Source organism: Coregonus lavaretus (assembly GCF_964263955.1).
Source record: "Coregonus lavaretus genome assembly, chromosome: 2".
Taxonomy (NCBI): domain Eukaryota; kingdom Metazoa; phylum Chordata; class Actinopteri; order Salmoniformes; family Salmonidae; genus Coregonus; species Coregonus lavaretus.
In genome coordinates, this window is record NC_139989.1 from 14116344 (window position 1) to 14260522 (window position 144179).

General features: G+C 42.4%; 5 protein-coding genes across 5 annotated transcripts; 3 read left to right on the plus strand and 2 right to left on the minus strand.

Moving 5' to 3' along the window:
* Positions 1-27393: 27393 nt before the first annotated feature.
* LOC311150325 (protein FAM110B-like) lies at positions 27394-30097 on the plus strand (the record flags this gene model as incomplete). The annotated part of the gene is made up of 1 exon (XM_084187729.1): positions 27394-30097. The coding sequence occupies one exon, from the start codon at positions 27394-27396 to the stop codon at positions 28468-28470; it is 1077 nt and encodes a 358-aa protein (XP_084043855.1). The 3' UTR covers positions 28471-30097.
* A 4818-nt stretch (positions 30098-34915) lies between these two features.
* Positions 34916-39350, plus strand: sdcbp (syndecan binding protein (syntenin)). The gene is made up of 9 exons (XM_084145580.1): positions 34916-35138; positions 36013-36071; positions 36165-36264; positions 36477-36586; positions 36864-37025; positions 37210-37385; positions 37572-37743; positions 37966-38057; positions 38390-39350. The coding sequence occupies exons 1-9, from the start codon at positions 35057-35059 to the stop codon at positions 38442-38444; spliced, it is 1008 nt and encodes a 335-aa protein (XP_084001706.1). The 5' UTR covers positions 34916-35056; the 3' UTR covers positions 38445-39350.
* A 74-nt stretch (positions 39351-39424) lies between these two features.
* On the minus strand, positions 39425-59480 carry nsmaf (neutral sphingomyelinase (N-SMase) activation associated factor). The gene is made up of 31 exons (XM_084146972.1): positions 59368-59480; positions 58435-58521; positions 58241-58319; positions 57925-57989; positions 57791-57827; positions 57611-57661; positions 57398-57469; positions 57240-57287; positions 56963-57015; positions 56657-56786; positions 56386-56457; positions 56022-56130; positions 55596-55772; positions 55212-55291; positions 53900-53990; positions 53659-53722; positions 49970-50021; positions 49728-49848; positions 49491-49622; positions 49333-49375; positions 49040-49206; positions 48212-48323; positions 48030-48088; positions 47804-47871; positions 47575-47642; positions 43237-43360; positions 42988-43071; positions 42666-42816; positions 42272-42374; positions 41848-41957; positions 39425-41667 (listed from the first exon to the last, which is right to left on the minus strand). The coding sequence occupies exons 1-31, from the start codon at positions 59403-59405 to the stop codon at positions 41573-41575; spliced, it is 2742 nt and encodes a 913-aa protein (XP_084003098.1). The 5' UTR covers positions 59406-59480; the 3' UTR covers positions 39425-41572.
* Positions 59481-76654: 17174 nt separating this feature from the next.
* Positions 76655-85433, plus strand: tmem241 (transmembrane protein 241). The gene is made up of 14 exons (XM_084186953.1): positions 76655-76851; positions 77161-77207; positions 77353-77430; positions 77809-77890; positions 78111-78188; positions 79841-79866; positions 83392-83492; positions 83617-83662; positions 83766-83801; positions 84138-84172; positions 84416-84485; positions 84628-84721; positions 85037-85101; positions 85325-85433. The coding sequence occupies exons 1-14, from the start codon at positions 76780-76782 to the stop codon at positions 85389-85391; spliced, it is 897 nt and encodes a 298-aa protein (XP_084043079.1). The 5' UTR covers positions 76655-76779; the 3' UTR covers positions 85392-85433.
* On the minus strand, positions 85423-95678 carry LOC311149730 (DNA endonuclease RBBP8-like). The gene is made up of 15 exons (XM_084186940.1): positions 95504-95678; positions 94296-94485; positions 94098-94140; positions 93579-93674; positions 92895-93007; positions 89862-89934; positions 88982-89609; positions 88379-88562; positions 88146-88234; positions 87953-88046; positions 87662-87802; positions 87422-87467; positions 87243-87333; positions 86770-86911; positions 85423-86228 (listed from the first exon to the last, which is right to left on the minus strand). Exons 2-15 carry the CDS (start codon positions 94414-94416, stop codon positions 86131-86133), a joined length of 1959 nt encoding a protein of 652 aa, XP_084043066.1. The 5' UTR covers positions 94417-94485; positions 95504-95678; the 3' UTR covers positions 85423-86130.
* Positions 95679-144179: the final 48501 nt, after the last annotated feature.

A 144179-nucleotide genomic window follows, 5' to 3' on the forward strand; every position in this document is an offset into this window, starting at 1 on the left:
TCAAGAGTCACGTCTGGAGGAAACCTGGCACCATCCCTACGTTGAAGCATGGTGGTGGCAGCATCATGCTGTGGGGATGTTTTTCAGTGGCAGGGACTGGGAGACTAGTCAGGATCGAGGAAAATATGAATGGAGCAAAGTACAGAGAGATCCTTGATGAAAACCTGCTCCAGAGCGCTGAAGACCTCAGACTGGGGCGAAGGTTCACCTTCCAACAGGACAACGACCCTAAGCACACAGCCAAGACAACGCAGGAGTGGCTTCGGGACAAGTCTCTGAATGTCCTTGAGTATCCCAGCCAGAGCCCGGACTTGAACCCAATCTAACATCTCTGGAGAGACCTGAAAATAGCTGTGCAGCGATGCTCCCCATCCAACCTGCAGAGCTGAGAGGATCTGCAGAGAAGAATGGGAGAAACTCCCCAAATACAGGTGTGCCAAGCTTGTAGCTTCATACCCAAGAAGACTTGAGGCTGTAATCACTGCCAAAGGTGCTTCAACAAAGTACTGAGTAAAGGGTATGAATACTTATTTAAAAGTAGTTTATTTTTATTTTTATAAATTTGCAGAAAATTCTACAAACCTGTTTTTGCTTTGTCAATGTGGGGTATTGTGTGTAGATTGATGAAAAAAAACAATTTAATCCATTTTAGAATAAAAGGCTGTAACGTAACAAAATGTGGAAAAAGTCAAGGGGTCTGAATACTTTCCAAGTGCACTGTATGTCGGGTCAATCAGAAATTACCTTTACATTTTAACGCGGATCTTCCGCGAACCTCATAGTTTGGAAATATACACTCATTGGCCAGTTTATTAGGTACCCTTTCACAAAAATCAGTCACGTGGCCGTGGGTTGCTATATAAATCAGGCAGACATGCATCGAGCCATTCAGTTACTGTTCGATTGAATGTTAGAATGGGCAAAACGAATGACCTAACTGACTTTGCGCGTGGTATTATCGTCGATACCAGGCACGCAGGTTCCAGTATCTCAGAAACGGCCGGCCTCCGGGGCTTTTCATGCACAACAGTGCCTAGGATTTACCGAGAATGGTGCGACAAACAAAAAACATCCATTCAGTGGCAGTCCTGTGGGTGAAAACAGCTCGTTGATGAGAGGTTGAAGGAGAATGGCAAGAAGTTTTGCTCTAATGTAACTCGAGAGTGGTTTTCCAATGGCTAATGAAAGACTGTTACCCCACTTTTAAATGTTCAAATATGCCTCAAGACTTTTATTTGTCAGCTAAAGTGAGTGGTGCTATTATAGTGGTCAGTGAATCCAGTCAATGACTCTACCCCCAAGGCCTTACTTCCATCTTTATAGTTGGATCAAAGCCAACGATTGTAGATGACAGAGATAGGAAGGCTATTTTCCATTACATGTTAGACCATGACTGTTATATTGCGGTCATTTCAAACACAGCTGTGTTTATCACAAAACTGAAATGACAGTTGTAGAATTGCTTTACACTATTGGCATATGCGTTGACCCCAATATAACTATGAAAAGTAGAGTATAGATATTTATTTAAGAAAGAAAGGATCTTGTAAAAGCATACTGTGCATTCTGGAATTCTCTGTGTCCACAGATAGACCAGTGACTAATTTTCAGCAAAGTTACAACTGATTAAAACTTTGAGCTCAGCACAGAAGTCAGGCAGTTACCTCATGCCCTTGACTGCTGATGGAGACTACCTCTCAGACAGAAATACATTAAATCAGAGAGAGCTCAGCTTTGCCCACCAAAAGATGAGCCTTCTCTTTCTTGGAATATTCTTCAGTCTAGACAAAAAAAAGTTATATCATTCTCAACCTCTCAATAGTTTTATGATAACTTGATCTTTGTCTCGGTATTGTCCAATGTTTCCAATATCAAAAGAGGTATTCCTAATTTTTGTTGAAATACATGAAAACACCCATGTAGAATAAGCCAAAAATGATTGAAGATACAATTTTCCGAAATCAACATTTATCCAACCAATATATTTTTTATCTATCGTTCTGCTTGCTGAAATGCGTTTCCCGTTGGTATGGATCCCACAGAGTGGAGCGCTGCAGGTGTCCCTCCTCGCTCTGCTTTCCTCTCTCCATCAGCCCATCTGCCTCCCACATTGATGAGAGCTGATTACTCCTTAGGTGAGCTCTTTTAACCTGGAGCGGTTTTCAATAAGAGTGACATCAGTAATGATGATTAGAATCATAAAATGTCAAATGACAGATGCTACAGATAATGAAATACAGTCCCAGCTATCAGAGGTACAATGCTGTTCCCTTGAAGTGTTCTAATCATCCCGAAATACACGTAATTGGCGTCCTATAATCTTATTTTCTTCATGTCCCCTAACGTGGGACAGTCACTGGTGATAGATTGAAAAATAAGAGAAATTAGGTGTTAGTTGAAGCAAATGCCATATATAGTGAATTACAGAATGGAACTGCATTTCATGGGAAAGGGAATTGAATTAGTGAATTAGTGGATTAGACACCAACCTCACTCTCTAAGTACCCCCTGGAGAAAGCTTACATACCCCCTGTTAGTACCTGTACCAAGGCTTAGGAAACACTAATCTAATACTGTATTTAGCATGATTTAAAGGCCCAAAGCAGCTGTTTTAATCTCAATATCGAATCATTTCTGGGTAACAATTAAGTACCTTACCCTTACAAAAGAGCAATTTCTTAAGCAAGAATTTTGCTAGTACTGTCTGAGAGTGGTCTGAGTGAGGGGCTTAATTGGACGAGCCTAATGGAAGGGATATGTAACCTGAAAACGATCTGTTATTGGCAGAGAGGTTTGAAACTCTCTTTGTTATTGGTCTATTAACTCATACCACCTGGTGATGATGCCAGGCAGGCCAAAACGCCATCCCACCAAAACAGGCTGAAATTTCAGGCGGTCTATTCAAACAGTTCTTACACTAAAAGGGCATTATCATCATTTTCACAATTTCACAGTATTATTCCAACCTCAAGCTCGATTGAAATTTAAAGGCAATGTTCCTGGGTTCGTGCATTCACGGTAAACCTTGCATATGTCGGTTCAATCAGAAATGACCTTTACATTTTAACGCAGATCTTCCACGAATGCCTCAGTGGCCCCTTTCATAAAAATAGCCGCTCCTACAGACAGTCACGTGGCTTGCTATATAAAGCAGACAGACAGGCATTGAGGCATTCAGTTGCTGTTCAATTGAATGTTAAAATGGGCAAAAGGACTTTGCGCGTGATATGATCGTCGGTGCCAGGCGTGCCGGTTCCAGTATCTCAGAAACGGCCGGCCTCCGGGGCTTTTCATGCACAATTAGACACTAGGGTTTACCGAGAATGGTGCGACAAACAAAAAACATCCAGTCATCAGCAGTCCTGTGGGCGAAAACAGCTTGTTGATGAGAGGTTGAAGGAGAATGGCAAGAATCGTGCAAGCTATCAGGTGGGCCACAAACAGGCAAATAACGGCGCAATACAACAGTGGTGTGCAGAACGACATCTCGGAACGCACAACTTGTCGGTGCTTGTCATGGATGGGCTATTGCAGCAGACGACCACACCGGGTTCCACTCCTATCAGCTAAAAGCAAGAAGAAGTGGCTCCAGTGGGCACGCAATCACCAACACTGGACAATTGAGGAGTGGAAAAACATCACCTGGTCCGACGAATCCTGGTTCCTGTTGCGTCATGCTGATAGCAAGTCAGCATTTGACATAAGCAGCATGAATCCATGGCCCCAGCCTGCCTGGTATCAACGGTACAGGCTGGTGGTGTAATGGTGTGGGGAATGTTTTCCTGGGACACGTTAGGTCCCTTGATACCAATTCAGCAACGTTTCCATTCCCTGAAGAATTAAGGCTGTTCTGGAGGCAAAGGGGGATCCAACACGGTTCTAGATGGGTGTACCTCATAAACTGAGTGTATATAAAACACAGGAAAATCACATTTTTGACCTCACTGGGCTTTTAAAGGCAATTGATAACCATGCAATGTTCTAGGTTTTTGTTGGTTGCTTCTATACTTAGCCCCATAGTCTCCATACCTACTTCAAAGCACTGGCGGCCTTCAGAAGAACGAGCGTTATCTGCGTAGGAAGAGACATGCAGAGGAGTTTGGCTCCTCGTGTTAAGACATGTCACATATCCTCCCCCTGCTGCCCTTGTGTGTTGCTACGGTTAAGGACGTGCTAGAGGAATGAATGCAGATGTGCAGCTGACGGCTAGATGATAGTCACAGTTCTGATAGACAGATTGCAATGTGGTGCATTTAGAGGATCGTTGTATCCTTTTGAAATGAACGCGTCGTCCTCCTGCTCTTGGACATATTTGGTACCTAGTCTTGGTCTTCATTACCTTGGATACATTTTGCAATTTGTTATCAGTCGTTCTTCATAAATTAGATACTTCATGTGTTGTATTGTCTGTGTCACAGGTGTGACTTGTTTACATGTTTAATTTAACGAGTGATCTCATTGGCTGATTAAAATATAATGTGATTTTGAATTAAACCACACTGTTTTGTGTTGAGACTGATTGAAAATCATGCCTTACAAAGTAAATGTTGAAAAGGGTACTTTGTGTTCTGCCTCTGCTTCACGCTTCCTGCTCAATCCCAGACCTAGAACCTGTCACTTATCTACCATGTGACATCTGCATGAAGATACAGAACCATACATCCAAATGGAGATCAGAGAGTAACAGAGTATTAATCACAATTCCAATTCAGCTCTAATGACTTTACAGTAATTATGTCTCCATCTGTTTAGGCTGTTTAGTAGGCCATGCCCATTCACTGATTCAAATGCACATTTTTCATCCAAACAAAAGGCACTGCTATGGGGAGCATAATGGCTACCAATTTCACCATGCAGTCTCAAAATGTCATTTCATTAGATTTACTTAGTGAGAACTAATTGTGCATTATATTAACAAAAGTTATCTACACAGATAGATGTAAACGTTTCATTGGTTACAGTTAAAATCTCTTATGTGAGTAAATATTTGTGTATGCTTTACTGTGTCAATTGTGTCAATGTCCATCATAAAATGTGGCGCTGACTTTTCAAATCAAATCAAATCAAATTGTATTGGCCACATGCGCCGAATACAACAGGTGCAGACATTACAGTGAAATGCTTACTTACAGCCCTTAACCAACAGTGCATTTATTTTTAATAAAAAAGTAAAATAAAACAACAACAAAAAAGTGTTGAGAAAAAAAGAGCAGAAGTAAAATAAAATAACAGTAGGGAGGCTATATATACAGGGGGGTACCGGTGCAGAGTCAATGTGCGGGGGCACCGGCTAGTTGAGGTAGTTGAAGTAATATGTACATGTTTAGTGTCCTTGGGCACGGGGACTATGGTGGTCTGCTTGAAACATGTTGGTATTACAGACTTAGTCAGGGATATGTTGAAAATGTCAGTGAAGACACTTGCCAGTTGGTCAGCACATGCTCGGAGTACACGTCCTGGTAATCCGTCTGGCCCTGCGGCCTTGTGAATGTTGACCTGCTTAAAAGTCTTACTCACATCGGCTACGGAGAGCGTGATCACATAGTCATCCGGAACAGCTGGTGCTCTCATGCACGCTTCAGTGTTGCTTGCCTCGAAGCGAGCATAGAAGTGGTTTAGCTCGTCTGGAAGTCTTGTGTCACTGGGCAGCTCGCGGCTGTGCTTCCCTTTGTAGTCTGTAATAGTTTTCAAGCCCTGTCACATCCGACGAGGGTCAGAGCCGGTGTAGTACGATTCAATCTTAGTCCTGTATTGACTCTTTGCCTGTTTGATGGTTCGTCGGAGGGCATAGCGGGATTTCTTATAAGTGTCTGGGTTAGAGTCCCGCTCCTTGAAAGCGGCAGCTCTACCCTTTAGCTCAGTGCGGATGTTTCCTGTAATCCATGACTTCTGGTTAGGGTTTGTACGTACGGTCACTATGGGGACGACATCATCGATGCACTTATTGATGAAGCCAGTGACTGATGTGGTGTACTCCTCATGCTATCTGAAGAATCCCGGAACATGTTCCAGTCTGTGCTAGCAAAACAGTCCTGTAGCTTAGCATCTGCGTCATCTGAGCACTTTTTTATTAACCGAGTCACTGGTGCTTCCTGCTTTAGTTTTTGCTTATAAGCAGGAATCAGGAGGATAGAGTTATGGTCAGATTTGCCAAATGGAGGGCGAGGGAGAGCTTTGTATGTGTCTCTGTGTGTGGAGTAAAGGTGGTCTAGAGTTATTTTTCCTCTGGTTGCACATTTAACATGCTGGTAGAAATTTGCTGTGCCTAAAGGGAGATGCAGGTGTCAGACCTTTCCCACTGACCACAGACGTCAATTCAACATCTATTCCAAGTTGGTTCCACGTCATTTCATTGAAATGACGTGGAAACAACGTTGATTCAACCAGTGTGTGCCCAGTGGGTTGTTTGGCTCTGTCTCTCTCTCTTTAGCCTCCTCTCATCGATCGCACACGTCATCTCTCCCACAGTCTCTCTTTGTCTCTAACTCTTGACATGAGAAGAAAATAGTTAATCATGGAGAAAGTCAACCTGAGATACTCCTGCGTCCTCAAAGCCATCAAAGGAAATTTCCCCGACCATGCACCTTTGTTCTTTCATCTCACTTCATTCATTTTTTAAATAAAGAGATTCGTGACTGGATTTGGGCGGAATTTAAGATTGCCACCCGGCGCCACAATGGAGTGGAGTGTGTCTTCCTCCTGTTCCCTGTCTCCCTATGAATATGTAACAGCTTCCTCTTTATCCTCCTCCTCCCGCACCATCACAGAAAATCCAATTATGTCAATTTCACCTACTGTGAAGATGGGAATAATCCCAATGATAATCACCTCACACAAAGGAGTGGGTTGATCACCACCAGTAGAGCAGAGCACTTTGGAAATGCTAGAAGTCATGATTTTTTTCTTTAGATCTCAATCATCGTATCTGAGTTTATGTTACAGCTATTCTGCAGACCTACATAGGTCAAATACATGAGGAAGTATGTATTTTGAAATACTAATTATTTGTAGGTATTTGCAAATACAATCAAAACCATTAATTGACTGTTCAAGCATTTGCAAATACAAGAAGTGCTTGTAACATCCTCAAAAGTATGAATCAGGTCTGATATTCCTACAAGTATGTCACATGTCATTGACTAAGTTCTAAAATAGTTTTTCAATCTTTCTGTTTGACACTAGCATGTCCTGTCAGGACAAAGATTAAATTAAATGACAAGTTGCTGTGTACAATCTTGAATATACAAAGATGATGCCTCCTCCAATATCGGTCCAAAACCAATATTTACCTATAAGTGCCTTCAGAAAGTATTCACACCTCTTGACTTTTTCCACATTTTGTTGTGTTACAGCCTAAATTTAAAATGGATAAAATGTAGATTTTTCTGTCACTGGCCTACACACAATACCTTATAATTTGAAAGTGGAATTATTTTTTTAGATTATTTTTTAACAAATTATGAAAAGCTGATATGTCTCGTAAATAAGTAATCAACCCCATTGTTATGGCAAGCCTAAATAAGTTCAGGAGTAAAAATGTGAATAACAAGTCACATAATAAGTTGCATGGACTCACTCTGTGTGCAATAATAGTATTTAATGTGATTTTTGAATGACTACCTCACCTCTGTACCCCACACATACAATTATCTGTAAGGTCCCTCAGTCGTGCAGTGAATTTCAAACACAGATTCAACCACAAAAACCAGGGAGGTTTTCCAATGCCTTTCAAAGAAGGGCACCTATTTGGATGGTGTATCATCAATACACCCAGTCACTACAAAGATACAGAGGAAGGAAACGGCTCAGGGATTTCACCATGAGGCTAATGGTGACTTTAAAACAGTTACAGAGTTTAATGGCTGTGATAGGATAAAACTGAGGATGAATTAACAACATTGTAGTTACGCCACAATACTAACCTAATTGACAGAGTGAAAAGAAGGAAGCCTGTGCAGAATAAAAAGTATCCTGTTTGCAACAAGGCACTAAATGTGGAAAAGCAATTAACTTGATATTTTTTTACCCCTGTTTTCTCCCCAATTTCGTGATATCCAATTGGTTGTTACAGTCTTGTCCCATCGCTGCAACTACCGTACGGACTCAGGAGAGACAAAGGTTGAGAGCCATGTGTCTTCCGAAACACGACCCTGCCAAGCCGCACTGCCTCTTGACACACTGCTCGTTTAACCCGGAAGTCAGCTGCACCAATTTGTCGGAGAAAACACAGCACAACTGGCGACCGCAGTCAGCGTGCATGCGCCCGGCCCGCCACAAGGAGTCACTAGAGCGCGATGGGACAAGGACATCCCTGCCGGCCAAACCCTCCCCTAACCCGGACTACGCTGGGCCAATTGTGCGCCGCCTCATGGGTCTCCTGGTTGCGGCCGGCTGCGAAGCAATTAACTTTTTGTCCTGAATACAAAGTGTTTTCTTTGGGGACCATATTTTCAAGCATAGTGGTGGCTGCATGGGTATGTTATGGGTATGCTTGTAATTGTTAAGGACTGGGGAGTTTTTCAGGATAAGAAATAAACGGAATGGCGCTAAGTACAGGCAGAATCCTAGAGGAAAACCTGGTTCAGTGTGCTTTCCACCAGACACTGGGAGATTAATTCAGGACAATAACCCAAAACACAAGGCCAAATCTACATTTGAGTTGCTTAGCAAGAAGACAGTGAATGTTACAGTTTTGACTTAAATCTGCTTGAAAATCTATGGCAAGTGCTGAAAATGGTTGTCGAGCAATGATCAACAATCAATTTGATAGAACTTGAAGAATCTTGAAAAGAATAATGTGCAAATGTTGTACAATCCAGGTGTGGAAGCTCTTAGAGACTTACAGCTGTAATCGCTGCCAAAGGTGATTTTAACATGTATTGACTCGGGGGGTTGAATACTTATCTAATCAAGATATCTTAGTGTTTTATTTTTGATATATATTTTTTTTTACAAATGTTAGAATTTTTCTTACACTTTGACATTACAGAGTATTTTGGTTGATGTTATGTAGCAGTTAACCTATGACTTATTATTGTCATTATTATCCAGGCTCTGTCGTAGCCGACCGCGACCAGGAGACCCATGGGGCGGCGCACAATTGGCCCAGCGTCGTCCAGGGTAGGGTAGGGAATGGCCGGCAGGGATGTAGCTCAGTTAAATGACAATTAAATCAATTTTAATCCCACTTTGTAATACAACAAAATGTGGAAAAAGTCAAGGGGTGTGAATACTTTCTGAAGGCACTGTATACATCACTGTATGTCAGACATTTCTTCCGTGCCATTCTCAAACTGAAAATGAGAGTGCATACATGAACACTGTGAAAAATGTTATTTTGTGTGCATCAAAGGATAGATAAGAACAAACGATGGTAAACTAACGGCAGGTTTACAGAAAGTTTGTGCATGTAACCCTTTGCATGACATTTGCAGACAGTCATGAGAATGTGGGACAGAGACACAGTGTGTTTGTGGAAGGTCAAGGGGAACTATAACAGGGAGAATGAACAGACTTTTCTAACTCAGTATAGTGAACTGGTCTGCAGGGTAGCAGCGTACACTCTTAATTTCCAGGCCCAAGGGCCTCTTCAGGAGATGAACTCATTATGATTCACAGTCAGAGACCAGCCCTGTCACACCTTGCCTCCTTGAGTAGCACTTTGTCTCAATGCAAGTGTAGATGGTGGACCCGCACGCGCATACACACATTTCTGAAGTAAATGAAGTAGAGGTTCACATCTACTGACACATTCCAGATTTAGGCATGCATTTCAGACAATTCTTAACACTAAACAGGTGACATTTACTTCCATGGTAAATAAAAGATGACACAATTATGAAATATGTACTGTATGTTGTACAATTTACCACCATTTTGTTTACCTAAATAATAATAATAATAATATGCCATTTAGCAGACGCTTTTATCCAAAGCGACTTACAGTCATGCGTGCATACATTTTTGTGTATGGGTGGTCCCGGGGATCGAACCCACTACCTTGGCGTTACAAGCGCCGTGCTCTACCAGCTGAGCTACAGAGGACCTCTTGATCATTTGCTTTTGTTTTCAGTACAATGGGTTTTTACAATTACATTTACATTTTAGTCATTTAGCAGACGCTCGTATCCTGAGTGCATACATATTTTTTGTATTTTTTTCATACTGGCCCCCCGTGGGAATCGAACCCACAACCCTGGCGTTGCAAACGCCATGCTCTACCAACTGAGCTACATCCCTGCCGGCCATTCCCTCCCCTACCCTGGACGACGCTGGGCCAATTGTGCGCCGCCCCATGGGTCTCCTGGTCGCGGTCGGCTACGACAGAGCCTGGATAATAATGACAATAATAAGTCATAGGTTAACTGCTACATAACATCAACCAGTTCCCGAGCCTGTAATTGTGTAGCCTGTAAAATACATCCCCTTAGCAAGCTAATCCTCTGCTAACACAGATAACAAAGTTCCAATTAAGCATGTCCTCACATAAAGTCTAAGCTATAGAAGAAGTTAATTAATATTGAGCCAATATCCTCAACAATGCTAATTGAATTTGCAAACACAGTGATTAATTAAAATAAAATAATGTCTTTAACGGCTTACGTTTTATGGACACTGTGTGGTTTTCTACTTAATACGCGCATGCTACGAAAATGAACTGAAGATTTGAAGTACGCCTCGTCAGACATCACGTCAAAATGGGGGAAGGAATTTGAAATGTAAATAGGGTTTTTGTCAGGTGCATAATTGATCATTTGAGACATACTGGGGTCTGTCAACATTTGCATGAGAACAGACTTTCTGCTCCTATACAGTCATATCAAATGACAGAATAGTAGTCCTTTTTACTCAATACATTACAGACAAACCATACACCAGTTGAACACAGAAACGCTGGACATTTGTCAAAAATAAGCATAATATTGTAGCATATAAGTAATATCATGAGGAGTTCACTACAGAGAACAGAGATTTTACAGCCGACCAGAAAAAGACCCTTGAAATGATCAAAACAACCTCCTAAACTCTAAATTAATTTGGTTATCACACTGCTTTATGGCAATATTCCAACAACTAACCTATCTACTAGCTTTGGATAAATGGGTTTGCTTAACAATGCGGGCCACTGGTATTATGTTTTTGTCCTCAAGGTAATTTCCAATTAAATTGATGGCATATTTTTCGTGCTTGTTGATGTGGATCGCTGCTGGAGTTTGTCTTTGTTGTATAGAGATTTATTAGACAATATTGTTCTATATCTATATACGGGGCAATCTGCTTTAAAAAAAAATTATGATACCGTATATACTGACTGATTATTGAAGAATATAACTTGTACATGCCTCATGAGCTTAGTTCAACTGTCATACCCCATCAGAACCCAAAATATACGCTTGTTTTACACCTTTGTTTGTAAACAACACAATTATAAACAAACACTGTATAGCCTCAAAACATCGATAAAGCTATTATTTTATTTTGTGTATATCATGGATGGTCAGTTGCATCCATAGCTTAATCTATGAATTTGAGAGTGGTTACATTTCTCTAGCCCCATCCATCAGCTGTTTACCAAAACAGCGGAGGGGTAACCACTGTTATTGTTTGAACTGCGGATTGCCCCTTTAAGACTACCTTTAACTTATGCTATTCTTGAATAGCTCACACTGGCTTCTGCCAGTAATGAAACACAAATGTTTAGGTTTTACTATGTCATCCCTACTGCTCTGTAATCTCCAAATCTCACTGCTAATTTCAGTCACCAATGATTGCTTTGTGGGGGGTTTTCTTTCGAGCAGCATGCTGAATTTTTCTTAGCCAATAGCAGGATGTGAACGTTACCTTGCAAAACCTCCCCTCGCTCAACTGGTTATTGTGCAGTGAAATCGCATATGATTTACATTAGCTACCGGGCTACCTGTAACTACCCAACTTAATTTTAAGGTATTTTCTAAAGAGGAGCAGTTGTCCTTCGGTCCGGTCTTCAGTGCTATTGCTTTTTGAATACAGGACACAGGGACAGCCTACGGAGAATTCCAGCTCTGTGTAATATGGCTATTTTTGCCTTTGACAAGTGTAGCTAGCTAGGGTAAATGTGGAGAAGTTATTACTCATCAATTCAAGCACACCAACCTTGATCCTCTTGAGCAGATAGAAGTGACTGCAATTGATTTCGAGGAGGCCACATTGTGTTATATTTCAAAATATAAAAGCACAAAGGTTTGATTTGCATGTGTCTCTGTCTTACTCCTTTGGCCTTTTTAATTCTCCTAATACACCTTTTATTTTTATTTTATTACACTGTCTTCCTCTCCAATTTTCCTAACTTCTTTGTAGTTGTTTGGTAGGTAGGTGAGAAAGCTAGCTAACTATAGGGTACCAGTAGCCAAGAACTAACTACAATTGTAGTTGATATTAGCTACCAAGATCAAGTTCTCATACGCAAGCTAGCTATACCTAGCCACAAACTCGCTATATGTACTTGCTAGCTACATACTCACTATCTTAGCTAACATCAATATTTCACAGGAGGCAAGTGAGGAGACTATCTTTCCGAGTTAATAGTTTCTTTTCGTGAGGGAGGTCATATTCCTCCGCGGTTCTGCAGCTCTGGGCATGACACTGGAGCATGGAGTACTTTCTTATTTCCGTCTGTTTGAATTATTTGAGCAGATGGCTGGGTAATTATTCAGGTTGTGGGTGAGACACTCAGACACGACGACCCTGGAGGGCCAGTGGTCAAAACAACAGCGACGACAACAGACCGAGCACGACCGCATTAAGGAACAATGGAAGACGAAATGTCTGTCTGGATGTGGCCTAACCTATTGACGATATTGGGTCCCTAACCTATTGACGTCAATGGGGCCCGTAGGAGCAGTCCTGATTGGGCCCAAGAGGTTTCACCTCTGCACCCTCGTCACGGCAAGTCATTCTCACCCTGTCACCCCACCCCCACCTACACACCAGGTGTCTGAGTTTGCCACACTGCCCTGGAGGTACACTAATAGAGGTTGACGGGTTGAAACAAACACCTGACACTCAGATATCTTTATGTGTAACGCATTGCTACCAGGACCAGAGCCCTCCCTCCAGCACCCATGTGAGGTTGAGGGACTAGTTACACTGTAGTTGCTAATATATCGTATGCAACTTGGAACACATCTTCTAAGTAAATGTAAATTCAATAGTAGTAGTATTACCCTGTAGTACGTTAACGTGCGCTAGTACCAACATATACGTACCTATTTGGCTAACTAAGCTAACTAGCTTTGGTTAAAAATCATAATGTCAGTGTGGCTAGGATAGACCAATCAGCACACCCACTGGGAAAATATACATTTACGGCCCAATGCCGTGACCCTGCTGAATGAATACTGCCAGAAATTGAAAATACCATCGAAAAACTGGTTCACATTTATAATTTTTGTTTGCTCTACTACGCAACATTTCGAATGTAATATGTCCTTACTTCTGAGGTAACCTGTTACAGAACATTAATGGTTTTTAGGGACAGGAAAATAGGTTATTCTGTTTGTCATGCTGTCAAACAGCTGCTAACTGCAGGTTGGTCCATTCAACATTGTGTGGAAATGACACACTTTGTTCTTCTGTACGGTAGGTCGAGCATTTTCAACAAGCAATCGTTTTTCTTTGCGCATACAGTAATTTTCAGTCAATAATGTGGTCCTGTTTATATAAGAAAAAAATTATAGATGGGAAGGGTTTGCACTTTTGGGATTATTCCATTGGTTCCATTGTGCCAGGCTGGGCTCAGTCAAGTGCAGCTAGAGTATTTGAAGGAAAACAACCTAGGTATGGGCCCCTTACATAGGCAGCAGTCCAAAAATAGGCAGCCTGCAAGATGCAAAAAAGAAACATTGCTAAACAATATACTTATATATATATTTTTTTACAATAGCACAATCAAGTAATTGTTATGCAGTTACATGTGGCTAGCCAACAACTGACTCAGACAACAAAATAAAAACAACACAATTAATTTCACATTTGCTGTAAATCAATGAAGTTCAGGTTGTCAACACAGTGTTTTGCAGTAATGAAAGTAAATTCATCATCCATTTAGTCAACTTTCACAGACAGAATGGCGAAATATCAGCTTCATCAGTTGGTCTGTTCAGAGACATTTTCATAATTGGACCAGAGTCAGTTATTTAGATAGGCCTACATCGTAGGAGGGAAACATCTGTTGGCTATGTTTCTATTAAATAAACCTGCAGAGACAAGACACACAAACACACATACACGGCGAACACACACATATTCATTCCCGTTCTCCCCCATCTATAATAAATGCTTTTAAATACTTAGAGAGGTAATCCTCAAAGTGACTGACATAGATAAATACATCGTAATACAAATTAAACACCATAATGGCAACTTGTGTCTTTGGAAACTAGTGATAAGGGGTCTGCATAGTAGCCTACAATTGCTTTGACAGCTGGTAAAATGAAAGATAAACTTGGTTTAATGAAATTATCTATACAAGGGCTATAGGTGGTGGCTGGCGATGCATGGTATGCTTATTGAGAGGAACCAGCTGTGTACAATACACTGAACATGTTTCTTGTACCTCACACTGAAACAACTACTGATGTCCGCAAGCTGTAGTTGAAAGCAGTGTGAGGTCTAAACGCAGAGATGCATGTGCTATAATTCACACTTGGGCAATAGCTTTTGACAAGTAAATCTGTCACATTAATCAATAACAGCAACAATCCCTGAAGGGTGTTGACTTGTGAGAATAGATCCACTTGCTGCTTATTTGTCGCTGCCAGCTAGGGGACAGATAGAGAGAGGCATGTAAAAAAAAAACAATTTGCATGGATCTATTGCCTCAAGCACTGCTAAACAACACAGTGAGTTAGTTGCCAGGCAACATGAAGACATTTTGGCATGCATTATTCCATGGTGTCTGGCTGGTCGGCTCAGTGGGCTATGGTGGGTCGGGTGCTATTGTGGTAGTACTGTTCAGTCTCTGTTTCTCCCTTCTCTCTCGCTCCTTGTTTACTGAAAAAATGTCTAATTCATCTCTTGACACTTAGGAGGCACAGACTTGGTCTTCACGGTGGTAATGGCCTTGTGTGTGTGTTGGGCCAAGCTGGTGTGTAAGTTGTAACAGAGGTCATGGCTGCTTTGGTAAAGTGTGTTTTGACACATTCAGTCAGCCACAAATGCAACGTAGAGAAAACGATTTGAGATCAGATCACAACCCAGCCAAAGAGCTCTCTTCAGTAGACTGTTTCATTGACTAATAAAGCAAAACTTGACACTCCACTTAATGTCTCTTCAATCTTAATTTTGTTCCACCCTCCACACCTTTTGTCAATGTTGACCTACCGATTTTTTAAAACTATAACCAGAAATGGACTATTGAAAATGCATGGCTGGGGGTTCACTCCAATCTGACCGGCCATCACTCCAGGGGCAGGATTTCAATCTTGAATCAGCAGGAAATAATTGCCACTTAAACAACAACTGGTCAAGTGAACAATGGGAAACCATTAATTTGACTCTTTCAATACCATGCTGTGCACAGAAGGACTACCATTAAATTGAATCGTCTTGCTTGGCTTCTCATATTCCATCCCTGCATGTACAGTACATGAGGATCAAAGTGAAAGCCTTCTGAGGCTTGCGTATGGTTCAGAAAATACAAAGAGGCATTATTGATTCTCATTTCTAATACATTTATGGCCCAATTCTGACGTAACCATTTTTCAATTTTTCCTGCTTTATAGTCTTTGCATTTACACCATGTATTCTTGACTATTTGACGTTTGTGTGCATATTCATAGCAAAATGAAATGTGCCATATCAGATCGGTTGGGTAGTACTTTGCAGTGATCTATTTTAATGCTAGAAAAAAAAAATCTTTTTTTTTAGAAAAGCAAATGGTATTTTACCACTTATTCTGCAAAGAAAATATGATTTTTATAGCAAATGTATAGGTTAAATGCCTGAAGATCTTTTGATGTGTGTTTGTCGAACAAGCACAATGCCTCATGGCAATATCAGTATTCAGAGCAATATCCATCCTTGTATGTTGCCCCCACCCAATGGTAACACAGGAGTAAAACATTCATGAGGCTGTCATTACATTGGGATAGGTATCCATCCTCTCTTACCATGCACTACATAGGGGTAACTGTGAATTTTACCCTAATTTACCGGCAGCTGGTTCGAATCCCAGGACTGACTAGAAAAATCTGTCAGTAGTGAGCCAGATGGTTGCTGGTGTTACTGTCTGGCTTAGATCCTGGGTCTCCACTTGCACCACAAGCCTATATGTTAGCCTGCTGAGTAAGCCTGCAGACTGAGCTTGAAGACCTAATGCAAGTATTCAGGTCTCAGGCAAGGTAACTCAATTGTGGCTTTGAGCAAGGCACTTAATCCATATGGAGCACTACATCCTGTGTAGAACATGGTATGTTGTCGCCACCCAATGGTAACATATGAGAAATACATTTTATAAGGGCTGCCATTAAATTGGGATAGGTATCCAACCAAAGATGGTGGATAAATTAAGATGTCTTACTCAGGCAGTTCACCACTGGGGAAAAAATTGTAAAGATTCCTGTCTGTGTAAGTGGGCGTTCCCTCTCTTGTGTGAGCACTCTTTCCTGCTTGACCAATGGCTCTGGTCTACTTATTGTCCCCTCCCCGCTCTCTCCACCCGCCCCGCCACGACCAGAAAAAATTAGCCAGTGAGATGTCTCGCTTCTGGGGCACCCCCTCCATGGGGTGGGGGCAATAAGTAGACCAGACTGGCCTTGCACGACCGTCTCTGTATCCAACTATCCATCCTCTCTAACCATGGCAACAAGACAAACACAGGAGATGATATTCAGTCAGTTCTGAATATGCTTCAGGGCAATAGTATGTCCATGCTGGAAGGGGAAGGCCTTGGTGTTATTATATTTGTGTTAATACATATTTCTGACGAACAATACATAGCGGTTTGGTGTTGTTTTGGGTAGTTTGTTGTAGCTGTTTTGGGCATTTTAGAATTTTTTTGGGGTTGTTTGGGATGTTTTCGGCAGGACTTGTTGAGCTGAATCTCAGGAGTGAGTCAAAGAACTACACTTCCCAGAGTGCACCAGCAGCAGCAAACCGGCTGCTTGTCACCTGATCAGTCATTTTCACTGATTTGGAGCACCTGTGAAGGCATGGAGGGGCTCAGTCATTCAGAAGAACAAACTTCAGAGAGAAGACTCCAAGTTCACTCACATGTTCAGTCCAAAGACGCCAATGGTAAATGGTTAATTCATTTAAGTTATTTAGAATGTTTATTTAAATGTTTAAACTAATTTAAGTTCATTAAAATGTTTAATTAAAATGGTAACTTTTTGTTCTGTCTTTAAAGGTTTACAACCTAATTTACTGGCTAATTTACTGGACAGACCAATCAACTGAAAGCAAACTAAAAATAAAAAAGATTGAGTCGGAAATTTGAGTTGTCCCTGTGTCCTTTGGATGGTGAACAAGAGGAGGACTTGACAGTTGTAAACCACGCGGAGCGGCCTGGCCCTGAGGATAAACGGCTTCAGATCCAGAAATAAGCTGTTGACGCAGAGGAAGTCAAGATGGCGGAAGATGTCCTGGGGAAGTCGGTCCAGCAGCTCAAAAAGGAGAGGACCACTGCAAAAAGCAGCTTCACCAGACAAGCCAACTTCATTTCAAGAGGAGCAAGCAGCATGCTTCAAGTGGAGTTAAAGGAGGAATTCGCTAAGCTTTCAGATTGTTTCAGAAAGATGCACAATGCCAACGATGACTACAGGATTGGACTGGAGGCTGACATGACTGAGGATAAGGAACCAGGTCTTGCAAGAGGCTGACATTGATAGATCTGTAAATGAAGGTGAAACAAAGTTGGCGGAGATAAGAGACATTGTTCAAACAAACCTGTGGTCGAGGTATGGAAGGAGTGAACTTCTTGTGGCAATCCTGGAAGCAGAAAAAGCCAATGATAAAGCGGCTGATGTACCTGTGGAAAGTGCCAATTTAGAGGGCTATGAAGTGCACCTCGCTCTCTTGGACAAGAGAAAAAAAGAGGCCATCTCAGCAATGTCAACATGGGAGCGATGGATCCCTGTAGGATTAAAGGACGAATTAGATGGAAGAGTCAAGTACGTAAGAGCATTCTACTACAGGCTTGAGGTAAGGAGACCTGAATTTGCCACTGCACGGACGATCAATGAGCAAGGCACAGGAGTGAAACTACTACCCCAACCGGCAACATCCACACCAATAGTGAGAATCAAGCCAATCTCTCTACCTATCTTCAATGGAAGCAAGAGATAATATCACAGATGGAGGAAAGACTGGGAAAGGCTACAAAAGCAGGGAGAGCCATCCGGATCAACTGAAGTTAAGAAAATTCAACTCCTGGAGAGTGTGGATGACAAAATCTCAAAAGACCTCAGACTTTCAACCTACACCACTACCAATGACATGTTCAGAGTCCTGGAGAACAGGTATGGCAACAAGTCAACCATCATAGTGGAAATCCTGGAAGAGCTGGAGAAGATGCCACGTGAAAGGGAACCAACCAAGAAAGGTGATTGATCTCATACAGTCAGTGGAGAAGGCTCTAGTTGATCTCACAGAGTTAGGAAACTCTGGAGCCATAAATAACCCACTGGTAATTAGATCCATTGAAAGCAAGTTGTCTGCCTTCATTAAAAGAGACTGGGTGATGTTCATGGTTGAACCCAGAAACAATGTCACATCAGACAACCACTTTGTCATGCTCTTGAAGTTCCTGAAAAGTCAAGAAGAAATACTAGAGAGACTCGAACAGCTCAGAACTGTGGAGAAGGTGGAAAAATCAGATCGTTTGGACAAGAAGTATGACAGAAAGATTGCCTCAACAAAAACCACAAAGAAAGAAGAGCTTGATGAGGTATGTGGTGATAGTGGGCACAACAACAAGACTTAAGCTACCTGAAAAGAAAACTGTATTGAGAAAGCTGGGAGCATGCAGAAAATGTCTCGGATGCCATGATGAAGATGGATACTGCAGAGACACTTTCCTATGCAGAAACAAAGACTGTAAAAGGGAAGGTGGTGCCCCAGACCACCATTTTTTTCCTCTGCCCAAAAGGAGAAGTCAAAAGAGGGGAAGAGAGAAAGAGTGGAAAAGACGGCAAAGGTGAAAGCAAGCTAACGGAGGAACAAGAGGAGATCTTGTCTGAACTTTCCCAGGAAATGGCAGATCGATGCAGAAAGGCTTTCACCAACACCAACAAAACCGCAGTGACACTCGATGCTTCAGGCCAGTCTGAGCTACCGCAGAGAAATGGGCTCTCTGAACTTCCTGTCATCATGATGTTGATGCAAGTCACGGCAAACGCAGGGCAGAAGATTGGGACTTTAATTGACCTTGCTTCAGACACAAACTACATTACCCATAAGGCTGCTGAAAGACTGAGGTTAAGACATGAGAAGATAACTTTAGTTGTGCATGGGGTTGGTGGTATGACCATGGAGGTGAACACACAAAGGTATCTCCTCAAAGTCAGAGTCAAGACACCTAAAGGGACAGAGAGAACTCATGAAATGGTCTGCTACGGCTTGGATGAAATCGCCAGAGTGCATCAAGTAATTGAACCTGAGAAGTTGAAAAAATTATTCCTAGAAGTCAAACTTACAGAATTGGAAAGGCCAGAAGAGGTTGAACTTCTCATTAGCCACCGAGAGGGAAGACTCGCTCCTCAGAGGGTAAAAATAATCTGAGACCTTGTCTTGTGGGAGGGTCCATTGGGGAAAACAGTGGGTGGAGCACATCCCGACTTATTTGAAGAAGTGGAGGTTGCAGCATATGAGTCCAAAACACACTTCGCTCGCTCCATGAGGACAGCAGCTGTCAAATATCAAGAAATCACAAGTCCAACAACTGACACAGCCCAGCTACAACAGGAGGATGTGACTCAGACCAAATTTACAGCTGCCAGTAACCGTGAGTTCCTTGAGTGGTGGCACTGGGACAGCATCGGAGCTGCATGTGAGCCAAGATGTGGAGGATGCCGATGTGGAAACTGTCCACCAGGAGGAAAGGAAATGACCCTGGCAGAGGAGAGGGAACTGGAGATCATTAAAGAAGGCCTCACCTACAAGAAGGGGGATGCTCACACACCGGCTCCACATTGGGATGCAAAGTATCCTTGGACGGTAGATCCAACCTCTCTCCCGAACAACAAAAGTGCAGTCCAGGCTTGTTTCTTAAGGATGGAAAAGCAACTAAGCAGAGAGCCAGACTGGAAAGTCGCATATGCTACCCAGATCCATGAAATGGTCGAGCGAGGCGCAGCCATAAAACTCACCAACAAAATCATGGACGAGTGGAACGGACCAGTGTGGTACGTAAGCCACCTGGTGGCACCAAACCCTCATTCGGTGACAACACCGGTTCGTATTGTATGGAATAGTAGCCAGAAATACAAAGGCGTGGGTATGAATGATCTTCTTCTGAAGGGACCAGACGTTCTCAACCCTATAAGAGCTGTCTTGCTGAGGTTCAGAGAAGGGACGTATGCATCTCTAGGAGACATCAAAAAGATGTACAACTCTGTATGGCTGAAGGAGCGTGAGATGCATCTTCACAGGTTCCTCTGGAGGGACAGCCCAGATGAAGAGATAAGTGAATATGCAATAACCAGAGTCAACATTGGGGACAGACCTGCTGGTTGCATTGCTCAGTTGGCTATGAGGGAAACAGCATGCCTGCCCAATTTTCTTCACTTGGAGGATGAGCGCAGAGTCATTGAAGAGGACAGTTATGTGGATGACCTCTTAACCTCCCAAAATGACCTGAATAAACTTGACAAGATCACAGCAAATGTCGACGAGATCTTGAAAGCTGGAGGGTTCTTCCTCAAACCATGGGTCCGGTCAGGGCAAAGTGGGAGGCAAGGAATGGAGATGGAGGTTCTAACAAAGACACAAAGTAAAACCTTAATTCTTCCAAATCAAATGAGGGACGAAGACAACAAAGCCTTGGGTATCGGCTACCAAATGGATGAAGACAAGCTCTACATGTTAACCTCAGTTAACTTTTCCAAAAGGAAAAAGAAGATGAGAGTTGGAAAAAATCTTCTCAAGGAGGTGGTGAGAACTGAGACACCTAACCCACTGACTAGGAGGGCTCTCTTAAGCCAAGTGGCTGGACTGTACGACCCAATTGGCTTAGTTACACCTGCCAAACAGAAGGGAGCAATTCTTGTTCGAAAAGCATTCCAAGAGGGAGGGGGGGGGGGGGGGAAACTAACCCAAGAAACCTGGGACCAACCTCTCTCAGAAAGCCTCAGAGAAGAAGCCATCCAGCTTTTTGAAGAATATGTGCAGCTTGGAGAGGTGAAATTCCACAGGAGCCTCACACCAGCTGGCTGGGAAAGGAAACCTTGGGGCATCACATTCTCTGATGGAAGTGACAAAACCTATGGAGCTGTGATGTACTTAAGATGGGAGACAAGTCAAGGCACTAAAGTTCAATTCGTTGAATCAAAAGCCAAGCTGACACCCCTGGATCAGAAGGGAGAAGCTGTAAAAGCTGAGATCTGTGGTGCTGTCTTCGCAGCCAGGATCAGGAAGTATGTGGAAAAGCATGCTCGAATGAAGATCGAGAGATGGTTCCATCTACTTGACAGTCAAACGGTCTTGGGAGCCATTCAAAGAGTCAGTTATGGGTACAAAACCTTCTTTGCAAATAGAGTGGGTGAAATCCAGAAGGCTGGACAAGTGCAAGACTGGTGGTGGATCCGTGGGGATCTAAACATAGCTGACATCATAACAAGAGGGGGTGCTCCTGAAGATTTGAAGGAGAATTCCACATGGCAAAATGGACCAGAGTTCCTAAAGTGGCCAGTGGAGGAGTGGCCTATAAAATCAGCTGGAGAGGTTGCAGCTCATGCCAGGGAGAGTGTAAACAAGCTCCAGAGGAAGGCATTCTCTCCAGAGGAAGGCGGTCCTCTGTAGCTCAGCTGGTAGAGCACGGCGCTTGTAACGCCAGGGTAGTGGGTTCGAACCCCGGGTCCACCCATACACAAAAATTTATGCACGCATGACTGTAAGTCGCTTTGGATAAAAGCGTCTGCTAAATGGCATATTATTTATTTATTTATTTATTTATTATATTCTCAGGTACATTAACAAGAGCTCAAGCAAGAAGTAGTCAGCAGAAAGAAGACCTACAAGGCACTCAGGAAAGTCCAAAGAGTGAAACTCAAGAGGGAATACCTGTGGTAAACCCAACTCTTCTTAGAAGGAAGCCCACTGGCTGGGTTAAATATCTTGTGGAAGTAAGAAGATTCAGTAGCCTGTCCAAACTGGTGAGAGTCGTTGCCTGGGTTTGTCTAGCAGCCAAGCAGTGGCTGAAGAGGAATGGCCGGGCCCCTAAACAGGCAAAGAGGGAGGTAAGATCACCCAAGCAAGCTGTGCTGACTGTCAAAGAACATGAAGATGCACTCAAATACCTTTTCCTCGCAGCTCAAGAAGGTACAGATTTTTCAGACACAACTCTAAGCAGACTGACAGTGTACAAAGATGTGAACTCTGGGCTGCTAGTTTGTGGAGGCAGAATTCAGACATTCAACGAAGATAAGACAGCAGTGCCAGTTTTACCCTTTGAAGCATGGGTGTCTACACTGCTGGCACAAGAATCCCACAAAGCAAACCACGAGGGAGTGGCGGGAACCCTTCTCCGGATGAGGAAGAAAGCCTGGGTAATAAAAGGCCGTAGACTTGCCAAGGAAATGGTTGACAGCTGTGTGGTCTGCAGGAAAAACAAGGCAAAACAGTGTCAACAAATCATGGCTGACCTGCCTCTAGAGCGAACAGGCCCAGCTGCACCTTTTGAATTCACCACCATGGACCTGTTCGGCCCTAATGAAGTGAAAGATGAGGTCAAGAAGAGAACTAGACTCAAAATATGGGGAATAGTCTTCTGCTGCATGGCTTCCCGAGCCATACACACTGAAGTGGTGAGTGACATGTCATCTGAAGGATTCCTGCTAGCCTATCAAAGGTTCACTTCACTGAGAGGACACCCCAGGAAACTCTGGTCAGACCCTGGCACTAACTTTGTAGGAGCCAAACCCGCACTTCAAAAATTCCTTAACCAACTAAACAAGTCTGAACTTGAAGACACAGCTGCCAAGCATGGTACAGAATGGTCATGGAAGATCCACCCTGCAGACTCTCCCCATAGGAATGGTGCCGCAGAGGCAGCTGTCAAAGTAGTGAAGCGGGCGTTGAGCAACCTTGGTGGAGATGGTGTTTTCACGTGGGGAGAATTCCAAACTTTTCTCTTCATGGCAGCCAACCTTGCTAATGAGAGACCCATCGATGCAAGAACTCAAAGCAGAGAAGACTGTGTAGAGTACATCACCCCGAATTCTCTGCTTTTAGGACGTACCAATCCAAAGGGAGACCCTGGAGATTTCCAGTTTGATGGCTACCCTTACAAAAGACTTAAACACATTCAAGCAGAGTTGAGCCATTTCTGGAAGAAGTGGAGCCAATTGGCTGGACCTAATCTGTTCATAAGGAACAAATGGCACACCAAAGAGCGAGATGTTGCTGTTGGAGATGTGGTCTGGTTGGCTGACCAAAACGCCCTAAGAGGACAGTACAAGCTGGCTAGAGTGGTCGGTGTCAATGCTGACAGCAAAGGCATCGTAAGAGATGTGCTTGTGAAGACTTTTCCCAGCTATCCTGTTCACATCACAAAGTCAAACAGCAAAAAAGGGCCCACAAGAGCAAACGGTGAAAGAACGAAGAGGCTTCAAACCAAAATCCCAGCCACAATTCTTCATAGAGATGTCAGACGCCTTGTCATTCTACTTCCCATTGAATAACAAACAGAGGTGGGAAGGGCTTGTGTGACCTCTCTGGATTTGAAAAAACCAGGAGCTCAAGTGGGAGGTGTTGAGCTGAATCTCAGGAGTGAGTCAAAGAACTACACTTCCCAGAGTGCACCAGCAGCAGCAAACCGGCTGCTTGTCAACTGATCAGTCATTTTCACTGATTTGGAGCACCTGTGAAGGCATGGAGGGGTTCAGTCATTCAGAAGAACAAACTTCAGAGAGAAGACTCCAAGTTCACTCACATGTTCAGTCCAAAGACGCCAATGGTAAATGGTTAATTCATTTAAGTTATTTAGAATGTTTATTTAAATGTTTAAACTAATTTAAGTTCATTAAAATGTTTAATTAAAATGGTAACTTTTTGTTCTGTCATTAAAGGTTTACAACCTAATTTACTGGCTAATTTACTGGACAGACCAATCAACTGAAAGCAAACTAAAAATAAAAAAGATTGAGTCGGAAATTTGAGTTGTCCCTGTGTCCTTTGGATGGTGAACAAGAGGAGGACTTGACAGGACTGTTTTGAGTTATTTTGGAGTAGCTGTTTGAGATAGTTTCTGGTAACTTTTTTTTTTTTTTTTTGGGGGGGGGGGGGGGGGGGGGGTAGATATTTTAGGTATTTTGTTGCACAAATGTCTTTGCAGGTGAAACACGTCTTTATTACATGAGGAGGTTTTTTCACATGCAAAATAATTTCTAACCCTAAAGGGTCATAATTGAACAGTTTCTTTTTGCCATTGGCCAACAGACTGATTATTAAAAAAATGTATCCTAATTTATTATTCCCTTACAGAAAAACCACATGATTTCACGTGAAAACGTGGTTTTGGAACGAATGTCATATGTGATACACACAGTGTTTTTAACTTACATACTTGACGTATGTTTTTTTATACAGTAATTATTATTCCATGTGTCCTTACCTGGGATTTGAACTTACAACCTCTTGGTTCACAGCATTCAACTCTTTCTGCTACGCCACCACACCTGTGCTAATAACTTATTTCACCTGAATTAAAAGTGAATCTCAGCTTTGTCAAAAATAAACTTAATAAAAACAAGTAACATTGAATAATATGACGCACCAACATTAGACAACTATACAGAAAACCCTCAAATTGGTGAAATAAGTAAATTAAATCAATGATATTCCGATTATTTGATAACTAATAAAATGGCACTCTTTTGCTAAGTGCAGTAATGAATGTGTATGGGAATGTCACAATGTGAAGTTTTCCAAAAACGTTTTCACATGTGACATTTCACAGGCAAAGTATTCCAAAAACACGTTTTCACATGCTTTCGCATGTGAAATTTAATGTGGTATTTCCGTAAGGGGGATGCCAGCAATGTGAATTTCCTGCTATGCCACCAGATTGATTGGCAAGATTACATTTCTTCTTCTGCACTGCTAAAAGTTGCCCAGAATCAAGTAAATAATTGTGAGATAATAATATTAGCAGTGCTCAGAGACACTTGACATTAATGCTCTTGGGATTTGAACTTGCAACCTTTTAGGGTACATGTGCGGATAATCTATACTGAACAAAAATAGAAATGCAACATTTTCAAAGATCTGACCTAGTTACAGTTCATATAAGGAAATCAGTCAATTGAAATAAATTAATTAGGCCCTAATCTATGCATTTCACATGACTGGGCAGGGGTGCAGATGGGTGGGCCTTAGAGGGCATAGGCCCACTGGAGAGCCAGGCCCAGCCAATCAGAATGAGTTTTTCCCCACAAAATGGCTTTATTACAGAAATAAATACTCCTCACCATCCCCCCCTCAGCCGATCCCGCAGGTGAAGAAGCCGGATGTGGAGGTCTTGGGCTGGCGTGGTTACGCATTGTCTGCAGTTGTGAGGCCAGTTGGACATACTGCCAAATTCTCTAAAACAACATTGGAGGCAGTTTATGGTAGATAAATGAACATTCAATTCTGTAGGTGGGGCAATGTGCTGGCTCGGAGACATTAGCATATTTGGGGGCATGGTGTAAAATATGTTGTATTTGTGGCAACCTTCATTAGAAATGTTGTATCAGTTTAAGTGGTTAATCGTTATGTTGATAAAGGTTATTAAACACCTTTTGACACTGTCAGTTCTGAAATCTTTGTAAGAACTTATGACACTCACGAGCTGCACTGTTAAGAGAGTAGTGTGCATTCTCCAGTATTTTAATGGCTGCTGGTTTACAGAAAGTTAATGTTACATTTTAAATTATTTACTGTCAACTAACTGCACATATGATATGTGGCAGGGAGACTAGCTATTAATGAAGTAGTGTAAAGCTAATTGGTTTTACACTATTTTAGATTGGAGAACTGACAGAGTACAAGCATTTTGTAAATGAACAGAATACAACTGACCATATTAACTGGGAAGCCATTCCCACTTGTGGTAAACCAAAAAGAGATGGCCAAAAGCCACGCCTCCAATAAGCCACACCTGCAATATTCTGATAGGCTGCCAATTAGCAAGTAATGTTGCTTGTTGTCAACAGGAGGCGCTCAACTTGCAACCACATAACCATCAAACACTTAAAATGCTACAACACTTCAACTGAAGGTTGACACAAATACAAATATATTTGACCACCTTCCCAAATATGCTAATGAACCCACCAGGACATTGCCCCCACCTATCAAAGCAGGGGGACCATGACTGTTTAAATTGAAATAATGTCAATTATGCATTTTAAAGTAGTAAAGTAAAGTAAATGTGGACAGTATCATCACCATAGTGGAATTACATGTTTCACATTGAGTAGATTTCCATGTGAAACATATTTTATTCCACTCTGGAAAATCCTATTCACCTCTCAGAAGAATCAGTAGTGCTCCACAGTGTAATATTTTCCCACATGCTCCTTTACCCAGCCCTCCCCTTGGTGCCTGATCAACCAATCGGATCATAGTGTTTGCTTTAACAGCCAACCACAAGCCTCTCTTGCCCTCTCTTCCTGTTGTTGCTAGAACAGTGATGTCAACTCTCCTGTGACTCGATTGGCTGTGAAGGCTGTGCTGTATTTCAGGTCGCTGCCTAGGCTGAGCAGCACAAAGGACTGGGGGAGAAAGCTGCATCCATCTCTGCATTGGAAGAATCCACTGGATTGGGAGAAGAAGACAAACGCCACAGGCTCCATTACCCACGTCTGCTCAGAGACTCTGACCGAGACTGCGCACAGCCAGAGAAATAGAGAGAGATATTCCAGGATGTAGAGAGAGAGTGGGATAGAGACAGGGAGAGTCATAGATTTAGCACAAAAGAGAGATAGATAGATACTGGTATATAGACGGGAAGCAAAACAGGGCCGGTGCTACCTGCTGGGAGGTGCAATGAGGCTGGGTTATCGATACTGGCCAGAGGCAGGTTGCAGCAGCAGCAGCAGCAGCAGCAGCAGGGCCTTCCTCCAGCTGGATGTCTGTTATTCTGAGGCAGTGTTGTGAGTGGTGCGTAGTACCACCAAATCCAGCACGACTGTGGCGGGGGAGAAAATCTCTGACATGCCCACAGAGATGCTTCAGTCAGAAGGCGTGGGCAAGGATGCCACCCTACCTGCTGCCACAGCCGGCCCGGCTCAACCTGGCGCGGTGCCGTTGCGGATCCTCAACAAGGGGCCTGAATACTTCCGCCGGCAGGCTGCAGAGCAGCACCAACCCCATCGTATGAGCGCCGTGGAGAGGCTGGAGGCGGACAAGGCCAAGTACGTGAAGAGCCAAGAGGTGATTAATGCCAAACAGGAGCCTGTCACGGCTGCTCTTCTCCTGCCCAGCCCTCCTGGACCCCCTGGTGGCCTTGCTTATGGTCCCAAGAGAGCTGGCAGCAGCCCTGCCCTCAAAGCCTCCAACAAAAACAACGGTAAATCCGAGGTGGGCCAAGCCAAGCGTGCCAACCTCAATTTAGAGATCCTGCGGAATCTTCTCAACAGTTCAGAGAGCTGCATGGCGGGCCAGGGGAACGGGGCGAGGAGCTGGGCCCCACAGCGCTCCCGGTCCAGCGAGCTTCACCGCCGCTCCTTTGCTGAGTCGCTGCGGGTGTTCCCCACGCAGGGTGCCAACCTCAACCTGAGCGCCAGCCTCCTGCAGGAGCGGCCTGTCGAGGGCCTGCTGCACCTCTCGCTCAGCTCCTCAGACTTGCGCTTGCCCCTCCGTGTGAAGCCTGGCATTAGCGGTGGCTCCGGCCCGCCCCCGCCACCCAAGCCCCATGCCTCTGTCCCCCGGAGACCATCCCTGAACCGGTCCAAATCTGACCTGAGCGAGCGCTATGCCCGGGCAGGTGCTGACGTGGAGCGCTTCTTTAACTACTGTGGGCTGGACCCTGGGGAGCTGGAGGGCCTCGGTGTGGTGGAGAGCTTTGCCCGCGCCAACTCCGACCTCCTCTCCCTCAACTTCCGCAGCGCCAGCATGATCAGCTCCGACTGCGAGCGCTCACTGCATAGCAACGACAACCTGACAGACGACGCGGACTCGGCTGAGCGTGTCCCCTACGGAATATCTGCTGTCGAGCGCAATGCTCGCGTTATCAAATGGCTGTATAGCATCAAACATGCACGAGAGTCTCAGAAAGTCTCCCATGTTTGAGATGACTCAAGCTTTATTAGGTCATGATTAGCGGAACTAGCTACATAAGGCATTCATAACCCATCCATAAGCACTTAATAAATATAACTACTACATAGGTAGTTGTTAAACGCTTTGTGATGTATTCAACATAGCATCTTACAGTGCATTTATGTCAAAGTATAATATAATTATTGTTATTTCTGAACCATTTGTTAACCAATAGTAAACTGTAAATAATCATGTATTATGCATATGTTAATTTATTAACAGTACGTTAATACAATTGAATTATTTTTATTCATTATCATGTCAAATGTCATAGCACTAATGTCACTCATGAAGACATCCAGAGACACTATGAAATATCTACATGATAAAGAAATACATAAACCAAACTCATAATTACAAATGCTTGAAAAAAACAACATAAAACACTTGTTGGACTACATGCATATGTATAGTAAAACATGTATATGTGTAAAGTATGTATTAAAGACCCTGTATGCATATGTAAATCATCAACAACAGGCCTTATACTGTATAAAGGTAAACACAGTTATATGGATTAGTGTTTATAAGAAGTTTAAAAGCAGGCATTCAAATAAAAATGTTTCCAATTACATAACCTTCCCACAATTTAAATTGGACCTAAATTGGACCTAAGGACTGCTAACCAAAGTTCCAACTAAAGTACAAGACAGACCTACACGCTGGTGGCCGTCCTATCGCCTCTGACCACAGAACATTGGCAGTCATTTTCTGTTCATTTCCCTAAGATTCTACATGTTGAATCGACACCGTTCGTTGACACCCAGCAGGTGATCTACTGCACACGGCCAACATTCGTGGTGGTCTGTCTTGTCCTTTAAGGATAAGATGCACTATAGGATGCTGCTGTGTCAAACTGTGAAGTTCTCATACAGTAACCTTATATGCTGCTGTTTCATCATGTTTACCTAGTGCTTACAGTAAGGTTGTAGATGCTTCATGTAGATACAGGGGATGTAATTCATTATCCATTATTTGGTCTACAATAGATATTTGTGGTCCTGAAAACATTGTCCTGTCAGCCTGCATGCCTCCCCGAACCTGCAGTTGTCAGACAGAACCGTGCTTTTAACCATGCTTTTAAGATGGCTGCTATAGTACCTTACTATCTAAAAAAAAAAAAAAAAGAGTTAAGCAGCATTGGCACAGTCAACATTGTCTGAGTACATGGACTGTTACTTAAGTCATTCCTGAGGCTGAGCGCATTATGTTCTGCTATTTGCACATCAGTGTTAATGCTTAGCTCCAGTGTGCTTTTATCAGTACCCAAAAGTGTGTCTGTGTGCAAGCACTGTGTGAATAGAAACTCTTTAGCTGGCAAAGCATGTTATCAACTTCTATGTGGTTTTGTACTGGTTCTGTAGTTCCCTCCATGTGGTCACTGTTGTGCTCAATGGCGAATTAGGACAGGATAGTTGCGTTTGGGGACTATTGGCTTGTTCTACGTGTCAATGCATCAGCAATGCAACGTACCAGTGGCCCAAGATCTTTTTGTATTGTGTAATGTATACTGTATAAGGACATGCATAGCACTTCAACTGCTACCATATCTATGAAAGGCTCAATTATGCTTGTTACTGTATTAAATAGCTTATTAACTGCTTAGGCCTTGTCTTTTATATTTCTTTACATTTGAATTATCCTGCAAAACGTTTAGTAAGTTCTTGTTTTCACACAAATGGCAAAACCACATGGCACATGTGTTGCGAAACCCTTCTCATAAAACCAACAGCCAATAAACAAGGAGTTTGCCTTTCTAGTCAGTCACCATTCCAACATATTGGCACTTACCAGTAATCAAATAAATCATGCTCTTGCATGTGTTAAAGACCAAGGCCAGGTAAGATTTCCGGCTGTTTAATTGTCATTTCATGTGGTTCTATAAATAACCACATTGCCTTTGCATGCCTTTATTTATAATTTGAGAAAAAATGTGTGTGTGTGTGTACCTCCCTCCATCCTACTCCTTTTTGATGAGGTCAGGGATGTAATTACTGTAGCTGTCCTGTCTGGGAATCTGACCATGAAAGAAAGAGTTTGTGTCATTACCTCATCATTGCTTTGAGGTGGTTTATGCATCCAAACAAGAGTATGCTACCTGGGATCCATTCAATCTCAAATGATTGTGTCTCTGGTTATGTATATAACCTAATGTTAGTGAATAGTGTCTGTGGCAATAGAGGCACATGTATAGTGTTTTTATTATATTCCTATAGCTCTGGCTATGTGCAGTATACAAAACTGAGTACATACAGAAGGTCATTTGAGTGAACTATCTCGTTATGTAAAGTTTCTGTACCTGTATTTTCCATCCCCGGTCTAATTTACTTGATAAGTCTGTGGATCAATTCCCTCTTCTCATCCTGCAACTCGCTAATTTTCATCTCATAGTCCTGCTCTCTCTTTCTCTGCTCTGTCTTTGAGCATCTCTCGCCCTCTCAACACACTGTCTCATGTCTCCCAGGTTCTGTCTTACATTCTCCAGTATATATATTTTGTTCTCCAGCTCCATCAATGTGTCTATGTATGCTTCCTTGTCTTTCTTTTTCTCTCCTTCCATAGTCTCGCTCACTCTCCTTTTCTCCCTGCACCTCCTCTCTCACCCGCTCCATTTCCTTCTTGACCCTCTTCTCCATGTACTCTCTCTCTCTCTCTCTCGCCTTTTTCTTTTCCATTTCCTCTTTCTACCTCTTTCTCTCTCTCTTTCACCCTCTCTAACTCTTTCTCTCTCTCCTTCATCCTCTCTACCTCTTTCTCTCTCTCCTTCATCCTCTCTACCTCTTTCTCTCTCTCCTTCATCCTCTCTACCTCTTTCTCTCTCTCTTTCATCCTCTCTACCTCTTTCTCTCTCTCCTTCATCCTCTCTACCTCTTTCTCTCTCTCCTTCATCCTCTCTACCTCTTTCTCTCTCTCATTCATCCTCTCTACCTCTTTCTCTCTCTCCTTCATCCTCTACCTCTTTCTCTCTTCCTTCATCCTCTCTACCTCTTTTTCTCTCTCCTTCATCCTCTCTACCTCTTTCTCTCTCTCTCATTCATCCTCTCTACCTCTTTCTCTCTCTCATTCATCCTCACTACCTCTTTCTCTCTCTCCTTCATCCTCTCTACCTCTCTCTCTATCTTTCATTCTCTACCTCTTTCTCTCTCCATTTCATCCTCTACCTCTTTCTCTCTTCCTTCATCCTCTCTACCTCTTTTTCTCTCTCCTTCATCCTCTCTACCTCTTTCTCTCTCTCTCATTCATCCTCTCTACTTCTTTCTCTCTCTCATTCATCCTCTCTACCTCTCTTGCTCTCCTTCATCCTGTCTACCTCTTTCTCTCTCTCCTTCATCCTCTCTACCTCTTTCTCTCTCTCCTTCATCCTCTCTACCTCTTTCTCTCTCCTTCATCCTCTCTACCTCTTTCTCTCTCTCCTTCATCCGCTCTACCCATTTCTCTCTCTCTTTCATCCTCTCTACCTCTTTCTCTCTCTCCTTCATCCTCTCTACCTCGTTCTCTCCCCCTCATCCTCTCTACCTCTTTCTCTCTCATCATCCTCTCTACCTCTTTCTCTCTGTCTTTCATCCTCTCTACCTCTTTCTCTCTCTCCTTCATCCTCTCTACCTCTTTCATCCTCTCTACCTCTTTCTCCCTCTTTCATCCTCTCTACCTCTTTCTCTCTCTTTCATCCTCTCTACCTCTTTCTCTCTCTCTTTCATCCTCTCTACCTCTTTCTCCCTCTTTCATCCTCTCTACCCCTTTCTCTCTTCTTCGTCCTCTCTACCTCTTTCTCTCTCTCCTTCATCCTCTCTACCTCGTTCTCTCTCTCCTTCATCCTCTCTACCTCTTTCTCTCTCTCCTTCATCCTCTCTACCTCATTCTCTCTCTCCTTCATCCTCTCTACCTCTTTCTCTCTCTCCTTCATCCTCTCTACCTCTTTCTCTCTCTCTTTCATCCTCTCTACCTCTTTCTCCCTCTTTCATCCTCTCTACCCCTTTCTCTCTCCTTCATCCTCTCTACCTCTTTCTCTCTCTCCTTCATCCTCTCTACCTCGTTCTCTCTCTCCTTCATCCTCTCTACCTCTTTCTCTCTCTCTTTCATCCTCTCTACCTCTTTCTCTCTCTCCTTCATCCTCTCTACATCTTTCTCTCACCCCTTAATCCGCTCTATCACTCTCTCTCTCCTTCATCCTCTCTACCTCTCTTGCTCTCCTTCATCCTCTCTACCCATTTCTCTCTCTCTTTCATCCTCTCTACCTCTTTCTCTCTCTCTTTCATCCTCTCTACCTTTCTCTCTCTCCTTCATCTTCTCTACCTCTCGCTCTCTCGTTCATCCTCTCTACCTCTTTCTCTCCCTCCTTCATCCTCTCTATCACTCTCTCTCTCCTTCATCCTCTCTACCTCTCTTGCTCTCCTTCATCCTCTATACCTCTTTCTCTCTCTCCTTCATCCTCTCTACCTCTTTCTCTCTCTCTTTCATTCTCTCTACCTCTTTCTCTCTCTCCTTCATCCTCTCTACCTCTTTCTCTCTCTCCTTCATCCTCTCTACCTCGTTCTCTCCTCCCTTCATCCTCTCTACCTCTTTCTCTCTCATCATCCTCTCTACCTCTTTCTCTCTGTCTTTCATCCTCTCTACCTCTTTCTCTCTCTCCTTCATCCTCTCTACCTCTTTCTCTCTCTCTTTCATCCTCTCTACCTCTTTCTCCCTCTTTCATCCTCTCTACCTCTTTCTCTCTCTTTCATCCTCTCTACCTCTTTCTCTCTCTCTTTCATCCTCTCTACCTCTTTCTCCCTCTTTCATCCTCTCTACTTCTTTCTCTCTCTCCTTCATCCTCTCTACCTCTTTCTCTCTCTCCTTCATCCTCTCTACCTCTTTCTCTCTCTCTTTCATCCTCTCTACCTCTTTCTCTCTTCTTCATCCTCTCTACCTCTTTTTCTCTCCTTCATCCTCTCTACCTCTTTCTCTCTCTCCTTCATCCTCTCTACCTCTTTCTCTCTACTTCATCCTCTCTACCTCTTTCTCGCTCTCCTTCATCCTCTCTACCTCTTTCTCTCTCCTTCATCCTCTCTACCTCTTTCTCTCTCTCCTTCATCTTCTGCTCTTCTTCTCCACTTTATTGTCCTCCTTCATCACTGTCTGTTTGTCCTTCTCTCTCTCATCTCCTTCTCCTTCCTCTCTACCTCCTCCTTCCTCTTCTTCATTTCCTCCTTTGCACTCTTCAATCCCTTCTCCAACACCTCCTTTATTTATATGTTCTCTCCCTCTTTCTGGATCTTGTACAGCAGTCCATAGAGAGCCTTCAAAGTTTCTTCCTTCATCTGTGCATTTGCACTCTCTTTAACTCTCTCTGTCTCCCTCTCCAGTTCTCTCCTCCAGCCCTCTCACTCTATCTGAGGATCTATTCTATTCAGTCTAGTCCAGTCTACTGGTCTAGTTCAGTCTAGTCCAGTCCAGTGTAGTCTAGTCTAGTCTAGTCTAGCCAGGTAAAATTAACATGGCAAAGTCAGATTGAATCACTAATTCAACAGAGGGGAAGTTGTATTACAGCTAGATTGTAATAGCCCACCAAAATACCCACCAAATAGGCTACTTAATTACAGATGATTGATTAGGGAAACTCACAGCACAAGAACATTGTCCGTTATCCTCTTTCTGTTTTTTCAGGTCTGTGGGGAAAAAATTGATGGAAAAAATAAACTAAATCTATTGATTTCCACCTGATGAGTTTAAGTATTCAGACTTATGGGTGTCATTCAGGCTGATAGGTTTGCATTGTGCTCTGCTCCAAGTGTTCAGCAAAAGTCACTCAGAAGTGAAATTCATTTTTGCAACATCTAGATTGTTGGGTATGTTGTCATGACAATGGCATTATGACGCTCCAGAACCAGAATGATGATATCATGATACTCCAGAGTTCTGGTCCTGTCCTGTCAGTGCTGGTCTACTCCCTCTGTAAACTAGCATTTCATCCTCACATGTATGCCCCTACACCAAATATTCTCAGAAATAAATCTATAAAATAATGGGTTCTCTTCAATTTCTTTCTCCAAAACACAAACCATAGAGATTAGGCTAATAGGCTATTTCTATGACACAAACTGCTTTCTCAGTTGACTAAAGATTAATCTCTGCTAGGCTACTACACATAATTGTTCAGTATTGTTATAAGCCAATCCAATCAATTAGCAGTTAGATGAAGGACAAAGCAGTTAGATGAAGGACAGAAAACTAATAAAATACTGAAAAATAAATGTTTTACTAAAACCTCTTAGATATATTAATTTAATGAAAATATATGTTCTTATTTTCCACTATGTTTACTTATGTAGTTATCTAAGACAGTAAAAAGCCTTATGGTTGTATTGTTTTTGTGCTTTTAGGCTTTACAGCGGCCGTTCTAGGTACCTGATCTGACTGTTACGTTGCCTTGTCCTATAATGAACGAGCTGGACAAGGTCGCGCAAGATTCGCATAGCCGCCTAGCTGTCACAACGACAAACGTCCGGATATCAGAAACGGTTACACTACAACTCAATGGAACAAACAGCACAGTAGAGAAGACAATTTGTGACCGTGCATGTATAACGGACAGTCAATATATCGCATTATAAAAACACATTTAAGTAGGCTATTCTCTCGGACTTCCTCGCGCTTGCCAGGTGAGTTTTGGTGTTTTCCTCATATCTTTTTTATTTTCTCAAACATAACAATGTAGGCAATTTCTCAATTAAGCCACACACATCCCCATCGATATTGCAAATAGCCACAATGAAGCGTACAATATAGTCTTTAAACTGATGCTTTAGAGAAAGAAAAACGCTAAATAACCGACATGAGTTATTTTTTGTCGGGCATATTAGGGTGGTAGCCTATTGTTAGCATACTATTGCGTTATATATCTGCCTCCCGTTTCCTTCTCTTACATTTTGGCTATAGGGTTTAGTTCAAGCTTTTATTGGTATCAAATATGAGTAGCCTATTATATTCTTAGGTCATATCTGATGAGTTGGCATATTGAATCGTCCCTCTGGTTTAGGTTCACTGCGTCTAATGCTCCCTTGTATAAAAATAGCTGAAGCATCTCAATGGGGTTCGCGTCATAATGCGGTTTTCGATGGATTTTTATACTAGTCTTATGTTTCGATGTCTCATGAATAAATCCCTTACGGTGAATGAGAGCCTAACTCATTATGTGCAGTTTGATAAACATCCACTTCAAATAGACAGGAGCTTGTTTTCAGGTAATCGATTTGGTGCAGCCCTGGAATAATGAAATAACAATATTGGGTGTAGGCCTATCCGTGCATCCTATAGGCCAATTTAGCCAATATTTGGTAGGACTGCCAGCTAGACCAAGACGACCTTTGATGAACATTTTTCAGACATAAATGAGGTAGTTGTTGATGTATTAGACATTAAGAGTTAGGCCTACACAGATGCTGAAAGCCTGTAATTACACCGATGAATAAGGGAAACCTATTAGAATAGCTATAAGAGTCTTTGCAATCAATCTTTTGTAACTTTTCTCTTTAGAAACCACCATGTCGCTGTATCCGTCATTGGAGGACATGAAGGTGGATCAATTTATACAGGTAAGAGTCCTACATTTGTTTCAACACTTCAAAAACACCTAATGCATTGTTATTGAATACATGTATAACTAATTGGCCTCATTATTTTACCAGGCTCGAAGTAGTACTTACTCCGCCAGTCCAACCAAGACACCTGCTCTACCTGCTGCTGTACAGGATGCCCCCAATCCAAATCCTGTGGAGGAAGAAACGGGTAACCAATTCCTCCCAAAAGTCTTCCATTATCAATAATGCAGTCTGGATATGTTGTCATGTCTTCATTTTCTGATTCTACTAACCTTTTGATATCATGTCTCACAAATGATGGTAGAATTGTATCCACTCTTAGAGCAAATGGGAAATAATGATTGATCGTAGCTTGCCTTTGTTTCTCTAATTTCACTGTATCTGTTGGTTGTCTTGCAGGACTCTACCCCAAACTGTACCCTGAGCTCTCAGAGTTCATGGGGCTGAACCTCAGTGAGGATGCACTTCGCCAAGCGCTGTCCGTGGTACCAGCAGAATACTACTCTGGGGTAATCACTCTCTGGGTCTATAATTTGATATAAAATGGTGGCAGTTATTGTCAGGGGGGATTTTGTTGAACTTTCAGTCCACAGCCCTAAAATAAAATATAATTGACACCAACCCTGTTTGCTATTACTTTACTATCATGTCTCTGTTGAATCTAAAACTGACAAAATTAACCATATAGTAGACGTACATTTGTATCTAGTCCATGGGATACTGATGAATGTTCTCGCCTCTGTGGCTCTTTGAGAGTAACATGTTGGCTCTGTGTGGTTTCTGCAGGCAGTGGCTCCCAGGACTTCCGCTCTGAGCTACATGAGCGCTCCGATCACAGGGAATGACTGTGGCATCCGCAGGGCTGAGATCAGGCAAGGCATCAGGGAGGTCATCCTCTGCAAGGACAGCGACGGCAAGATCGGACTGCGCCTCAAATCTGTGGACAATGTAAGACACTGGCACTATTCAATGACATGTCAATTAATATAAAACGATCCAGTTGGAAATATGAACAAAATAGCAGGCTACCTTAGGTTTTCCCTTTAGCAAGCCTGACTATAGCGCCACTTTTGTTCTCTAAATGTCTCCCTTGGATACAATTCTGTTGTTGAGAATCAGTGTTGCTTGGCAGGGTGTGTTTGTTCAGCTGGTACAGGCGAACACTGCCGCGGCATTGGGTGGCATGCGCTTTGGAGATCAGGTGCTGCAGATAAACGGGGAGAACTGCGCTGGGTGGAGCACGGACAAGGCCCACAAGGTGCTGAAGAACGCCAGCGCAGAGCGGATAGCCTTTGTGGTACGGGACAGGTGAGCTCCCACCAGCCATTCATAATTCAACTGAGGATCCAGTTACACCACTGAATTATTGACTTGGTCCATCATGCTTCTGGATGAGGACACTGTGTGCCAAAACATTACTCTAGCTGCAACAGATATCATTATAGTACTATGGTGTGTATTATAGTGTGCGCAACTGTACATTTCCTCTGACAGACCATTTGAGCGCACCATCACCCTGCACAAAGACATCAACGGCCAACTGGGTTTCATCTTTAAGAAGGGGAAGATCACTTTTATCGTGAAGGACAGTTCTGCTGCCCGCAACGGCCTCCTGACTGATCACCACATTTGTGAAGTCAATGGGCAGAATGTAATTGGACTTAAGGTAAACAAGCTGTCCTGATTGGTTGCATCTGTGGTAGGAAGCCAAATAGCAAGGTCTACTGCACTAAAAACAACCAATGTTTTCACATTGTAGGTGACATTTTTTTATTTGAAAATTTTGCAGTGTATTCATCAGAAAATGTGTATTTTTGTCAATTTGCTGTTCTGTTCTTTGTGCCAACAATTGCTTACTTTTCCCCTCTGTTTTTGTTCCTGGGTTCAGGATCCACAGATTACAGACATCCTGAACTCCGCTGGTGGAGTGATCACTGTCACTGTCACACCCACCATCATCTTTGAGCACATGACAAAAAAGTGAGTACGATGTATCAAGTGGTGTTCAGGGATGAAACAGACACAAAAACCGCCCCAGAAATCTAAATTTGACAGAATATTGATTGGTTTTCAACAGTAATACTGTGACACCACATAAGGAGTGAAAATGCCTATGGGAATATGCTAATATAAGGCTGTCTTTGGAGGACACTAGTCTCGCGATCCCAGATCTTGACACCGTTTTCTCATTTTCATTCTGGAGAAACCTAGATTGGCTTCTCGAGGCTAGTAGGACACTCATGCCCACAGGATAGTCTGGGAGGAACAATCATTGATATACTGTCCATCTATTTCTCTCTACTTGTCTATAGGATGTCTTCCAGCATTGTGAAGAGCCTAATGGACCACTCTATCCCGGAGGTGTGAGGCCAGCAGTCATGTGATAGGAAATTCAGAGGCGTACCAATAACATATGAATTGATGAGAAATTATGATTCTGCTGAGTAACCCCACGTCTCAACGCTGCATCCTGCGTTCGTGAAACAGACCAGTCACATATTCATCTTTATGCCCTTACTTCAATCAAAACCCATAACCATGTTTCTGTGTGTAAAATCATCTCTGTACAGTATGTTTGTTTCAAGCTGTAATATAAACAGTAACAGTCCATATGAATTCAGACGTCTATTCCTGCAGCGCTAGAGGAATTATGGTTTTGAATTAACCCACAAATTCGGATGAACAGGTTTGATTTTATAGGGTCCTGAGCGAGAGACCCCATCTTGCCTAATGGAAGCTCCATTGTAGCCACAGTCTTTGGTTTGAATGATGCATTGAGCTCATCATTTAACAAATATAATTCCGTCCTTTTTGTCAGTGGAGATTACTTTCCTCTTTTATGACTTTGTAGTCATGTGACACAATCTGTCTTCTTCTGTACTTTGTGTTACTTGGATTGTCTTTTTTCCCCCTCTTCTATGGTACACATTTGAAATGTTTCACATGTATGCCTTCTAGTACATGTTGTAAGCTTTAAGAAAAAACTATTTACCTGAGACAAAGTGAAAATGCTTTGGTGTCTGAGGGTATCCTAACGTTATAATATTCTAAACCAGCCCACAATAAGATGTAGATACTATAAATTAAATTTAGTTTAATCTCAACTGTATGATGTAATTTTTCTCAATCCATTCCTGCATATATTGGTTGGTTACAATGCCCTGCATGATCTATGGTCATCAACATGTCATTTTCGCACAAACAAAATAATACATAATCAAGTTTACTATGACAGCTACTCAGTGTTACTTAAATAAAGCCATACAAACTTTCCTCTTTGTTTCATGTCTTCTGCTATGTTTACAGTGAAACCTAACAACACCACAAAAGGACACCAGGAAAAAACATGTATTCACAGATGTGCAATATTTTATTGACCAGGATCTGTACAGTACACAAAAGCTGGGACATACTGCATCAATGTAACACTGTTAGCCCCGAGGCATGAAAAAGAGTAGACATCCCGATTTACAGCATATTTTTTCTCAGCAACCTCACTCAAATACATTCACTTACGTCACTAGGAGAGCACTGCTTCATTTTTAGCTACTTCCCATTAGACCAAATGCTGCTGGCAGCTTTTACTTACAGTGCTAGTAGTGGTAGTAGAGTATGAGTACATTTTGTTACATATTACTTACAACTGTTACACCTGTTTAAGGATTACAAGGACTCGTAAATAAACCGATCACAGTGGAGACAACTGTGCAATTTAAAGCAATATTTCTAGGACAAGGGGAGATTAAACCACATCTCATTTGAGGTTTCCCCCTCACAAATCCGATGCATATAAAAAAAGTCTAAATGAGTAATTTTACACAAATGGCAAACGTATCATAGTACTTAAAACTATGTTCCAATACTGCAATTACATTCTACAGTACTTGCCTATGTAACTACCTTGTTAATACAGGTTTAAGCTCCACATAATGTAAATAAAATCAAAAGTAATAAAACAAGATGGGTCATCTCTATTAAAATGGGTGTACAGGGTGGTATATAGTTAGTTACACAGTGCATTGGCAGTCTATGCCATAGCAAGATGCTTCAGTAACACTCACATTTATCTTGCTATAACAAGGTTGACAAACTTGAAAGAAATGCACTCTTTGCATGGGTGAGAGTTCCTGAGTCTACTCAGTCTCAGTAAAGCAGTTCCCCAAATATAGTGGGGCCAAAGCGCTTATAAACATTATTTTGAATTATGCCTCACTGTAAGTTAAATAGTTAGGTATATTAATATACCTATGTTTTAATCTACAATAACTATTGGACATTTCCCATGCATTAGCAATTAATGCTCTCAAATGAAAATTGTGGGGAAAATAAATCTAATGAATATATTTTTATGTAGCATGTGTGTGTTACTGTATGTATTTAATAATACTATTAATGGAGTGGATTTATATAGAGCTTTTCCAAGTACTCAAAGTGTGTTTCATTGTACATTTATTTAATGTCATGATAATCTCTACTGCAGGTATTTCAGAAACACTGCTGGCTATACAGTTTGTTTTGTGCCAGAGGTTTATTCCGACCACTATGCGGTCAATTACATCATGATTAAATGGTCAGTCACTAAGGCACTATGATAACTGAATGAACGCTTAAACAATACAGACAGAAAAGCAACATATGCTCTACAGTAAGATAATGTAAAAAAAAAAAAATATATCTAAAGAAACCTGGGTTGACTCACTGTCTGGCAAAAGCATAGAAGTGCAAAATTAGCATGGGAATGCTGCAAGAGGGCATGTGCAGAATCTAATCATCGCCATACCACCCTCACTGGGTTGAAATTGATATTTATATTGGCTAACATGATTAACGATTGCTATGTTATGCTAACATGATTGAGGATGGTCAATATGCTACGCTAACGTGATTGAGGATGGTCAATATGTTACGCTAACATGATTGAGGATGGCCAATATGTTACGCTTACATGATTGAGGATGGCCAATATGTTACGCTTACATGATTGAGGATGGTCAATATGTTACGCTTACATGATTGAGGTTGTCAGTATGTTACGCTAACATGATTGAGAATGGTTAATATGTTACGCTAACATGATTGAGAATGGTTAATATGTTACGCTAACATGATTGAGAATGGTTAATATGTTACGCTAACATGATTGAGAATGGTTAATATGTTACGCTAACATGATTGAGAATGGTTATGTTATGCTAACATGATTGAGAATGGTTATATTGTTCATAATTATATTTTGTTTGAGAACTCCAGACAGGTGTATGATTGTTGTCCCTGCTAACTGGACCAGTTTATTTGTAAGTCATATGTGCAATGATTTTGCGTTGCCATCTTTGGGTGAGCCAGCCAGCAGGCCAGCCAGCCTAAATAGTTACCTTGACCGACGGTGATAGCCTCTTTGGTTGGAGCCAGACAGTATAAAGATGTCTCAGAGTGAGTGTCCCTCTTGGACTTCACCTGTGTACATAAACATACAGAGGGACTTTCGAGCACTGTGGTCAACAGTCAAGTTTCCAGAAGATGATCTGCTTGTCTTCGCCGCCTGTGATCACCGTGCTACACTGCTCGTTCATCCACATCGCTGTGACTGCACCTGGTCAGGGCCGAATAAAAATGAAAGATTAACAATAATTGATTCTGCACATGTATACAAGCCCACAGGGACCGTTTGAATGATACCAGATTTAATTGAAATGTATTGCTATTCATTCATTGCCGTTTCATTTGCTGTTTCATTTGTGTTTTGACATTTTAGTGATGATTATTGGTGTACCTGAATGTCCAGGGATCCTGGTGGTCACTTTGCTGCTCAGCAGGTCCAGGACCTGTAGGTGTCCGGACTGACCCCCCGACAGGACCATGTTCCCGTCCCAGCAGAAACATCTGTTCCCAGGGACACGGCAACAGTCAGGCAGGGGTCATTATATTTGTGTAGATGCACATTATGAGCCAGAGACAAATGAGGATACAGACATAGTAACCTGTTCTATTTTGGCCCCTAGCCGCAGTTCACAAATCCAGGGCTGGATAGGTTTAAGAAATATGGCAGAAGCTCCACTCAGCTCATTAGAGGGATTCAAGAGGACATCACCATATTGCTTACACCCGGGAAGTTCCTTCCAAATCTTTGTGAGCAGGGACTAAATGAAGTTGCCATGGACTGAAATGGAACTGGGACAGAGTGGGTGTGGTCTTACCGCTGCTCCTCATCAGCTTGCACAGACGAGATCATCATGCCTGTCTGGACGTCGATTACCTTCAGACACGAGTCCTCTCCTACACTCAAGATGTGTCTGCTGTCTGTGAAAATAAATACAAGTTGGCTCAGTCATGTTTAGTGTTTATTATACAGAGGTAGTGAAGGTTTAGAGTAACAGTGAGTCAGAGAAATCCGACCCAGACCATGTAATTATAAACCCCATTGACAATGACCAGCAGACCTTAATCATATTACTGTAGTACAGTTATTCCCAAACTGTGGGTGGATGCATCAATGATAAGGATTAAACTACCAGTCAAAAAAAAGTATTTAGTCCCATGTATAGTCCATACTGGGACTGAGGGATGTACTAGTTAGTATTACATACGTACCAGGACTAAAGGCCATATCGTGGATCTTTCCCGAGTGGCAGTGGACTTGATGGAGTTGTACTGAACTACTGGTATCCCAAATGGTAGCGGTTCCATCCTTAGTCCCTGATACCAGCAAAGTACCTGCTGGGTTTAGGTTAATAGTGTTCACCTGGAAATGGAGAAAACATAGGTTAGGGTTAGGCTGTTGGACAGAAAGACTCAAACAGATCGCAAACAGTAAAATAATTTCTGAGAGGTAAGTAAGGATGTCATGTTCACTCTCAGTCCGACATGCAATAAGACAGGTTAGTATCATGTGAGATGATAGGCAGGCACTTACCCCCGCCTCGTGTTCAAACTCAGCCAGCAACTCGAATTGGCATCTCTTATTATTTGCGATATCGGCAGAGTCACATTGCCAAACCTTCAATAGAAATAGAAATATTAGCATTCATACAGGCCTATTATATTGTCAAACAGACGAATTAGAAATGCATTAAGCCATTAAAAGATCTTTGAAAAAAGGCTCATGTCATTTTACACCCATGGTGTTCATCATCATCATCAAGATTATGATGGTGTCCCTAACCTTGACTGTAGAGTCCCAGGATGCCGTGTAAAGCTGGTTGTCCCTCCAGCACATCTTACTGATTGCATCATCATGACCCATCAACGTGTCCTGACGCCTGCCAAATGGTATCGAGTAGAAATACCTGGGGAGGAAGAACACTGGATGTGATGAAATGTACAAGGCCATTAATCAACAGGAAAACGCTCATCCAGATGCAGCGCTCCTAGTAGCCGGGGACTTTAATGCAGGGAAACTTAAATCCGTTCTACCTAATTTCTACCAGCATGTTAAATGTGCAACCAGAGGGAAAAAAACTCTAGACCACCTTTACTCCACACACAGAGACGCATACAAAGCTCTCCCTCGCCCTCCATTTGGCAAATCTGACCATAACTCCATCCTCCTGATTCCTGCTTATAAGCAAAAACTGAAGCAGGAAGCACCAGTGATTCGGTTAATAAAAAAGTGGTCAGATGACGCAGATGCTAAGCTACAGGACTGTTTTGCTAGCACAGACTGGAACATGTTCCGGGATTCTTCAGACAGCATTGAGGAGTACACCACATCAGTCACTGGCTTCATCAATAAGTGCATCGATGATGTCGTCCCCACAGTGACCGTACGTACATACCCCAACCAGAAGCCATGGATTACAGGAAACATCCGCACTGAGCTAAAGGGTAGAGCTGCCGCTTTCAAGGAACGGGACTCTAACCCGGACGCTTATAAGAAATCCCGCTATGACCTCCGACGAACCATCAAACAGGCAAAGAGTCAATACAGGTCTAAGATTGAATCATACTACACTGGCTCTGACGCTCGTCGGATGTGGCAGGGCTTGAAAACTATTACAGACTACAAAGGGAAGCACAGCCGCGAGCTGCCCAGTGACACAAGCCTACCAGACGAGCTAAACCACTTCTATGCTCGCTTCGAGGCAAGCAACACTGAAGCATGCATGAGAGCACCAGCTGTTCCGGACGACTATGTGATCACGCTCTCCGTAGCCGATGTGAGTAAGACTTTTAAGCAGGTCAACATTCACAAGGCCGCAGGGCCAGACGGATTACCAGGACGTGTACTCCGAGCATGTGCTGACCAACTGGCAAGTGTCTTCACTGACATTTTCAACATGTCCCTGACTGAGTCTGTAATACCAACATGTTTCAAGCAGACCACCATAGTCCCCGTGCCCAAGAACTCTAAGATAACCTGCCTAAATGACTACCGACCCGTAGCACTGACGTCTGTAGCCATGAAGTGCTTTGAAAGACTGGTCATGGCTCACATCAACAGCATAATCCCAGAAACCCTAGACCCACTCCAATTTGCATACCGCCCCAACAGATCCACAGATGATGCAATCTCTATCGCACTCCACACTGCCCTTTCCCACCTGGACAAGAGGAACACCTACGTGAGAATGCTATTCATTGACTACAGCTCAGCATTCAACACCATAGTGCCCTCTAAGCTCATCACTAAGCTAAGGATCCTGGGACTAAACACCTCCCTCTGCAACTGGATCCTGGACTTCCTGACGGGCCGCCCCCAGGTGGTAAGGGTAGGTAACAACACATCTGCCACACTGATCCTCAACACGGGGGCCCCTCAGGGGTGCGTGCTCAGTCCCCTCCTGTACTCTCTGTTCACCCATGACTGCATGGCCAGGCACGACTCCAACACCATCATTAAGTTTGCCGACGACACAACAGTGGTAGGCCTGATCACCGACAACGATGAGACAGCCTATAGGGAGGAGGTCAGAGATCTGGCCGTGTGGTGCCAGGACAACAACCTCTCCCTCAACGTGACCAAGACAAAGGAGATGATTGTGGACTACAGGAAAAAAAAGAGGACTGAGCACGCCCCCATTCTCATCGACGGGGCTGTAGTGGAACAGGTTGAGAGCTTCAAGTTCCTTGGTGTCCACATCACCAACGAACTATCATGGTCCAAACACACCAAGACAGTCGTGAAGAGGGCACGACAAAGCCTATTCCCCCTCAGGAGACTAAAAAGATTTGGCATGGGTCCTCAGATCCTCAAAAAATTCTACAGCTGCACCATCGAGAGCATCCTGACTGGTTGCATCACCGCCTGGTATGGCAACTGCTTGGCCTCTGACCGCAAGGCACTACAGAGGGTAGTGCGTACGGCCCAGTACATCACTGGGGCAAAGCTCCCTGCCATCCAGGACCTCTATACCAGGCGGTGTCAGAGGAAGGCCCTCAAAATTGTCAAAGACTCCAGCCACCCTAGTCATAGACTGTTCTCTCTGCTACCGCACGGCAAGCGGTACCGGAGTGCCAAGTCTAGGTCCAAAAGACTTCTCAACAGCTTCTACCCCCAAGCCATAAGACTCCTGAACAGCTAATCATGGCTACCCGGACTATTTGCACTGCCCCCCCACCCCATCCTTTTTACGCTGCTGCTACTCTGTTAAGTATTTATGCATAGTCACTTTAACTCTACCCACATGTACATATTACCTCAACTACCTCAACTAGCCGGTGCCCCCGCACATTGACTCTGCAACGGTACCCCCCTGTATATATAGCCTCCCTACTGTCACTTTATTTTACTGTATATATAGCCTCCCTACTGTCACTTTATTTTACTTCTGCTCTTTTTTTCTCAACACTTTTTTGTTGTTGTTGTTTTATTCTTACTTTTTTTGTTTAAAATAAATGCACTGTTGGTTAAGGGCTGTAAGTAAGCATTTCACTGCAATGTCTGCACCTGTTGTATTCGGCGCATGTGACCAATAAAATTTGATTTGATTTGATTTGAAATGTCATGGATATGGAAATAGAGCTGTTATGATGACTGGAATAGGTAATGTTGTGATGACTGGAATAGGTAATGTTGTGATGACTGCAATAGGTCATGTTGTGAGGACTGCAATAGGTCATGTTGTGAGGACTGCACTGTAAAACCATGAAACGTGACACGTTTATAACCTAAACTTCAGTGTTTAAAACTTAAATATTAGGCATTTATATTTGCCAATAAGTGTTCTGATCTTAAAAGACAGGTGTTTAGAATGCAAGATTAACAATGAAAGTCAGCTTTTTCCAGTCAGTTTCCAACCAGGAGAACACCTATATCTCCTAAGTGTTCAGATTTTAAACACTATTGTTTACTTCCCCATCTTCCTGTTTAGAGTGCATTTTGTCATTAGAAATGTGACTTCCATGCCTTTTATTCAGATCAGTGTTGGAAAATTGTCTGTCACCTTTACTACAATTCAGCACAACTGAACAGGACATTTGATTCAATAAATCTTTTCAATCGCGTAGTGTTGTTGTCACTCGACTGTGAGATAGTTTGAAAAATGTATGCACTCACTAACTGTAAGTCGCTCTGGATAAGAGCGTCTGCTAAATGACTAAAAATGTAAATGTAATAGTTCATTTCTGTTAACGCAGAGTGAAAAAGACGTGGGAAGGGCCTCTATCAGATTTCCCAGCATGCTTTGTTTTTTTAATAGTTTGTTTTAACATCTATGTTTCCTCATTGATCTTATACTATACAAAGATAAATAACTTACGTTTTTCTAAACTAATCCAATCTGTTAGTAGTTGGATTTATTGCACCCGTTACTGAGATGGTTGTTCCAGTTTAGATGGTTTATGTAGTCTAACCATATAAGTTATTCTGAGTGCAGGTTGTGGGTGATAAAATATTCAAATTATTGGATATCTTCCCTATGGCTGGATTCCGATAGGAATTGCTAATCACTTCACAAATCAGTGTATTATGACTTGCAGGTCTGATGTGGCCCATTGGCCAGGATTTTCAGACCACAATGCCGAAGATAACTAGGCCATACCTAAAGGCCTTATGAAACGTATCATATGTGGTTATAAACAGTGTACTTTTAATTGAAACACATTCACTTAAGCAGTCACTTTGTGACAGCTTAAGTTATTGAATGGAACAAATAGGTCACTGTCACTAACAAACACAGTCATGGGTGGGTATCTCTTACATTCACGCGAAAGGCATGCTGGGAAATATTCAAATACAGCTTTACACCCTACAGTGTTAAAACAATACACCCAGTGTTTAAACCTTAACTCCTTGTGCTGAATAAATGTGTTCATGTGTTTAGAAAGTGTTACAGCGAATAAACATATTCTGGTGTTTACAATCGAAACACTGTGACGCATTTTCATTGAAATTCTAAATGACTTGACGTATTTAAAAGGGTTACAGAAAAGTGTTCAGATTTTAAACACTGTAAAAAAAAAAAAAAAGTGTGGAATAGGTATTGTTGTGATGACTGGAATAGGTCATGTTGTGATGAATAATGGTGAGATAATGGTCAAGTGATGAACTGAAAACGCTCACACATTATTGTCCCACGAGGAGCAGACTACGGCCTTATCCTCTGGTAGCATCAAGCACGATGATAATGCCTGCAGGAAAAAAGGTATGAAAAATGTATGCACTCACTAACTGTAAGTCGCTCTGGATAAGAGCATCTGCTAAATGACTAAAATGTAATACTTTCATCTCATAATAATGGAAATGGTTTCACAATAAAGGGGGCGAGAGGGGATCACATTCTGCTCAGTACCATGTTGGAGAAGGACATGCTTCTCTGCAATCCATTAGACTCTCTGGAGAACATCTTCAGTGTTGAGTCTGTGGAGGAGAGTACTTTTAGTCCTTATCAGACTTCAATAGCAAATTATACTCATATTAATTGCACATTAACGTTCACATGGAAAGGCTCAGCAATATTTTAATTCATCATATTCTAAAACATAACCAAAGTTTACTTTACAAGCTGATTTCCAGACCTTGTGATGTTGTGAAGACAGATGATGCAGTCCGAGTCACTGCGATGCCTGTCACAGCCCTGTGTTTTTACAGAGAGTGTATTCAGTCAGAGATGATCAAGTTGAAAAGTCACAGTCCAATAACAGGGTGGATACATTTTAGGGGTGGACAGAAAAATTACATAGTTTAAATTCTCACTCACTCTTTATGGATTTTGTGGCTGGACATCAACTTGAGTTTAGCTATGTTGTTCCAAGCCAGTCTCCTACTCTCTTCGGTTAGGTCTTCAAAGGAGGAGTCCTCACTGGTGGAGGCTAAAAAAGAACAATGGGTAAATTAACACTACACCTCCAAACTTCAACAACTGGCATTTGTGATTATATCGCAAAAGCAAACATGTTGAGTCTGACTGGAAAAAGCTTTGCAATGTCAGCATTAGATTAACTGTGTCTGTCTGTGAGGGTGTTACCTGGAGAGAGTTCCTTCGTTCCCTGTGTTTGTCTGTCAGTGAGGGTGTTACCTGGAGAGAGTTCCTTCGTTCCCTGTGTTTGTCTGTCAGTGAGGGTGTTACCTGGAGAGAGTTCCTTCGTTCCCTGTGTTTGTCTGTCAGTGAGGGTGTTACCTGGAGAGAGTTCCTTCGTTCCCTGTGTTTGTCTGTCAGTGAGGGTGTTACCTGGAGAGAGTTCCTTCGTTCCCTGTGTTTGTCTGTCAGTGAGGGTGTTACCTGGAGAGAGTTCCTTCGTTCCCTGTGTTTGTCTGTCAGTGAGGGTGTTACCTGGAGAGAGTTCCTTCGTTCCCTGTGTTTGTCTGTCAGTGAGGGTGTTACCTGGAGAGAGTTCCTTCGTTCCCTGTGTTTGTCTGTCAGTGAGGGTGTTACCTGGAGAGAGTTCCTTCGTTCCCTGTGTTTGTCTGTCAGTGAGGGTGTTACCTGGAGAGAGTTCCTTCGTTCCCTGTGTTTGTCTGTCAGTGAGGGTGTTACCTGGAGAGAGTTCCTTCGTTCCCTGTGTTTGTCTGTCAGTGAGGGTGTTACCTGGAGAGAGCTCGTTGAGGGGTGTGTTTACACTGGGTGTCCTCGATATGCTCTGGAATCTGGGTGTTATCCTCTGTGGGTGTGGGGTGGTGAACAGTTGCGTCGGGGTTTGCCCAAACTCCAGGATCTGAATCAACATGGCAATCTTCTCATTGGGGTCCTCTATACTGTTCAGAGGGAGAGAACAGAGAAGGAGACAGTATTTCATAAATCATTTAATCAGTTTACTGGATATGTACGAAATATGGAGAGGTGGATAACACTGAATGGTTAACACTGAATGGTTTCATTACCTATCACAGTCGATGCCTCCCTCATATGTCAATGGATGGAACACTGCCAATAAAACCAGGAGAATCAACATCATTACATCACATCGGTATTCATTAAAAACGTTTCATCATCAGGCAAATGGATACTCAGTCTCTGATGCAATCTAGGTGTCTCGTACCATTGTGGGCTGCCACGGCATCACTTCCTTTTTGCTTGAAGCCAAACACTAGGTCGATCCACTCGTGCAGGTGTTCTGACACGTACTGACTCTCCAGCGCTTTCTGGTTCTTCTGAAGAAAATCACTGGCGTCTACATCATACATACAGGAAAATAATGAACACAAACACACACAACCAAAATAATATCACCAAAATATAACACACAAACAAATTGTTTCCATGTTGTAGTTGTTACCTGCAGCCCATGGCGGAAGAACTACATCTTGAACCGAGCTTCCACCTTGCCTCTTCCCCAAATCCAGACTCAGGCAGTTTAGCAGAAAGCTGGCGTCATTCCCATAGAAGTCTGGGATCAACTGAAACAGATTGTTGACAAGGAAACGTCCACATGAGACACAGAAATAATGTGCAAAGGGACATTTGGTATTATACAATTCTGATCATTATAAAATATTTTTCATTCAAGGTACTTTTTACCTCTTTGAAGTCAGTTGCACCCTCTAAGCAATTTTTCCATGTTTCTCCAATGCTGCAAACACATTAATAAATCCATGTTGGCATGGGTGATTCAGACAAAGATTGTAAACATAATTGGCAAACACTTTACATTAAAGCTGCAATATGTAACTTTTTGTGAGACCCCAACCAAATTAAATTAGAAAAGTTTGTTATAGATCTGTCATTCTCATTGAAAGAAAGTCTAAGAAGTGGTAGATCAGTTCTATATGAGCTATTTCTATGCTTCACATTCTTAAGTTTCTTTTTTGCGTCTTTTACGTTCGGTTTTGTACACCAGCTTCAAACAGCTGAAAATACAATATTTTTGGTTATGGAAAATATATTTCACAGCGGTTTAGATTGTACAATGATTCTCCACACTATACTTGCTTGTTTTGTCACATAAACTGAAAATAAGCGAACTATTAGAATTTTGGCAACCAGGAAATGGCGGAGCGATTTCTGCATAGTGCATCTTTAAGTTACCCCTATTACTATGTAACTACACAGTAACAACATAGTAGTTACACAATTGGAACAAGAAATGTGTAATTACACATCTACTTGAAGGTTATTCCACAAGTGTAATTACTGATGTCATTACACCTTTTCTTGTTCCACAATGTAGCTAACGTTTTGAATTTACATGTTTGAAAGTCAGCTCTGAATTACCATGTTACTAACTCGAACAAAAATCTGACACTGTTACATTAACTACAACGTGCTACTACCATCGAATTCACATGTAATACCAAGGTTGATAAATAGTCTAGGACCTTTACCCCCCTGTGTTAGTATGTTTTACAAACTAATTAGTACATTTTACTAATAGTTATTGCTTTGAGTCTGGAATGGGGATTTGAATTTGAATTTGAATCTTTGTCAAATCCATAAGAGTCTAAGCACTGTCTAAGCTGTGGGAGGGTACTACTAAGCTATATGGAATTGTTTTAAGGTCATACCAAGGATCATTTTGCTATTTGATTTTACGTTTTCAGACCCCTTGAAGTATCAAAAAAAAAATGTAAAAAAAAAAATATATGTATTTGGCCTTACTGCTACACGAACATCTCATTCCAAAATCATGGGCATTAATATGGAGTTGGTCCCCCCTTTGCTGCTATAACAGCCTCCACTCTTCTGGGAAGGCTTTCCACTAGATTTTGGAACATTGCTGCGGGGAGCATTAGTGAGGTCGGGTACTGATGTTGGGCAATTAGGCCTGGCTCGCAGTCAGCGTTCCAATTCATCCCAAAGGAGTTCGAAGGGGTTGAGGTCAGGGCTCTGTGCAGGCCAGTCAAGTTCTTCCACACCGATCGACAAACCATTTCTGTATGGACCTTGCTTTGTGTACGGGGGCATTGTCATGCTGAAACAGGAAAGGGCCTTCCCCAAACTGTTGCTACAAAGTTGGAAGCTCAGAATTTTCTAGAATGTCACTGTATGCTGTAGCGTTAAGATTTTTGTATATATAGTGTTTTAGCCCATACAAACACATTGAATAACAGCTTGACTACATGGAACAGATAATCCCCCAAAACAAATCTAAAGGAAGTTTGTTCTGAAGTGTCTGTCCTATATCTGAGAGATATAAGAAAAAACAATTGTAACATGTATTTAACCCCTTATTTTTGGCACTAAACAGTCTCCATATACAGTGCATTCAGAAAGTATTCAGACCTCTTGACCTTTTCCACATCTTGTTACGTTACAGCCTTATTCTAAATTGTTTTTTTCCCTCATCAAGCTACACACATTAATGACAAAGCAAAAACAGGTTTTTAGATTTATTTGCAAATGTATTAGAAATGGAAAACTGATATATAACATTTGCATGCGTATTCAGACCCTTTACTCAGTACTTTGTTGAAGCACCTTTGGCAGCGATTACAGCCTCAAGTCTTCTTGGGTATGACGCTACAAGCTTGGCACACCTGTATTTGGAGAGTTTCTCCCATTCTTCTCTGCAAATCCTCTCAAGCTCTGTCAGGTTGGATGGGGAGCGTCGTTATTTTCAGGTCTCTCCACAGATGTCCGATCGGGTTCAAGTCTGGGCTCTGGCTGGGCCACTCAAGGACATTGAGACTTGTCCAGAAGCAACTCCTGCGTTGTCTTGGCTGTGTTCTTAGGGTCGTTGTCCTGTTGGAAGGTGAACCTTCACCCTAGTCTGAGGTCCTGAGCGCTCTGGAGCAGGTTTTCATCAAAGATCTCTCTGTACTTTGCTCCGTTCATCTTTCTCTCAATCCTGACTAGTCTCTCAGTCCCTGCCGCTGAAAAACATCCCCACAGCATGATGCTGCCACCACCATGCTTCACCGTACGGATGGTGCCAGGTTTCCTCCATATGTGACGCTTGGCATTCAGGCCAAAGAATCTTGGTTTCATCAGACCAGAGAATCTTGTTTCTCATGGACTGAGAGTCCTTTAGGTGCCTTTTGGCAAACTCCAAGCGGGCTGTCATGTGCCTTTTACTGAGGAGTGGCTTCCGTCAGGCCACTCTACCATAAATGCCTGATTGGTGGAGTACTGCAGAGATGGTTGTCCTTCTGGAAGGTTCTCTCATCTCCACAGAGGAACTCTGGAGCTCTGTCAGAGTGACCACCGGGTTCTTTGTCACCTCCTTGACCAAGGCCCTTCTCCCGATAGCTCCGTTTGGCCAGGAGGCCAGCTCTAGGAAGAGTCTTGGTGGTTCCAAACTTCTTCCATTTAAAAATGATCGATACAACTCTGTTCTTGGGGACCTTCAATGCTGCTAACATTTTTTGGTACCCTTCCCCAGATCTGTGCCTCGACACAATCCTGTCTTGGAGCTCTATGGACAATTTTTTTCAATCTCATGACTTGGTTTTTGCTCTGACATGCACTGTCAACTGTGGGACCTTATATAGACAGGTGAGTGCCTTTCCAAACCATATCCAACCAATTTAATTTACCACAGGTAGACTCCAAGTTGTAGAACCATCTTAAGGATGATGAATGGAAACAGGATGCACCTGAGCTTAATTTCGAATCTCATAGAAAAGGCTCTGAATACTTATGTAAATAAGGCATCTGTTTATTATTTTTAATACATTTGCAAAAATTTCTAAAAACCTGTTTTTCGCTTTGTCATTATGGGGTATTGTGTGTAGATTGATGAGGGAAACATTTCTTTAATCAATTTCAGAATAAGGCTGTAATGGTTCAAAATGTGGAAAAGGGGAAGGGGTCTGAATACTTTCCGAATGCACTGTATACTTCCATAAATGTTTTCAACCGGTACCAGGGGACCTTCAGACGAGTCTTGTGAGGCCTGTGGGCATCCTGGAGCAAAACAGTCTCACCTTTCCACAGAGGGGTCATATTTATGTGTAGCCCAAACGGTTCGGATGCTACAGACAGTTGGCAGATTGGCTGTACCTACTTCAGACAAGTCCCAAGACGTTTTCGTAGAGCAAAACAGAGAACACCATCGTGTTCGTGAGTCTCATCTTTCAATAGAGTAGGCCAAACTGACAATTTTGTGAGAAGACCGATTTTCGGAATGTCTCATGGTCTGACAAACACCGCTCTAGCTCTGTCACCTTTCACCGCAGATGCGGAAGTGCGACATCAGCGGATGTGGTGGACTGAGACGCATCCAATGCAAAAAACATTTATAGCTTAAACAAGCAACAAAAACAACTAACCTATTGAACATGCGGTCTGCATTGTCATAGCGGCCATTTTGAAGACACAGCATGTGTTCTGGGGCTACAAGGGAGAAGATGGTAAAAAAATATATATATATGTCATGTAAGCCTTCTCAGTAATATCATGTAAGCCTTCTCAGACAACACATGAAATAATGTAAAAGGCTTACTTTTGCAATAACCACACAGTCAAAATCTCGTACTATATGTCAAACAATATCAGAAGGCGTCGACATACCAACTCTGACTAAGTAGAAAAGCACATAGCCTGGAGAGGAGTAATGACTGCCGTACATGAAACGAGGATCAGGCATGTCTCTGTACCGGGACTGTAAGGAAGAGAGAGATCCACCCTAGTTAGAACATTTTATTGTGGTTTTTCTAGGGATGCAAATTTCAGTACATTTTGCTGCCGACTAACCAAACTTTATTAACCGGTCAACAAACGGTTACATTTTTTCCAAACAGTAAAATTATGTGACCAACAGAAAATACTATGCATGCATACAAGAAACTGACATTTTTCATTACGAGCTTAATGAAAACATGCAACAATAGCAAGCCTTACGTCTTACAGTCAAAAGGCTATAACCTATTATTGAACATGCAACTGCTGTAATAAAACAGCTAATTAAACGTCATTTTCAATAATTTGCCAAAATGCAATTTGGGGGAAAACAAAATTCTAAACTGCACACCTAATGCGAGTGGTTCCATATGTGACAGAGATGAAAATATCCATTAGAAACACAGAAAGAGGTTGAATCTACTAGCAACAACTAGGATGGGGGTTGCTAATATGACTAGGATTGTGCCTTCGGCTTCTGGATAACGAAAGAAAGTTGATATGAAAACCAATAGTCTGAAGTCATGAAGGCTTTATAAAATAATTGCCTCCACGTTTCTATGGATGGATTTTTGCAAGGCTACTTTGAAGCAAGGTAAGACATGCCTCATTCGAAGTAAAGTAAAATGTTCAGGTTTCAAACAATTATACTGCCTCACATTGTAAAGTTGTAGGTGACGCGCTGATAGCCTGCCTACCGTTGACTACAGCCTATGCAGTCGAATGGCGAATGGGAGGCGCGCTTTAATTAGCTATTTTTAAATCGTGGCCATCAAAATAGTTTAACATGCGATTGCATTTAGAATTGTTATTTGTTGCGCAATGACTGGGCTTGCAAAAGCAGGTTTCACTCCAGTAGCCTACAGGCTTTTTGAGGAGCTACTCTGGCGCTGTCTGACAGGCGATAGGCTATTCCGCTCCTCAAGCTAGGCTTTGTATGCTGTGCGCCTGTGATAAATAAGATACATAATGACTAACGAAAATACACACGCGCAAATTTAATTCCACAAAAGTATGCTAATTAACCTATAGACCGATAAGCATGACCGGTCAAATGTCTTTTCGGGGGCTAACTGATTAACATCCCTAGGTTTTACAAATATAAATGATGTAATATTATTTTCTAAACTGTGGCACATCAGTCCTGACACAAAGGGGGAAATAATGCAGGGGTCATTGAGCCTGGGATAAAAGGTAGTCTCACCAACAATCTCTCTAGTCTCTCTTTATTCAGCGCTCCCACAGGCTTGCTCAGGTCACGGAAAGTTGCAGGGTTCATCATATCTGAGACAGAATCAAAAGGATCCATTACAAAACAATTACCTAATAACTATGGAACCACATGCTAATACAATGGTGTTACTATAATAATTACAGTGTTACTACCGTTACTACACAGGTATAGAGCAATTCCAAATGAATAGGAAAGATGGACAACATCCAAATATGCTAATATTCAACACTGGCTCAAAATAATTGAGCCCGAAGCTCCAGTGCTACATGAGTCATGACCCCAATGTACCACAGTCCGTCAAGTTTCTGTCTGTCAAAAGGTGTTACCCAAAACTAGACCTTGCGCCCCACTCACCCAGCTCTGTGCTGCTGTAGTCAGCGATGATCCAGGGGAAGACGGGGTACTGAGACAGATCGTTGCTGCTGCGGTCAGCCAGGTTGTTGAGGTGCAGCAGGTACTGGTAGTTACTGAGGTGACCCCGCTGCCACTGCAGCATGTAACTCTCCGCTGTGTGTTCCACCATGTGGTTCTCTGTGAGAGGGAGAGAGACCAATCAGGAATCTGGTATAGTTATATATCATTACAGATGCATCCCAAATGGCACCTTATTCCCTAAGTGCAGTGCTTTTGACCAGGGCCCATAGGGGGATGTGCACTACTCTGTGCGCATTCTCAATGTATGGTCTCACCAGGATCAACCCAGAGAGAAAGAGCTGATGTGAGGTACTCCTGCAAAATGTGTTTGTATGTTTGCTATGTAACTCGCTGTGTGTTACTGACCCAGAAACGTGGCGATGTAGTAGTAGAGGTCATTTCTGTCGGTGGTCTTGTAAAACTTCAGATAGATGTCCGAGCAGAAGTCGTTTTCAGTACAGAACACCTCTAGCCCCTGATCAAGACAGAGCGAGTCAGTTAGTTTGGGAGGGAGAGTAAAACACATTATAGTCGGGGAGGGAGCATCCTCAGGGGTCTACATTTATGGAACTGAACTTGGTTGGGGTATGAAAAAGCGGCATAGTCTGACTAGTTAGGTCAACATGATGCAAATATTTAAGAGTAATGACTTGGCACGAATACAAACACTACTCTTCAGGTCACTAGATAATAAACAGAATGAGAAATTAATCCTGAGCATCACACTCACCAATGGCCTGAGTCCATGCCTTCTCTTGTAGATTTGTTTAACTCGATGGAGCTCAATTCGGACTACCTGTTCCTGAAATGAACATTGTGGAAGAGGAGACAGACATCATATTGTATCTTCACAAAATCCCAACAAGGGTGGTATTTTCCATTTTAGAGTAATCGCAATTAATAATAGCAAACTGGCATAGCACTCACTAACTGTAAGTCGCTCTGGATAAGAGCGTCTGCTAAATGACTAAAATGTAAATGTAAATGTATGGATAACTCACAGGATAGCCATTGAGTGGTTGGAAGTAGAGGCTTTGGTCAGTTATACACACGTGACCAGGGTTTGTAACCAATGGAGTGACCATCTCCGCCTCGCATTCCATGTGTGGTATTTCTGCAACATTCTGAAAGCTAAGAACAACCCAAAAATATTGTATTATATGCATTTGAATCTAAGAATCCATACATTGTGATATATATTGTAGCTAGCTGGAGAGGAATTAGACAATCAGTGCATTATTGAAGTATTTCATTATCACACCAAGGTTGTGACTAAGAACTTATTCTCACATTATTTAAGTACATACCTGTTCTTGTCAAATGAAGTTCTTGCCAATCTGGATTGTAAATTAGCAGCAATCTAGAAGCACAAAATTCAACTGCTTACATGTACTGTATACAACAATGCTGTGGCAAACAGGGAAGCTAAATGGGTTTGAAACAACATCTTATTCAACAGTTCAATCCAGTTTGATGAACTGTATGTAGACAAACAATATTCTCTCTCAATTGCACGTTAAAACCATCTGTTTTCACAATGTTTTGGTACTTCTAGTGTTGCAGTTTTGTACAGATATGACTTACCATTGCAGTCTGATCTCCAAGCTTGTCCAGACAAGATGCCCTATGCAGCTGGAGAAGTTGATGAAAACAATAAATGAGAACAAACAAAAGCTGCATTACCACATGGAAGGCAAGCACTTTCACAGTTCTAATAATCCGGCTATGGTACTGTTACATACCTGAAGTAATGTTTGGACAACATCCTCCGTTTTACTGGAAACTTCCAGATGGAAGAGAAAGGTACTGTCTCCCTATTAGAATGGTTTGAAAAGTCATACAATGTGCGAAATTATAAATGTTCCTACGGCTGCTGATTATAAATCATGTTGTGTTTATAATCTGACATATGGACAACCTGCATTACAAATCTAATTGACATTTAATGTACTCACCCTTTCAACTATGTAAGGTGCAACGACATTGTTCTCTTTGATAAGGTAAACCTGAAGTTAAAATGTGCATTAGATTAGTTGTACTAAACATATTTATACAGAATAATGTCAGCAACTTTGTAAGATAAAATGTTGGTAAATGTTCCTTAATTAAAATGTAAACACTTTAATTAAACACACCTGTTTGCATAAAATGGTGAGGCCAGCTGGTTTGCTCCTATAAAAATTTTTAACATTCAAATCAATTAAGTTTTCATCTTATTGGTTTATGTATTTGTGCATAAACCCAGTTCAATTGCAAAAATGAGACTCACTCATTGAAAGGATTCTGGTCCTTTTCCTCAACCGCTTCAATCTTTTTGCAATCTCTGAGAGGAATCTGGCAGAGGTTAAAATCAGTATGAATAACAAACCTATGTACACAATGTGAAAAATAACACAGAAGTTAATCAGAGCCCTATTTATAAAGGAACAGTCTGATCTAGGATCAGGTCCTCCTGTCCATCCATTCATTATGATTTTAAAGGCCAAACTGATCCTAGATCAGTTCTCCGAGCTCCATTTGAGTAAATCCTCCTTGGTGAGTGGTGCTGTACTACTGTGTGTAGACTACAAAGCACAAAAACACACCTTTAAAATGGGCTCCACATGGTCCTCAGGTTCAAATATGATGGATTTGGAGCATACTTTGAGTGACCCTCTGATCTTTCTGCAAAGAGAAAAGAGTGTCAGTGCTGCAACTACAGCGCTGCTATCCACCATGACTTAGAAAGGGGATAGAATTGGGTGGACCTGTCAGTCAGTCAGTCAATTTCAGACATTACCTTTTCTTGGCTGAACTGGTTGTCACATGGTACACTGTGTGCTGTTCAAAGTAATACTCTTCCAGGTCCAGCAACAGGAGAGAAAATCTAGGGGAAAGACACCGAAAAAACAATGGCGGTGAAGAGCGCCTTCAATTCAGACATTTTTGTTCAATTTTCACACAGAACTACCTAATGTTTGAGGTCATGACTTCAAAAGAATGACCTAGAATAACCTCAACTACATTTGTCATCTAATGACAAAGTAGCATAATAACATTAAGTTCCAATTGATTTGCCATTTGGGAAATGCCACTGGCATGCTATAAGGGATGGTGCTGGAGAAATGTAAACCACTCTCAAATTCATAGATGGGGCTATAGATGCAAGGACTGACAGTGCATGAGATCAAAATAACAGTTTTAAACATATTTTGAATCTGAAAGGTTAGATTTCATAGCAAAAATATATAATGGAATAGGCCTATACACAACCTTATTTGGGGTTATGACGAGGGAGGATAGTTGTACTAAGGTCATGAAGCATTTATCAGTTGTATTCTTCAAGAATCAATAGATAAACAATGAATGCAACAAATGTAGCCTAATTATCGCAGACTGTACCTTAAACTGAATTCTAATGTCCTGGAAAAATTTATACGTTGTAGCATCTCACCTACTCTAGTAGGCGTGTAACAATGCATCAATTCTCTTCACGACCAGACAGTCAAAATAAACAGCATCTACCGTCTAGTCATAAGACAGACTGGCCTACTAACACGGAAATCCCAGGATCTCAATTGCATTTCCTTGCCCGAAGTCAGACCTCTGTGCTCGGTCAGAGTAGACAGCACGCGCCCTGGCAATTTCCAAGTGGACGAGGACAACATTAGATTGCAAAAATCACTTCCCACACAACCCCATAGGAAGCCTATAATGTTTTCCAACTACGAACCTTTCTTTCGATCGTTCTTTCCTCTTTATAAAAGCCATCACTGCACACCAACCACTGCATATGTGAGATGTTGTTGTAGCTAATGCTGCGTTCAAACCACTGGGAACTCGGATATGTCTACTTCCGACATCTGTGGGTTCAAAACAACTAGGATCTCGAAAACAAAAACGAGCTCCGACTGGGAAAAATCGATTTCAACGGTCATCCAACTCGGAATTCCAACTTGGAAACTCGGGCCTCTTTCTAGAGCTCCGACATTCCGACCTGAAGATCACTGACGTCATGATTTGACCTTGTATTTTTCCGAGTTCCCAGTTGTTTTGAACGCGGCATAAACACGGAAACTCACTGCGACAGAAGTGACGAAAGCAAGCTTTCAATGCGATACAAGGCGCGGGTTCAGTGGAATTTGTCCGAAAGGGGAAAACTGTGTTTTTGAAATGCAATAGAGCTCGCCAGCGTGTAGTCCTAAAACCCGGAAATGAGTTAGATCTAGTTCATTCAGCCAGCCCTATGGGAAAAACTAATAGGGAAAGAATAGGGTTTTGGAATAAACGCCGAAAATAAGGTCTGAAGTTAACACAGGTTTAGGAGATCTTATACGTTTTGTTATATGATATCATAGCAGTCAGTTAACATGACCTTATGAATTATGAAGCCTTTATGTGCTTTTTTAAATAACATACATTCTTCAAAATGCACATAAAGTGATAGCTGATGAAGATCATCTCATAGAAAAAAACGTGTAAGATCGACTAAGCCTGTGTTTACCACATACTTTATTTTCAGTGTTTATCCAAAAACGCCATTAATTTTCCTCATAGACTTTGTCCAACAAACCATGGCGGAGTTAGTGCCTACAAAAAGACGCCATTACTATTTATCTTTATTGTGTCAAGAAAACATAAAATCAGATAGATGGATTTATGGATGGATACATTAATTAATAAATAAATGAAAGAAAGAAGGAACGAATGAAGGAAGGAAGGAAGGAAGGAAGGAAGGAAGGAAGGAAGGAAATAAGGAAATAAGGAAGGAAGATTGAATGGATGTTAGGCCTATTAGTTGGATAAGGGATTGGATGTTCAGAATATTGGATGGATGGATGGATGGAAGGAAGGATGGATGAAGGATGGGTGGATGAAGTGATCATAGATTAGTAAATGAAGGTTGGATCAAGGATGGATGGATGAATGGTGTTAAACAGATAAAGTGTTGACAATTCATTCATCTCAAGTGACTTTGGATCCATTTGAGGGACCATCTCACAGTGCCCATGCCAAAATGCACGCAGTGTTTTCAATATCTAAATGGGCACGGTTGACTTATACATGCTTTACAATATGATCAACTTATGTTGCACAATTTATTGGGCATGAGCAGATGTTATTTATTTCAATAATCATTGACATTGAAGTGGTCGGGTCAAGCTTTTGAAATTAAAGATTGTGCCTTTAAGAATGCCCCCAAGCTGCTGGCTCTCACAGTCTCACTGCAGAATTAGACATTCATCCACGTTCTCCAAATGTCAAATTCCGAAGTGTTTTTCTTGCTCCTGCTGCTCTCTCTTGTTCCATTTATCCAAACTTCACATTTTGAAGTTAAGGGTTAAGTTAAGGCACTCATTCTGAATGGTTAAGGTAAGGAATGGATCAACATGTACATAATAGGTACCGGGAGGAAAATGAGGCAGGGTCATGCTTTTTCAATTTCAGTCCAGGGGAGGGTCATGTAATGGATGAAATATCAATATTTCTCAGTGTTTTAGAATTTGTTGCTTATTAGGCTATATATCGATGTGTGCCCGATGCCGCCCCTCATCTCGGATTCTCTGCTGGGCATGAAATATCAAGTGCACCTATAGGCTATTTAGTGTTGTTTCAATAAAATGATCAACAGCTTACGAAGTGCATGCTTGGAGAAGCACAGAGAAGTTATATTTCTAAGATAGCTGCTGGGATGGTGTAAATAAAGCTATGCTGCATTTCACACTGCAATGGCTATTCCACCCCTGAGCCCCGGCCTGCTCTGCTCTTGCTGATAAAATACTATTTTTTTGTGCTGCCTAACCAATGGCTGTGCTGTGTATGCCTATACTCAAAAAATTAGGGGTTCAACAAAGGTTCTTCTAAGATCGTCAAAGTTCTTCCAAGAACCTTAGGGTTCTTGGCACTGAAAATTGCACCCAAAAGGTTCTTCCACGAACCCCATAGGAGGTGGGGTTCATCAAGGAACCTCCTAAGTTGGTAGGGGTTCTTGCAGGAACCTAACTGCCCAACTGAAACATTTTGATTTTAATTTGAATGGACAGCAGGTGCAGGCACTTAACTGAAAAATGTAAAGATCTCCTCAATTTAAGGTAAGGTTTGTCCCTTGTATGATCTAAATTGATATTGTTTTCTGATGACACTATCCATCTTTTCATATGTGTGCAAATCTTTCTAAAACAGAAAATGGACACAATTCAATGGATATCAGTCAACAAAGAGGTAAGAATATGTATTGTAGGCTATAAGAATATGTTGAAGGCTAGCTGTATTGGGTGCAGATGACTGAACTGCTCACGTTTGTGTCAGTGTCTGCAGGTATACAGATGAGGAGGCATACAAAGGTATGTCAATTGGTATTGGTATGATATGCAGATCAGAGTTACCATCCTCCTCTCTTACCGCTACAATGAATATCCCACAGGCCTCTACATTATGGACAAGGTATGTGTATGAAAACCATTATTAAAACAGTTTTTTTTCATTCACATTTACCACAAAAACCAAGGTATGAATACTGTTGTGTGCATGTTTTGTTAATCATCTGTATAACTACAATTTTTTGGATTCACAGACTTCACCCTCCCTACACCTCTGATGAATATAACAGGAAACCTGCTCGATCCCCATGCACTGCAAAATCATTCTGGCTATGGATATGGAGAACATCAACACATTAACATCAACATGCCAGAGGATATACCCATTGGACTTGGGGCTCTGCTGGGAGTTTACTGTGATGAGTGTGATAGAAGGAGTCAGGCGCAGGAGGGTATATCACCGAATACAGAGTTTATTCCGTCGTACACAATTGCGCTGGATAGCGACAACAGAAAACAGGCACAGGGGAAACCATCTACCCTGGCAATACAGGGTACGGGTAGCTCCAACAATATACAGGCACAGGGGAAATATCTACCCCGGCAATACAAGGTACAAGTAGCTCCACCGATCTACACTACTCTCACAATAAACAATCACCCACAAGGACAAGGGGGCAGAGGGAACACTTATACACAGACTAATGAGGGGATAAGAACCAGGTGTGTGTAATTGACAAGACAAGACAAGACAAATGGAATGATGATATATGGAGCGGCAGTGGCTAGTAAGCCGGTGATGACGAACGCCGAAGCCTGCCCGAACAAGGAGGGGAGGCAGCCTCGGCGGAAGTCGTGACATTTACCTCATATTTTAATTTTTTTATTCTGCTTTGCCACTAAAATCATAATAAACACTGACAACTACAATATTGTGTTATTGTTGTTATTGTTAAGCGTATTATTAATAATAATATTAATGGGGGGGGGGGGGGGGTAATTCAAAAACTAACCCCAAAAGGTTCTTCAAAAGGTTATTCGAGGATCCATTAAAAGGGGTTCATTGAATAACCATTTTAAAGGGTTCTTCGAATAACTTATAGAGGTTCCCCCACAGTTTCAATTTGAATAGTCTTGCACATGAACTAGTCTATAGCCTATGTTCTGTTCAGTTGGAGAGCGCGAAGATTAGAAGGAGGACCGGAGGTCAACTTCGATAGCATGCTACTACTATAATTGATTTGATTAAAAACAATATGTTTCTTGTCCATGATGTTGGCCTATTTATTCGTGTATAAAAGCCCCTTTGATATTAATTTAGAATCCTCTACATTTAATTAGATCTACAAGGACATTTTACTGATCTGCCAGTATTTTCATTTAGAGATTCCGGTAAACTATTTGATGTTTTCTTTCATGTGTCCTACCAATTATTATTGGATTATTCACCATGGCAACCACTTGTTAGTATAAAAAGGAAACCTATTTCTCAGTTCAGTTGGCTTTCGTGGAGATCAGACCGTTTTCATTTGCAGGGATATTTGTGCATTTTTGACCAAATGTAAGTCAGAACAAATACTTATTTTAGTTTTATAATATTCCTGTTGCTATTGTTATATGTAAATACAATACATTTGTATGTAGAGGGGTAACTTTCTTCACCAGTTCTCTTACCCTTTTGTACAATTATGTAATTAGCCTACCAGTTTGTCACGGATTCAGCCGAGGCTGCTCCTCCTCCTTGCTCGGGCAGGCTTCGGCGTTCGTCGTCCCCGGAGTACTAGCTGCTACCGATCTATGTTTCGGTGTTTGTCTTGTTTGGTCTTTATTGTTTACACCTGTATCCAATTATGTTGTATTGTATTCCCTTTATAACCCTCTGTCTCTCATTGTGTATTGTGTGTGATTGTTTTTCGTCTTATCGGCAGTTGCTAATGTGTGCGGGTTATTTTGTTCCTCTCTGCAAGGAGGTTGGTTTTTGTACTTTGTATTCACTGTGTTCAGTAAAGTACGTGCCAGTAGCTCGGTGTCCTGCTCTTGACTTCGCCTACCGCATACACGTCGCTCTGACAGAATTACACACCAAGACATGGAGTCAGCAGGAGCGGCGGTGCCAGCTGGATCAATGGAAGAACGCGTAGAACAACAAGCGGCTATGATCCAGGCTCTCGGCACCGCCATGGAACGGGTGGTGAGCACCATGGAGCGATGGGAAAGAGGAGGTTTGCCTACACCTCCTCCGACGATACCACCACCATCAGCTATGCCCCTCGCTTCACCTCCGGGGTCCAGTGGGATTCGGCTCTCGCTCCCGAGGGCTTATGATGGCACAGCTGCCGGGTGTCAGGGTTTTCTGCTCCAGGTGGAACTCTACCTGGCAACCATCCACCCGGTGCACTCGGGATACGAGAGCGTGTCCGCCCTCATCTCCTGTCTGTCCGGCAAGGCGCTGGAGTGGGCCAATGCCGAGTGGGGGGGGATAGACGCCGCTACTGTCAACTATGCAGAGTTCACCCGCCGCTTCAGGGCAGTATTCGATCATCCACCAGAGGGTAAAGCGGCGGGTGAGCGTCTATTCCACCTCAGACAGGGGAGGAGGAGCGCGCAGGAGTTCGCACTGGACTTCCGGACACTGGCTGCTAACGCGGGATGGAATGACAGGACCCTCATCGACCACTACAGATGTTGCCTGAGGGAGAACGTGCGTCGGGAATTGGCCTGCAGGGACACCAACCTAAGATTCGACCAACTGGTGGACATGTCGATTCGCCTGGATACCATGTTGGCTACCCGCGGACGTCCGGATTCGGGGCCGTCCATTCCATCCCCCAGCACTTCCGAGCCGACCCCTATGGAGCTCGGAGGTGCTGGTACTAGGAGAGAGACCAGGAGAGAGGCCGTCCCCTGCACCAACTGTGGCCGCAGAGGACACACTGCTGGTCGGTGCTGGGGAGGGTCTCCTAGGAATCGAGGCAGTAGGCAGCGCACTGATGAGTCATTCCAGGTGAGTAGGCACCCAACTCACCCAGAGCTCCCTGTTGCGCATATGTGTATTAAAGTGGTGTTTCCCGAGGTTTCTCCTCATTCCCAGCATAAGGCGCTAGTAGATTCAGGCGCAGCTGGGAATTTTATCGATCGCCAGTTCACCTATAAGTTAGGGATTCCTATTGTTCCAGTTGATGTGCCCTTCCCTATCCATGCCCTAGATAGCCGCCCTTTGGGGTCAGGATTGATTAGGGAGGTCACAGCGCCTCTCAGGATGAAAACGCAGGAGGGCCATGAGGAGATAATTTGTTTGTATTTGATTGATTCTCCTGCGTTTCCCGTGGTGTTGGGGCTTCCCTGGTTAACTTCTCATGACCCCAACATTTCATGGCAACAGAGGGCTCTCAAGGGATGGTCTGATCATTGTGTCGGGAGGTGTGTAGGTGTTTCCGTAGGGGCCACGACGGTGGAAAGTCCGAACCAAGTTCCCACCATGCACATTCCACCTGAATATGCCGATTTGGCTCTCGCCTTCTGTAAAATGAAGGTGACTCAATTACCACCCCATCGACAGGGGGATTGTGCGATAAACCTCCAAGTAGGCGCTGCGCTTCCCCGAAGCCATGTGTATCCTCTGTCTCAGGAGGAGACGGCGGCTATGGAGACATATGTCACCGAATCTCTGAGACAGGGATACATACGACCGTCCACTTCCCCTGCGTCATCGAGTTTCTTTTTTGTGAAAAAGAAGGATGGGGGTTTACGCCCGTGTATTGACTTCCGTGGTCTCAATCAGATCACAATCAAATACAGCTATCCTCTCCCTCTGAGTCATTACACGGGCGTGATTCTTCACAAAATTGGATCTCAGGAGCGCGTACAACCTGGTGCGCATTAGGGAGGGAGATGAGTGGAATGCAGCATTCAGTACCACCTGGTCATCCTGGTATTGGTCAGACAGTGCACTGCCTTAGTGGGAAGTACTGGTGGCCCACTTTAGCTAAGGACGTGAGGGTTTATGTTTCCTCCTGCTCGGTGTGCGCCCAGTGTAAGGCACCTAGACACCTGCCCAGAGGGAAATTACAACCCCTACCCGTTCCACAATGGCCGTGGTCTCACCTATCGGTGGATTTTGTCACGGACCTTCCCCCCTCCCAGGGGAACACGACGATTTTGGTCGTTGTGGATCGGTTTTCGAAGGCCTGCCGTCTCATTCCTATGGCAGGTCTCCCTACAGCCCTACAAACTGCTGACGCCCTGTTTACACACGTCTTCCGGCACTACGGGGTACCTGAGGATATAGTGTCTGATCGGGGTCCCCAGTTCACCTCTAGAGTCTGGAGGGCGTTTATGGAACGTCTGGGTGTCTCGATTAGCCTTACCTCAGGTTTTCACCCAGAGAGTAATGGGCAGGTGGAGAGAGTGAACCAGGATGTGGGTAGGTTTCTGAGGTCCTATTGCCAGGACCGGCAGGGGGAGTGGTCAGGATATATCCCCTGGGCAGAGATAGCCCAAAACTCACTCCACCACTCCTCAACTAACCTTATGCCTTTTCAGTGTGTGCTAGGTTATCAGCCGGTCCTGGCACCTTGGCATCAGAGCCAGATCGAAGCCCCTGCGGTGGACGAGTGGTTTCGGCGCTCGGAAGAAACCTGGAACGCTGCGCATGTCCGTCTGCAGCGGGCTATCAGGCAGCAAAAGGTGAGCGCCGATCGCCACCGCAGTGAGGCTCCGGTGTATGCACCGGGAGATCGGGTCTGGCTCTCGACCCGAAACCTGCCCCTTCGCCTGCCCTGCCGGAAGCTGGGTCGGCGGTTTGTGGGGCCATTTAAAGTCCTGAGGAGATTGAACGAGGTATGTTATAGGTTACAACTGCCCATTAATTACAGCATTAACCCCTCGTTCCATGTGTCTCTCCTCAGGCCTGTAGTAGCTGGTCCACTCCAGGAGAGTGAAGTACGAGAGGCACCTCCGACCCCACTGGACATCGAGGGGGCTCCGGCGTACTCAGTCCATTCCATCTTGGATTCAAGGCGTCGGATGGGGGGCCTGCAGTATCTCGTGGAGTGGGAGGGATACGGTCCGGAGGAACGGTGCTGGGTCCCTAGGAGGGACATCCTAGATCCCAAAATGTTGACGGATTTCCACCGGAGTCATCCGACTCGCCCTGCTCCGCGTCCTCCTGGCCGTCCCCGAGGCCGGGGTCGGCGCACGGCTGGGGCCGCGCGTCAAGGGGGGGGGGTACTGTCATGGATTCAGCCGAGGCTGCTCCTCCTCCTTGTTCGGGCAGGCTTTGGTGTTCGTCGTCCCCGGAGTACTAGCTGCTACCGATCTATGTTTCGGTGTTTGTCTTGTTTGGTCTTTTTTGTTTACACCTGTATCCAATTATGTTGTATTGTATTCCCTTTATAACCCTCTGTCTCTCATTGTGTATTGTGTGTGATTGTTTTTCGTCTTATCGGCAGTTGCTAATGTGTGCAAGGAGGTTGGTTTTTGTACTTTGTATTCACTGTGTTCAGTAAAGTACGTGCCAGTAGCTCGGTGTCCTGCTCTTGACTTCGCCTACCGCATACACGTCGCTCTGACACAGTTGGTGTAACTGTAATGTTAATTCTCTTGAGAGGAATTATGGTGTGTTAATTTTCTGTTATTGTAAATTGTGTATAGAGATTGCTGACATTACTGTTTAATGTAATATTGTTTATTGGATTTACATTGTAGTAATTTTATATTTATTTTATCCTGTTTCCCTCTGTACACAGACCACATGTATACTCTGTTTCATCATTAAACTCCTAGACTGGGCTTCTGTGTCTGTCATCACTCTTTGACCAGAGTGCAGGCCGGTATCCGTTTACTCCCAGTGGCCTATCCACACATTAGAGAGCACCAGACTCCGTTTCATGGTCCTTCGAACCGGGATAATGGACATCGAGACTGAGGACAACCAGATCTCCCAAGGGACCAAGCCCCGAGGAGATGACCGTCCATGACGGCAGATACAGCATAGTCAACCACCTACGCACTCTCACAACAGCTCCAAGTAGGCATGCCCACTGAGGTGAGGGTATTCTAACTGGTGAGCCCTCCCCCCACAGGTCAGCCTCAGGCAAGCCACGCCCCTGAAGAAGAAGACCTTGAGGAGGATTCTGATGAAGATTAAGTGGATCATCCACAACCTCAACAAAGCAAACTGTTGAGCCCAGGCCAGCCACAACAAAAGGCATTAAAAGCCCCTCCAAGGAAGGGGTTCGCCAGCCCGCAGTCAACAAAGCAGTAATGGTGACAACAGTGATCACTCATATATTCAAGTTCATCTTAAGAAGATAGAACTTGAAGAACTGGAACACCAGTTATTTGAAGAGAGAGGGGCAGCAAGGTTCAATTCCGAAATAGAGATGGAGAGACTCCAACTCACCATGGAGAGAAGAGACCAGGAGTTGCAGCTGGAGAGCAGAGAAAGACAATAGAGAGAGCAGCAACGCATTCGTCAGGCCCAGAACGAGCTGAAGAAGGTTGAGCGGCGCCACTCCCTCCTGGAAAAGGGTGAAGGTTACTCTACCCTTCTATGCACCCCCAGCCGCATCTTGCCCAGTCAGCTGACAAAGCGTGGCACCAAACAGGAGCCAACAACTCAAGACGCGATCGACCACCAGGCAGGATCATGTGAAGGGCAATCCGGCTGGCCCCAGACCAGCCACCCGCTCATACTAGAGCAACCTCCAGCAGCTTCCCATGTCTCCTGGAATGACACCAACCAAGGACTTACCTCAGGTCCAGGTGTCCACAACCATGGTCTAGTCAACCAGTGCGATGCCTCCTCCTTGATGCTAGTCCCACGCCGTTGGACTGATCCACCTCCATTGTTTAATCAGTCAGCCCAGCTCTCAGCATCAACTGCTGGGCCACCTTTGAGCATGCCAGCACCACGCCCGCTCTTATCCTACAAAGGTCACGGGGCGCACCACCACACAGGCCCAATCCACGCCAGCAGCCAACAACTGGGGTGCCTCTAGCACCTGTGACTCCAGGCCCAAACCTAATGGATCCAGTTTTAGCCTCCTCCTTTGGGATCCCAAAGCCAAAACTCCCACACTTCAGCAGCGGTCGTGAGCGTGACTTTGCCCTACTGAGGATGGCCCTGGACAGCCTGCTTGGCCCCCATCCTCATCTGACAGAGCATTACAAGTACCAAGTTCTGCTAGAGCACCTCAAGCTTCCAAGTGCTTACAAACTGGCCCAGTCATGTATGTATGATCCAAATCCCTAGTATGGACAGCCAAGGCAGTTGGTGCAGAGCGAGCTTGGAGCCATCCTGAATGCGGCACCTATCAAGATGGGAGATGCTGCAGCATTCAACGAGTTTGCTCTCTCTGTCCATTCTCTCGTGAGTATGCTCCAGACACTAGAGGGTGCCAACGGATTCCAGCTGATGTGTGGCTCACACGTGGATCGCCTTCTCAGCAATCTTCCAGGAGCCTACAGAGACGGTTTTGTGGAGAATTGCCTTACCAAAGGCATTCTACAAACAGGGGTCAATAGAACCTACATCCTACCTGACCTGACTGCATGGTTACAAATCAAGTCTCGGGCCAAACGGATTGCCAGTCGAACCGTCGAGTTGTACCAGAAAGAGGAAAAGGGAGCTAAACACGCCCGCCTTCCCACTACAAGAACAAAACTGCCACTGTCCTCTACAACACAGACCAGACTACTGAGCATTCAGAGTCTTCACCAAAGTCCAAGAAGAAGTCCTCAGCTCCGCAGGAAAGGAAGGCATCCAAGGGCAAAGAGAAGCCTAAACTGTACTTCCCTTTCTGCACGAACCAAGAACACTACCTCAGTTCTTGTGAGGAGTTTAAGAAGCTCTCCAAATACCAAATAGCTCAGTGGGTCAAGGATAAAGACCGGTGCTGGCGATGTGGGCGAGGACACCAGCCAGATTCCTGCACCCTAAAGAAGCCATGCAACATCTGCAAAGAGCAATACCTGTCCTTCATGACAGAAGAGGGTAAGAGTGTCCTGATGGTCAGCACACCTCCGACTACAGTCTACCTGGACCGGCCAAATCACTCTGGCCGTGTGATGCTAAAGGTCGTGAAAGTCTGGCTCCACAATGGTAACAGATCGCTCGAAACCGATGCAGTCCTAGATGACGGATCAGAGCATACCATTGTCCTTCCCTCTGCTCTTCAGCAGCTGGCGTTGCCGAAGAAAGCAGAGTCCCTGATGCTTAGGACCATACATCAAGAGGTGGTGCAGTTAAAAAGCCACTTAGTCACTTTTAAGTTCTCACCAGTGTGCAACCCGTCCAAGCAGTTCAGTATCACCAAAGCCTTCACTGCTGATGACCTAGGCCTCGCAGAGTACTCCTACCAGGTGGAGGCTTTGCAGAAGCGTTACCAACACCTCTGAGGTCTTCCCCTTAATACCTTCACGAAGGCCAGTCCCCTGGTCCTGATCGGTTCAGGTCACCCCCACTTGCTGACACCAATGGAACCGGTGTGCATGAGCCCTCAAGGTGGACCTGGTGCAGTCAACACAAGACTTGGTTGGGCACTCCAAGGGCCTTCCAACTTCCCATCCAATTCCGGAAAGGAACAACAGTGCCTGTTCACTTCCACCATCTCCCGTTCAGATGACCTCTTCCGCCATGTGGAGAAGCTGTGGCAGATTGATACCCTGCATTACTGCAACAAGAAGATGGTGACCTGGTCCAAGCAAGATCATGAGTCTATCCGCACCCTTGAGACTGACACCGTACGTGTGACTGCAGGAGATGTTGCACACCACTCCTCTACTCCGAGTTAAGGACTCTCCACGCTTGAAAGCACCAAAGGAGGCAGTCTTGGCTCATCTGAGGAGCACCGAGCGGCGTTTAGCCAAGAACTCAGAGCAGGTGAAGATCTACTGCCGAGAAGTTCAGAAGCTAGAAACTGCAGGCTATGTGATCAAGCTCCCCCAAGAAGAGGTTGACTCGGCAGAGGAGTCCTGGTACATCCCGCACCATCTGGTGCACCACAACGGAAAGAACAGGTTAGTGTTCAACTGTTCCTTCGCGTACAAGGGCCAAGTTCTTAACAAACTCCTCCTACCAGGACCCACCTTGAGTCCTTCCCTGCTTGGCGTCCTCCTGAGATTCAGGCAGCACACACTGGCTGTCTGTGGAGACATCAAGGCCATGTTTCATCAAGTGCACCTGCTGATTCCTGTGGAGAGATCTGAAGAGTGACCAAGGACCAGACGTCTATGAATGGCAGGTTCTTCCTTTTGGCGCGACCTGCAGCCCCTGCTGTGCCACATTCGCTTGCTACCCCAAGACTGAGGTCTTCTCCGATTCCTGTGGAGGGATCTGAAGAGTGACCAAGGACCAGACGGTTACGAATGGCAGGTTCTTCTTTTTGGCACGACCTGAAGCCCCTGCTGCGCCACATTCGCCTTGCACCAACATGTGCAAGATCACAAGGATGGTAACGAGGATGTGCCACAGATGGTGGAACATGCCTTCTACATTGACAATTGCTTGCATAGCCTTCCTGCATCCCAGGAAGCACACCAGATGGTGAACAAGACAAGGACTCTGCATGCCATTGTTGAGCATCTCCCTAAAGAAGCAAGATCTGTGAGCACAGAACTGTGGCTCTCCCAAAACCGTGTGGACCCTGAAGAGCCCACATTAGGACTCTGCTGGCACAGCTCTACAGATACATTGGGGTACCGCCCTGTGGTGGAGCCGACACCCACCATGAGGACCATCTACCATACTCTTGCCAGCCAGTACGACTCCCTGGGATATATCATCCACGACGAGAGCAAAGATCCTGGTACAGGAGCTCTGGAAGAAGGAGAGGTGATGGGACAACCCCCTCTTACCGGCAACCCTGTTAGACCAGTGGAAGGAGTGGGAGCGCGAACTTCCGACACTGTCAGAGGTCGCCATCCTTAGGTGTTATGTCCCTCCAAATATAGACAGCGACACAGTGACCACCGACATCCACATCTTCTGCGATGCTTCAGAGAGAGCATACGGCTCTGTGGCCTATCTCCGCACCGAGGACTACCAAGGACAAGTACACATCTCATTCCTCTTGGCAAGATGTTGAGTGGCACCCAAGCGCCAACTCTCAATGCCCCGCCTGGAGCTCAGTGCTGCCCTGACTGGAGCCCAACTAGCTCATCTTCTGCAAACTTAGCTTACTTTGGAGGTCCACAGGACCACCCTGTGGTCAGATTCAATGATCATCTTGAACTGGCTGCAATCAAAGTCATGTCGTTACAAAGTGTTTGTCGGCACCAGAGTAGCTGAGATACAAGATCTCACAGATGATAGGGGGTGGAAATATGTTGACACCGCTAACAACCCAGCAGACGACATCACGAGGGGGAAAACTCTGGCTGAGCTAACCCGAGTGAACCCCTGGACTCAAGGTCCACCCTTCCTGCAACAGTCACCTGACACCTGGCCTGTGATGCCCAGTGCTGCTAGAGAAGAGGACACCGCTGAATGTCGCAAATCTATTTTCTGCGGTCAGGTCACCCTTACTCCTGATCCTGTAAAGGTAGACTGGAGCACGTCTCACAGTTGGAAGGAGCTCTGTGAGTCCATGTACCAAACTATGATTACAACTGTTGGGGATCCCAAGCCCTCAAGACACGATGTGGAGACTTTCCTGCTTAAAGAAGAGGGAGAGTTTCGCAGAGGAGATCAAGGCCCTTGAAGCCGACAAGCCAGTACCGAGGAACAGCAGACTCTGTTCATTGTCTCCTGAATACGACCAAGCCCTAGGTCTTATTCAGGTCGGCGGCCGGCTTCATCAAGCTGAATCCCTGCCTTCTGATGTTCTCCATCCTGTCGTGTTGGACCCACAGCATCCCATAGTCAAGTTCCTCATCCAGGACTTTGACAACAGTCTGCTTCATCCAGGTGTGGAAAGAGTGTTTGCTGAGATTCGTCGCACCTTCTGGATACTATGAGGCCGGGAGGCCATTCGACGACATCAACGAACCTGTCTGGAGTGTAGGAAATGTCAAGCAAATGTCCTGTCGTCACCTCCATCCCGCCTCCGGCTTTACAAGCCCCCTTTCTGGTCTACAGGGGTAGACTGCTTTGGTCCATTTACAGTGAAGATGGGAAGACGTACAGAGAAGAGATGGGAAGTCATCTTTAAGTGCCTCACCGCTCGCTGCACCCACCTCGATCTTCTGACTAGAATGGATGCAGATACCTTCCTGATGGCTCTCCATCGCTTCATTGCCCGACGAGGAAAACCCTTTGAGATCCTGTCGGACAATGGGACCAATTTCCGAGGGGTGGACAGAGAGCTGCAAGAGGCCTTCACGGCCCTTGGGCCTGCTCTCCAGGAACAGCTGGCTGAACAGAAGATCACCTTTCGGTTCAACCCCCCGAATGCACCACATTTCGGAGGCGCCTGGGCGAGGGAGATAAGCTCTGTGAAGAATGCTCTTCGTGTAGCAGTCGGAGACAAATCACAACATGAAGATGTCCTCCTGACGATCCTTACGGAGTTGGAAGGCTTTCTGAACTCCAAGCCCCTTGGCTATGTGTCAGCGGACATAGCAGACCCCGATCCAGTTACGCCTAATCTGCTCTTGATGGGGCGGCATGATACTTCGCTCCCACATGCCGTATATGCAGACTGAGACCTTCTTGGACGACGCCATTGGAAGCATAGTCAGGTCCTGGTGGACCACTTCTGGACCCACTTCATGCGGAACTATTTTCCAAGTCTTCAGCAGAGGCAGAAGTGGCTGAAGGACACTCCAGACTTGAAGGTTGGACAAGTGGCCATGATAGTGGATCTTCAGCTACCACAAGCTTCATGGCCTATCGGACGGATAGTGAAGACGATATCACGTGCAGATGGAAGAATCCGGACTGCGGAGGTCAAGGTCATGGATCGAATCTACCTGCGTTCTGTTGTCCGATTGGTGAAATTCCCACCGTGTTAGACGACGCAGACCTGCCTTCGTAGAAAGGAAGATGGAAGCTTTTACTAAGTTCGAATTAGTTACACTATCCTCTACATTTAATTAGATCTACAAGGACATTTTATTGATCTGCCAGTATTTTCATTTAGAGATTCCAGTAAACTCTTTGATGTTTCCTTTCATGTGTCCTACCAATTATTATTGGATTATTCACCATGGCACCCACTTGTTAGTATAAAAAGGAAACCTATTTCTCCGTTCAGTTGGCTTTCCTGGAGATCAGACCGTTTTCATTTGCAGGGATATTTGTGCGTTTTTGACCAAATGTAAGTCAGAACAAATACTTATTTCACTTTTATAATATTCCTGTTGCTATTGTTATATGTAAATACAATACATTTGTATGTAGAGGGGTAACTTTCTTCACCAGTTCTCTTACCATGTTGTACAATTATGTAATTAGCCTACCAGTTGGTGTAACTGTAAAGTTAATTCTCTTGAGAGGAATTATGGTGTGTTAATTTTGTCTTATTGTAAATTGTGTATAGAGATTGCTGACATTACTGTTTAATGTAATATTGTTTATTGGATTTACATTGTAGTAATTTTCTATTTATTTTATCCTGTTTCCCTCTGTACACAGACCACATGTATACTCTGTTTCATAATTAAACTCCTAGACTGGGCTTCTGTGTCTGTCATCACTCTTCGACCAGAGTGCAGTCCGGTATCCGTTTACTCCCAGTGGCCTATCGACACTTGAGAGCACCAGACTCCGTTTTAATTAGAGTTATTGACCTCACAATAAGACAGATTCTAGTAATTTATATTGTGGTGCTGAAACTTGAAGCAGCAGCTGCAGCACAATCAATCGGAAATGGACAGCTCATGGTGCTGAAAGTAGGCAAATTCGAGTAGGCATAACTCATTTAAACCGTCTTCATTTTAATTAGACTTTTACTAACAACAAGAGGCTTTGTGTTGGAGCCTATTTCTTCCTATTTAAGAAGTAAGAAGTAGGCCTACCTGTTTGACAGACGAAATGTGGCTATAGGCTGCTATATCTTAGATTTGTTGGTCAATTCACCCACCATGCACTCTTTAAATAGCCTACCTCCATGTCAGTGAAGGGCTGTTAAGTTAAAACCAAGACTCGAATTGAGGGTGTATGAGAGGGTATGCCATAGGTCTACTTTCTATAAAATAAAATGGCAAAAAGCCTAACCCTTGTTATCTTAAGATTTTGAAGAAAATAAAACGGATCCGATTACATAAAGTGATCTATAACTGCGCTTTGGTCTGCGATGCTTTATGCTAGAAACAAGCTGTAAAATATCAAATAAAATAAAATGTATTTATAAAGCCCTTTTTATATCAGCAGCATGGTTTGTGCAAGTAGGGTGTTGACTCAGCCTACTTGTAGAGAAACTCCAATGCCATCCTCCTCTCTTTCATGTTGATGAAACGGTCTATCACTCTGTCATACAGCACACAACTACTAGATGCAACAATTCAAGTTTTTTCTGTCAATGATGTATACTCTCAAAGGGATTTGATAGGAGTGACACCAAATCCAAGCTGGCTTCCCTTTACACTTTTTTTTGGTGCGCCAGGACCATTCACAGTTGAGCGCTCTCAGTTTAGCTCAACGCTGATTGGTTAATTTTGTATACTTTTCTTTGTCAAGGGAGGCTAGATGCTCGCTGGCTTCCCTTGTCTTCAATTATACGGGCAACAATGTCATACTCGTTTGGACCAGACAGCATCAGATAGATGGCCTTCACTTAGAGAAAGAGGGGCGCTGTTTCGCTCGCTCGAATGCTTTCTCCTGTGAGATACATTCAGCCTCTTGCGAATTGAAGGACAATTATGAAACACAGAGAGACGAAAGATTCATAATTTTTTATTTGTAATTTTTTTGGGGAAGCCTGGCTTCCCTTTGCATCCATGAATACACGTCACTGGTGGAAAGGTAGGCCTAACTTTTGAAAGTACCATGCTCAGATTCCTAATAATGTCTCAGATTTAATTATTTGCAAACAGGGACAGTTTTGTTGCAAACAAGACACACTGATTTGGCATTGGATACATATGTTAAGATGAACACAGGCCTATCTCTCTGTCCATTCTTAGCCTGTAATTTCGGTAATTTGTGTGGTATAAAAAAATATTCTGCTAGTATGTAAAATCACGTAGAATTTTGTGTGGTATTAACAAATATTCTGCTAGTATGTAAAATCACGTAGAATTGCATGAAATATATATAAAAGGCGATTTTTTTATCTCGGACCTGCAAATACGATGATAGATTCATGCAATGCTTTTACTATAAAGATCCTACGCTTGTCCATGGTGGTCTGCGAACCATCAACCTTCTGGCCCACAGCCCTGTGCGTCAGCAAATTTCCGTCGATGCCATGTAACGCTTACAGGAAGAACAGTTTCTGAAACTGCATATATAAAGCTCTGGTCTGTCCAAAAAGTGAGTGTAAAAGGGAGACATGTTCTCCACTTTATGTTTTAATTATTACTTTGGGTACTGGGGAGGGTCACTTGTTTTTTCTCTCTCAAGCGTTCAGGGAGGGTTTAGGTAAAATATATTTTGCTGAAGGGAGGGTCATCCGTTTTCATTTCAGAGGTCCGATTTTATCCATGTAACCCTTATTATAAACAACGTTCACTCCCTAATGGTTATAGTTTGGAATGGGGTTAAATTATAAAATGTAGGCACTCATTTCGAATGGTTAAGGTAAGGGTTAAATTCTTGGTAGTGTGATGACGTGTCATGATTTCGAACCCTCGTTCAAAGATGCCCGGCCATTCTGAGGGTGAAGCGAAAGCCTGAAGATGTAAAATTATCAATCTTTTAACTACGAGAGGCGGGAAGACAAATGCATTTCAAAAGACATGTTACTGGTCTTATATTTTGTTTATTTTATGTAGTATCGTATTTCACGAATAAGGTGAGTTTTCGCTGGCTTTCCCACAAATACAGGGTAGTCAGACAAACAGACCTACCAACATCAATACTCTCTCATTATCAACGGTTGCTTTATTTATCAGTGATAAAATATTGATTTTAGCTGGCTGGCATGCAAGTATGTCGCTGTATCAAAGATAAAGAAAGCAACTATGTTTCCTGCTTAATGTGTGGCTGTATTGTAACAAGACCTCATAGCCTCTTCCGGGTTTTAAACCTCCGTTCAGCGCTTGTGCAGTTCAGGTATCCATTCTTGATTCCATCTAGATAAATTTTGTCGCTTGTTTTGCAGTATGTCCTGTCTGTCTTGAAATTCACATATCCAACCCTATTTCAGGGGTAAGTAACATTTGTCTAGCTAGTGTAATATTTAACATCTGTGCAATACTCTGATTTAAAAACGTTTTGCATAATTAATGGTTTAGCCTACTGATGATTCTCGCAAATTAATAATGCTCCAAACATCTTCCTATATTCTGTACAGATGGCAGACTTTTATTGGGGGCCTACTGCTTCTGCTCTCTGGGAAGCTTGGATTGGTGGACATAAGTGGTTTTCCCAGGTAACCTCTACATTTGTGTTCTGTGTATTCCCAGCATTAGGAAATGCAATGGGGTTATCCAAGGTGGCCCTGTCTGATTGTGACCACCTTCTAGTGGTTGATGATGACAGGGATTAAAGCAAACAAAATCCCATGACTGAAATTTAAATTGATCTCAGATCAATTGTCTGCGGGGCCAAATTAACCTCCCCTTCATGTAAAAAAAAAAAAAAAGAATCCATGATGGAAATCCGTGGCAGTGACAGAGAACTTTAATTACATTGACATTTTAGTCATTTAGCAGACGCTCTTATCCAGAGCGATTTACAGTTAGTGAGTGCATACATTTCTTTAATCCCTGGATGATGACCTTGTGTATTATTCTCCATAATCCTACAGGTCAGCAGCACTTTCCTGGCTTCCGGGATCACTCCTGTTTGTAGGGAATATTTATGCTGGATCCAGAGCTCTTTCACGCTTGGTGAGTCATTCATTCCTCCTGATCATGCAAGCTTTTTCTGTTACAAACAACACTTAAGGTGGACCTGGGCAGACACTATGATTTCACTCATCAAATTACCCCAAATAATGGGAGTATCTCTCACCGTGGGATAAGGTCTCCATGTCGCTCTAGGTCTTGATTTTGTATACCTACCATCAAGACAGACACTGATCTAAGATGTCTGCTTTTCATATTCCAGCCTATCCCTTTCTTCTTCACTCTTCATAATGCTTCTGAAGTGGTGAATTGCCTGATCCTGAAGTTAACCCAGAGGGAGGTAAGTGTAAGCTTGTACCCACATTGAACTTTGGGCAAGGTCGATTATATGCACACACGCAATCACTTATATACACTACCAGTCAAAAGTTTGGACATCTACTCATTCAAGGGTTTTTCTTTATTTTTACTATTTTTTACATTGTACAATAATAGTGAAGACATCAAAACTATGAAATAACACACATGGAGTCATGTAGTAACCAAAAAAGTGTTAAATAAATAAAAATATATTTTATATTTGAGATTCTTCAAATAGCCACCCTTTGCCTTGATGACAGATTTGCACACTCTTGGCATTCTCTCAACCAGCTTCATGAGGTAGTCACCTGGAATGCATTTCAATTAACAGGTGTGCCTTGGTAAAAGTTAATGCGTTTGAGTCAATCAGGGTTGTGACAAGGTAGGGGGGTATACAGAAGATAGCCCTATTTGGTAAAAGACGAAGTCCATATTATGGCAAGAACAGCTCAAATAAGCAAAGAGAAATGACAGTCCATCATTACTTTAAGACATGAAGGTCAGTCAATACAGAAAATGTCAAGAACTTTGAATGTTTCTTCAAGTGCAGTCGCAAAAACCATCAAGCGCTATGATGAAACTGGCTCTCATGAGGACCGCCACAGGAATGGAAGACCCAGAGTTACCTCTGCTGCAGAGGATAAGTTCATTAGAGTTACCAGCCTCAGAAATTGCAGCCCAAATATATGCTTCACAGAGTTCAAGTCACAGACACATCTCAACATCAACTGTTCAGAGGGGACTGTGTGAATCAGGCCTTCATGGTCAAATTGCTGCAAAGAAACCACTACTAAAGGACACCAATAATTAGAAGAGACCCGCTTGGGCCAAGAAACACGAGCAATGGACATTAGACCGGTGGAAATTTGTCCTTTGGTCTGGAGTCCAAATTGGAGATTCTTGGTTCCAACCACTGTGTCTTTGTGAGACGTGGTGTGGGTGAACGGATGATTTCCGCATGTGTAGTTCCCACCGTAAAGCATGGAGGAGGTGTTATGGTGTGGGGGTGCTTTGCTTGTGACACTGTCTGTGATTTATTTAGAATTCCAAGGCACAGTTAACCAGCATGGCTACCACAGCATTCTGCAGTGATACGCCATCCCATCTGGTTTGGGCTTAGTGGGACTATAATTTGTTTTTCAACAGGACAATGACACAACACACCTCCAGGCTGTGTAAGGGCTATTTGACCAAGAAGGAGAGTGATGGAGTGCTGTATCAGATGACCTGGTCTCCACAATCCCCCAACCTCAACCCAATTTGAGATGGTTTGGGATGAGTTGGACTGCAGAGTTAAGGAAAAGTGGCCAACAAGTGCTCAGCGTATGTGGGAACTCCTTCAAGACTGTTGGAAAAGCATTCTAGGTGAAGCTGATTGAGAGAATGCCAAGAGTGTGCAAAGCTGTCATCAAGGCATAGGGTGGTTATTTGAAGAATCTCAAATATAAAATATATTTTTATTTGTTTAACACGTTTTTGGTTACAACATGATTCCATATGTGTTATTTCATAGTTGTTATGTCTTCACTATTATTCTACAATGTAGAAAATAGTAAAAATAAAGAAAAACCCTTGAATGAGTAGGTGTGTCAACTTTTGACTGGTACTGTATGTATTTAATTTTTTCAACAGCGAATTCCATGGATGAAGCTTTTAAGGTTTGTTCCAAGTCTTCTTATCGTTAGTATAATAACAAAAACGTCAATATTCAGTAGTGTCTAACAGAAAAAGCAGCTAGTAAGTTTTCAAAACAAGATTTGAATTGGTTTTATTGACTTTAAAGGGGAAGTTTCCCTAAAATAATAAATTCCCCAAGCGATTCCATACATTGAAACTAGTTAGTTGGAGTTTGCCCTCTCCTCCTCTCTCTCCCTGCAGCCTAGAACTGGAAATCTGCAAAAACGGGTCACATGGTTGGTGATGTGTCTTTGTGCACTGCTAAATCTGCTCCGTTGTCAGTCAAATTGATTGAGAAATCCGCGAATTATGGACACATTTTTTGTTTTATTGAAAGTGTAAGGCCGAATTAGCAATTTTTTCAAAAGTACTATAGATTCTGAGACAGGAAATGTGTACTTTTCCAACTAAAATGATTATTTTATGTGGCTGACTGCAACAACAGCGGAGATGAGTAAGAACTGCGCTCTCGTGGGGGAATCCCTTTACGTAAAAACTCCTCTATAGCTCTGTTGGTAGAGCATGGTGCTTGCAACGGCATGATAGTGGGTTCAATTCCCAGGGCCAGCCATACGTAAAATGTATGCACGCATGACTGTAAGTCACTTTCGATAAAAGTGTCTGCTAAATGGCATAGATTAGATTAAGGCCCTTATTCACAATCACAGATACAAAAACATTTTGGGTGAGAAGTGAAGACAGTAGCCTAGCATTACGAAGTAAACAACAACCTATAGACAGGTCTGACGACTAAATACTCACGAGTGATGAAGAAACTACTTGGAGGGGCGCCGATATTTATAATTGGTAATACATATTTTATGGCCAGGGGCTAAAAGTAATTATATTGGTAGGATACTCATGGCCACTATTGATAGGGGGAGGTGGGGGTTACGAATACACAATAGACCAGACTACATGCAACCAAATAGTCCTACCCCTGGTGGTTCCTGGGGCCATGTATTTCACGCAAGGCTATACAGTTGTTAAACGCATGAAATGTTGTGATGCAAATTAACCATGGCTAGCCAACACATCAGATATTGGAGATTATGAAAACAAGCGAGTAGACCCGATCCTAAGTAATTAAAATGCAACAGCTTTAATTTTTATTCTGCAATGTAAGATGACACAATTACAGTCTATTATCTCCTCAACATATGCTAACCGGTAGAGCGCCTAGGCTACAACACAATAAGATCAACTCAACTGCAATGATTAGACTACATACCTCCGAAGGCTCGCTTTCTCTTCTCAAAAGCGCCTATTTTGGCATAGCACCAGATCCAGTCCATGGAAATACAAAAGGTACAGCTGTGTGAGTTTTCTGTGATTTGTTTCCAATTGTATATCTCTTTTGTAGACATCGAAGAAGTGCTTACTACACACATGTAGATTTGCAAGATTGACTGTAGGAGTGTTTACATTTTATTTCCTGTTTTTTATCGCTACAAGCCATCTTCTGCATCTGTCTGTATCTTTCAACGGAACACAGTGACATTTTGTGCATTCCCTAGATTTCTTATATAAAGTGCAGCCAGGGACTGAACACCAGCTTACTCTTACTGCCATCTCTTTGGATTTCCACTTTTCAGAACCAACTTTACGCTACCTGTGATAAGTATTTCAACTTTCTCAGTACTTTGTTGAAGCACCCTTGGCAGCGACTACAGCCTCAAGTCTTCTTGGGTATGACGCTACAAGCTTGGCACACCTGTATTTGGGGAGTTTCTCCCATTCTTCTCTGCAGATCCTCTCAAGATCTGTCAGGTTGGATGGGGAGTGTCGCTGCACAGCTATTTTCAGGTCTCTCCAGAGATGTTAGATTGGGTTCAAGTCCGGCCTCTGGCTGGGCCACTCAAGGACATTGAGACTTGTCCCGAAGCCACTCCTGCATTGTCTTGGCTGTGTGCTTAGGGTCGTTGTCCTGTTGGAAGGTAAACCTCCGCCCCAGTCTGAGGTCCTGAGCAGTCTGGAGCAGGTTTTCATCAAGGATCTCTCTGTACTTTGCGCCGTTCATCTTTCCCTCGATCCTGACTAGTCTCCCAGTCCCTGCTGCTGAAAAACATCCCCACAGCATGATGCTGCCATCACCATGCTTCACCGTAGGGATGGTGCCAGGTTTCCTCCAGATGTGACACTTTCAGGCCAAAGAGTTCAATCTTGGTTTCATCAGACCAGAGAATCTTGTTTCTCATGGTCAGAGTCCTTTAGGTGCCTTTTGGCAAACTCCAAGCGGGCTGTCATGTTCCTTTTACTGAGGAGTGGCTTCCGTCTGGCCACTCTACCATAAAGACCTGATTGGTGGAGTGCTGCAGAGATGGTTATCCTTCTGGAAGGTTCTCCCATCTCCACAGAGGAACTCTGGAGCTCTGTCAGAATGACCATCGGGTTCTTGGTCACCTCCTTGACCAAGGCTCTTCTCCCCTGATAGCTCAGTTTGGCCGGGCGGCCAGCTCTAGGAAGAGTCTTGCTGGTTCCAAATTTCTTCCATTTAAGAATGATGGAGGCCACTGTCTTCTTGGGGACCTTCAATGCTGCAGACATTTTTTGGTCCCCTTCCCCAGATCTGTGCCTCGACACAATTCCTTCGACCTCATGGCTTGGTTTTTGCTTTGACATGTACTGTCAACTGTGGGACCTTAAATAGACAGGTGTGTGCCTTTCCAAATCATGTCCAATTAATTGAATTTACCACAGGTGGCCTCTAATCCAATTGTAGAAACATCCCAAGGATGATCAATGGAAACAGGATGCATCTGAGCTCAATTTCAAGTATCAAAGGGTCTGAATACTTATGTAAATAAGGTATTTCTGTTTTTAGTTTGTATTACATTTACAAACATTTCTAAACCTGATTTCGCTTTGTCATTATGGGGTATTGTGTGTAGATTGAGGGGGAAAAAATAATTTAATCAATTTTAGAATAGGGCTGTAATGTAACAATGTGGGGAAAAATCAAGGGGTCTGAATACTTTCCGAATGCACTGTATACGTCAGTTGGCCCCACGAGGGCGCACATGCACAGTTGTTACCCATCTCTGCTGTTGTTGCAGTCTGCCACATAAAATAATGATATAAAATAATCTTAATCGTTATAGGTGGAAAAGTACACATTTCCTGACTCAAAACCGATAGGACTTTTGATAAAAATAACTAATTCGGTCATACACTTTCAATAAAAAAAAGAAATTGTCCACAATTATTGGATTTCTCAATCGCTCTTTGACTGACAACGAAGCAGAGCACAGACACGTCACCAGCCACGTGACCCGTTTTTGCAGCTTTCCAGTTCTAGACTGCAGGGAGAGAGGGGGAGAAGGCAAACTCCACTTAACTAGTTTCAATGTATGGAGTCACTTGGGAAAAGTTGGATTTTAGGTTAACTTTCCCTTTAATACTCTATATTATTCCTCATCCAATTGCTATTGGGTAAGCTGTTGGAAGATAACCACTGATTGTCCTTGAAGACCTATGGAATTGTGAGCTATTGGCTTTCTTTCTAGTGTGAGTCTGCTGTTGATGTCGGCCATCAACCTCCCCGTCTATGACCCTCAGTTTGACCCTGGTGGTTACATGTGGGCCTTGGCACATATCTTCTGTGTTGGCAAGTCTGTCTGGAATAAAACTAGCTGTGGGATTGTGTTATGTATTTATAGTGTATAGCATATAAATTATTCGCTGAAAGCTCTTAGCAACATGAAATTAATACATAAATATATCAATTTCAGGTGCCTATAGAGTGTTCAAGACACACTTCAAGTCCAGTCATTTGAGGTAAGCTATAATTTGGGCATCCCTTGTGTTAGCAAAAGGATTGAAAAACTAGTTTCCTGTTGTGAATACAATGAAACATGTTTGTTTTTATGATCTATATTAGTGACCTTGAACAACAATACATCAACTATTTGTTCAGGTAAGAGGGAAATACTTTGACCCAAAAAAGTGTTAATTGCCTAATCACTGCATAATTGTCCACAGCATTTTTAAATTGACTGTAAAAAGTTAAAATAATGTTACAACCTATATCTTCAGTAGACTACCAGGGGCAATCAAGTTATTGTCACTAATTGCTGTCACCGAGTTGATAAGTTTGAGGTTTTTTTTTCTGTCCTTTCATAGTTCGCTTGAGATTTGTGTCCATTTGTGTGTCTGTCATTTTGTGTATGTGCAGTGCACTCTTCAATCATTTGTCATTAAACTGATCGATTGAATTAATGTAAGCTCTAATTGTTATTAATCTTCAAACTAGTGTGTTGCTGCTAGCCTTCGCTGCGCACCCTACTGGTAAGACCTTGGGACTGTTTCTTCCCCACCAATCATTCAACCAATCGATCAAATAGTTTTCTGTAGCTATATGAACAGCTGTTTGCTATTTCAATGCAGTTGTCCCAATGTTACACTGATTTTAAATCATGGTCAGGTGCTGATTTGACATCTCTCTCCCCATTTCCTGTTTGGAGAAGAACGTAATCTATTTTGTGAATGTTTTGATGACTGGGTTTATCTTTGCTGACTTATTCCCTCTAGGTGACCTATTCGGTGCCTTGGAATTCCCTTTCCTCCTGTCCCCAAGATTCCACAGTGGCTGTTGTGCCAGGTAAAGAATTGAGCTCAGATGTCTAGTTGAGCATGTTAAAAGCAATCTCATAAAATCATCTTGCTAACAGGGTTTCCAAATCTTTAAAACATACACTTTTGGCATTATACACTGTAGTAACTTAAACACTTATCTTCCACAGTGCCTTGTTGGGTTTTTTCTTGCTGTTGGCATCAGTCAAACTAAAGAGTGGTTTACCCCTTGAGCACTGCGGGGTCTGGATCTTTTTGTCCAAGGTAATGAAAGTCAGACCAACTACAAGCAGGGTCAGTGTTTAACTTTCTTACAATGATCAGCGGTGAACAGATCTTTATTTCCCAATAAATTATTTTCTTTATTTTTTACCGTCTACCACTATCTCCCCTGTACAGAGAACTGTATGAGCTATTATTGGGTTTTTACAGCTGGGTTTCTGCCAATTACTTTATAAATGGCTTAGTAAATGATTGTCATAAAACTGACAGTTAAATAGTAAATTAACTGTTTTAGACTTCCTTCAGGGACAGTGGATGTGCAAGTTACATATCAATTTCTTGCTCTACCCTGTCTAGGTGTTTGCCACATGCCTATCCCCACTTGTTTTCAACATTGAAGTTAACATGCCATCTTTCTGCTGGTGAGTTCTCTCTACCTGTGTAAAATAATGTCTATATATTCAGTCACCAGTTTTACATTCAAGACAAATAGCAGCTGATGATATTCCCTGGAGAATATATTTTATAGTCTGCTAATTTCAAGCCTATATCAAGTTTGGTGATCATGGTGTGTGAAGTTTGTAATGTTACTATTTTTTAGGTATACTATTTACTTCAGTGATTTTGTCTTGGTTTGCTCCTTAGTGTCTTCTTCAGCCATGTTGGAGAAGCCCTGCTGGTGTACTCTGAAAGTACTTCCCAAGTGCAATGAGACCTATGCGAAAGAAACTACTTCTACCTCATTGACTGTGTCAACAAGTTTATTACACTCAATTTCCCATAGCAAATAGCACAAGAATGTATGCTTCAATTGAGATTATTTCTCTTTTACAACTTGCTGTAAAGCAGAAATAAAGATTCTATATATTTCCATGAAAGTATTTGCTTATTTTTAAACTGTTAAATACAATTTCCTAGGATGTCATACTTTTAAGGTGAGTAACATGAAACACCTACTTAAAAAAAGCATTATCTACAAATACACCAAATTAAAATACACTGAAAAAAAAAAAGGGTTCCTTGGCTGTCGCCATTGGAGAACCCTTTTTGGTTCCAGGTAGAAACGCTTCTCCATGGAACCCAAAAGGGTTCTTCAAAGGGTTCTCCTTTGGGGACAGCCAAAGAGCCCTTTAATGTTCTAGATAGGAAAGAAGGTGCTAAGAGTAGTGGTCAACGGTGCATATTAGTTTCAAATAATAATTAACTGAGCAGAGGTTTTTGCTGCATATTCTGTATTCATTTCTTGAGGACATTGGAATACTCTGTAGACCTGACATAGTCCATTTAATTGTGTTTAAACAATTATAAGAACCTGCAATATGTCTGGGTGTATATACACCACTAAAGGCACACCTATTCCTTTGTGAGGCACTAGGATTATGATACTGGCAGTGTGCCAATGAACATTTTATACAGTTTTGTTTGATTGGGTATTTATTTTCCCTACTGGTTCAAGTCTTCTGCTCTTTGCCTTTGGGTGAGAACATGGCATTGTAAGGTCTCCTCCTCCTTAAGCGCTGCTCTGGATCATTATCTTCTTTTATATAACCTGGTAGGACAAACAAGAAGCACAATGTTGTTAAACTCATTAAGTGGAGTTCGACGTCTAAGAATACATCTGAACAGAAGCAAAGGGGGAAACGCCCCATAGTGAAGTCTGAGATAAAAGCAATGCACTCCTCAAAGAATACATCTGTAAATTCAGTGCTTAGACGTCATAATTAATGAATACAGGGCTTCCTAAACCTTTTTGGCCCACGACCCCATTTTGATATCAGAAAATTCTCACGACCCCACAGTGTGAAAAAAGTGATAATCACCAGCCAGTGTTTACTTTTCTACTTGGGGCATTCTATGACAGTCTATTACAAGTCAGTATTTCAGTCTGAAGGAAGTATGAAGGTTTGACGTGACTAAAATGCACCAGAGAGATATTGGGAAGTTTAGGAAAACATCAGGGAAGATCATCAGGCAAGTGTGTATGATTTTCTGTGTAGAAAAGATCATCATCATTGACTACAGTATTAACTACTATGGATTTGATGACCATGCGTCCTGTTGAATGGATCCAATTGAATAGGGTAGCATACCTCTGTCCACACAGGTTTGTGTTGAAGGGAAGCCGACTTCCCAAAAGTTCTCTGGGGTTGATGGAGGAAGATAACGGAAGCGGTGCCGAGAACAGGCTGACAACTTCTTCACCCTCTCTGCCTCTGGAAGGTCAGCATAGTACTAAGTGAGATAAGATGGAATAGATATGTTAGCGCAATGACACACATCATGGGTTGTGTTCAATAGGGCAAACAGTTTAAAAATGTTTTTAAAAGGAAAACACATTTATTCAGTTTGGTGCCTAATGGTCCCATGTGGCTCAGTTGGTAGAGCATGGTGCTTGCAACGCCAGGGTTGTGGGTTCGATTCCCACGGGGGACCGGTACGAAAATGTATGCTACTGTAAGTCGCTCTGGATAAGAGTGTCTGCTAAATGACTAAAATGTAATCAACATGACCATGGACAGGCACTTTCAGCTCCACACATCAAAACACGGTTGAGTCAACTCACGATTTCACACTCTTTACATGTGTGCCCCTTGAGTTTCCTCCTCTCAGCTTTCTTGCGGACCACCTCCACGTGTGCAAACGATAGGTTTTTACTACAGGACACAACGAGGGAAAGAAACCTTTTAGAAATCTTTCCTAGCATGACAGTGTTCTAGGTTAGTCTGACGATTATGATCTCACCTGTCTTTGTGTTCTCCATTGGGCGTTCCAGGTTGAGGCATGTGTGCTTTTAATGAGGACAATAAAATTGACAGTTTAAAATATTGATATAAATAATTAACAATGAATGCGCAAATTCCAAATTAATCTCAAGTGTTATACTACTTGACCAGGTCATTTTGGTCATTCCCAACCAATTTGCCCGGTCAAATAAAGGAAACAAGTAGCCAAGATAGAGAAACTACAGTGTCAAATCCTTACCATCCTTATGTCCTTCCTCCCCATGATGGGGCTCCTCTTTGTCCAGATATGAGCCGTCATGCTGAGGACACGACTCGTACTCCTCGTAGCCTGTTCTGTCGAATATCTCAGCCAAGCGGTCGTTGGCCCTCTGACCAATCCCTAAAAGAAGGGTTTGAGTCTGGTTACATGGTTGGTTTGTTTATATGGGTCCTCCCATCACTGAAGTGATCTCCTCTTTGCTGTATTTGATTAAATTAAAATGATTGGGAATGTATCAAACATTTTGTGTGAAAATGTAGTAAGCTGTACCAGTAACAGAGCTGGTTCTTGGAGCTCCTCGGAGAAGCAGGCTGTGGCTGACGAAGGTGCAGTCCATATCAACAGTCTCGCCTTCACAGAGGGGCTACACACACACACACACGTGAAGAACTGCAAGTATACACATCAGGAACGGCAACAAAGCGTATAGGACAGTAGCAGATGAATTTGGTGAATGTCATACCTCTGCTGGAGTAGGGGTGTCTACATCATACTGGGAGAGGGCTGACTCTGGGTCCAGACTCCACGTCTGCTCTGCTGGCATCAGCTTGGCTAAACAAAAAGGTAGGAAATGAAACATTATGACATTTCTATTCAAATTACTTGCTTAGTCTATGCTTAAGGGCCAGTCAATCTAAATAAAATCATAATTTCAGTATAAATGAATGATCATCATGTAAAGTCAGAACGCAATACCTTTTCCCAGTGGCGTTTCAGGGGCATCGGAGGGCAGCGTTGTTGATGCAGTACCGTTGTTGTCCTGCGGAGGGCTCCTCTTCACACGAGCACAGGGGTTGGCCTGCAGGACAGAGGTCTGCTTCAGATTCTCAGTATCCTCCCGACTCCGCTTTCTGATTGGCTCGTGGTGGACATTGTGGGTCTAATGGACAAATAGGAAGACGGGTGACTTTGGCTACTCTGGTACAGCAGTATGTTGATGCATAAGACGGGTGAACGTTTCAAAGAAAAAGAGCTCTTGATCTACCCATCTATAATATATAGACAGACTACGTAACGACTAACGAGGAACATAACCAAATTGACCTGCCATTTTTTTTTGAGGGTCACAATGGAAATAAGTTGTGTACTTTTCTGTGATGATTCTTAAATCAAGTGTATAATAATGTGTACCTAGTTTTAAAATGATCAAATAAACAACAAAAAAGTTCTGGTGATTTGGATTTATCAGGATTTTTGTTCTGGTTTTCCAAGATTAACCCATCTATAACAAGGCTTGAATGTGATGAATGTACCTGTACAACCTCTTGTGTAATTTGTTGTGAAAAATCATGGCTCTACCTGGTGACTAAGCGACACATTTTTGGATTGTTCATCACTTGGAGAGGTGGAGGGATGCTTAAATAGGATGTGATGCTTTTGGCCTCTGTCTTGGTTCTCTGCCCCAGGGATGCTGCTACCTCTCTGGGCATTGAGCGGAGGCACCAGGGCTTTCTGTGGGGAGTCGGAAAGGTCCAGAGGCTTGTCAACCACTTCCTCATCTTCCTCCTTCTCACCGCTTTTCCTCCTCCTCTTCCCTCTCTCCAGCTCTCGGTGAGAGAGGCCACATGGGGTGGAGGTGGCTCTAAGTGGTGCGACGCGGGCTATCCCTTCCTGGTGGCACTGATGGGCGTTGGCGGGGCTGAGCTTCAGGCGGGGAAGGATGGACGGGGGGCCGTCCTCAGTGATGGTGGTGCTGGGGCAGCCCAGGAAGGGACCCTTTCTCTGGGGGTTAGGCCATTTACATTTATGTATTTCTTTGTATGAAGCAGACTGACCGTGGAGCGCTGAGCTCTCGGACTGAGACAGGGACTTCTCGGCGTAGCAGACATGGTGGGTCTCCTTCCTCATCTTGCTGACCACAGGCAGGGAGATCTGCTGCAGTGGAGAGTCTGAGATCACCGCTCCCTCTGGCTCAGGAGACGCTGAGCTGGAAACCAAACATACAGACACACCACAGAAATACAATGGGCGTTGAAGCGTAACATACCGTATTAATAATAGAAAGTATTAATAATATCCTGAAATAATAATATACTGTATTAAGCTCAAAGTGAGAACTCCCTAATTCAAACAATGCTTTCTCGCTGTGCAAGAAGAATATTGTTTTAGATTCAACAATCCTGGTTACAAAAGTACTGTATGTGCCAATGTGAGGCGGATGAGGATGGTTTTAACTCACAGAGATCCATTCAGCCTATCCAACTCAAGACTCAGCTTTCTGTTCTCATCCTGCAGGCTGTTCCTCTCTGTCACTGGAAGTCACATGAAACCACATATACAGTGCCTTCAGAAAGTATTCATACCCCTTGACTTATTCCATTCAAAATGTATTAAATATTTATTTTCCTCACCCATACACACACACACACACACACACAAAATACCCCATAATGACAAAGTAAAAACATGTTTTTAGAAATCTTAGCAAATCTATTGAAAATGAAATACAGAAATATCTAATTTACATAAGTATTCAAACCCCTGAGTCAATATTTTGTAGAAGGACCTTTGGCGGCGATTACAGCTTTATCGTCTTGGGTATGTCTGCATCAGCTTTGCACATCTGGATTTGGGCATTTTCTCCCATTCTTCCTTGCATATTTCCTCAAGCTCTGTTAAGTTAGATGGGAAGCAGCAGTGAACAACTATCTTCAAGTCTTTCCACAGATTTAATGGGATTTGGCTGGGCCACTCAACGACCTTCACATTTTTGTTCTGAAGCCAGTCCAGAGTTGCTTTGGCAGTATGCTTGCAGTACATATCCTGTTGGAACGTAAATCTTCGCCCCCAGGTCGTTTGCCCGCTGAAGCAGGTTCTTATTAAGGATTTGCCTGCATTAGGCTCCATTAATTGTTCCCTCTATCCTTACCAGTCTCCCAGTCCCTGACACTGAAAAGCATCCCCATAGCATGCTGCTGCCACCACCATGCTTCACGGTAGGGATGGTGTTAGATGGGTGATGAACTGTGCCTGGTTTTCTCCAGGCCAAAGAGTTCAATTTGCATTCAGGCCAAATAGTTTTTTTGTCTCATCAGACCACAGAAACTTTTGACTTATGCGCTCAATCTTTCTCATGCCTTTTTGCAAACTCCAGGTGTGCCGTCATGTGCCCTTTTCTCAGGAGTAGCTTCTGTCTGGCCACTCTCCCATAAAGCCCAAATTGGTGAAGTGCTGTAGAGACTGTTGTCCTTCTGGCAGATTCTCCCATCTCAGCCAAGGAACTCTGTAGTTCTGTCAGGGTGGTCATTGGGTTCTTGGTCACCTCCCCGACCAAGGTCCTTCTTGCCCGGTTGCTCAGTTTGGTCGGACGGCCAGCTCTAGGCAGAGTCTGGGTAGTTCCATATTTTTTCAATTTCTCAATGTGCTCTTGGAAACTTTTAACACTCTAGAAATTGTTTTATACCCTTCCCCAGATATATGCCTCATCACAATTCTATCTCGGAGATCTACGGCCAGTTCCTTGGACTTCATGGTATAGTTTCTGCTCTGACATGCACTGTCAACTGTGGGACCTTATATAGACAGATGTGTTTCTTTCTAATTCATGCCTAAACAATTTAATTGGCCACAGGTGGACTCCAATCAAGTTGTAGCGACATCTTAAGGATGATCAAAGGAAATTGGATACACCTGAGCTCAATTTGGAGTGTCATAACAAAGGGGTGTGAATATTTATGCAAATTACATTTTAGCTATTTTTGGTATCTCCGATTGTTCTGGCAATTTTCACATAGAAACTTAATTTGGGAGGAAGGATGTTTGACATGGTTTTTATATTTGTATCACTTTTTTTTTTTTATCATGATGAAAGTTGCCATTTTAGGCCTTTTTAGACATATACATGCCTCCTGTAAGACCTGATGATCTGTGAACCACACATAATACAGACAACATCTTGGTGTCATTATACTCCTTATAGTGTGCTCTAACATATGGAGCATGTCTAGATTCTGAAATAAAACAATTTACATTAAATGATTCAACAGTCAAAATATGAATATCTCAAAAGTACCCTTTTAGATTCTGTTCATTTTAAGACATTATTTGGAACAATATACTCAACAAGTACATCAAATTTCCAGAGTGGGCTTTGGTAATTTTGAAGTTATGATACATTTTATGAGCACAAGCAACACACTGAATGGGAAAATGGATTCAAAGGGAACTCCCTCTGCAGGTGATCTGCTGAATGTGCAATAAATCCTAAAGTAGGGCTGTGATTGGTTAATTGGTTAACCTATAATGTCAATGTATATGTATAAACAGGTCATATCTTCAAAAGTACCAGAGAGCCCAATCTGGAAATGTGACATGTTTGAAGAGTATATTGTTCCAAACAATATGGCTAAAAACACGCAGAATTAAAAAGGGTACTTTTGAGATATTCAAATTAATATTTTTATTGTTGAATAAATTAATGTAAAAAAGTGTATTTTAGAATCTAGACATACTCCGTATTTGAGAACACACTATAAGGAGTATAATGACACCAAGATGTTGTCTGTATCGGTTCACAGATCATAGGGTCTTATAGGAGGCAAGTATAGGCCTAAAATTGCCACTTTCATCATGATTTTGCTCAAACATTATTTATGATACAAATGTAAAAAGCATGTCAAACATCCTTCCTCCATATGAGGTTTCTATATGAACATTTCCAGAACAATCTGAGATACCTAAAATACTTTCGAGTTGTCCTGGCGTGGAATCGCCCTACTACAGCGATGATAGGTCTTAGTCCATTTATTTGCAGAGCACTAGGGGTATAGAGGAAGAACTGCATCCCTTTTGTGAGCACGTAGGAATGTAACATTTGGGAGATAACATAGGAAACAAAGAGATCATTCAGGTTCTCCTTTTTCATCAATGTAAAAAGAGACTCTCCTTGCCCCCCCACACACACAAACCACTACCCACAGACTTAGCTAAAAAAGAGAAAGGCTATATTGTGTGATGTGTAGAGCTATGAGGGAACCTGTTACAGAGAAAGAAGGAGTGTAGTGGACAAAGAGAGATGGGGGTGGTAGGGAGAGAGTTCCCTTGTGAATGACTGATGACCGCCCCCATCCTTTGTCATAATCATATCCTACTGTAGCCAAAAACTTAGGAGCTGTATGTGCTGTGTAAAAGAGGGACCAGTGTGGAGGTAAATTAATCTCAGATACAGAATGTAGGGTACGTGTAAGTGAGAAGGGAATGATGTACAACTCACTGATCTCTGCGATGAGGCGTATGTTCTGCTGACGGCCTTTCTCAAACTCCACCTGCTTCTTCCTCATGTGCTCCTCTGTGACGGAACAGCGATCACACAGCCCTGCCCGCAGCCTGGACAGAGGGAGAGAGACAGACGGGAAGGAAGAAAAACAGAGGACAAAAGATTAACCAAAGGATAGAGAGAGATATACACTACCAGTCAAAAGTTTGGACACACCTACTCATTCAAGGGTTTTTGACATTGTAGAATAATAGTGAAGACATCAAAACTATGAAATAACACATATGGAATCATGTAGTAACCAAAAAAGTGTTAAACAAATCAAAATATATGTTATATTTGAGATTCTTCAAATAGCCACCCTTTGCCTTGATGACAGCTTTGCATACTCTTGGCATTCTCTTAACCAGCTTCATGAGGTAGTCACCTGGAATGCATTTCAATTAACAGGTGTGCCTTCTTAAACGTTAATTGTGCAATTCCTTTCCTTCTTAATGCGTTTGAGCTAATCAGTTGTGTTGTGACAAGGTAGGGGGGGTATACAGAAGATAGCCCTATTTGGTAAAAGACCAAGTCCATATTATGGCAAGAACAGCTCAAATAAGCAGGTAGATAGAGAAAAAGTCAGAGGGAGACAAACAGACAGTCAGGGACAGACAGACAGGTTGATGGGGTACCAACCTGTCCTCCAGAACTGTGACAGTGTCCTGCAGGGTTTTGTGCTGCTCCCTCAGCTGCTGGTGTCTACTGTAGAACTCCTCCAGTCTTTGGGCATCTCTACAGGGTGAGAGGGGGGACAAAAGTAAGGAACACATTGCTTTAAATCATTTGAATTAATAAACATTTGAGTGATTGTTTGAGTACATACGTACTGTATTTGAATGTGCATTCTTGGGGTACAAGAGGAATTATATTTTGGGATTCCCATCACAGAACTCTTCTAAATGAGTAGGGCCCAAATAATATGCTGTCCTACTGAAGTAAGAATGTGAAAGAGGCCTTTGTGAGACTGACTTGCTCAGTGACATTTGAAACCTTACACACTGACGGGGAAATGGAGAACAGTCTCAACTTAAGTGGGGCCGTAAAAAACAGTAATCACACTCTTTGGAATGGCATGTTGAATGTCAGAAAATATGAAGTTTCAGATTCTATTCATTGATCATCAACACAACGTTCAACTAAAATGACTGTACTTACAAACATCGCTCCTTCTTTAGCTTGTTCACTTTGGTTTGCAAACCTAAACACAGGATAAAAAAGAGCTTGAAAAGGGGATTGTTGAATGATTTATTTTGTTGAATTAAGTACTTTTAACACTGATAGTTGCATTAAACATGGCCCACTGGTCTTAGTTGTTTTGGTGTAGATTCTCTGGCATGTAGACAGTAGGCCTACCTTGCAGTGCACTATCGTGACATTCTTTGAGTCGACCCCATAGGTCCCTGAAGAGGTCAGTGGATTCCGAGACCCCACTGGAGCCGGGGCTGCTCCCACTTAGCACAGAACTGCTCATCATCCAATCACTCACTGGTTGGTAGCTTCACTCAGCCAATACACAACTCCATCTAGCACCAAAACTGGAAATCTGCGAGAGGAAGGGAAAGAGACAGAGAAAACAGAGAGTAAGATGTGTCAAGAGAGGACCCTCTTTAACTCATGAGCGCCACTAGAGGAAACGGTTGCACTGAAAGGCCACTACAATACCTGTAACAAAACACGATACAATACCGGTAAAATATGATATGGGTAATACAATCAGTATTTTGCTTATGTATACACTAACAAGTGACTGCATTCCAGGGCATGCTCATATAGTCCTCTCTTTTCATCTCATCACCATATCTGATCCTAAAGGGCAGTCAAATATAGCCTAGGCCTCAACAAAAATGTAAATCGAGTTTTGATGGCAAAGTAGCCAGTACACATACTGCACAAACACAGTAGTGCAAGCCGGTGCGCGCACGCACACACACACACACACACACACACACACACACACACACACACACACACACACACACACACACACACACACACACACACACACACACACACAGAGTTCAAGCTTGCATTGACTTCTCTTTCCTCTCTCTTCCCAAGCTGGTACAGTAGGATTGGCTTAATCACCATTGGAGAATTAGCAATAAGGCACGAGGGGCTGTGGTATATGGCCAATATACCACAGCTAAGGGCTGTTCTTATACATGACGCAACGCAGTGCCTGGATACAGCCCTTAGCCGTGGTATATTGGCCATATACCACAAACCCCCGAGATGACTTATTGCTATTATAAACAGGTTACCAACGTAATTAGAACAGTAATACATATTTTTGGGTCATACCCGTGGTATGATATACCACGGCTTTCAGCCAATCAGCATTCAGGGCTCAAACCACCCGGTTTATAATAATCATTCAATCATTCAATCACTAAGGCCAAATAATATATTTCCCCCCATTATTGAGCACAGACATGACAAACTAGCCTATTTAACTTTGTAGCCTAATCCTACCTACTAAATCTGATAACAGTCATCATTGACATTCACCAGGTAAAACTTCCTCCTATATCAAACTGAATGAAAGAGCCTTGTTCACTCACCCCACTAGAAAGAACTTTCAGTCAAAGTATACTCAATGCAAACAAAAGCCACCCAACAGATCCAAACTTCATAGAGAGGAACCAGAGAACAACTGTGTCCACACTGGGCTATACTAGTAGTATGATGCTCTGCTGCTCAACGCTATACCAACTAAACTACCACCAGTGATAACCCAATATGCCTTTCATGGGACTGGCCGGGCGTTTTGAGCATTCCCAGGGACCTGGCTGGGATCATACCAGAATTTGTTGGCATGGACAACTGGAAGAGCCGGTTTCCCCGATCAAACACAAACTGGTCTTGCCAGTCAGCTCTAAAAGTAAAAGGGAGGGGAGAGGGGTAAGAGCTGGGGATGTGTAGCAGCTGGCTCAGAAGAATAGCAACACACTCTCCCTCTACCTGTACACACACAGTTGGAGACAGACAGGAGCACACACACACACACGCATGTACACAACCCATACACACAATCACATGCACAAACACACAAAAAACGGACATACATTCGCACACACAAACGGCAGATGCGCACACACTCCTCCCTGCCTTTGCAGTCAAGGCAAATGTTGTAGCCTGCAGCTATTAAGATCGTTAACTCCACTCCGATGGCATACCCAGAAGCCGAGGCGTACAGCTGAATGTAAAGCAGCCTGTGTTTTGTATAAGGCTATCCTTCCTAAATGATTAAACTAGGCCTAATGTCTAGAGTGTACTAGTATAGGCTAATTGTTAGGCCCGAATTGTCTCAACTCACAACTATCCAGGTCCAATGAATGATGATAAACTCCAATGCAGCAGGGTAATTTCAGATGACATTTCAGCCCCACTCTGTAAGATTGAACCCACCGTGGTAAACAAAAAAATACTCAATTTTAGGAAAATGCTCAATTTCATGGTCATTTTAGTGTCACAGAGTAATTTGGGTAATAATACATTTTTATTAACCATTGACAGCAATATATCGATATCACCAGTATCTTTGGTTGTCTGCAGATTAAAACAAAATGATACATTTGGCTAACTCATTAAAAGTAACTAACATGGAGGAAGAAAGAAAATAGTGTTGTGTCAGTGGAGATTTTGTTCTCTGACAAGCAAGGGCACGAAAGGGGTGGTGTTGTATGTGATGTCCCAGACATCCTGCAAGACAAGCCTGTGCCAGCCAGATACATTCCAGTAGGACTACGTGGGGGCACTGCAATAAACGCTTTTCATAAATATATAAAGCAGGGCTGCGTAGATGCCTCCTCTGAACTAGGCCTATGTCAAATTAAAGATGCTGGTGTTTGGAGAACAAGAGAGGGTGACATGAAATCAGATTGTGAGCTGCATGACAGACCTGGGTCAAAAGTCTGGTGCACATGATTTAGCTTGAAGTTTGCAATTTTAGGTCTATTCCATTAGCTCCATTGTACCAGGCAAATTATATGTCCTGCTGAAGTATTTCACAGTACAGTATTTGACCCAGGACTACCTCATCATGGCCCGCTTCTCAGTCTTGGGTGCAGAGCAGCCTTTCACTAACTAGCCATCAGCACCACCTAGAGTAAATAGACTGACACACACCAAGGACCATAGCTAATAACAGTATTTCTCACTCTGCAAACCTCTAGAGATTCTTGGTCACATCACAGATGAATATTGGTTATGCTGCGGCAGGATATACTGTAAGTTGCTATACTGTAATATACTAATGACTAACTGTAAGTTATACTGGATAAGAGCGTCTGCTAAATTACTAAAATGTAAATGTAAAATGATATACAGTGCCTTGCAAAAGTATTCATCCCCCTTTGCGTTTTTCCTATTTTGCTGTATTACAACCTGTAATTTAAATAGATTTTTATTTGGATTTCATTTAATGGACATACACAAAATAGTCAAAATTGGTGAAGTGACTTGTTTCAAATAAATAACGGAAAAGTGGTGCGTGCATATGTATTCACCCCCTTTGCTATGAAGCCCCTAAATAAGATCTGGTGCAACCAATTACCTTCAGAAGTCGCATCATTAGTTAAATAAAGTCCACCTGTGTGCAATCTAAGTGTCACATGATCTGTCACATGATCTCAGTATATATACACCTGTTCTGAAAGGCCCCAGAGTCTGCAACACCACTAAGCAAGGGGCACCACCAAGCAAGCGGCACCCTGAAGACCAAGGAGCTCTCCAAACAGGTCAGGGACAAAGTTGCGGAGAAGTACAGATCAGGGTTGGGTTATGAAAAAATATCAGAAACTTTCAACATCCCACGGAGCACTGTTAAATCCATTATTTAAAAATGGAAAGAATATGGCACCACAACAAACCTGCCAAGAGAGGGCCGCCCACCAAAACTCACGGACCAGGTAAGGAGGGCATTAATCAGAGAGGCAACAAAGAGACCAAAGATAACCCTGAAGGAGCTGCAAAGCTCCACAGCGGAGATTGGAGTATCTGTCCATAGGACCACTTTAAGCCGTACACTCCACAGAGCTGGGCTTTACGGAATAGTGGCCAGAAAAAAGCCATTGCTTAAAGAAAAAAATAAGCAAACACGTTTGGTGTTCACCAAAAGGCATGTGGGAGACTCCCCAAACATACGGAAGAAGGTACTCTGGTCAGATGAGACTAAAATTGAGCTTTTTGGCCATCAAGGAAAACGCTATGTCTGGCGCAAACCCAACACCTCTTATCACCCCGAGAACACCATCCCCACAGTGAAGCATGGTGGTTGCAGCATCATGCTGTGGGGATGTTTTTCATCGGCAGGGACTGGGAAACTGGTCAGAATTGAAGGAATGATGGATGGCGCTAAATACAGGGAAATTCTTGAGGGAAACCTGTTTCAGTCTTCCAGAGATTTAAGACTGGGACGGTTCACCTTCCAGCAGGACAATGATCCTAAGCATACTGCTAACGCAACACTCGAGTGGTTTAAGGGGAAACATTTAAATGTCTTGGAATGGCCTAGTCAAAGCCCAGACCTCAATCCAACTGAGAATCTGTGGTATGACTTAAAGATTGCTGTACACCAGCGGAACCCATCCAACTTGAAGGAGCTGGAGCAGTTTTTCCTTGAAGAATGGGCAAAAATCCCAGTGGCTAGATGTGCCAAGCTTATAGAGACATACCCCAAGAGACTTGCAGCTGTTATTGCTGCAAAAGGTGCCTCTACAAAGTATTGACTTTGGGGGGGTGAATAGTTATGCACGCTCAAGTTCTGTTTTTTTGTCTTATTTCTTATTTGTTTCCCCCAAAAAATATTTTGCATCTTCAAAGTGGTAGGCATGTTGTGTAAATCAAATGATACAAACCCCCAAAAAATCCATTTAAATTCCAGGTTGTAAGGCAACAAAATAGGAAAAATGCCAAGGGGGGTGAATACTTTCGCAAGCCACTGTAGCTATGCCCCTTGTAATTGTATCATTTTAAATTTTTAAATTTTAGTCATTTAGCAGACGCTCTTATCCAGAGCGACTTACAGGAGCTATTAGGGTTAAGTGCCTTGCTCAAGGGCACATCGACAGATTTTTCACCTAGTCGGCTCGGGGATTAGAACCAGCGACCTTTCGGTTATTATTTTATGTTGTGGGAGGTTGGGGTGAGGGTAGCGGATTAAACTCAACGATTTTCAATGGAGTTGAGCGGCGACTAGTGTGGGTGGACTGGAGCTCAGACTTCACATAAAATGAAGTTATCAAAAACGACTGATTTAAGCACCAAAAGAATAGCCCACAATTACACACATTGTTCTGGTAAAATTACAGTGGCATATCCCATCCCTAAGTTTTCCGAACCATATCTCACTCTGCCTCCAAGGTGTCTTAATGTAACCGTGATTGCGTTCGGACCCCAGTGCAGCTAAGTGTAAACCAGCTTAACAGTATGTCGGGATCTTCTGGCAAGGGTGAGAGGTGAAGAGGGTTTTCTTTGAATGAAATTTGTTTGCTGGTAATAGCTAGCTATGATATTTTCCTAGCTAGAGCTCTGTAGTTAACAACACTATTCCCTAACAAACCTATAATTTATTTTAGTCTAGCAAGCAAAGTCGAATTGGTGAAGACAGCCAGCTGCTAACACTAGTTAGCTAGCTACCAGTTAACTAGCCTAGCTAGATAGACACAGTCAATTTCATCGTAACATTAGACAGACAGCTATCAAAATAAAGTATGGCATGACTCTATAGCCAACTGTAATTGTATGATGTGTTTAAATTGGTCCAAATGTCCTAATTTCACAACTTACCTAGCTAACTAGCTAATCAACTTGGTACCTAGCTAGCTCGAGTTCACGTCTTTTAGAATTCGTGCCTCGCATTGCATGCGGGGATGGAAAACTATTCTGTTTTTGATAGACAGAGCGATGTTAAACGTCAACAAGTGTCAGCAACAGCGCTTTCCCCTCCACGTCCTATTTAGCTAAATACGAAAAGGTTAAACTATTTAGATCAGAGCTAACGAGACGAGTTTATTTGCTACGGAGAATTCAACAGACACTGGCAGTGGACGATGCCGCTGATGTAAACAGAACCACAGTATCAGCTTCAGGGTGTGTATTCATTACGCCGATTCTGTTGCAAAAATCTTCTTATATGAAAGCAAACCGAACGAAACGGGCCGGGACCTACCTGAATTTGTCAAATAGAAACTCGTTTTCGTTGCAAAACGTTTTCCGTTTGGAGTAAACGGTTTCACGCTGCAAAACGTTTAGCAACAGACGAAACGTTTTGCAACAGAATCGGCGTAATGAATAAACCCCAGATGTGGCATCGTGGGGATGTTCGCACTCGCTTAGGTCTGATCATACAAATGTTTATATCAATATGTAGCTGGTGTAACATAAGACACACAGCCAGCTTTATATTTGTTTATATGACTTATAGAAACCTTGCCATCCCCTAAGTGGAATAGTTATGCAAAGTTATTTTAATTTAGGAAATATGTTCCCAAGTATTCCCACATCATAATACATTTGATCATATACAAATGTAAGCAAGGTTAGAAATTATTATGTTTTAGTCAAATATTATATCTGTTTGGGCTTCTTACAGTCAACCTGCAGTCTACAAATTATTTGTAATTATGTTCCGGCCCCCTTGACCATCCGCTCAAGAATGAATCGGCCTGCGGCTGAATCTAGTTGATGATCCCTGCAGTAGGCTATTTGTTTGCAGGCAAGCTAATGTGTTGTTTCGGTACTTCTTGGTTTTAGTATGATGTAGGTGTGGACCAAGGCAGTCCTGCAGCCCTGATGCCTCGGCCATCTCTGGGGGCTGAGCAGAGACAGCCAGGACGACCTGTGAAAATGACTCCTGCACGGACGCCCAGCAGTCTCCTGCCTGTTCCAGCTGTGGGAAGACTGGGGGGGACTGGGAGACCTTCAGGACTACCTCAGCCATCTAGACTACTGGTGCTGGGTCCTCCACTGGTTGTTGTCTTCATCGTGCCCTTCTTCATTGTGTTCTCTACCTCTCCATCCTCTTCCTGCACGTCTACAAGCATAAGAACGAACTGCAAGACGCCTACTCTAACAACCTGTGTGAGTGGCGCCAGGAAGACCTTGGCCAAACTGTGGGAGGGGCAAGCCACCATATGGCATGGTGAGTGTTTGCCTTGGCAAGGTTAGATTGAAATGCTGTTATTTGATGGTCTTGCCAGGCAGCTCATGCTCCATGCTCCAAACTAGCCTTCGTGTCGCCCAGTGTTAATTTAGTCAACAATAACTATGACTAAAAATATTCGTCAACAACCTATTTTTCATGATGAAAATGAATGATAACGAGACGATATGAACAAAAACAAAAACTATTACAAATTACTTTTCATTTTAGTTGACGAAAATGATTCACTTACACATCAAATCACTGAGCGTACAAAACATTAAGGACACCTGCTCTTTCCATGAGCAGGTGAATCCAAGTGGAAGCTATGATCCCTTATAGATGTCACTTGTTAAATCCACTTCAATCAGTGTAGATGAAGGGGAGGAGACCGGTTTAAGAAGGATTGTTAAACCTTGAGACATTTGAGACATGGATTGTGTATGTGTGCCATTCAGAGGGTGAATGGGCAAGACAAAATATTTAAGTGCCTTTGAACGGGGTATGGTAGTAGGTGCCAGGCGCACAAGTTTGAGTGTGTCAAGAACTGCAACGCTGCTAGGTTTCCTGTGTGTATCAACAATGGTCCACCACCCAAAGGACATCCAGCCAACTTGACACAACTGTGGGAAGCATTGGAGCCAACATGGGCCAGCATCCCTGTGGAACGCTTTCGACACCTTGTAGAGTCCATGCCCTGACAAATTGAGGCTGTTCTGAGGGCGAAAGGGGGCTGCAACTCAATATTAGGAACGTGTTCCTAATGTTTTGTACACTCAGTGTATGTTTCGTGTTATTATTGGACAATCAAATCATGACTGTAGTAAAGTTGAATATGATCATGAATGTGGTAACGTAGAATTTATCTGCATATTTATCTGTATATTATCTGAGAAAAAGTGAGCCCCTGGTAAAGGACCTGAATGTATATATATTTTAACCATATTTGTTTTATTTTATGTGTAGCTACAAGTCTATTCTGTACCTCTATGCCCATTGCCCTCTCAATCTCTGGTGACTAGGTACCTCTGACTAACACAAGGGGTCATCAGTGTACTACTTTTAAAGCCCAAGCATGGCCACACAATTATGTTTCATGTCTTTCTCTGGTCTCTAATTTGGTTCAATCTATGCTCAAAATAAGCTGTTCTGGTGTTTGGTGTAGCTAAAAATGCTTTAAGTGTAGCCTTTTAGCCCAGTAGCTCTTAGTAAAATAAAATGTCACACTGTTGTTTACTGGGGAAGAGTGGGTTGAGCTGAGTTCACTGCAGACTGGTTGTTATTTCTTATGCCCTTGACCAGCAGGTAGTAATCCAAAAATCTTGCTTATGTCTGCACGGTTCTCGGTTAACTATGGAAGGAAGGGGATAGTGGAGAATGACTGGCCACCGAGAGCAGTCACATGATGTTGGTCACTGCTGTGACTCAACTAGGTGTGTGTGTGTGTGGGGGGGAGGGAGGGAGAGAAAGACAAGGATGTGTTACAAGGATATATGTTGGTATCGTTGAAAAAGTAATATACCTAGTCCTTACCACATGTGTGATGCGTATCCCATTGCAGTACCAAATAGTTTCCAACTTTTTCCAACAGGAGGCAGTATTAGTCTATTAGACAGAGACATTCTGCATCTGCTGACAGATTAACACATTTGGGTAAAGCTTTCTTGTAACTCTGGTGGCATGACATTTCTGGGCATATGCACTTGTGATTAGGTCATAAATATCCATACACAGAAAAGGAATGGTTCATTCATCATGTACTGTTATTCATTGGGGGGGGGGGGGGGGGGGGGGTTATGCAGGGAAGGTCATTCGAGCAGGAAGTATGTAGCCGGCCATTAGCTGATTGTGTGTTAGTAAACATTTCCTTCCCCTGTTTCACCAAGTTCAGTCACTTAAGAGTGTGTGATGTTATTAGATTTGCCCCCAGCAGGGTATCCCATAGGAGAATAATTATAATTTAAATTCCTTGTTTGGGTTTTCTTATCCTGACTAAAGCATGGCTCCAACATGCAGGGAAGGTCATTCGAGCAGGAAGTATGTAGCCGGCCATTAGCTGATTGTGTGTTAGTAAACATTTCCTTCCCCTGTTTCACCAAGTTCAGTCACTTAAGAGTGTGTGATGTTATTAGATTTGCCCCCAGCAGGGTATCCCATAGGAGAATAATTATAATTTAAATTCCTTGTTTGGGTTTTCTTATCCTGACTAAAGCATGGCTCCAACATGCAGGGAAGGTCATTCGAGCAGGAAGTATGTAGCCGGCCATTAGCTGATTGTGTGTTAGTAAACATTTCCTTCCCGTTTCACCAAGTTCAGTCACTTAAGAGTGTGTGATGTTATTAGATTTGCCCCCAGCAGGGTATCCCATAGGAGAATAATTATAATTTAAATTCCTTGTTTGGGTTTTCTTATCCTGACTAAAGCATGGCTCCAACATTGTTTCCTTTCCCACCACACACTTCCCCTTCCCTGATTAATACAAGCAAGAAGTAGACAGAGAAGCGGGGGGGCATGTATACTGAACATCTATCTTGTATGATACTGTATCATGACATTATGGCCTCAATGTAAATCTCCCTGATTGGTTGAGTAGGAAAGGTACATTGAGCAAAATGCACCAGCTGTAAAAAGAAACAACGAATCGTACAACCCATTTGGACCATTGTGCTCAGAAGAATACTTCTCTGATTGGATGTCTGCCCGTATGCCATTCTAAAATAGATGACTGTAATAGAACCCAGAACCAAATCTTGCGTGTGCTGGCTAATAGAAGATGAATAGAAGAATTCAGATGTACATGGATTGGAGACACTGGCTATATTGCATGTCATAACAATGCATTGTTATGTATTTCCTTGGTGACCGTCATCTATTTGTTTGTCCATGTTTGTGTTTATATTTGATCCTCTGTCTGGTCTGTGTTTAAAATTCCAGACATGTCAATGGTCGCTAAAAGCATCAGCCATAACAGTTTACTTAGCCTATCACTGGCGCCTCCACAACTTCCTAGGAAGAGAAGAGGGACAACAGAGGAGCATCAGGATGTACAATTCTGTCCCTCTAAATAAACAATTGCAACATACCATACCGAAAAAGAGGACAAATAACTTGGACATATAAACATCACAGGAGAGAGCTATTATGCAAATATTTGTTCAGTGACAAAAAAAAGGCATTGTTCAGTCGGACCGTTTTGGAGAGGTGTACTTGGGAATCTCAGAACTTCTGGTCTTCAAGAGTTCAGGTCCAGACGGAGTCACAGAAGGGACCTTGTGTACTCCCTCTAAAGCCCAGCCTGGGGATGGAAATAGCTCTGATATTACTCTCCTTATGACCCTGTAGACTGCTGCAACCACTAAACAAACATGTTATCCCTCACCTCTAGGTGGCAATAGTGCCAAAAGGTAATTTTGAAGGCAACCACATATGCTTCATTCAAGTCGTTCTGAGGGCATCTTTTGTTTAGCAGGATATGAGATGTTATGTCCATATTTCTCTTACTCTCCCTTCTCTGGGATATGCTTCTAGTTTTAACCTACAAAAATTTGAATCTGGTTAAATAAAGTTTATTGTCATTGTTGCACACCATTTTGACCTATTGTAATATATTCTTGTTATTTTCGGTTGTGTGATGTTCGACAAGCTGAAGAAGGTTGGAATAGCTGATTTGATTACACGGTAACACATTGTGACATTATCTTGCCCTTTAACTTTGATCACTGGCAGAGCTGGCAGCACCAGAAACCTAAATGTTTACATTATTACACAGTGGTTTCAAGGTCACCTTCCCCACTCCTTACCAGAAGCACCATGACACAGTTGAACAGTGCGGCTTGTACAGTAAATGTACGTGTACTACACATCCGAGGCTTTTCATAGTGAAACATCTCTCCCTGTCACCCCCCTCTCTCTCATCGCTCTTATTCTTTCTCTCTCTCTCCCCGATTTCTCACTCTCTATATCGTCATTGTACCTCTGTTAGTTATTCTGTCCCTCACTCACGTCTTTAACGCTCTGTCTCCCATGTCTCTCCCCGTTGGTCTTTCAACCTCTCTCACCCCTATTTCAAGTGATCATGTAACATATAAAAGGTCCCATTCAGTTGCTATGTCCATTCCCTCTTACTGATCTCATCTCCAACATTTAATGGCTTTTTCAACTGCTGCACCCTTTTTTCCAGACACCAGACCCCAATTTTCACATTCTTTTTTTGGCTGCTGTTTTGGACCAGATGACAAGAGTGCTGATTCAGAACTGTTGATTGTAGTTATACCCTGGCCCCCCGTCAGAGGTAGAGGGTACTTTTTTCTCACCAACATTTGTTTTCTTGCACGGTAACATATACTGAGCTGATGGAGCACTGAGCCAACACAGCCTCGTCTGCAGGGACACCAACCACTACGTTCGCGGCAGTGATGTATACCCGAGCCACAAAAAACACTAAGGTCTTACAGAGGTTGTCCTTATGTTGTTGCAGCCCTGACTTAATCTTCAAGGGCCTGCATGGAAAATATCTCTCCCTATAGTCCCAGATAAATATATTGGAGTCACATACACTACATGACCTGCTCGTCAAACATCTCATTCCAAAATCATGGGCATTAATAAGGAGTTGGTCCCCCCTTTGCTGCTATAATAACCTCCACTCTTCTGGGAAGGCTTTCCACTAGATGTTGGAGCATTGCTGCGGGGACTTGCTTCTATTCAGCCACAAGAGCATTAGTGAGGTCGGGCACTGATGTTGGGCGATTAGACCTGGCTCGCAGTCTGCGTTCCAATTCATCCCAAAGGTGTTCGATGGGGTTGAGGTCAGGGCTCTGTGCAGGCCAGTCAAGTTCTTCCACACCAATCTCGACAAACCATTTCTGTATGGACCTCGCTTTGTGCACGGGGGAATTGTCATGCTGAAACAGGAAAGGGCCTTCCCCAAACTGTTGCCACAAAGTTGGAAGCACAGAATCATCACCACTCCTGCTGACGCTTGACATTGCGCATGGTGATCTTAGGCTTGTGTGCGGCTGCTCGGCCATGGAAACCCATTTCATGAAGCTCCCAACGAACAGTTATTGTGCTGACATTGCTTCCAGAGGCAGTTTGGAACTCGGTAGTGAGTGTTGCAACCGAGGACAGATGGTCCTGTTCTGTGACCTTGTGTGGCCTACCACTTCGCGGCTGAACCGTTGTTGCTCCTAGATGTTTCCACTTCACAATAACAGCACTTACAGTTGACCGGGGCAGCTCTAGCAGGGCAGAAATTTGACAACCTGACGACATACTTTTGTATATGTAGTGTATTTTGTGTGAAAAAGGTCTGCATTATGTAATGGCTAGTTTTCTCTCCCACATGTACAGTTTGGCGTAAATGTACACGTTTTTTGTTGGCTGTATCTCTTCTTACTATGCGCCCCTGCCGTAACCCTTGCCCTCTCTCTTGTAAAGGCAATGTTTGCTAGAGGCGAATCCAAACTTCCACTTCAAATTTTCACTTAGTCATGCATTTATGTCAATATTAGACTAACTTGAAATTCGATTCACCCCTTAGGGGAGTGCAGTGTTGTAATTGTGAATGATTGAATCTGAGAAATGTTATAGAATTTTGATCACCCACATTTAGGCACCACACATACTGTGGGTAATAAGTGATGCCTTTTCTATATGATCTACATTGATAGGCCACAGAATGAAAATATTAATTGACCTTCCAGACCAAAATGCATCAACATCATTCCAGTGTACAATGACTCTTACCTGTAAGGAAGTGAACTTCATATACCAGTAACATCATTTAGTTGTGTAAGTGGCATATTCTCCAGAAAATGAGCAGGGATGGGCAAAAATTACAAAATACAATTACAAAATACTATAAAGATCAATGTATCAAAATAAACTACAAAATACTTGTATTTTAATTAAATACATTACTAAATACATTTTGTAATGTATTTAATTAAAATACAAGTATTTTGTATTTTAAAATACAAAAATACATTTGCAAGTAGCCGGTCGAACAGCAACAACATTCTCAGTAACAGTTTACATAAACTATTTATTTGCTATGACTGTGATGTTGTTGTTAATCTATCTTAGTTGAATGCACTGACTGTAAGTCACTCTGGAAAAGAGTGTCTGCTAAATGACCAAAATGGAAATGTATATTTGAAAATTAACAACTGCAAAGTACACTGGGTATTATTGTTGGCCTTGTTTCAGGGCGGAGCTCATTAGAATAATACTCAGCATGCTTTGCAATTGTTAATTTTTACATATACATTTATATTTTGTTCATTTAGCAGATGCTCCTATCACACCATATTGCCATCAGACTTTTGATACCAATGCAGTATGAAAGGGAGCCCAAAAAAGTGAACTGCTATAAAAAATGGTATAGAAAAGTATTTTGTATGAAAATACAAATTCCAGCTCTCTAAAGTATATTTTTACAAAATACATTAGAGTGTAGTTCAGCCCAATGTAATTCAAATGACAAAATACTTAGAAGTAATTTAAATGCATATTTAAAATACATGTAAGAGAAAATTAGTAATCACTCTGTCTCTCCCTCTGCCATATTTCTAGCTTCTCCCAATACGTACATGTTCTACACTGTGGATTTAGAACTTCAAACACATTGTTTCCCCTCTGATGTATGCCAAAGTCCCAGATACTGTCCCAGTTCTCCACCAGAGCGACATTATGCAACCGACAATCTGTACCCCCACGTCCCCAAACACATCTTCCTTTTAATCAAACTTTTTGATCTCATCTCTTTCATCTCTGGTCAACATCCTCCATTCAAATATCACCTCTGATATAGAAAATTGGCACACAGGGAAATGGCTGCATAGAATAGGTCTGTTTCTGTAACTGAAGTACTGAAGTTGATTTATTATGATCTGCCTCTCTGTCCATTATTAAGACGTACAGTAATACGATTGAGAAGGATCTCAGGATAGCACTGAGGTGATGGTAGGCTCTGCTGCTTTGAAGTTGCAGAAGCAGTCATCAGGGCCTTGATGCACCACAAGCCTCAGGAAGCTGCCAGTCAGGGCTATATATAGAGTCTAGGAGTCAATATTGTAGGTCAGGTCAGTGGCTAACAACTGCAGTCCTTCAGGGCCCAGCGCAGCCTGGTTTTATGGGTGCTCTCTAGAGCCTGCTAGAGCTATGTGAGGCACAGGGTCATATGTGGATGTCCAGCTGTGAATGTAAGAATTTTGTTGAGCTTTTTTTGCTACTGTATCTATTGGGCTCATTAGTTGGGCTTCAGCTGTGATTGTGTGTGTGTGTAGGAGCAAATTAAATGTGCAAATGTTTAACATTTCACATAAAAGTGTTATACTGTAAATTATAGTGATTTGTTTGTTCACTGTCAAGCTGTTTTATGACACATTTTACGGCTGCAGTCGACTGATTTCTACGAAACGTGTTACTGTTTTTTTTTAATGGGGTATGGCTGAAATGGATCTTTAGATTTTATGACATTTAGAACAGGCAGATGAACATTTTCATTGGTGTTGTTCCTGTTTATAGATCTAAATCATGCTGGTAATCTTTACACTCATCTTTCTGACACATTTATTTGTGGTAAACTTCAACTCAGCTTCTCCACATAGGGTGTGGTTGTGATCTATCCATCTCACTATACTACGTTACATCTAGTAAGTTGGACTGCATCACCACCCCTCCTGTCATTGGGTACAAAGAGTACCCTATCTCATCCACTGTGCCCCTCAGATGGATCCACCCAAACACGCTACGGGTACAGGGTCATGCTCTTCGCGTGCCCACTCAGACAGATCAGATGTAGAGCATCTTGGCACTGGTGACTATATCCAGCTCTGGTAAGACTAAATGCAGCTGGAGAAACACTGAGGCTGTTGGACCATCAATCAAACCACTCAGCAGGGGGCCAACGCCTGCATGAAACAGAACAGGGTTGACAGTGTCAAGTGTCATAGTACTACTTTGCATGTTATAACAGATGGCACGTCATCCTTAATTCACTGTTATATATGACAATAAGACAGTTCTCATCAATTGACTTCTTACTCCCAGTAATTGAGCTCAAACATACTGTAGCAACCATAGGGCTTCCCTGACGCCTACTGATGATGTAACAGCTTTAGATGAAGACATGATGGGTACTTACAGGGAGGAAAGTAGGACATTAATTCACAAATAAGGCAGACAGAGAGCACAGAGAGCCAGCCAGTTTGGACTGGGGGCACTGGAAGTTAGTCATGGACCAGTGGCCTGAAAAAATGGAGGGAGCCATTTGGAGGGTGAATAATAAGGCATTTCCCTGCTCCAATAGGAAAACACACAGACCTTTTCTGTGCTTCCTCTCCTCTCTGCCTGACAGGCTTTTGTACAAAAAAATACCCAAACTGAGCACAGACAATACATTTGGCAGGATTTGATGGATGACTCTTTTACATAATCAGAATGGGATGGATTTATCCACCAAATTTACTTTGTAACACACATCTCTTAATTCAAACCATATTTGGTAAGAAGATTTGTTATTATTCCAACCTTGGTTGTATTGGTTGATAGATTCATATTTACCCAGTGCTGGCTCATGATACATGAGTTGTATTTTTATTTAGTTGATTTGAATAGGCACTGCTACAGTACATTTCATCTGTATATTACCCCTAATAGCACAATGTTCCAGCAAATAGAGCTTCAGTAAAGAACATAGAGGACATTTAGAGAATGTTAGGTGCATGATGGTATGCAGATGTCCCTTCTGACGTGCATTGAATGTTGTATAGGGTATTCAGTACAGTACAGTAAATCTCCTCCTGAGTTTCAACAGGGCATGGGCCACATAGGCACATAATGTCCTATTGTTCTACATCAGGGTGCAGCTTTGATATTGTCTTTACCCTCCTTTAGGTATTACATTATGTAAAGACCCACATAATCCCAATTTGTATTCAAACTAGATTTAAGGTCTGATTAAATAATGGATTAGAATCTTCTCAAAATAAAATAAAATAAAAACCAAGCCACCAGTATGTGGTTGCCAAAAGGTTTGGTGCATATTCTGACAATTTATGATGCACTTTGATGAACTTTGATGTGTTTAACTGTTGAATATATTCATGTTTTGCAAATGGATAGCTGGTAGATTACATTATTATTACCTTTTTCACCAAGCATATTTTTTGTCAAGCGCTAATAGATCATTAAACATTGAGAAATATAAAGTTGGTGCTGCAGGAAGTGGTGGACTGATGCCCTTGGTTATCCGTAGAGCGGAACAGGGGTGAAGAACCTTTATAAATCTGGGAACTCTGCCATATTTGTTCACTGCATTGAGACCAATAATGCCAGACTACAGGTATGGTCAAACGTGTAGGAATCAGACAAGGAGAGCATGTAAAATGAACTGATGCTCCAGCCTACTGTATTGCGCACACACACACACACACACACAGTGAAAGGAGTTGACTTCCAGGTCACAGTGTGGGGTCAATAGAATCAACAACGTAATATCTGTTGCTGATGTAATAAACAGGCTCACTGCTTATTAGGGTTCTTCACGCAAACAACTACGACAAACTAAAATGTCATTCTCTGATACCGTCTCGTTGCATGTTTTCCACACACAACAAATGTCTCTGGTCTGTAAATTACTTTCAGCATCCCTTTGGACAAATCCTGCGTCCATGGTTTTGTCACAGTCATGTGGAGATGAACTTCAGGAACGTTTTACTATTTATCCCACACTCTCACGCAAAAGTTGAATGGACTGCAGAGAATTCAGAGTGAAAGTGGCTTTGTCAAAGAAAGACAGACTCTCAATAAGAGTCTGAGGGAGAGAGAGGCTGCAATTTCAAGCTTCATTGGCATCTGAATGAAAACCGTTCCAACAGGTTTCGAGCTGTCCGTATAACTTTTGGGCCCACAGCGGAAAACTGTCCAACTGTGAACTATTGATATTCCATTCATGTCCTTGTGAGTTTGTCCCAAGGGTAACTCTGGTAACAGTTGCATAACTAGAATAGACCCACAGTTAAGTAATTAGAAAATGCTACTACACTGCTGAGAAAATGTTTGCTTGTTACACTTGTTTCAAGCAAATGTAACTGATGTTGTCCCACCACTTTTACAATCAAGGAAGCACTCTCAATTGCATTTGGCATATGTGCTAGGCTAGAAGTGATGGAAAATCAGTATGTTTATCCTGTGCTCTCCCCTGAGCCAGCCAGCTAAAAGGGGATGGACATGGGTTTTTGGAAAATATCCAATGTTCCCTGTCTATTTACTCCGGTTTTCTGTTGGCGTTGAGGAAGTGAGCACACACTGAGTTTGGCTCCTAAGAATAAGAATGGTGAGAAGAATATTAAATACCAATGTACCACAGTCTGGAACTCCTGCCAACTTTCTTTGAATGTTTGCATACATCACATGTATTGCAATCAGGAAAACCACCCTTACCCTCGCACCCCCACCATGTCTGTTTTCAGAACCAACACTGATCCTGGTTGGTTGGCTGATTTTATTTATTTTTTGACACCAATCCATAATAAGAGATTAACGTGTTGTCATGGCTACCAAACCCTCCGAACCACAGAATGGAATAAGATTACAGTTGACCATGGTTCCTATCTATGCACAAGGGCTCCTCCTAAACTAAAGCACCATTGAATCGTGAAAAGACTAGATTGAGGCCGTTGAATATGTGGTCTGAATGCTAAAATCTACCTTTTGTATTCTAGCCTTTGTCTGGTGGGTCCAATGTGGTTCCAAAGGAAAGCTAGTGATGCATTGGTGGCGAACCTGAATGACACTTGTCTGGCGACACTAGGGAGGATGGACGGAACTCTCAATTTATTAATAAAACGTACGCTGGCTGCAACTACTGTATAGAAAATACTCTAGAAAACAGTAGCCATGTATTTGGGGGTAAACTGGAGGAAATTATGTATGTCACTTCAGGCATTCCTTCTGTGCCCATTCTGTCAGGATTGGGCACATACAAACAGTGAGTAGCTTTGCCTTGTTATTTCCATGCCCATGGCATACCCTGATCTGCATCCCACATACAGTATACTTGGCACAGTGTCCCCACTCCGCCCCCTCCCCCTCCCCCTCCCCTCCCCCCTCGGGTTCCTGTATCCCCCATTGGAAGGAAGCAGAACCAGAGCCAGCTCCAGGGACCAGACAGACAAGTTGTGGGGAGTTGGGGTGGGGGATACCCATGGGGCTTTGAGAACGTGCATGAATGTGGGAGAATCTCACTGTAGATTTATTAGGGAAATTAGCAGCACCTGTTATCCTACAGGTGCAAAAGGTAAAATATGTCAAATACATGACAGATGGATATGGAAATCATAAATCAAATACGGTAATGTAGCAGAACATAAAAACCATGAATAATTTAAGTAGGACATTTATGACCTCATGCCATTACCATTACACGGGGAGACTCCATAGCAGTGATGTAAACTTGTGGAATATCCTGACCTTTAACTCAACCACAACTTGAGTTTTAACCCTATCTCAAAATTTTTACTCAGGGTAATCTACAAGTGTGTGTCACTGCAATGAAACCATGAGATCTTGTTTAGTCACTGTTTTGACCCAGCCTGTTTTGACAATAAACATCATACATCAAAGCATGGCAAGACTGGAGGATCTTGTTTGTCCAACACAAAGTGGACTTGGGGGTTATGTGAAAGTTTGACCTTCGGATACCGTTTGCTTCGTTATGGGACATGACTTCTAGAGGGCCATGCATGCAAGCAGTTTATCTTATCATTTGCATGATCACTCTAATTGCACAAAATTTGTCTCGCTGAATTGTTGACCTCGGTATACAGTTTGTACAGGAAATACCTCGCAATGGAGACTTCTACATAAGGAAATGCAATTAGACCTTACATTTACACACTGAAAACACCCCCTTTTCAACAGACTTCACAGAGGTCTTTCATTACATTATAAAATGGAGAATCAAATGCATGGCAAGAACTTGGATCGACATTTTTTGAACAATTAGTGCATGTACAAGTCATGTCCAGGAGTCCATAGTGTAGGAAACAGAAGAAACAATGCTTGCGTAGTGGGTAAGAGCGTTGTGCCAGTAACCGAAAGGTCGCTGGTTCTAATCCCCGAGCAGACTAGGTGAAAAATCTGTCGATGTACCCTTAAGCAAGGCACTTAACCCTAAATGCTCCTGTAAGTCGCTCTGGATAAGAGCGTCTGCTAAATGACTAAAATGTAAATGTAAAATGTGAACACTGATTCTCAAGAGATGGTCCACCTATCATTATGTGAAAACTGAGATCCTAGTAACCCTGTCTAACAATGGTCAATGAGGCTGTGGCTAGCCAGTTGCACTGAATTGCCATAGCGAATGCTTGGGTGTGTGGTAATGCTTTGGATTTCACTAAGACGATTAAAGCATTGTGTTCTATTTTTAAGATAATGAGATCTACTTTCTAAGGACTGGCCCTGAGACAACCTTGACCCATTAATGTGATGGCAGAGGCATTTAACCAACTCAGCACTTCTCAAAATGGTTTACTTTGTTTTAGAATTACAATTAAAAAGACTGGCTGTGTGGGATTTATGCGACTTCTTTATTCGAATGTTCGCATCTCTGAAGCATAACTAAGCCTCAGGTGCAAAGTACTGGTGGATTAAAACAATTACACCAATCTTAAACAGTGATAAATGCAGACCTTTGTTCCTGTGTAATCATCTTATGGAAGATGCCGGTGGCTTGTGTTCGGAGACGGAAGTACATAAGTATGCTATTCTAATCCAGCTCAGTTCTTGTTGAGACCTAAAATATTAGCCACGGAAGGATGTTTTATTTGAACACTGCAAGAACATGTTTTTCCTTATTTATGTCTATTCAGTATAGAGACAAGTTGAGTAGCCATTTATTTTGGCTGTACAACACTGCATTCACTGTGCAGTAGCATAGCTGTAGTCAAATCACTGAAAACCCCTGACTGACAAGTCTTTACTCAACAACAACAACAACATCTTTAATCATGTCTACTCCTGTGATACTTTAGAATACAAATGTATTATTGGAGGGTCTTTGAGTGTGTAGTGTGATGGGATTTTATGTCCACTAATCAGCCCCCGCAGTGCCCAAAATAACATTTTAAACAGATGGAAAGACATTTAATCCCAAACTATTTTGGAATACTGCAGCTTAAGCAGCTGTTTACTTTGTGTGTTTACCAGTCATTGACCTCTTTAATATAGACAAAATAAGCACTGCTACTTACAGGTTAGGGTTAAATGATAATGTGAATAAATGCAAAAGGTTGCATCAATCTGTAGCTTACCAATGAAGGTGTAATGTCAAATGTACAGGTCAGTCCTTCATCAGCTGATTGAGAGCAGATTGCCTCTGCTTGGGTGTGTCGTAATCGAGTCAACTCTCACTTCAGATGCTTGAAGCGTGACTTGATGTTAGGATTAATTGTCAATGCACAACTAATTCACGTGGCCCAGAATGAATAAACCTCCTGAACTCTTCTCTTCACACGATATACTGCACAATAAACGACTGTGCTGTACAATCGAGTAGTAAGCTTCCATATTACTGCATGCACGTGAAGTTTTGGTTCTTTTTGGTGTTCGGCAGCGTTCGGCAAGTTTTATTTGGCTTTTCGAGCACACCATTTTTTTTCTTGAGGCTTGTCGAAGTTTGGTAGCCAAAGTCTATGTCCTTTCATCAGTGATTGGTCAACAGTATGGATTCTTCAATGAAGTGTTTGTTGTCATTCATCGACAGACAACACGTTTTCATGCAAACATTTTTCACTTGAGAAATACTGCACCAAACATCTTAGTTAGATGTAAAATTACGCGACTAAGACTCCTCTGCAAAAACTTCAAAATTAATGACAGATTTCTTGAGTTATCATAAATTAATTCAGATTATTTTCAGGAAGTGTACTGGCTATGTTGTTGATACGGCGTTCAACAGGAACAACAGTAATATTGCAGTTTTTTTCTTGTTTTCAAGCGAAGGTATTTTAAGGCATTATCACTTCGCCTAGACGAGTTCTGCTAGGAGCAAATCGAACTTATGTATGCGGACGCCTTTAGGGCCACTGAACCAGCAGTACAGTTTAGACATTTGGATGTGTGATGCTTATCCTCGTAAACACTATGTTATCTGGGAAACCGGTTCCCTCAATTCAAATATTTGTGTGTGTAAAGGACGTCACACTGCTTGCTTAGCGATTACCAATTCCTACTGATTCGGCTCACACCGAGGCTCGAACCTAGGACCTCTGTCTTGCTAGCACACATGACCGCCCTCCTAAAGCAGAGATGGACAGTTTTTCTGTTACATGTATTTGAAATATTTATTTTAGTTACTTCTGAGTATTTTGTAATTTGAATTACACTGGGCTAAACTACACTCCAAGTACCCTTTCACCCTGCATTGGTATCAGAAGTCTGATAGCTCTATGGTGAGATAAGAGCGTCTGCTAAATGAACTAAATGTACTTGTATATGTAAAATGGTTGATAAATACTTTGTTGAGGGAAAATGTACTTGATACGATTATGATATGTTGTCTCACCGAGCTATCTTAAGATGAATGCACTAATTGTAAGTCGCTCTGGATAAGAGTGTCTGCTAAATGACTAAAATGTGAAAATGAACAATTGCAAAGCATGCTGAGTATTATTCTAATGAGCTCCACCCCCAAACAAGGCCAATAATAATACCCAGTGTGCTTTGCAGTTCATTTTGGTATGTTTATTTTCACATTTACATTTGTCATTTAGCAGACGCTCTTATCCAGAGTGAATTGCTCAACTAAGGTAGATAAACAACAACATATCACAGTCAGCAAGAAAAAAGTTTATGTTACCAAGAATGTTTTTGCTGCTCAGGCCGACTACTTGGAAATGTTTTTTTGTATTTCAAAATACAAAATAGATGTATTTTAATAAAATACAGTACAAAATATAATTTTGCATCTGTACTTTGTAATATTTGATTATCCCTGTCCTAAAGTGTCTTACCAGTCGGCACCATGCGAAAAGCTAGCTATTCGTCGGCACAAGTGGGGACACTTCAGGCTGAGGAGTACGTTTCACACATCCTCATGTGCTACATGTGCATCATGTGTTTATCTGCAAGACAGGCTATTGTCTGTATGCTCATTAGAGGCTGACTAGTTACATAACATTGGCCTCAGGAGCCCCCTGTCGGCCCTTTATGCCCTGCCAAGCACAGCCCGCTCACTGGGAGGAAGCCTGATGGCCATCAGAAAGGCTTATTACGAGCGTCTGTTTTGCCTTCATATGGAAGAGGTATTTGTGTTTGCTTTGCCAACAATGCTAAGATATGCTCTGAGATGTTATGTGTGTGTGTGTGTGTGCGCATGTCCAGAGGGAAACATTTGGCCACTTTTTCAGGGTGAATCGGACCGATCTGGCGCCTGTTTCAGCAGTGCAGACAGGCAGCTAACTTAGGAAGGTCAGAGGTAGGTCATGAAGAGTTCAAATTAGTTTTATTTATAAGATGTTCAATTTTACTCAATTGTCATACTTGAGTAAAAGTAAAGATACCGTAATAGAAAATGACTAAAGTAAAAGTGAAAGTCACCCAGTAAAATACTACTTGAGTAAAAGTCTAAAAGTATTTGGTTTTAAATATACTTAAGTATCAAAGGTAAATGGAATTGCTAAAATATACTTAAGTATCAAATGTAAAAGTATAAATAATTTCAAATTCCTTATATTAAGCAAACCAGACTGCTCAATTTTCAAGTTTTTAAAAATGTACGGATAGCCAGGGGCACGCTCCAACACTCAGACATAATTTACAAACAAAGCATTTGTGATTAGTGAGTCTGCCAGATCAGAGGAAGTAGGGATGACCAGGGATGTTCTCTTTAAGTGTGTGAATTGGACAATTTTCCTGTCCAAATGTAACAAGTACTTTTGGATGTCAGGGAAATATGTATGGAGTAAAAAGTACATTATTTTATTTAGGAATGTACTAGTGAAGTAAAAGTAAAAGTTGGCAAAAATATAAATAGTAAAGTACAGATACCAAAAAAAACTACTTAAGTAGTACTTTAAAGTATTTTTACTTAAGTACTTTACACAACTGCCTAATATTAAATAAAGAGCAGAATTCATGGTTCCTTCTATTAAGGCAAGTCGTCCAGGTCCCGAAGCAGCAAAGCATCCCCAAATCATCACATGAAAATAGCTAAAAAGCAACACATTTGAAGTTTTGGAATGGCCTAGTCAAAGTCCAGATCTAATCCCAATTGTGATGTTGTGGCAGGACTTGAAATGAGTAGTTCATGCTTGAAAACCCTCAAATTTCGCTGAGTTAAAGCAGTTCTGCATGGAAGAGTGGGCCAAAATTCCTCCACAGCAACGTGAGAGGCTGATCAACAACTACAGGAAGCGTTTGGTTGGCGTCATTGCAGCTAAAGGTAGCACAACCAGTTATTGAGTTTAAGGGGGCAATTACTTTTTCACACAGGGGCTTTGGGTGTTGCATAACTTTGTTTATGAAATACATTAAATAAGTATGTAATTGTTGTGTTATTTGTTTACTCAGGTTCCCTTTATCTAATATTAGGTTTTGGTTGAAGATCTGATAACATTCAGTGTAAAAAATATGCAAGAGTAGAGAAAATTTGAAAGGGGGCAAATACATTTTCACAGCACTGCATCTGTGTTGAGTTTTCTTTTGTTGGAAACTTGTTGGCTACCTGATTCAAACAAGCAAATCCAATGTTTTATATACACCACCATTATGCACTGTCTGTTGTCGTGACGTGACTTTCGTTATTGTGATGACTATTATTTATCGAATAATTCCCTACTATGTTTAATTGTTACAAGATTACATTAATAATGTAACAATTAACTCATTAAGAATTTGGGGCACCACGGGAAAAGTTGTTTAACGAGTTACCGTTTCCCGAATTAACTCTAAAGATATCTAGATATCTGTTATCATTTAACAGTCATTTATTCATCATTTACCCCTCATATCAGTCTCATTCTGAAAGTCGTAGGCTCTTTAAGTCTGCACGAACCCGGGTCTTACTGATCATTCTGTATCACACAAATTGATTTAATTATTTATTTACTAACTAATTAAAAATGATAACACAAGATACAAACACGTACACGGTATAGGTAGGGATTAGAAACTTAATACAATGAAAATGGGTCCCTAGCGGACTAACACAATATGACACTTGTTCCAAAAGATGGCGAGTTAAAGAGAGAGAGAGAGAGAGAGAAAACACTTGGATACACATGGACTTATGCTCACAGTAATCCTAATACTTTGCCCCGAACTGCCGCCCATTTGGGAAGAAAAGCAATGCATGTATTTACGTGTTGGAGTTCTTCGTCGTGTATCTCTGGACCCAGGCCTTCGTGGGAAGGGGTCTATTGGGCCTTCTCTTTCGGATGGCCTTTTAGATGTAAGGCTCAGATTGTCCACAAGAGGTCACAATGTCCTTCTTCTTAGTTGTCTGTTTACTTTCACTCATTCTGGAAGTGGTCTTCTGAGGACCGCTAATCAGCCATGTCGATGATCCCCTGTGGGGTGATGAGAGCAGTGTAGTAGACAATGGTTTGAAGAGAGTAACAGGATGGTCCCACTTAAATTCACTTTCTTAGATACAGTACTTAGAATAGCTACTCAGCCGTAACATTGATTATTAGTGGAGGCAACTTTGTCGTCTTCACCTCGTGTTGATTTTCAGGGTCGGGACCAATATGGACAAAAGCTGCAGCTTGAGGTCCGTCTAGTCTGATCTGATAATTCTTATCTCAATCTTTTATGCACTCTGGTAAAGAGGGGCTATTCCGTCATACTTACACGCTCTCTGAGCTCCCTCGGGCATGGCTAGTTACGAGGTAAAAGTATTATCATCACTATGATTTTGTTAGAAAGCTAAAATCGCATTCCTATCTTCACGAAAACATTGTCTTCCTCCTTGATATTTTCTACCCAAGGTAAAGGATGTAATCCTGATATCCACAGTGTAAAAGCTGTGGGGCGGCAGGTAGCTTAGTGGTTAAGAGCGTTGTGCCAGTAACCGAAAGGTCGCTGGTTCTAATCCCCGAGCCGACTAGGTGAAAAATGTGTCGATGTGCCCTTGAGCAAGGCACTTAGCCCTAATTGCTCCTGTAAGTCGCTCTGGATAAGAGCGTCTGCTAAATGACTAAAAATGTAAAAAGTCACAATGTTTTCGTTATAATGCCTTTATACCATTTGTTATGACATCACAAAATATACATTAATTTTCCATATTCCATTTCTCATCATTCCCAACATTTAGATGTTTAAATATATTGTCCCAATGTTTATTGTTGGATGTTGAAGTTTTTGGGCGGCAAAAAGTATCTGAAACAAAGGCATTCCTTTCACCATACTAGAATGCCAGAGATAGATTCTCCTCCTCTCTATTTTATGGCAGTATTAAGGTGTCAAGACCGGCACAGCCCCCTGTGGGTAAGAGGGTCTGGTTGTTGTCGACCATTTGCCAAGCTGATGTGAGGCCTTTGATCCTCACCCAGGGAGAGTCATGACAGTCCCCCTCTGGTGGTTCAATCTTGGAAGGATTCTGCAAGTTTGCAACCCACCATTTAAAAAAAATGACCACGGGATGTCCTGGTTGTGGATCATCGTTGCGGGCCCGTCGTCCGGTTGTCCAGGCTGGTAGATCTAGGCAGTACACAACACTCAGGCAATACATCATTACATTTCTTCCCCAAATGGGCGGCGTTGTGGCACTAACTGGTGGTCGTATGGGGAACTTGTTTGTGGGAATATCACTTCCTTAGTGTCAAAGGAAATAAAAATGTAAAGAATAAAAACACAACAAAAGATATAAAAAATATAGTTCCCCACCTTAATCATCTACTTGGACTCTTATTCTATGTATGTCCATGGTCTTGGCTAAATGACTCTATCATGACATTTGTCTAATGTCATATCTAGGGCGATCCTACTTGAAGGTGGGTAGTTAAGGCACTCTCTAAAATGGCACCCTGAATGACAAAGCTTCCATTGGTGGCACTACAGGGCTGACCTAGCGAACTCTAGGGAAGAAGCTGGGGATGCTGTGGATGGGTCACCTGATGGGGTTATGGAATCTATTGCCAGTTTTCCGAAAATCGGGATTGCTTCCGTCCCACAGGTGATCCTAGCATAAGACCTCATTAGGTCTTCCATTGCGTGTGTGTGCCTGTGTACATAGTAGGTGCACACGCCAAGGGCAATGAGACCAAGGATCATGGTAACAGTCAGGATACTGTCCGGCACCGTCCAAGAGCGGGTGACAGACCAATCTTTTGGCTTACAGCCAATCGGGTCAACTAAAAGTGCCTCATTCAGGACGCTAAGATCAACAGTCATCGGTCCCTCGTACTGAACTTGGTTTTGAAAAGCTGGTGGTAACTCAAGGGAACGTTTAGCAAAAGTTTCAGGCATTTCAATATCTGTGTCTATCCTATCGTCAGGAAGTTGGTATTCGGCTAGGTCGTCTATATGGATAATCGCCCCCTCTGGTACCTTAACAAAAATGGCTGTTTGGGGAGGTTCAGTTGGGTGGTTGAGTCATGGCGTTCGTAAGTCATAGTGGCGGACGTGAATGGGGTGTTAATCAGCCATTGATTCCCTACCACTTCCACTTGCGTGGTGGTGACTCCACTTCTTGCTGTTAGCTTGGCTCTACAGCAAGGTCAATATGTTGTGCACCATTGAGAGGGGCACTAGATATGAGGGGATTCTATTCATGGCCAAGTGGTACATAGAAGAGCTAACTTCACAGAGAAAATCCTCCAACAACAATCGAACCAATTGGACATGGGAACTGATATGTGCTGCAGGGGAAATGTGTTGACGGTACACGTTCTCTGCATCTAGGCGGACGTACACCCTCTGCGTGTAAGTTGGTTATAAGGAGCCGTTGGTTATAAGGAGTCCTGGATCATCACAGAGAACGATTCCCATAGGGGGTCCACTCGTGAGTACATCTGCTGGATTGGTTTTGACCAGGGCACAGAGTGTCAGGATCATCCAAAGGAACTCCATCCTACAAAAACGCATAATTAGAGATATTATTTGATTATTTCAGTTTTTTGTTTTGTTTTTGTTTGTTTGAAAGAAAAACATTTTGACAACAAATGTAGCTGATTTTCCTATTTTGAACGGCACAACGCAGGACAATATCAACAATGACAATGAAATGTGTGTCTTGTAGCTGGGAAGAGAAGAAAATATGTTAGGTGCAATGTACTGACCTCCTAGAAGGGATCAGCTGAGGATACTTAAGAATTTTGTTAGTACCTCTGATTGGCTAGGTTTCTATCTATTCGGGGCTGGCTTGCACCCCTTCTATTCCCATGGGGGGAGTGTACAACTTGATTTGGTTCCTGTGGACCCACTTGAACATGATGTTCTGTCGACCTTTGCTGATTCTGATTTGATAAGCAACAGATGACAGCTTTAACACAATCTCATGTGGCCCTGTCCAGTGGGGCAGGAACTTTTTCGCAACGCACACGGGTTTGTTGTATAAGTAGTACCACACCGTATCCCCGACCTCAAACTCCTGGTGTGACACCTTTTTGTCATAATGGGTCTTGTCATCTTCCGCACTTCTTTCCAACTTTCCTTGAGCGTACGCAAAGGTAGTCTGGAGGTGGGTTCACAAGTCCGTCACGTATTGATGGGCCGTGTAAGCGGTGGCCGTGGCAACATCTCCCGGTTGGTACAGGAGATGCAGTGGAAGCGTCATTTGCCGGCCCGTTATCATCTCAAATGGTGTTATTCCCATTGACCTGTTGCGTGTGGCTCTGATCGCCATCAATGCTAGTGGGAGTTTGAGGTCCCATTCTTTGTGGTTGGCTGCCACATATTTCCTCAAGATTGTGACGATTGTTAAATTGCTTCTTTCTACCCTGCCGGAGCTCCTAGGATGGAGTTTAGCTTTGACTCCCTGGAGCCGCAGTTCGGTCATTAAAGCAGCCGAAAAATGGGTTCCTCTGTCGCTGTCCACCGTTTCTCCTGGCAGGCTGAAACGACTGAAAAAGAACGGCCGTGTTTTCCGCTGTGTCATTGGGTGCGGGCAGGCACTCCACCCACTTTGTGAATGCGCAAGTCACTGTGAGGAATATACTTGTTGCCTCTTGCCGAACTGGCAACTGGGCCGACCCAGTCGATCTGGATCGAGCTCCAAGGGTAAGACACACCCTTGCGCTGCAAGGGTGCTCTGTGAAGTGGCTTGGAGGGTTGAAAGTGGCAGCAAACTAGACACCCCCTCACAAATTTTGCCACGTCTTGTTCCATGTAGGGCCAGTGGGCCACCTGTCGCAATGTTTCACATGTAGCCTTGACCCCCCTATGGCCCCCAAATGGCTCAACGTGGGTATGAGCTATCATTATCCCCCTTTGTGTTTTAGGAACCACCAACCTTTGTGTGGCGTCGGTTTCTGAAACATAAACCAGTAGGTCATCTACAAGTGTGAGGTGCGAACGCAAGTCGTGAGCCTGCCAAAACCAGCTCGGACACTGGGTGATTGATAGGATCAGACAAGAAAGCCATGAAAGTGGCGAGGGACTCATCTTGGTGTTGCATTGCTACCAGGTCACCATTCAAGAATGAATGAGTTAGCAACACATTATGTTCGTATGAAGATGATTCCTGTGGTGCTACATGGCTACGCATTACTGCAGACACCATGGGCGCCTCAGTGATCATTGCATCCCGAGCATCGAACACCCAAGGGGTGCCGTGAATTGCACCAGATTTTGCCATGCTGTCAGCATGGTCGTTGACAAGTTTGTCACGACCAGGTGATTTGGAGTGTCCCTTTACTTTTTTCCAATACACCTGTGTCATGACTTGCCCTCATGGGTTGAGGATCAAACATTCCTGGTAGGTAAAGGTTTGAACACCCCCTTTCCTGGGGGCCAGTTTTATGACTTAACAGCCGGTCATAAATAGTTTGCAGAAAAGGACTCCCTTTGGTCTCTAGTATGGGAAGAAATAATTTCCCTGTGAGGCAGAGGAAGTCTTCCCGCCAAGACTCCAACATCCAAAAGTGGATAATGAAACAATGTTCCTACTTAAAAGAATGTGGGAAATGGTCAGTGGGGATCTAAAGAATAATCATGACATATTGTTTATTATTTTGTGATGTCATTAAGGATGGTATCAAGTAATAACTGTAACTCGGAAAGTGTACATATTATATCTATCAAGTTTACATCTAAATGTTGTATAAAATATATGATTATGTATGAGAGTATTTTGGTGAAGATATGAATGTGATTTTAGTCTTCTAGATGAGATTATTGTTTTCCATATTGATTTGTTCTCAGTCAGTGGCCACGCCCAGATGAGCACAAACATGATGTAACGCCCCTTTTACCCTGAGTGCATAAAAAGCCTTGTGACGAAATTCACCTCAGACCAGCAGACGTGAAGCGTGAGCCAAACGTTGCAAATGGTTGAATTTCTACCAGACCAGTAAGCCCCACGGCTTAAAATGGTTGACACTCTACAAGACCATGAAGCTGAAGCTACACGTTACAAAATGGTTAGACTAGAAAGACCAGAAAATGTGAGATGTTAGTCCACACGTTTGAAATGGAGAAACTCTGAAACTCTCAACCTCTACACGAGGTGAAGAAGAAGACAATGCACTAGACCTTATAATTTCAGTCTGCAGCTAGCATGTATAGTCGTCTAGAGAACATTCACTAAAGACATGAGTTGGAAAATGACAATCCCTCTCCGACAACCGCTGGTACATCTGAAGTATCCATTCTAACCGCAACTACGACCAGAAACTCTACCAAGGACATTGAGATCTCTGGTGGGCAAACCAGAGTCCTACGTCATCAACTCAACTATCGAGGCCAGCAACACATAAATACATGTTGCATTACTAATCCGAATTAGCGTTATTAGGGTGCATAAGTATTATGATTACTGTGAGCATAGTCTCCAAAGTAACCACGATAGTTTGAATCTCTCTCTCCCTTCCATTCTGACCCCTCCACTACCCAAGCAATTGTTAGTCCAGTCCACTAGGGACCTGTTTTCATTGTATTACGTTAGTAATCAATAACCTGTTTGTGTGTCTGTGTGTGTGTGTGTTTTGTGTGTGTCCGGAGACATTTGAAACCCCACCTCTTTAAGGAATACCTGGGATAGGATAAAGTATTCCTTCTAACCCCCCCCCCCCCCCCCCCCCCCAAATTGTAAAGTGGTTATCCCACTGGCTATAGGGTGAACGCACCAATTTGTGAGTCGCTCTGGCTAAGAGCGTCTGCTAAATGACGTTAATGTGCCCTTGAGCAAGGCACTTAACCCTAATTGCTCCTGTAAGTCGCTCTGGTTAAGAGCGTCTGCTAAATGACTAAAATGTAAATGTAATGTAAATATTATTTAGTTAGTTAATAAATCAATAATTAAGCCAATTTGTGTATTGCTGATTCATCAATAATGTTAGGGTTCTTGCAGGTTCAAGGATTAAGCGACGTTCAGAATGAGACTGATAAGAGGTCATTATTTAATAAGTAACTGTTATCAATATATAACATATATATCTTCTTAGAGTTTAATTCGGGAGATGGTAACTCGTTAAACAACTTCTTCCGTGGTGCCCCAAATTCCTAATGAGTTAATTGTTACATTATTAATTTAATCGAGTGACAATTAAACATAGATAGGTGATTCGATAAATAACAGTCATACATTAAAGTCACGTCATGACACCTGTATGTCATGTTTGGTTATGAGGTCATCGCATGCTGGAATGAGCTCTTTGTTTTTCACTTCATTGCCACTTGAAGTAGTCATGTGCTTTTGTTTCCAAAACGGTAAGTGGCATAAGAAGGTGAGTCTGGCATATTTTGAGTCGGTGCAGATTGCCAGTTCTGACAAGTTGTGTTTTACTGCTGTTTGCAGTGTGATAATCTTTGTTTATATTTTGTTTCATTGTTTTTCATTTTGTAAAAGTTCTTTATAATGACCCCTTTTTTTGTATTGTTTTTTTTATTTAAATTTTTTATTTAGGGGTAGATCAGCTTTAATATTGCAGATTGTAACTTCCATCAATGTAATTGTCTGCATCACTTCCAATCCCCCATATGTTTATTTTATTTAATTTTTTTCGCATATACAGTGGGGGAAAAAAGTATTTAGTCAGCCACCAATTGTGCAAGTTCTCCCACTTAAAAAGATGAGAGAGGCCTGTAATTTTCATCATAGGTACACGTCAACTATGACAGACAAATTGAGAAAAAAAATTCCAGAAAATCACATTGTAGGATTTTTTATGAATTTATTTGCAAATTATGGTGGAAAATAAGTATTTGGTCACCTACAAACAAGCAAGATTTCTGGCTCTCACAGACCTGTAACTTCTTCTTTAAGAGGCTCCTCTGTCCTCCACTCGTTACCTGTATTAATGGCACCTGTTTGAACTTGTTATCAGTATAAAAGACACCTGTCCACAACCTCAAACAGTCACACTCCAAACACCACTATGGCCAAGACCAAAGAGCTGTCAAAGGACACCAGAAACAAAATTGTAGACCTGCACGAGGCTGGGAAGACTGAATCTGCAATAGGTAAGCAGCTTGGTTTGAAGAAATCAACTGTGGGAGCAATTATTAGGAAATGGAAGACATACAAGACCACTGATAATCTCCCTCGATCTGGGGCTCCACGCAAGATCTCACCCCGTGGGGTCAAAATGATCACAAGAACGGTGAGCAAAAATCCCAGAACCACACGGGGGGACCTAGTGAATGACCTGCAGAGAGCTGGGACCAAAGTAACAAAGCCTACCATCAGTAACACACTACGCCGCCATGGACTCAAATCCTGCAGTGCCAGACGTGTCCCCCTGCTTAAGCCAGTACATGTCCAGGCCCGTCTGAAGTTTGCTAGAGTGCATTTGGATGATCCAGAAGAGGATTGGGAGAATGTCATATGGTCAGATGAAACCAAAATAGAACTTTTTGGTCAAAACTCAACTCGTCGTGTTTGGAGGACAAAGAATGCTGAGTTGCATCCAAATAACACCATACCTACTGTGAAGCATGGGGGTGGAAACATCATGCTTTGGGGCTGTTTTTCTGCAAAGGGACCAGGACGACTGATCCGTGTAAAGGAAAGACAAAAATCCAGGTAATTAATTTGCATTTTATTGCATGACATAAGTATTTGATCACCTACCAACCAATAAGAATTCCGGCTCTCACAGACCTGTTAGTTTTTCTTTAAGAAGCCCTCCTGTTCTCCACTCATTACCTGTATTAACTGCACCTGTTTGAACTCGTTACCTGTATAAAAGACACCTGTCCACACACTCAATCAAACAGACTCCAACCTCTCCACAATGGCCAAGACCAGAGAGCTGTGCAAGGACATCAGGGATAAAATTGTAGACCAGCACAAGGCTGGGATGGCCTGCAGGACAATAGGCAAGCAGCTTGGTGAGAAGGCAACAACTGTTGGCGCAATTATTAGAAAATGGAAGAAGTTCAAGATGACGGTCAATCACCCTCGGTCTGGGGCTCCATGCAAGATCTCACCTCGTGGGGCATCAATGATCATGAGGAAGGTGAGGGATCAGCCCAGAACTACATGGCAGGACCTGGTCAATGACCTGAAGAGAGCTGGGACCACAGTCTCAAAGAAAACCATTAGTAACACACTACGCCGTCATGGATTAAAATCCTGCAGCGCACGCAAGGTCCCCCTGCTCAAGCCAGCGCATGTCCAGGCCCATCTGAAGTTTGCCAATGACCATCTGGATGATCCAGAGGAGGAACGGGAGAAGGTCATGTGGTCTGATGAGACAAAAATAGAGCTTTTTGGTCTAAACTCCACTTGCCGTGTTTCGTGGAAGAAGAAGGATGAGTACAACCCCAAGAACACCATCCCAACCGTGAAGCATGGAGGTGGAAACATCATTATTTTGGGATGCTTTTCTGCAAAGGGGACAGGACGACTGCACTGTATTGAGGGGAGGATGGATGGGGCCATGTATCGCGAAATCTTGGCCAACAACCTCCTTCCCTCAGTAAGAGCATTGAAGATGGGTCGTGGCTGGGTCTTCCAGCATGACAACGACCCGAAACACACAGCCAGGGCAACTAAGGAGTGGCTCCGTAAGAAGCATCTCAATGTCCTGGAGTGGCCTAGCCAGTCTCCAGACCTGAACCCAATAGAAAATCTTTGGAGGGAGCTGAAAGTCCTTATTACCCAGCAACAGCCCCGAAACCTGAAGGATCTGGAGAAGGTCTGTATGGAGGAGTGGGCCAAGATCCCTGCTGCAGTGTGTGCAAACCTGGTCAAGACCTACAGGAAGCGTATGATCTCTGTAATTGCAAACAAAGGTTTCTGTACCAAATATTAAGTTCTGCTTTTCTGATGTATCAAATACTTATGTCATGCAATAAAATGCAAATTAATTACTTAAAAATCATACAATTTGATTTTCTGGATTTTTGTTTTAGATTCCATCTCTCACAGTTGACGTGTACCTATGATAAAAATTACAGACCTCTACATGCTTTGTAAGTAGGAAAACCTGCAAAATCGGCAGTGTATCAAATACTTGTTCTCCCCACTGTATAAGCTATATACTTATTATGGACACAGCATGTCTTACACTAGTTATCTTGTTGTTATTAGTTGTTGTTATTAGTCCCATCCTTCAGCTTCATTCAACACCTCCCATCTATCTCTTAACACCATCCATATTGGATTTCTATTTGCCATATATTTTTCAACTGTACTGTGATGTTTTACAAAAGTTCTGAACCTTTCTATTCGCATTGTTTCTACAGTTTGTGAATTGAAAATAAACATTTTTGCTAAAAGTATTATTATATTATTGATCGATTGACTATGACTTTACAGATCACCCAGTAGTGCTATCTGCAGGGTCAGCTCCAGGCAAATATTGCAATCCTTCAGCCATTCCTGGACCTGTGTCCAGAAACAAGCTACAAATGGACAGTACCAAAACAAATGATCTAATGATTCACAGCCAAATCTGCAGAGCTGGGAAGATTGTATCCCCCATACAAATAACATTCTATTGGTAGCAAGAATTTTAGATAATAATTTAAATTGCAAAATTCTAAGTTTTGAATCCGGCGTCGTTTTGCGTATCAGTTCATAAACACTATGCCTGGAATCGGTACGTAAAAAATCTCTTACCAACTATTTTGCAATCTATATGGGACGGCTGCCAATCTTTTGGTCCTTAAATTAAACTGGTAAACTTTTTTATTTATCACAATTTTCTTTAACCAATATGTTATTTAATGCAAGGCCGACAGACAAGTTCCTTACTTTTTCCTCCTTCCACTTTCCTCTTCCATTTTTGCGGTAATGCTGCAATTATTTGGTTGTAATTTTGGGTAGAGCAGACATTTCCATATGTTTTTGTTAGCTGTATGTGCGACAACTCCACCATTCCTACCGATAATACCATTTACGAAGAATATACCTTTTTTTTTTAAAATTCTCAAAAAATAACAGTTTTTTATCAATTAGTATATTTGAGTTTAACCACAATATTTGTTGCAATATTTGTTCTGTCATTTCTGGAGGATTATTATTTTAAAAAATAATTATTTAACCTTTATTTAACCAGCTAAGCCAGTTGAGAACAAGTTCTCATTTACAACTGCGACCTGGCCAAGATAAAGCAAAGCAGTGCAATAAAAACAACAACACAGAGTTACATATGGGGTAAATAAAACATAATGTCAAAAATACAACAGAAAATATATATACAGTGTGTGCGAATGTAGTAAGTTATGGAGGTAAAGCAATAAATAGGCCATAGTGCAAAATAGTTACAATTTCGTATTAACACTGGAATGATAGATGTGCAAAAGATGATGTGCAAATAGAGATACTGGGGTGCAAATTAGCAAAATAAATAACAATATGGGGATGAGGTAGTTGGGTGGGCTAATTTCAGAAAGGCTGTGTACAGGTGCAGTGATCGGTAAGCTGCTCTGACAACTGAGGCTTAAAGTTAATGAGGGAGATAAGAGTCTCCAGCTTCAGAGATTTTTGCAGTTCGTTCCAGTCATTGGCAGCAGAGAACTGGAAGCAATGGCGGCCAAAGGAGGTGCTGGCTTTGGGGATGACCAGTGAGATATACCTGCTGGAGCGCAGACTACGGGTGGGTGTTGCTATGGTGACCAGTGAGCTAAGATAAGACAGGGATTTGCCTAGCAGTGATTTATAGATGACCTGGAGCCAGTGGGTTTGGCGACGAATATGTAGTGAGGGCCAGCCAACAAGAGCGTACAGGTCACAATGGTGGGTAGTATATGGGGCTTTGGTGACAAAACGGATGGCACTGTGATAGACTACATCCAATTTGCTGAGTAGAGTGTTGGAGGCTATTTTGTAAATGACATCGCCGAAGTCAAGGATCGGTAGGATAGTCCGTTTTACGAGGGCATGTTTGGCAGCATGAGTGAAGGAGGCTTTGTTGCGAAATAGGAAGCCGATTCTAGATCTAACTTTTGATTGGAGATGCTTAATGTGAGTCTGGAAGGAGAGTTTACAGTCTAACCAGACACCTAGGTATTTGTAGTTGTCCACATACTCAGACCCGCCGAGAGTAGTGATTCTAGTCGGGTGGGCGGGTGCAAGCAGCGTTCGGTTGAAGAGCATGCATTTAGTTTTACTAGTGTTTAAGAGCAGTTGGAGGCTACAGAAGGAGTGTTATATGGCGTTGAAACTCGTTTGGAAGTTTGTTAACACAGTGTCCAATGAAGGGCCAGATGTATACAAATAGATGTCATCCGCATAGAAATTGCAACCAACTTTCTATGGCTTGTTTTAGAAATAGTGATATTTGGGAGATGATTTCCTTTTCAAATACCTGAAAGTGAGGGGTTGTAATCTGAATAAAGGGAAAAAGTCCCTTCTTGAACATTGGGTGAGACAATCTTACTAGTTTGCTAGAGAACCAGTTCAGATTTAAGGATACTTTTTGTATGACTGAAGCTTTTAGTGATAGGTCTATTGCTTTAATATTTAATAATTTCTGTCCTCCGAATTCATATTCATTATATAAATAGGCCCGTTTAATTTTGTCTGGCTTGCCGTTCCAAATAAAATTGATATTTTTTTCTCATATAATTTAAAAAACTGTTCGCTAGGCGTAGGCAAGACCATAAGCAAATAGGTAAACTGGGATAATACTAAAGAGTTAATCAGGGTGATTTTTCCACAAATTGACAGGTATTTACCTTTCCATGGTAGCAAGATCTTATCTATTTTTGCAAACGTTCTATTAAAATGTATTGGAGTGAGATCATTTATTTCATATGGGATATGTATTCCGAGTATATCCACATCACCATCAGACCATTTTATTGGTAAACTACAAGGTAATGTAAAAATTGTATTTTTTAGTGATCCAATACGTAATATAGTACATTTATCATAATTTGGTTGTAATCCAGAGAGGTTTGAAAATGTATCTAGATCCTCTGAGGCTGTGGAGGGATTCAAGTTGTGGATTTAAAAGAAAACATGAATCATTAGCGTACAATGACACCTTTGTTTTTAAGCCCTGGATTTCTAATCCCTTTATATTATTGTTGGATCTGATTCTAATAGCTAACATCTCAATGGCAATAATAAATAGATATGCCGATAGTGGACAAACTTGTTTCACTCCTCTTGACAGTTTAAAACTTTCTGAGAAATAGCCATTATTTACTATTTTACACCTAGGGTTACTATACATGATTTTAACCCAATTTATAAGAGATTGTCCAAAATTGAAATGCTCCAGGCATTTATATATAAACCCCAGTCATACTTTATCAAATGCCTTTTCAAAGTCTGCTATGAATAGTAGGCCTGGTTTCCCAGATTTTCCATAGTGTTCTATTGTTTCCAGTACTTGCCTTATATTATCTCCAATGTATCGGCCATGTAAAAAACCTGTCTGATTAGAATGAATAATGTCCGACAATACCTTTTTCATTCTATGCGCTATACATTTTGCTAGAATTTTTGCATCACAACACTGAAGTGTAAGGGGCCGCCAATTTTTTTAATGGACTGGATCTTTATATTTTCCACTTGTATCCTGTTTCAGTAATAATGAAATCAGACCTTCTTCTTGAGTGTCTGATAATCTACCATTTACATAGGAGTGATTAAAACATGCTAATAACGGTCCTCTGAGTATATCAAAAAAGGTTTGGTATACCTCGACTGGTATGCCATCCAACCCTGGAGTTTTCCCGGACTTAAAGTCTTTAATTGCATCCAGAAATTCCTCCTCTGTCATTTCACCTTCACATTAGTCTTTCTGTATGGCTGTTAATTTTACATTATCAATAGAAAAAAAATCTCTACAATTTGCTTCAGTTAGAGGAGATGGCGACTGAAACGAAAACATATGCTTAAAGTACTTTGTTTCCTCCTTCAAAATATAATTTGGTGAATCATGGGTGACTCCGTCATTTGTAACCAGTTTCAATAAATTATTTTTGTTAGCATTCCTATGTTGAAGATAAAAAAAATATTTGGTGCATTTTTCCCCATATTCCTTCCAGTTTGCTTTATTTTTATTATATATTACACTTGATCTTTCTTGAATAAGTTTCACCATTTCTTTTTGTTTTTCCTCTAATTTATTCTGAGCCTCTATGTTACAGTTTTTATTACTATCCATCTGTTCTGTTATACCTTCTATTTCCTTTGTTAGTGTGGACTCTTTTGACCTAAATTGCTTTTGTTTTCGAGATGAGTACTGAATTGCATGGCCTCTAAAGGCACATTTAAAGGTGTCCCATACAATAAGAGGATTTGCTGTACCTATGTTATGTCGGAAAAAATCAGTTATCAATTCCTCTGTCCTAGATAAAAACAAGTTATCATCCAATAGGCTTTGATAACATTTCCAATATCCTCGCCCACGTGGAAATTCAGTAAGAGTAATGTATATGCCAATTATATGATGGTCTGACCGCATTCTGTCCCCTTTCAACACTTTTTAAACTTTTGGTGCCAAGAGAATGACATAAGAAAGAAGTCAAGATGACTAGCTTGATTGAGTCTCCGCCATGTATATTTCACTAGATCAGGATATTTAAGCCTCCATATATCTACTAGTTCTAATGTATCCAAGACATTCACGATTTCCTTAAGAGCATGAGGGTGATTGTTTGTAGTGTGATTTCCTTTACGATCCATTGAGCTATTTAAAACGGTATTATAATCTCCCACCATGATAATTTCTTATATATATTATCAAAGAAGTGTGGATCATCATTATTTGGTCCGTAAAGGTTAATGAGCCATATTTGTTTATGGTCCAATAACATATTTAAAATAATCCATCTACCTTGCGTATCTGTTTGGACAATTTGTACATTCGGATCGAAATTACTGTTAATTAATATCATCACCCCTTTTGAGTTTCTTAGCCCATGGGAGAAGTATATTTGCCCCCCCATTCCTTCTTCCACGCAACTTCATCTAGAATTGTTGAATGGGTTTCCTGTAAACAATATATATTATATTCCTTCTCTTTGAGCCATGTAAATATTGTTATTATTTTGTTATTATCTGCTAATCCATTACAATTATAACTGGCTATACTTATTTCACCACATACCATAATGAGATCAAGTTTCAAATATATTTGTCATTATAAATGTTTGTAAATTTACCAATAGAAAATACCATAGTGATTGAGTGTCCATATAGCTATACCATGATATTTGCAATGTTCCTAAGTAACCCTCCAATTGTTCTCCGCTAAAACCCCTCCCCATCCCAAGTTGGGCCATCATCCCAGTGATCAGCATACCACCCCTGTCCCCCCGGATCCCTATGCCCCGAGGGGCCAGGACCCATCCATCGAAAACATCACATAGTGCCACCCACAAAACAGAAGCAGGTCAACCGCCAAAAGCATTTCCAATGCTCTCACCTCAATATATTTATATAGCAATTTAAAAAATATCTATTCAAATATCTTGCATATCTTATTTTCCATCATTATCAATTAATGTGCGTAATAATGTTGGCAGTTCATGTGTAGGATTTTAACCTACAGTGGGGAAAAAAAGTATTTAGTCAGCCACCAATTGTGCAAGTTCTCCCACTTAAAAAGATGAGAGAGGCCTGTAATTTTCATCATAGGTACACGTCAACTATGACAGACAAAATGAGAAAAAAAAATCCAGAAAATCACATTGTAGGATTTTTAATGAATTTATTTGCAAATTATGGTGGAAAAAAAGTATTTGGTCAATAACAAAAGTTTCTCAATACTTTGTTATATACCCTTTGTTGGCAATGACACAGGTCAAACGTTTTCTGTAAGTCTTCACACACTGTTGCTGGTATTTTGGCCCATTCCTCCATGCAGATCTCCTCTAGAGCAGTGATGTTTTGGGGCTGTCGCTGGGCAACACGGACTTTCAACTCCCTCCAAAGATTTTCTATGGGGTTGAGATCTGGAGACTGGCTAGGCCACTCCAGGACCTTGAAATGCTTCTTACGAAGCCACTCCTTCGTTGCCCGGGCGGTGTGTTTGGGATCATTGTCATGCTGAAAGACCCAGCCACGTTTCATCTTCAATGCCCTTGAAGTTTTCACTCAAAATCTCATGATACATGGCCTCATTCATTCTTTCCTTTACAGGGATCAGTCGTCCTGGTCCCTTTGCAGAAAAACAGCCCCAAAGCATGATGTTTCCACCCCCATGCTTCACAGTAGGTATGGTGTTCTTTGGATGCAACTCAGCATTCTTTGTCCTCCAAACACGACGAGTTGAGTTTTTACCAAAAAGTTATATTTTGGTTTCATCTGACCATATGACATTCTCCCAATCCTCTTCTGGATCATCCAAATGCACTCTAGCAAACTTCAGATGGGCCTGGACATGTACTGGCTTAAGCAGGGGGACACGTCTGGCACTGCAGGATCTGAATCCCTGGCGGCGTAGTGTGGTACTGATGGTAGGCTTTGTTACTTTGGTCCCAGCTCTCTGCAGGTCATTCACTAGGTCCCCCCGTGTGGTTCTGGGATTTTTGCTCACCGTTCTTGTGATCATTTTGACCCCACGGGGTGAGATCTTGCGTGGAGCCCCAGATCGAGGGAGATTATCAGTGGTCTTGTATGTCTTCCATTTCCTAATAATTGCTCCCACAGTTGATTTCTTCATACCAAGCTGCTTACCTATTGCAGATTCAGTCTTCCCAGCCTGGTGCAGGTCTACAATTTTGTTTCTGGTGTCCTTTGACAGCTCTTTGGTCTTGGCCATAGTGGAGTTTGGAGTGTGACTGTTTGAAGTTGTGGACAGGTGTCTTTTATACTGATAACAAGTTCAAACAGGTGCCATTAATACAGGTAACGAGTGGAGGACAGAGGAGCCTCTTAAAGATGAAGTTACAGGATTGTGAGAGCCAGAAATCTTGCTTGTTTGTAGGTGACCAAATACTTATTTTCCACCATAATTTGCAAATAAATTCATTAAAAATCCTACAATGTGATTTTCTGGAATTTATTTTCTCATTTTGTCTGTCATAGTTGACGTGTACCTATAATGAAAATTACAGGCCTCTCTCATCTTTTTAAGTGGGAGAACTTGCACAATTGGTGGCTGACTAAATACTTTTTTTCCCCACTGTATAACCCGAATTGCCATTGTATTACATTACATTTTTAACAAGCAACTACCACTTCAGCAAACAACCACTACAAATCTTGAGGGGGCGGTGCTGCTCAAGTAGGTCTCTGACCGCATTTATTTCTCTGTTTAGGCTGCATATAGGCAATTCACAGCAGGTCCATAAAACAGATGGGAACTTCTCTTTGGTGTATGGGTCGCTCAGGTGGGTGTCCAGGATATAGGGTTGGGGATCGTTCCATCATGATAGGACAATAAAAAAATAGATTAGATGTATACTATATTTAAATATGTATATCCCTCATCTACACAAAATTGAAAGCTCTCTCTCACAACCCCTGCTCATAGACACCTGTTGGTTCTGGGATATGCAACCACTTCCCCTCTCACTCACTTAACGCCGGACCTTTCCAATCACAAAAACGCACACTTGCCGCAAGGGGGAAAGGACGCCAGGGGGAACACAGGACCAACCACAACAACCGTCCGCCAAAACAACAATTGCCTGCCAAAAATGCAATGTTCTAATTAGTTGTATTTGAAGATGTATTATTCTGTTTTTATCTTTACTTGTTATATCGTCTTATCCTTTTATAAAATACTATACATGTTCTTTAATATTACAATCCCTATCATGGCTAGTATTGGGTGTTCCATTATTCGACTCCTCTATTAGAACTTTCAGAATAGCCATGGAGTAATCTTTGTGTCTCTGAACATTTGGTTGGCAATATACAGTTTATCGACAATGAGTGCAACACGTTTCCCCTTTAATCTATTTTCCTTGAAGATTGGATACAGAACTTTGTGCCTTTCTGCAATCTCCCTCGGAAACTGATCATTCATGCCTATTTTCGTGCCAGCAAGTCTTTTACCTTTTTGCAGTATGATAATTACACCAGCTACTTCTGCGAACTGGCTGGTCTTGTTGCCTAGTTGAAATTGAAGCGGTTTGCACGGAATGTCGTTGTGCTATACCAATCCCACACCAGCTTGCAAGTGATCTAGCTGACGGTAAGAACAGCCATCTACAAATTCAATCTGCATGCCAAGACACACGTTGTCTTCGAAGTAGTGATGGTTCGATAGCAACAGCGGAGCTACGTCACATGGGGCTGGTGCGAAGTCGGTTTCGTCTTCACCGCAGCGTTGACACACCGCTTTTGCGTAGTTGACAACCACATCATGGCTTTGCAGCGTCATGAGCCAAGCCGCTATCCTGCTGTTGTGTACAGCACCCTCACGGATTCTTTGGGTTTTCAGAAAAGTTTCCATGATCACCTTTTGTCCGCCGACATAAGAGGTGAAGTGCTTGACCACCCAGACTGTCGACAGCAGCGCTTTTTCGCAGTCTGAGTACTTGTGTTCAGCAGGGTTGAGTGTTTTGCTCGTGTAAGCAACCACATGTCTGTCTTGGTCGTATTTTTGGTACAACCCAGCACTAAGGCAGTGCTCTGAGAAACCTACTTCCAAAAAGAACGCCTTGTCTTTGTTGGGGTAGACCAGGCAGGGTGCCGCACAAAGCAAGTCTTTCAAGGAAGTCACAGCTTCGTCTTGAGTGGCATCCCAAACGAACGGGGTGTCTTTCTGAAGAAGACGGGTCAAAGGTTTTGACAAGTCGGCATAATTTTTTATGAATTGATGGGAGTAATTACATACTCCCAAGAAGCTGCGTACCTCATGAAGGTTTGCAGGTGTTTTGATGTTGCGGACTGCTTGGATTCTGCTAGATTGTGGCAGGATGCCCTCAGCACCCACCAGAAGTCCAACATAGTTGACCTTGGTCCTGCACCATTGTCCTTTCATGATAGCCAGCTTAGCCCCTGCCGTTCCTAGTTGGTTAAGAACGTGGTCCATCTCGTTGAGGTGATGTGACCAAGTCTCGTTCCTCATGAGAACATCGTCAACAGATTATCGTTCCCCTGGTGGCTGCATCTGGCATAGCCTTGTGCAGGAAGATGTTGAACTCTGCGTGGGAGTTAGAATACCTGAACATTTCCAAACTGATTGCAGATTTTTCGGACCAGGTTGCCAGTATGGCATCCTCAACCATTGTACCGTTTAGGCACACGCCGCCTATCAGTGGAGGGCGGTATGTATCGGCTGGTGATTCACCCAAGCTACATAGGACAACCCCATGTTCGGTTAGTTTCCGAGTTGAACTAGTCACCCTGTCATCTGCCACAAATGGCGGACTCATTACCAAGTTCACTGGGGGTTTGTCAGTTGACGACGCCGAACCGTCGTTGTCACATAACGTATTGCATGTAGCCTTCAATGAAGGCGGTGGTGTCAGTGGAGTTATTGCGATTTTCGACCAGATTTGGTTGGATTTCCAATCCATCAGTGGTACCAAACAGTCTATTAAATCCATCCCAATCAGCATCTGCTCGGTGTCAATGCTAGTCACGTACACAGGCTGGACAAGTGACACACTTTCAAAGTTAAGTTTTAGTAGGAGACGCATGGTAAGAGGCGAGGTAGCCTGAGTGAAACCTCTAAGTTTAGTGTCGCATCATTCTGTTTTTAACCAATGTTTCGCTGAGTCCACTACCCTTTTGAGTTCATCCAGCAAAGTTTGAGATATGAGGGAAATAGTTGAACCCGAATCTATCAGTGCATCACAGGTCAAACAGTCCTCTAAGACAGCTTTGCGGTATGGCCTGTTCGAGTCAGTTTTTCTTGTCATATCGCCAACAAAGTGGAGTGGGTTGGCAGAACGGAGTGGTGAGTTATCTGTGTCGATCTTTAAGACAGATTGCTGTACTTCGTGACCCAGTGGGTCCTCTATCGGAATGGGAGAGGAATCAACTGTTGCAACGCTGCTTACCTTGTGCGTTGCAACATCTATATCATGGTCTCTAGACAAAGCCCCATGGGCTTGTGTCTAGATTGAGCGGGCCCTGGACTGGGATTTGAGTGAGGGCGGGGTTAAGGTGAACGTTTCCAACCTCGCAAATGGTGTTAATTTCAGGGGACCCATTCTCCGGCAATTTCCCACCTAGTCATGGTGACTTACCTTTTCCCCCTTTCTCAATTTTTTTCACTGCAGTACATCTCTTATCAGAGCTTCTAGAGAGCTTTGGGTTACGTTTTGGTCGTCATCGAACCCTTTGTTACTCTTGTTACCCTTGTTCCCTGACCATTTGTGAGGGATAGATGCAGGAATGTAGCGGCCAGATCAACCTCTGCGGGCCCTGTTTGGTTGGGGATGTTCTTTGTAGCTATCGTTACTGCAGTGGTCATCGGTGTGGTATGTACATGGTAGCCGCACACCTGTTGCGTCATCTTTTTCCGCTCCTGTCCCTGATGCCGCACCCTCCAACTGGAGTGATTGCACCACCCCAATCTTGAAAACCGAGGTGTCCGGCTTAGCCCGGCCCACTTTGGATGCATCAAAAGCTGTGCTCGCAAGCTCTTGGCGTGCCGAGATTGGCAAACCAACGTGGGCAGTAGGGCCCAAGTAGTTAATGATGTTGGGAAACATTTGTTTGAATGGGAATAGCTCTTCAATTCCTGTTTCAGTGAGCATGCCAAAGTAAGCTGAACGAAGCCTATGATAGTAGGCTTGTGGGTGTTCATTCCGAGCTTGTTTGACAGTGTTAGCCAGCGAGCTGTCGGGTTTGCGATTCGCAGAACCACTGAATTCTATTTTCAAAGCTGTGGCAAGTTTAGCGTAGTCGTTTTGCACGTGTTGCTGCTGTAGACAGATGAACCTTGTCAATTGTCTGTTGAACGTTCTCTTCAACAGGTAAAGCCTGTCAGTATTTGTAGCATTCGGGTAACCATCCAAGGCGTATTCTATGTTTGCTAAGAATGTCTCAGTGTCGTTTGGCTTACCTGGAACGGGGTCAAAGATGCAGAAGTTTTTGATGATTTTATCAAGGCGTTCCTTTCACTACACTAGAATGCCAGAGATAGATTATCCTCCTCTCTAGTTTATGGCAGTATTAAGGTGTCAAGACCGGCACAGCCCCCTGTGGGTAAGAGGGTATGGTTGTTGTCGGCCATTTGCCAAGCTGATGTGAGGCCTTTGATCCTCACCTAGGGAGAGCATGACACTGCCGACTGTCTGTTTGTGAGGAAGTCATGCCATGTTTTACAGTGATTTCCCTCATTTTCTGCACGGCATCACCATATCTCAAAAGAGGAATAATGAGGGTCTAAAACAGGAATTGAGGTCAGTTGCTTATGACGCGGTTTGGAGACTGTACAGTACAGTAGCTGTCTGGCTCTACAGACGAAACATTACAGAGACAGGAAAATCCAATCAGCTTTCTGATGCCTGATGCTGGACTGTTGATTTAAAAATAGCTTCATGAATTTGATTGATTCATTGATTATGGGAAAACCGGTATTAACACAAAATAAACTAGAGGAGCTGATCAAGGCTTTCTTGTGAGAAAATCGTAGTTTTCATCCCCCCCAAATAGCACTCACAATATAAATGTGGTCTTAAAGTATTAATCCAATCAATATTTCAAAGTGAGGATTTATTGAGCAATCCAAAAATATAAAAATGTGTCTGTAACTTTGTTCATATTCACCAATAAGATACTATATTACAATTTCCTTCCCTAGAGTGGTTTTCTATTTTGCAGCTGTCTGTGATCGCAGAGTTGAGTTCATCTTACTCAACTGGCAAGGTATTATTATTATTATTATTATTATTATGAAACATCTCAAATAAGTGTCTCTGAAGCACATCTTAGTGAGAGAGAAAGGTTAGGTCCATTTGGTGAAATAGCTGTAGTGCCCACTCATGACACACACACACACACACACACACACACACACACACACACACACACACACACACACACACACAGACACACCATCTTCCACAGGAATAAAGGTCTGCATTTATCGCCGTTTAAGATTGTTGTAATTGTTTTAATTCACCAGTATTTTGCACCTGAGGCTTCAGAGATTTCAATGTATATATATATATATTTTTGCAAACCATGCATCCCTGAGTTAATATAATATAAATGTTAATGGTTAAAATGTATGATATATGTATACATTTTTAGGACATTCTGTCCCTACCTGCTATAAATCAAATGAGATTTTTCTTATCTTTCTCTTACCCTTCTCTTAACCTTTTCACATTGATGCAAAAGTGTGATAAGCAGAAGACATACTGTACGCACACACACACTCTCTCACACACACACACACACACACACACACACACACACACACACACACACACACACACACACACACACACACACACACACACACTGCAACATCCTCCAGCTTAAGCCCTGAACCCCGGGGTCTGTCTCACATCTGGCCATTTGTCATATTTACTGCGGAGCTGTCAGTCCTAATACCCTTACACAAGCTCTGGACCTAGGGGAGAGATGCAGCAGAGCAGAATACAATTGGGGATTTTATTGTCTGCTAAACACCACAAAATATCCTGTCTGTTTTCGAGTGGGCACATTTAATAAATAGTTATGGAATTTAAATAATGCTTGTTTGCTCTGTCGATGTGACAAAATAATCACTATAATTTTTTCATTTGATACAGTATACACATTTGTTATGTGTACTCCTCATTTTGTCTTTGAATGGTCTCTTGCATGTGTTCATTTAAGAGTCCAAATGCATACAGTACATGACACTGGGTCACTCCACCAATTGTGTGCCTTTTGAGTAGTGTAATTTGGTACAAAGACCGAAAAAAAGAATTTGTTTCACCTCATTTTTACATTCTGCCATAAAGAGCACATGTTCAACTTAATCAAAAGCATGTTTTCCCATCTCAAGAAGTTAAATAAAAAAGTGATCATAGTAAATGCCTATTAAATGCCAAGTAAAGTAACAGGGTTGACCGTAACAGGGTTGACAATTTCATCTTAAATCAGCCATAAATCCCGTTGTGACAAGGAGAATGGAAGCTTGTTGTGTGCAACAGGGAGGGGCAATTGAATGCGAGCTTCTATGGATAACAGGGATTATGTGTTATGCTAGACCCGCTCAGTTTTCCACTACAAAACACCAAAAAATTGTCCAACATTTTTTTGGTCAAAAAGAGTAGAACCAGCTAGAACCACTAGGATTTGACTATAAGATGTTCAATGTTTTTTTAAGGGAATAGTTTCACCATATTAAAACGAGAGTTAAGTTCATGTAACAGCGGTGACCTTAAAATGTTGGGCAGGTTTTTTTAAACCTTCAAATTAATCACTAATCACATTAAATAAATAATAATCGTCAGAAATGACTTTGTCAAAGAAACATAATAACTAGGGCTTTACAATGATTGTTAGGGTTAAGTGGGTTAAAATCTTCCTAGAAGTCACAGAGGGTGCAAAAAGGGACATGTCAAAATGCACTTTAGCAAGTCTTTATTCATATAAAAAATCAGATTTATTGAATTTTCCATGGGGTTTATATTAAAGGGCACTTAATTTAATACAACAGGTTTATAAAATTCAATATTTGCGCACAATTTCTACTTAAAATATCCAAGGGTTTCAAAAGGCACTCATTTTGTGGAACGACCAAGCTGCATTATGACTTTGCAGTTCTTGTTGTGGAGTGAGAGCTTCCCAGATAAGATACACTGCAGTTATCAGAAAGCCATTCAGTGCCAGCTGTAACGGTCGGACAGAGATAAGAGAATGGGGGCAACCCAACCTAATCCCACCCTACTGCACAGCACAGTTTACTAACTCACTGAGTATTTCGTTTTGGAGGGAGGGGGCTTAATGAGAAAGAACTACTTGCACGCAACTTATGTTTTGGTAATTCCTGAAACAGAATGACCTTGGCATGTGAATCTTAAATTTTTTATTTTCACACATTTACTCTCCGGTGGAATTTCTCCTTTCAATGTATACACATGACACAGTAAGCAACCGGCTGGTGTGTGCAGTTAGTGTTATATATATGGTCACTAGAAAGAGTTGGGTCTATGGGTGGAAGGTATAGTACGATTACATAAGAACATGTCTGTGAATTGTTTACAGAGTGGAATCTTAACAGTGTGTTACAATATACAGGGGGACTTTTTGCAGATCATGTGATGAGTGGCCATACAATTAGCGGCAGACACTGGTTACACAAATATAAAACTAAACTGTCTCTATGCGTCATAAAACTAAATACATGTATATGACCATGTCATAGATATCAATTGCGTCTATTTATTGGCTGTCAAATAGGAAGTCAACCCTTCCTATGTTTGCTGCCAAAGCTCAAGTTTGACAACATTTTGGATGATGCAACCATTGTTTGAGCCTCAGGTGCATTTGTAACTCAATAAAGTTGAATTGCAATCAAAACTCAACCAATATATACGGTAATGCATTTTCTTCCTTGAATCTCTCCCTCTTCCCTCTTCTTCACACAAGGCCCTGAGTTTTCCCTGACCATGGGATTTGGAACAACTCAGGGCCCTATACCCATGGCGCATGAGTGGTGACTGTGAGCTCTGAGTGAATTCAATGAACAATTAAATATTGTCAGACTCTTTTTCCTGTTCATAGTAACTGAGCACCATTTTAACCCGTACAGCAGGTCAATGCTTTGTCCAGATGTGCAGGGCTGTCTCAAAGGAATTATGTTATCATCTATCACTTGATGCAGAATTTTCCACGTGAATGTTCCATTTGATCCCCATTTTGTTGATCCCCATTTTGTTGATAATATTTTGTACATCAGTTGGATGAAATTATTGTATTATTATTATGTATTTGGAATACTTAATAGTACAATAAGCCCCCACATGAAACATTTTAAGTTTCACTCAAGGGTAGCCTTCCTTGTTCCTCATACAATCTATGTATAATGCATGGCTGCTGAAGTCATGATTGCCTGAACTTTTCACATTATGAGAAAGTAAAGGTCCTATCTGTACAGATGCTTTATTTCATCACATGCTTATATTCCTGTGAAAAATACGAACCTACTTCCCCAAAAGTCTCCATAAGCAGACAGACAAACCACAAAAGAGAGTGTATCTACATGTGCGTGTGTGTGAGAGAGAGAGAGAGAGAGAGAGAGAGAAATAAGTCATTAGAGTAATTTGCTTCTAAAATGAAGAACATCCTTTCACGAACCAAATCTTCTATCAATACGTCATTGTCAAATGTTATACAAGCCATATCATCCGAAGATTAATTATGACTTGAGATATGCCACGATCCCACAATCAAAGCTCAAGTTTGACAACATTTTGGATGATGCAACCATTGTTTGAGCCTCAGGTGCATTTGTAACTCAATAAAGTTGAATTGCATTCAAAACTCAACCAATATATACGGTAATGCATTTTCTTCCTTGAAACTCTCCCTCTTCCCTCTTCTTCACACGAGGCCCTGAGTTTTCCCTGACCATGGGATCTGGAACAACTCAGGGCCCTATACCCATGACGCATGAGCGGTGACTGTGAGCTCTGAGTGAATTCAATGAACAATTCAATATCGTCTGCACTCTTTTTCCTGTTCATAGTAACTGAGCACCATTTTAACCCGTACAGCAGGTCAATGCTTTGTCCAGATGTGCAGGGCTGTCTCAAAGGAATTATGTTATCATCTATCACTTTATGCAGAATTTTCCACGTGAATGTTCCATTTGATCCCCATTTTGTTGAGCCCCATTTTGTTGATAATATTTTGTACATCAGTTGGATGAAATTATTGTATTATTATTATGTATTTGGAATACTTAATAGTACAATAAGCCCCCACATGAAACATTTTCAGTTTCACTCAAGGGTAGCCTTCCTTGTTCCTCATACAATCTATGTATAACGCATGGCTGCTGAAGTCATGATTGCCTGAACTTTTCACCTTCTGAACTTTTCACATTATGAGAAAGGAAAGGTCCTATCTGTACAGATGCTTTATTTATTTATGCTTATATTCCTGTGAAAAATACGAACCTACTTCCCCAAAAGTCTCCATAAGCAGACAGACAAACTACAAAAGAGAGTGTAAGAGACTGCATCTACATGTGTGTGTGTGTGTGTGTGTGAGAGAGAGAGAGAGAGAGGGCAATAAGTCATTAGAGTCATTTGCTTCTAAAATGAAGAACATCCTTTCACGAATCAAATCTTCTATCAATACGTCATTGTCAAATGTTATACAAGCCATATCATCCGAAGTTGAATTATGACTTGAGATATGCCACGATCCCACGGTCCTAGTCCTTTGGTGGCGCCACAAGCCTTATCACGCAGCTGCACGTGAGCTAAGCATCTCACCTGGCATTCTCATATCTCATGCCCCAACCTGCATCCAGGAACTATAGAGAGACCTTCCAATCTGTATAAATGATCATGAGCATGAGGGCTGTCATACACTAGTGTCTCTGATGCATGTCCCCATAGTTCCTTGCACACCTCAAAAAACAGTTTGGCTTGTGTATAGAGC

Bases quoted from the DNA above. Each gene is read 5' to 3' on its own strand.
- tmem241 (XM_084186953.1), top strand. From the start codon at position 76,780: ATGCATTTCAAAAGACATGTTACTGGTCTTATATTTTGTTTATTTTAT. The intron at 77,208-77,352 runs GTAAGTAACATT...TATTCTGTACAG, and splicing joins TATCCAACCCTATTTCAGGG to ATGGCAGACTTTTATTGGGG. The intron at 83,493-83,616 runs GCAAGTCTGTCT...TATCAATTTCAG, and splicing joins GGCACATATCTTCTGTGTTG to GTGCCTATAGAGTGTTCAAG.
- LOC311149730 (XM_084186940.1), bottom strand. From the start codon at position 94,416: ATGATGAGCAGTTCTGTGCTAAGTGGGAGCAGCCCCGGCTCCAGTGGG. The intron at 93,675-94,097 runs GTAAGTACAGTC...CTCACCCTGTAG, and splicing joins CTAAAGAAGGAGCGATGTTT to AGATGCCCAAAGACTGGAGG. The intron at 86,229-86,769 runs GTATGCTACCCT...TTGTCCTACCAG, and splicing joins ACAAACCTGTGTGGACAGAG to GTTATATAAAAGAAGATAAT.
- sdcbp (XM_084145580.1), top strand. From the start codon at position 35,057: ATGTATAACGGACAGTCAATATATCGCATTATAAAAACACATTTAAGT. The intron at 35,139-36,012 runs GTGAGTTTTGGT...TTTTCTCTTTAG, and splicing joins GACTTCCTCGCGCTTGCCAG to AAACCACCATGTCGCTGTAT. The intron at 36,587-36,863 runs GTAATCACTCTC...TGGTTTCTGCAG, and splicing joins CAGCAGAATACTACTCTGGG to GCAGTGGCTCCCAGGACTTC.
- nsmaf (XM_084146972.1), bottom strand. From the start codon at position 59,405: ATGGCTTTTATAAAGAGGAAAGAACGATCGAAAGAAAG. The intron at 58,320-58,434 runs GTAATGTCTGAA...TTCTCTTTGCAG, and splicing joins ACCAGTTCAGCCAAGAAAAG to AAAGATCAGAGGGTCACTCA. The intron at 53,723-53,899 runs GTATGTCGACGC...TCTCCCTTGTAG, and splicing joins TTTCTACTTAGTCAGAGTTG to CCCCAGAACACATGCTGTGT.